This window comes from Drosophila persimilis, unplaced genomic scaffold, assembly GCF_003286085.1.
Source record: "Drosophila persimilis strain 14011-0111.01,24,50 unplaced genomic scaffold, DperRS2 tig00003933-arrow-pilon, whole genome shotgun sequence".
In the NCBI taxonomy this organism is placed as follows: Eukaryota; Metazoa; Arthropoda; class Insecta; order Diptera; family Drosophilidae; genus Drosophila; species Drosophila persimilis.
Window position 1 is genome coordinate 1430598 of NW_020825706.1, and position 144179 is coordinate 1574776.

Sequence of the window (144179 nt, forward strand, 5' to 3'; positions counted from 1 at the left end):
AAGATGGTAGATATTTAGCGATTTATCGAAAACGATTATTAATCGGTGAAAACAAAAACCCAACCGTCGTTTAAATAGACATTTATCGAATTATCAATAAAGATTATTAATCGATAACATTAAAAATCCAACAAGCTATTAAATATATATTTATATAGATATTTCTCTATTTATCGATCGAAATCATTAATCGATAACATACAAAATTAAATTTATTTTAAATATATATTTATCGATGACCATTATTAATCGATAACATACAATAACCACTGCCAATTAAAAAGATATGTATTTATCTCTATCTTTGAATAGATATTTATCAAAAATTTATTTGGATGACGATTAATAATCGATAACATGCGACTAATGCATTTTGACAAAGCCAACCTTGAAATTCATTAAGAAAAATTCCAGATTTGTATTTATTGCTTCTAACTGCATTACGATATTAAATCGATAACATACGATTACAGTCGGATTACCTTTAAATGCTCTATAAAACAGATATTTTGGATTAGGAATAAAGAAGAATGAATATTTGTTATCGCTTAATCGATAAATTGTACACTATCAATCGATTATTTTAACATTGAATTCATTTCGATAAAAATGCTATAAAATTATAGCCTCTTTCAATATTTGGCATGAAAATTAACCGATAAAATCATCAATTATTGTTTTGAAGGCCTGTAAAACTTCCATTCGCTGAATGTCTTACCTCGATTATTAATCGATAACCAAGTTTAGAGAACCTTTACCCTTAAACTACCTTCGTCTTAGCTAATAGACCCCTCCATCGCCCATCGAAAGAGTGTGCAAAGAAAATTTGTAAATTGAGAAGCCAGAAAGAAAAAAAAAGAGGCGCTTGAGGGAAACGGAATATTTCAGTGGCTGGAAAAACTTTTTTTTTTTTTTAGCTGGCAATGGCAATGCCTGTCTTGTGACTTCGTCGTGTGCTTATTAAATATTAATTATGCGACAGAGGAGCAGCAGCAGCAGCAGAGCAATAACAATAACCAGAGAGTGTATATATTTGTGTGGACAATTTTTATGGCCAGAACCACTTGGAGATGGCGGGGCCAACAAACACACACGAGAGTGTTATTATTCCTAGATGCCACTAGGCGTGTCAGGCTCATCCAAGTGTCTCGAATGACGACGACGATGATGATGATGATGATGATTGTGGGGCTGTAGATTGGGGATGACAAATTTGGGCATTTGACACGAAACAAGATACATTTGCATCTCATCTTTGCCTAGAGAGATGTCGCTCAAAGGGAAGATCACGTGGGTGCCCGGGCTAGCGATACATTCGCGTACTTGTAGATACTCTTTATTGCTTGGAATATTTGCAATGCTAATTGTAATTGTCTGCTGGATGCTGCCTGCTGCCTGCCTGCCTGACAAGTGATCTAGCCAAAATCATCTTTATTTTTATGGGCAAAAATAAAACTCGTTTCCGCGGGCTGCCCGTGGGCATCGTGGGCGTGCATCGATTAGCTTTTGGATCGTGTGTATCTATGGCTTACAGAGCCCTCTGTTGCCCGTCCCCCTCCCCCTTAGAGCTAATCGAGCGAGCAGTCAAATCGATTTTGCCAGCGGAACCTCAAAAATAGATATATTTTTTCAAATTAAGTTTTCGTTACGACTTCCCTTTCGTTTTTGAAAGGGGTGCAGCCGAGCATTTGTCATTATAAAAATTACATTTAATTATATTTCAACAAAAACAAAAATAACAAACTTCCGTTCCAAAACAAAAAAAAAAAAGATGAAATTCGTTCCTTGGTTTTTTGTTTGTTTGAGAGCGTGCGGGAAATTCATTAGCAATATTTATGACTACTACTAGTAGTAGTTGTTGTTGTTGTTGTTGTTGTTGTTTTTCTGTCTACTGTCTACTGACTAATTTCCATGGCAATGGGAATAATCGCAGAGCCCCGCCAAAAGGCAGCGTCATTACGTGTATTGTTGTTACTCTCTCGTTAGCCTCCCCTCCCCCTCCCCCTCCACAACCCAAAGCACCGACCCGCCCCATTCCTTTGTTTTGCATCAATTATTTGTTGCTCTCTGAGGCAGCCATTGTGTGCCCTCTGTGCGGCTTATATAAACAATTGTTAGTCATAGCTCCAAGAGCGCGAGAGAGAGAGAGAGAGAGAGGGAGAGAGAGAGAGAGAGAGAGAGAGCTCAATGAGAATATGTTCTATTCTATTCGATTCAACTACATATCGCATCGTATATCGCATCATCATTATCTTTCAATCTTTCGGGCAATTACTGGCCTCCACCGGAAATCAATTTCATTTTTGTCAAACTCAATCGAAATAAATCCTCAATATGTGCCATACAAATATACCCATATACCATTTATAGATATCGCTTGGCTGGGGCGAAGGGGGGTTGGGGGAGGGCTCTGCTCATTAATCGAAAAAAAGTATCTGCAATTTTTGGTCATAAATCGTTCCATATGCGAATCGATAAAACGCAAAATATACAAATGCAAAAAGGTTTAGATACAGACAGTGGTGGGCATACAAATAGGCACAGCCCCTAGAAAGGCATTAAACAAATTTTAGATTAATTTTTAAATAAGCTTAAAATTATTTAAGGCCTTTTAAATATTAACTTTTGCCTAGATTTCATATCTATTTGAGGTCGGAAAAGGTTTAAAAAAGATATCTGTTAATATTATCCTAATATTCCCGCCTCTAGTGTAAACATTTTATTCGCTAAAAATCTATAACTTTTGTGTGGTTTTATGGGACATTTTCTTGCATTCATAAATCATAGGAGGATTAAATGGAGGCCCCCGCATCATCATAGCCGTAGAATATCATTATTTGTCCACTCGATGACATCTTGCCTGCAAAACCATTGCCATCGCACAGATACATCTTTGCCACAGCCAACGATTACAATTCATAGGAGCTCCAAAGTGCTGCTGGTGGGGTGGTACTCCTCTGGCCTTGCCCCATTCATAGCCTTGTTTGTCTGCTCTCACCTTAGATACAGATACAGATACATATTGTATTTGTATCTTTTCAAGATCTGAGCTTTAGTTATGTGCATATTTGTGACCTGCTGAAGCGTAGAGCATTTTTGTAATATAATTTTCGGTTTTTTGTTGTCAGCTCAATTTTCAAGTTGTTTCAGATACAATCCTCCTCCTCCCCCTCCTCCTCCACCTCCTCCCATGTGTATCTTTGCGTTGTTTGTTTGCCTTGCGGTTGCCTCTTATTCCCATTTCTGTGTTTTCTTCTTTTGTGTATTCAAATTTGTTGTTGTTGTTGTTGCTGTTGTTGGAAGAGGAGTTTTGCCAGCAGCTGGCTTTGTTGTAGCCACACTGTTGCCTGCCTGCCCCTTGGTGATGTCTCACTATGATAAGGCAAAAATGTACACGTACATACACTGCAAGAAAGAACAAGGGCAGTCTGTGTTTTGTCTGTCTGCCGGCCGTGCACTGACCTACTCAATTTATGCTGCTTCTCTCTCTCTCTCTCTCTATCTCTCTCTGTGTGCCCCCTAGGCATACAGTGCGTTGCAACAGATGTTTTTGTGTGATTATCTCAAAAGGAAGTTCCGTTTAAATTACTGCCGGAGATGGTCTAGAAAGATGGCTTTAAAGCGAAAGTTTTGAATTCATAGAAATAATTGAAGGAATTCCATAATTATTTGACTTCTGGTTTGATATTTCCAAACCATAAACTGGGTGTTTCTGAACCTCCTTAAGAGCTTTCCCCTCGAATAAAAAGGGGTTATTTCCACTGTTATTCCTAGGTTTCCTTCTAGTACCCCACATGCCGACCTTTTCTCTCATATTTGTCATCCCTTTGCCCCCTTTCACCATCCATCCATCCTCGCACACATTTGTCGTCATATTTACTTTTGATTTATGCAGCGTTTGCTCCAGTCCTCATCTGTGGCTCTCTCTCTCTCTCTCTCTCTCTTTGTGTGTGCTGTGTGTTTTATTGTGTAAACATTTGCATTATGTTAAATAAACCCCAAAAGTACGAGTATTTTGACAATATCGAGATATTATTTGCATTGCCAGCCCAAAAAAAAAAAAAAAACAATAACCTCAACATTCAACAACATTCAAATGCAGGGCAAATATTTGTGTGCTACTTATACGAGGTAGTACTTATACGAGAAGTAGCTCTTTTCTCTGCTGTGCTCTCTCCACTTTTAGCCCATTTTGATGGCTAATTCTATGAGTACTTACTTCTGTACTTCTTTGTCTGTCTTTTGTATTACAACTACTTTTTACAGACAATCTAGTTTGATTTCATTTTGGACCTCTTCTCCCACTTTCTGTAGATCTTCTACTTCGATTTCTATTACCTAAGAAACTTCTATTTTTTGTGAAGACTTGATCTTTGTTTTAATAGATCTGAAGAGCATTAGAGATGTACATTACTTCCACTTATTCTCGTTTCCCTTTCCTTTACATCATCGCAAGCTCTTCTACGTGTCTTCTACTACATATCTTCTTCCTAAATCTCTTCTATTTCTGCCTCCACCAGATTTTAAATCTCTGCCTCTTCTTCTATTTTATCCTTAAATTCTTATACGACATCTTATACGATTATTTATACGAAGTCTATTACTTTTACTCATTTATGTATAACTCTTCTTATACATCATCTTATACATCTTCAACTACTGTTTCTAATACCGCCTCATACAAATTTTGTAGACCTCGTCTTATACTTCCTTTAGTCCCACTTATACTACTTCTTATTCGTTATCGTTTTATTCGTTTTATCGTTATTCTCATAGTGCCTCTTTTACTTCGTCTTATACTTTGCCGTATACTTCTTCTGATACTACTTTTTCTTGTGCATACTCTTATACCTCTTCTTATATTACTTTTTGGTATACCTACTGGTATACATACTTTCAAACTTCATATTATACTTCATCTTAAAATTTATCTTTTACTTCGTCTTTATCTTATACTCAGTGCTTTGTTTCGTCTTACACTACATCTTATTTTTCATCTTATCATTGCTCTTATATTTTGTCTTAACTTTGTCTTATACTCAATCTCATTCTTTATTGTATACGAAATCATATATTTCCGCTTATACTCCATCTTATACTTAATGGTATATTACTTGTTATACTTCATCGTGTACTCCATGTTATACTTCATATTATCCTCACTCTTATATTTCATCTTATACTCACTCTTTTATCTCTTCTTATTTTTACTCATATACATCTTCTTATCTTTATCTTTACTCTTGTACTACACCTTATACTTACTCTTATATTTACTCTTATACTTATTTTTCTACCCCCAACTCTAATATTTATACCGCTGATTCTTCTTATACCTCATTTCTAACCATATTTTTCCCTTATTTGCTCTGCTCGATTTTGCAGTACGAACTGATTCGCCAACATAGCCAGCTACCAGGACCTGTTGGGCAGCCATCATCAACTGCTCATAGCCGCCACAGCCGCAGCCACCGTCGCCGCTGCCGCAGTCGAGCCGCAACTGCCGCAATTGACGACGACGCCATCCACAGCCACCATCATACCCATAATAACCAATAACCAGACCCAGAATCAGAGCCACAACAACACCAACACAAACACAACAACAACAAACAACAACAACCAGCAGGCGGTGTTCGAAAAAGCCATCACCATTTCGTCGATTGCGATTAAACGCAGGCCGACGCTGCCGCAGACGCCAGCAAGTGCCCCACAGGTGTTGTCGCCGTCGCCGAAACGCCAGTGTGCCGCCGCCGTCTCAGTGCTGCCCGTGACAGTTCCTGTGCCCGTGCCCGTGTCCGTGCAACCCCTGCAGCCCGTGCAAGTCCCAGTGCCAGCCAGCGCCCTCAAAGGACACCATCTGGGAAATCATCTGGGAAATCACATTGGAAGCCATCTTGGGAGCCAGCTGCAGCAGCACCCCCACCATCCGCACCACCAGCTGAGCTTCGCCCATCCCACACAGTTTGCGGCCGCCGTTGCCGCCCACCACCAGCAGCAGGCCCAGCAGCAGGCGCAACAGCAGCAGGTGCAACAGCAACAGGTTGCGTACGCAGTAGCGGCAGCACAGCAGCCACAGCTGCAACACCAGCAGCAACAGCAGCAGCAGGCGCAGCAGCAGGCACAGCAAGTGCAACAGCAGCAGCAGCGTCTGGCACAGTTCAATCAAGCGGCAGCCGCTGCCTTGCTCAACCAGCACTTGCAACACTCGGCGGCAGTGCACCAACAGCAGGTGGTGCAACAGCAACAGCAACAGGCAGCAGCAGCACAGCAGATCCAACAGCAACAGCAGCAGCAGCAACAACAGTCGCTGGCCCACTACTACAGGCACCAGCCGTACGTGCAACAGCAACAGCACATTCTGCTGAGTGGCAACAGCAGCAGCAGCAGCAAACAGATCGCCAGCAACAGCAGCAGCCAACAGCAGCAACAACAACAACAACAACAGCCCGCACCAGCACCAGCAGCCGTTGCCGTTGCAGTTGCAGCAGCGACACCAGCAACAGCCACCGTTGCCGCTGTACCCACGAGCGGCGGCAGCAGCAGTTTGCCGGACAGCCCCGCCCACGAATCGCACTCGCACGAATCGAACTCTGCCACGGCCTCAGCGCCAACGACACCCTCGCCGGCCGGCAGTGCCACAACAGCAGCCACCACAACAGTTGCAACAGCGTCAGGAGGCGTCAGCGACAGCAACAACAACGCCGCCATAATGGAAAATCAAATGGCACTCGCCCCGTTGGGACTCTCGCAGAGCATGGACTCCGTTAATACGGCCAGCAACGAGGAAGAGGTGAGTGACAGACGACAGTGCCATTTTTCCCTTTTAGCCACTAAAGAAAAACAGAAGAGAAAAGAGTTTCCCTGCTACAAAAGTGACAGCTTGGGGAATACTTTCCACAGCAGAAAACTCCAGTCAAATGTAGAATTTGGGGCCAAAAAATTTACATTTTCATGAGGAAAAATGCAAATTATCTCGGGGACTGGGCCTATTTTTTTTCTTACTCAAAAAAGTTTCACAAAAGTCACAAAAGATTCCATTCATTCCTATGGATATGTGTGTATGCATTTGTATAGGCACATTTGTATAGATACATATTGTATAGCTACATTTATTTGGGTAGAGCCTTTCGTTTAGGGGACCATTTTTTTTAAAGTGATTTTTTTCAAAGAACAAAAATTATTCCTTGAGAAAAAAATATTTGATATCATAATTTGAGAGGAAAAAAATTATTTTCATAAGTAAAAAATATATTTATAGACGGATTAAGGAAAAAAAATTTTTTTTACTTATGAAAATAATTTTTTCTTTAATCAATAATACAACAAAATATGATACAAATAATTATATGATTAAGGAAAAAAATAATTTTTGTCCTTAATCAATCTATGAAATAAAGTACCATATAAAATATATTTTATATATATCTTGCCTATTTTTGAATATGAATCATTTATCGCTTTAAAAAATCCCTTATCCGTCTAAAATCAATTTTCTTTAAAGATATTTTTCACTTACCTCAAAAGAAGAGAGATCTTTCCATAGATTTTGGTTCATTTCAGATCCTAAATCTTTTTAAAACTATTTTTGGTAGAATTTCCCATCAAATATGACCTGCAGGGAGAAATTAAATTTTATTAATTACAAAATAAGTGCATTTTGCTCTCTTTAAATAGAAATATAAATCATCCCTTCATTTCCTTAATTCATATATAATTTCTACGTTCAGCGTATGAAGAAAAATTCTCGTGAATTAAATCCAAAAATAAAGAAAATCCTTGGAAATAAATCCAAAAATAAAGAAATTTCGCTTGAAATAAATCCCTCAAAGGGTGAAAGGCTTTCGCCCCCCTCGATTCGGTTTCATTTGTTCGGTAAAGACTTTCGCTTGATTTTCTGAAAATATAATGATCGATATGTCGAGTGGTTGTACGCCTGCATTTCATTCACTCTCGCCCGCCCACACTCGAATCCGCACGAAGCACTCATGTCATTCCTCCCTGGCTCTCTTTCTGTGCCCCAAAGTGCGCGCTACATCAACTGGCAGCTCGGGCATAAGATTTTTATTCCATCGCCTTTTGTTTTTTCCTGTTTTTTCTTTTTTTTTCGGGGGCAGGATTCCTGCTGCTTTATGAAGCCAAAGGCTAGGCTAAGGGCAGGGGTTCTGCACTCGTGTAAGTGGCATGTGCAACCGGAGGATGCTGATGGCTGTTGCTGCCGCTGCCTCTGCCGCCTCTGCTGCTGTTGTTGTTGCTTACATTTTGATTATGCGCCTTGTCTTATGCTACACATATTTCACGCTGCTTCTGCCTCACGCCTTGCCCCTGCCTTCTGTCCTTTCATATTTCTTTCGGCATCACGGCGGCGGCCTCGTGTGGAGCTCTTTGCCACGCGTAATCCACGCGGCACGTGCCCTGCATGCCCCCCTCCCCCCCCCCCCCCGCAAACTACATTGCGTTTCGCTGCGTTGCCTTCATGTCAAGTGGGATACGTGGCCTTACATGCCCCTCTTCCCTCATGCCCTGCCCCCTAAAAATCCAAGCGATGCGTTAAATTTGATTTCATCCTTGATAAAAAGGTTGCCTCCTTCTTCTACTTTTTTCCTCGATTATGAATTTTTTCTTTACTTTGAGCGCGTGATTTTGGAAAATTTAAAAAGCGAGAAAAAAGCAAAGAGAGAAGAGTCTAAGCGAAAGACTTGGAGTCGCTGCAACATTTCCATCTTCTGCCGAATGCAATCCTTAAAGAGGTGTCCTCCTCCTCCATCCTTCTTCTTCTGTGGAAAATGCATTCCATTCTCGTAACTCCTTTTGCGCATTAAAAATGCATCAATCACATGAGGGGGGAAACCCTTTACCATCAAAAAGAAAGTAAAGTGCAAAAGAGATAAACTTTCTCCTTAGTAAAAATGTGAAATACTTCTGACTGGCACAGGTCCTAAATTAATCAAAAAAAATATATACGAAGGCAATTTTCGAGTGGAAAAAACCTGAGATAAAAGATGAGATTGCGAAGGTAAAGGATACGGGGAAAATGGTATGGGTATCAAGGTGAGAAGAGTGCATAAAAATGGTGGAGAAAACTACGGGAATGTGGTATGAAAATTTTAAAAAAAGTATCTACAAAATACTTGGAGAAATGGAACTTGCAAGTAGAGTTCGGAAATGTATAGATTGTTATCGACTATTATCAAAAATTATCGATTTCATTGACCAATATTTTTTAGACTAAAATTATTGCTAAATGTCTTCGATAACCGACGATAATTATCGATATCATTAACCAAAATATTTCGATATACATTATTATCGAATGTTTCCGATAACTACCGATTAGTATCGATAACTAACGAGTATTATCAATAACTAGCGATTATTATGTATCCCATTCAAAAATGTAGATTAATTATTACCCCATTTGATGACTAATATACAAAATAACCGATAAAAAGTAGTATTTAATTCTACCATTAACTACCAACCAATATCGACTGTTATCGATACCGATTACTAAAATTAAAACTAATTATTATTTAATTTTGGCAATGTCTAACTTATATCACGATTTATTATAATGAAATTTTGGCAATATCCATCTATATTGATAATAAATTGAGCTAAATTTTGACCAAATTGTATCGCTCACTATCGATAGAAAGCTTTATGATTATATATCAGTTAAGCGGCTATTATCGATATCGATAAATTATATAGAAACAAGTTTTTATTGAATTTAAGCCATGCCTATGAAAAGTTTCGATATAGAAAACCAATACTGAACAGTTAATATGAAAAGCTATCGATTACTATCGATAGAAATCTTTTTGATTGGCTGGCAAGCTGTTGAAAGACAGAGGATGATAGAAACTGAGGAGAGCTCAAGGGCACCGCGATGTTTTGTGTGAAATCTACAGGAAAAAGATACTCCAACTCGAAAAAAAAGATATGCAGGGATGCATTATAGAGAGTGCTACAAAGAGAGAGGGTGGGGGGCGGTGTGTATATGAATTTGAGTCGTTGAACTGCAGCCAGCAGCCTGCAGCCTGATTCTTCTTCCATCTCTGACTCTCCCTCTAGCCCTGATTCTCTCTGTCTCTGCCTCATCACTCTCTATCTCTCTCTCTCCCTTTCTCTCTCTCTGTCTCATTTTTTCTTTGCTCTATTCATTCACACTGAGACTGCAGTGAGACTTCATTTGTATTTATGAGTATTCATTCCTGCACCCATACTGCCACCTGTCTTGGCCTCTTGTGCCACACTCCACATGTGGCATGTATATGTGTTTGTGTGTTTGTGTGTGGCTGTTGCATGAATTATTGATAAGTCAATTAAAAAAGTATGACAGCGACTGATGGTTGGTAAATATTTTACACAGGCCGAAAACTCAAGAAGGGATACACTCCTGAGAGGGTGGGGAGAGAGAGTACTGGACTGACAGCTTGATTCCAGGTGGTATATGGGCATATCCCTTGGATGTTTGCTTGTCATCTGCAGCAGCCAGCCGCAGCAGTGCAACATATTGCTTTTCTTTCATTTTAAACGGTTTTGATGTGGCAAGAAAGGCAATTCCCCCTGCCTTGCTTAGAGGCGGCTTTAAGTGACCAGAAAATAGGGGGGCACACACACAGCAGGGGCCATCGAGCAGTCAAGTGTGTGCATCGTGCCATGTCAAATCCACAGTGTGTTGGTGTGTTTGTGCAACATGCAATCGAGTAGCACTGTGCCCCCTCCCCGCAGTGCCCCCCGCTCCATCCTCTCGACAAACTTTGTGGCATCACGTCCTGCCAGTGCCACAGTGGCCCCTGCCTTTGTTTAAATGCAAAATGTGAAAATATATAGAAATAAACTTAATAAAACTTGTCACACAGCGACAGACGGACAGAGAGAGAGAGATGTGTCCTGTTGCCTCTCGAGGCACAACCTTCTGTGACATCACATCCTCCTGGCAGCAGCAGCAGCAGCAGAAAGAGAGCAGTTGCGCACAATTAAACTTTTAACTTTTTGGAATTTGCTTACCCCTCAGAGAAGACCTCAAAGGATGCAAGGACCTACACGTCTAGATATTCCACATTTTTGTCAGGCTGCCGGCTGCTGCACTCAACGGAAATTGCCATGTGCCAAAATGGCAGGCCACCCCCCACCCTCCACCCTCCCGCCTGCCACTCATTTTCCTACCCCATTTTCCTTCCTCTTCCCCCCTCCCTCTGTGCTGTCTGTGGGACAGCTTTTCTAGTTGTAGTTTTTCTTGGCTCATTTTTTTCAATTTGCTTATTTATTTGCTTGCGAAATGCAAATAAAATAAGGCCCCGGATCCCCCCCAAAAAAGTTGGGAAAAACTTTTGTTAGTGCTTTTGGCCGCAAACTGTTGCTCTCCCTCACACAGGCGCTGTCTCGCCCTCTCCCTCTCTCTCTTCGTATCTATAAATAAAAAACCAAAGCTTTTTGGACCAATGAATTTTTGTTGCTAAACAATTCGCACGCCTCGCCAAAGAGCGATCTCTGTTTTCCCATTTCCCATTTCAACTCTTTCCTCTCTCTCCCTCTCTCCCTCTCTCGCTCTGCGGGAAAGCCAAATGTCAACCGTATTGTATGGGTATTTTATTTACTTTTGCTTTACATTTGCATTTTCCCCCCCTCCACCTGTCGTTGGGGAGGGGGTTTTTCCCATTTTTTGACAAGGCTTTTAAGCCCCTGACATCAATGCAGTTCCACACAAATTGCTTTACGTGGTCCGACAAAAAAAGAGGAGGAAAATGTCCGGTGCAAAAATTCCATTTCCAATTTCGGCTACCTGAAACAGTCTCCTTTTCTCCAAGTCCTTGAGCGCCATTAGCCAAGTGGCACCCCCTTGAGTTTGGGGTTAAAAAAAAAACAAAAAAAAAACAAAAACTGAAAAAAAAGTGCCAAGAAGTTGGCTTTTCTTTCGCCATTTGGTGGCTTAATTCAATTTGCGTTTAAGACAATTTTTGGCACTAAATGAAATTATTAAAAGGTTCCAACAGGAAGGAAGGAAAGTGGAAGTGGAAGTGGAAGTAGACTCCACTCTCTCTCTCTCTCACTCCCTCTCTCTGTCGCTGAAGATGTTATCGGAAATAATTTGTGTTAAACTAAAGCGACAAAATCAAATTGCAAGCCGATGAAAGATAGTCAAGGACCAAGGACCCCGAACAGGCAGTAACAAAAACGAGTTTAGTGAGAGAGAAAATAGAGAACTGCCGTTAAGCTAAGTGATGCACTGAGCAAAAAGGGGGGAGATTGGAGATAGGCACAATAGACATTTATCCATAATATTAAGTTTTTCAATCGATAACATTCGCTAGTAATCGATAAGCCTAACATTATTGTTAGTCCCTTATTTAAATGTAAATATATAGACATTACACTCCATAATCCGTCCGATGTCGATATTAATCGATATAACTTGATCAAATTCTTAAATAATAGCAAAATTGTTATCGATTTTTTACTAAATACAATAATATAGCTAAGATATCGATAGTACTCCATATTAATCAACATTAATCCGTGTGGATATTTGTTTTGATGTCCATAATAATCGAAGTACTCGATGGCATTCGTAAATAACAGAAACATGGTTATCGATAATTCATTAAATTAATTCATCTAGATAAGTAATCGATAGTACCAAATAATAATCGTTTCGATAATGGTAATCGACCATAATCTTGGCGATGTTTTGGTTTCGATAATAGTCGATATTACTCGATGAAAAACAACATGGTAATCGATTACCGAATAAATATGACAGCATCTAGATAAGATATCGATAGTACTGCATACTAATCGAAAATAATCCATGTGTATATCTGTTTCGATGTCGATAATAATCGATAACATCGATCGGTAGAATTAGTAAATAACAGCAACATGGTTACCGATTACCTATGAAATATTACTGCATCTGGATAAGATAACAATAGTACTCCAAAAAAATCGACCATCATCTTTGTGGATAATTGTCTTGCGACAAATAGCCGATAGTACCGATAGCATTCATTAATGACAACAACGTGATTATCGATTTCCGATATCATCTGGATATTACTCAATAATAATCGTTTCGATTAGATTCAATAACAATCTATATCAAGAATGGTTTTGTGATCGATAACGATAACATTACATATTAGTCCAAATTGACATATCGATAATAATCGATAATTTATGTAAAAATTCGTTAATAATCTATATAACTATTAATTTGATGTGGGATCATCAATCTATAGGATATTGACACCAATACAACAGTGTTTGAAACGATATTTTGCCCTCTTCGGGTTCCTAGTTCTTAGACATCGATAAATATTCGATAAAATGACATTCGATACCACTTTTTGAAGCCTCTAAGCTCCCATTTCAATGAATTTCCCTAGATTTCTATGACCCGTTTCTTTCTCCCAGTGTTTCACACTTTCCCAAGGTTTTCGTATAATTTTCAGCGGCTTTTGGTGGAGAGAAGTTCGCCTTATCCCTGCACTCTCATCGGAATGGTTTCGACCTTTTGGCGATTGTCAGGGGGGAGTGGATGGGTGGTGGGGCGGAGGGGGCGAAATGTGCTACGTGACTGTTGGCAGGTGTCTCTGATTACACTTCAATTAATAAAACAAACGCCATGCCACACAGATCAGTGCTCATATGACAGTTTCCTCTCTCACCGCCCCCCTCTCCTCCTCCTCTTTCTCTGGTGGTCTCTCATTATGCATTTAACATGCATTAACCTACCGCCGGTGTGTAATGCAATTAAAAATGCCAACAGAACACATAAATTACTCGCTTAAATAATGCAGAAATTAATAAGTTGCTGGCCCAGCCATAACTTTTAATTACCTCATATGCGTAGGAGGGAGAGAGAGAGAGAGAAAGAGAGGGGGAGAGCTCTGATGAAGATGAAAAGTGCAGCCAGCCAGCCAGCCAGCCGCCATGAACTCTGACATCAAACTGCAGGAACCTGCTCTTTGCTCTCCTTTGGGCTTCTCGTTTAATAACGTGCTCAAAGCCCCCATCCCAACACCAACCCCAACCCCCCGGGGGTCCTCCCACGGACATCGTAAACTGGTGAAGGCTCTTGCCTTCTTTTGGAGATTTTCTGTCGCTCATTACAAACGGGGACGGATATGGCACCCACGAGAATGATTCCATGCGAAGCAGGGTGCCCCTTAAAACTCATTAGCCCTGTTTCTCTCTCTCTCTCTCTCTCTCTCTCCATCTGTCTCTGTCTCTAACTCGGTTTTTCCCTGTCTCTGTCCCAGGTTTTCCTTGTCTCTGTCTTGGTTTTTCCTTGTTTATGCGTGGCCATCAAATCGACAGAACATGCAAACGCCTCATAAACGTAGACAGAGAGAAAGAGAGACTCCAACCATCAAGAAAAATGCCAAGAAAAAAGATAGACAGAAAGAAAAGCAAGTAATTAAAGCACAATAAAAATGGTTTTCATCTAAGGAGTAGGAAATAATGCGGATAGTCTTTTGGGGGTTAAAAACAAGATTTAGATTGATGCGAAGGGTGAAGGGTCACGAGTATTAGGATAAAGTAGGGTTACTACAATTATGAAGATTAATTGCTGGCTAGAAAGTGCTTAAATTTTAGCAAGTGATAATTTCAGAACATTTGAGAAACCCTTTATTTACAATTAACCTAATTTTTAGGACAAAATGCCCTCTATAGGGAGGGTTTTTATTTTGTTGTTTAAAAAGAAAACAGATTAAGAAATAAGGTTATTATATTTTAATTTTTTTATTATTTATTTATTATAATTTATATTTATTTATATTTTTTTATAATATGTACATATTTATATATATTATAATATATATTATATTATATTTATAAATTTATTTTTATTTATTATAATTAGGATTGTATTTTGTATTTTTGATTATAAAATAATATCACTGATACAAATTATTGTGTTTGCTGTTACTGTTAGAGCAACTTATACAACAGTCACAGAAAAATTACAATGATTTACAAAAATAAAAAAAAATTCGTGTCAGATGAATTTGGATGAGAATATTATTTGGTTCAATTATCTGTCCAGGTTTTCTAGAATAAGTAATCGATATTCAATGAATATTAGATACAACGATAGCTGGCTCGATAAATGTATCTGGCTTAGATTCAATGTTGCTGAGTCTGAGCAGAGACTGAGCGAGAGAAAGCGTCTCAGATGAGCATGTTGCAGGTGTTGGTCAAGAGGATCACAAGAGAAGAGAGGAGGTCGAGGCGCCGCTTCATATTTATGAGGCTCCGACATGTAAATATATATTCCTAGAATCTAAAGATTTCCCATGGAATTATGTGGAAATTTGTATGGAAATTATGGGATTTAATATGCCATCCTTTAATTCCTACAAAGGTCTCTTTCTTTCCAAAGAAAAAGACACCCGTACCGATTTTTTTTTAAAGGAAATCTCTCATTAAATTTCTAAGACTTGAGAGGGTACTTTATAGTCATTCATTCAGACCGTTTAAAAGCCTTAAGGATATTCTTTTAAAGTTATATAGCCTATAAGCTATACAAGGAACACACAAGGGAAAAAAAATAAAAAACAATTATCTCTTCAAAAACATTTAAATTCTCCACTAAAAATATCTTACACCTCTTGAAAAATATCCCTCCATAAAATATATTTCTCCCCAGGTTTCCTTTCTTTACAATTGAATTAAAACGTTTTTCTCAATTGCATCCTAAGAAAATGCATAGCTTTTCCAAGCATAAAAATGCCACCTCTTTAGATGCATCGCTCTTTTCTCACTATTTTTTTCTCTCTCTGTCTTCTCTATTCATTGCACATTTCTTAATATTTTTGCCGTATTTTTCTTTGTTACCCATAAATATTTTTGGCAAATTTCCCATTTCCCGACGTGTTACAAAATGTAGCTCTTTAAAGCAGATCTTTCTTCCTCTACATTCGCTCTCTCTTTACCCTTTCCATTCTTATTTTCTTCCTCTTTTTATCTCTCATACAATAAATAAGGACACGAGTGTAAACACACGCAATATGTGTAGAAGAAATGTTGCTGACAATTGCAACAATTTCCGGTGTTGGTCAGCAGTCAGCAGTGGGGTTTCCCCCCACTTCCATCAACCCTTGGCCCCCCCTGCTGACCCCCTGCTGCCCCCTTTTCCGCTTCATATGCATTGCGACATCTGCTGTCTGCTGCCATTTTTATGATTATTATAAGTTGTGTTTTTTTTCCTTGCCTTTTTTCTGTTGGAGGTGTGGTGGCAGGATTTTTTCTTTTTGGTGTGGAAAATTTTACTTAGTATTTTTCCTGCTTCGTGATGTTCCTGGTTCCTGTTCCTGTTGCTGCTGCCGTTTTTCTTTCTTTCTGTTGTGTCATCATCGACACGCAAGTCAAACAAATCACCAAACAAATAAGTGCAAAAGGACCATCATTTTGGTGGGTCCCCCCGCAACGGTGGCGGGGCACTGGGTGGGGTAACGGTAAATGAAAAGATTCAAAGAGGACCTGCCCCTGCCCCTGTCTTTCGGGTAAACAAAAAATCGTGACTAGGCCGCAGAACAACAAAGAAAACAGAAAACAGAAACAAATATATGATGTGCCTCTCTTTAGTGTTTTTTCGGCGAGAGAGAGAGAAGGGTATGATGATTTTTTAGTAGGTTTTGGCAAATGATAGTCTTCCTTAGAAGGTAGAAAATATATATAGGATTTACAAGGATATTTTCAGTATATTTTCTTAAAGGTTTTTATTATGGAGAAAGAGGTAGCATCTCTTTTATTATTTCAGGATATTATTAAGAGATTCCATGAAGATAGTATGTTGCTTTTTTTAGCAGAAATTTGTAGAGGTTGTTCGTGTTCCAAGCTATTCCTATCGCTGTAGATCTATAAAAATCTCTAGCATTTTAAGTTCATAAGAAAATTATATAAATTTCAGAAATCCTGAAACCAACATTCTCTAAAAACCTAAATCATATTTTTTGTTAAGATAACTAGCAAAAAATAGTTTGAAATTAATAAAAAAAATATTTATAAAAAAGTACATAAAAAAAAAAAATTTTTTTTTAAATTTATAAAAAAAGTACAAATAAAAATCAAAAACTAACAAAACTCTATACTAAAAGAACAAATTATTTTCTCTAAAAAATAATAAATAACACCCAAAAAATATTAATAGAAAAATCCTACCAAAAAACACTTAAAAAATATAATCAGCAACATTTAAAATACAAATCAAATACTTATAAAATCCTATAATAAAAAACCAAACAATTTGCACTTAAAAATAATAGATAAATAAGTTTAAAAATACAAATAAACTTATAAAAAAATCGTATAAAAAAATTAATTAAAAAAAGAATACATAAAAGAATCAAATAATATCCCAAACGTATAAAAAGCCTCTAACGAAAATATAGAAGCAAATGAACAAACTAAAAACCCAAGAAAAAAGGTAATTGCTGTTCAAATTAAAAAAGTATATTAAAAATAAATATTTAAAAAAAAGTAAAAAATGTTAATAAATAAAAATGAATTCCGAAAAATACTAATAAAATCCTGGCATAAACCTCTTAAAAAAATAGAGTATCGAATGCCCTTCAAGGGTATACAAAATGTCGGTTCCTCTCCACTAGTTATTCTCTTGTTTTACCTACAATTTATGGTCAAGAGGAGACGACAACCCACCCACCCACCACAGCCTTGACCGCCTGCTTATTTTTTACGTGGAATAATTGAAGTTTCATTTGAGTTGTCGTCTTGTGTTGTTATTTCTCTTGTTTGTTGTTGTTGTTGTTGTTCTTTTGTAAAAAAGGTGCATGACACAACAAACAGGAGGTGGCAAAAGTGGAAGTTTCTGCGGTCAGAGAGAGAGGGAGAGAGAGAGAGAGAGAGGGGGGGGGGGGGGGGGGAAAAAGGTTAAGCTCAATTAAATATTGATAGAATTCGTTTGGGGACGAACGTGGCAATGTGGGGGGAGGGGAAGGGGGTTTGCATCAAGGTCCCATCAATTGAAAAATTTATAAGCAGCCAGGGAAAAATTTAATTTACAAACAGAGCAGAATCTCTCTCTCTCTCTCTCTCTCTGCGGTTGAAAAAGGGCTTCTAGAGGTTTATGCTCCTTTATGTCATTCGTTCGATATAAAAGTGTTTTATTTATCAAAAAATGTAATTAAAATAATCTTCAGGTGTAAAGGTATAAATTTACAAGGGATTTTCCACTTTATTTTGTTTCATTTTTCAGTAGAAAAACTTTTTCCGAAGGTAAAACCTTTCACTCCTTTTTTCCTTCCTTCCCCTCTCCTTTTCGCTAGTCCTGTTAGCCTCAATCCCTATTTGTTAGTTCTTTTATTTATTTTCACTCAAATTGTAAATTTCCCCAATCCAAGAAGTGACCAAAAATGGGGACGGTTCGGGGTCTGTTCCCTCCTGCGTTAATGTGCTGCCGCCACATGTTGCCCCTTAATGTGCTGACAGCACGCAATCAGAGAAAAGAGCCGAGTCAAAGACAAATGACAATGCCACATGCCACATGGCTGGCCTGGCTCACTCCGGCTGCTATTTGGCCAGTTTCCGCTCGAGTTCCTTGGAGAATGCCCCGCCCCCCACATCCCACAGAAATTCGTGCTTTTGGAGGCCTTCATTAGAGAGGCACTGCCCCACTGGTAACCATCGGCGTTCAAGCCAAAAATTCTGTTAATTCTACATAATCCTCCACTCTGGTTGGCGATCCTTGAAAACTTGTTTAATCCTGTGGGGCATCCTTGAAAAAAACTTAAAGTTTTGCTACGTTTCGTTTCGTTTCGGTTTATTGAAATTTTTTCTGGCTGTTGTTCGGTTGGGAGTCAATCATAAAATATGAAATTTACACACCCCAATAGACACACGCCCTCGCAACAGCCACACCCACACACACACGCACACCCACAACCACAGCCATGCACGTATGTATATGTGCCCACAATTACCCTGCAGCTGCACTCAATCTCTCACGGAATTCTCACACGAACGCGTCAAGAGCCCAGGGAGGAGAGGGGGAGGGCGGTGTGCAAGGGTAAAGTACTGCTGCTGCTGCTGTTGGGTGGGGTGGGGTGGGGCAGGGTAGGCAGCGGCAACGGCAGAGGCAGCAACCATTTGAGCGGAAACCGGAAATCAACTTTAGGGCGCCTTTTGTTTATGCGATTTTATTTTTCCCCTTCGCTCCCCCCTCCCCTTGCCACACACTTCAACCAACAACAATATGCACTTGCATCAAACAGCAGCAGCAACAAGAAAAGAACAAAAACAAAAAAAAACCCACAACAAAACCCCAGAAAGCCCTCAGAGCCACAGCGATCGAATCGTTGGATACCCTGTAACAGATATTTCCTTTCTGATTTTTCAAACATCAGCCAAAAATCAAAATACCCTCCCCCCAAGCACCCCCTCTACCAAGGGTAGCCGAAAAAAAAATCATAGCACAGCTTTAGGGGCCACCAGCCATCAGTCGTCGAAACGCAGCCTTTTTTTTTTCGTTTTTTTCCATTTTTTTTGCGCTCTATGGTTCTTATTTGTTTAGCATGCAAGAGGGCGTGGGGCGGGGTGGGGGCAGGCGCCCATGGAGTATGGTTTTTGCTGTCCTTTAGATTTTCACACACAGCTTTTGATGTTTTATGCAGCGCCAAAGAGAGAGAATATCACGCTGTCACGATGGAAGGGACCACAGCTTTAACGGGGGGAATCCCCACCCCACCGCACATCAATAAAAAACAAAAAAAAAAGAAAAAATAAAGAAAAACAGGAAAAAACTTTAAAATAAAAAGTAAAATCGGATTAAAATTGTAAATAAAAATTACAAAAATATAAATAGAAAGGATTAAAAGATTTAATAGCTAGTGCGAGGCCTAAGGAGAGGGTGATAGGAATCTCTGAATTAAGAGAAAAAATAGATCATTAAATAAATTTTTAAGAAATATCTGGAGAAAAATACAACAAAACTGCCAAAAATTTGCTTAGGTTTTTGCTTCCTTTTAGTTTTTTTGTTACAGAAAAGTATACAAATATTTTTGAAAAATATTCCATCTCAAAAAGTAGTTCTCAAGAAAATCCAAAAATTAACCAAGGAAAAAGGATGCCCCTTTCAAAGATTTTCCCCTTATTACCACTACGTTTTAGCCTCTTTTAGGGTATATTTTAGACACCTTTAAATACCCACGAAAGGACGTAGCTATGCTCCCATAGATATTGATTCTTTTCGATGATTCATTCCTACAAAAAAAAAACACCCGCCCGCCAGAAATTATCTTCTCCTTTTCCCAATAAATAAACTGCCTTTCTATACCAAAAAAAAAAAAAAAAAGTGGTGTAAGAAAGAGGGACGGCGGAAACGCCCAGCTGATTTAACAAATTAAAGGGAGAAACAGAACTGCTCCTTTCTTCCGAAGGGCGCCCCAAAGCGATGTCTCGACATGGGCCCCCACCGCCGGTGGCCAGGGTCTGGGAAAATTGCTCCATTAAATTGCCCAAAGTGCGTAAATCATTTAGCAGGCAAGTGTTCCTTGCATAGGTTCATTTACCTAGAGGAACAGGAAAAGGAGTGCCACCGGGTATCGTGTGGCAGCGTCAGCGGCAGCAGAATGGGGCACAGAAAAGTGGATTCATTCCTTTTGGACGGGGACTGCTGCTGTTCCTGCTGCTGCTCCACTTTGCCACTTGGCTTGGAACTTTTTTGCACTGGCGCTGGGTGCTGCAACAAAGCTGCAAAAAACTTCATTGAAGCGCTGCCCCAACAAACAACAAAAGCAACAACAACAAAAAGAATCTCGAGTAAAAATGGTCAAAAACCATTGAAGCATGATTTTAATGGGTGTGTAAAGGATGTGGGGGGAGGGGGCCGGGGTGTGGCATGCGGCATGGGGTAGCCATGTAGCTGGGGGTAAGCAATTCATTTAATTTGCGTGCCATGTAAGGGGGGGTAGAGTATTATGCTGCTCCTTCCAAGCCGAGGAATGAAGGGGCAGGCGCCTGTCCACTGTGGGTGTGTGTGTGTGTCCTTTGTGCAAGGGTCCGTCGAACTAGTTCGAATTAAAGTTCGTTTTTGTTGAATAATTAATGCTAAAAAGGGAGAAATTCTTTTAATTATTTCAGTTAATAGCGCCCTGCAACATGATTACCGACAAAAGGTTTAGTTTTGGAATATTTATAGAAAAATACCAGAAAATACCAGAACATACTAAAGAAAAATACCAGACAATACTAACACAATTTCGGAAAACATCAGAAAATACCATAAGATACTAGAAAATATCGGAAAACTAAATAAAATACTAGAAAAATTGCAGAGATTCGAAAAAAGCAGTAAAAATACTAGAAAATACCACAAAATACTAAATAAAAATACCAGAATATACAAGAAAAAAACTCGAGAATACATTAAAACCAGTACATATATCTGAATATATCACGAAATACTAGAAAATATCATAAAATGCAAGAACACTGACAGAAAAATACCGGAAAAATTATAAAACTACTAGCAAACTACCAGAAATGACTTAAAATACGAGAAAATACTTATAAGAAATTTTTTAAATTTTTACAAAATACCAGAAAGTAATAGAAAATACCGGTAATTATTAAAACACTTTTTAAAAATACCAGAAATTACGAAATATACCTGAAACTAGACAAATAACAGACCGTACTAGAAAATAACACATCATCTTAAGGAAAATGCCTTAAATGACTGTAAATAACTATAAAGTACTAGAAAAAGACCAAAAAAACTATAAATACAGTAAAATACCAGATGGAACTTCTAAAAAAAAAGCAATTCTAAAAAAGCAAACCAGTTCTCTGCCTCCAACTCAACTTTGAACCAGTTCATTCGCCATAGGTTGCCCCAAGAGCGAACATTCATCATTCCATTCCATTCCTTATCGACTTAATGTCGTTAAATTCAAACCATTTCCACATCCCTTTGAAAAACCACTGTACATCCATTCATTCATCCAGGCCTACAGGAAGGCGGACCATCCCAACCGCCATCCCCCCAAAAGCTGTACGCCATAGAAACCTGAGACCTGCGGAAACTCCCTCGAAACCCCAGACACCCCCACCCGCACACCCTTTGCGTAAACATAATTTTCTTTTCCGCCTATTTACGTCACAAAAGACGAACCAGGAAGGCGGTGGCGGTGGCGGCGACGGCGGCCGCACCGCAGCAAAGGCGGCAAATAAGAAAGGAATCGTTCTACTTAATTTCACCGAGCACAAAAAAAAATAGAAGAAAAGGCCATCAAAAAGAGGGAGCAAAAAGCAATACTTACATATAGAAAACATCATCGAGGAGCAGCATTCGTGAATGAATGGGGCATTGTGTTTGGCGGGCGCATGAATGGCGGAAAAGCCATTTTGAAGGGCCCATTGGCAATCTGTAAGCTCAAATTGTCCTCCCGGTCAACATTGAGGGTTAAGTGTGTGGCGGGCAGGGCGGGGAGGGCTGTGTTGCCTGTTGATTCAGCAAAATTTGAGAAGGGAATTCCCATAGAATTTCATTTTAGGATAAATTATGGTTTTTTCTTTATCACTTGGGAAAGTTTTTAAATAAATAAAAAATATCACTAAAACCAAAAAATGTTAGAAAAAATACCAGAAAATACAATTAATACCATTACCTTCTGAAAATACTACAAAACACCCGAAAATAATAGGAAAAATACCATTTATGATAGACTTTAGCTATCTGAAAATACTTCAAAATACCAGAAAATACTAGTTAATTTTAAAATAAGCCAGAACATAACATAAGGAAAGAAATACTAAAAAGCACCAGAAAATACCAAATAATTACCAAAATACACGAAAATACCAGAAACCAGTTGAGAAGGTTTTTAAAAATTTCTGAAACTAGAAAAATCAGCGCAAAGTCCAGGAAATACTCAACAAAATTCTAGAAAATACTGTTAACCAGAAAGTACTATAATAATAATGCAACTTCTGAAAATTGCGCAAAACATTCCATACAACCAATTTGTGCACTTAAAAATACACCACTAATACCAATTCCTTTACTCTTTTTTTATCATTACAGGTATGTGGTGCTTTATCTATTTTCGTGTATCTACCATCCAAAAAACGTATCTTCATCATTCCACACGCAAGTACAAAATTATAATGTCGCTGGGGTTACGCTTGGAATATCATTGATAAAAGCGCAAAAAAAGTCAATCAAATGCTCATTAGCTGACACTGAAATTTGGGTCATGAAATGTCCATTTAGGAAAACGTATAAAAAAAAAAAATCGCTTACACACAGAAATTATACAGATCCGATAGCAGCAGCAGCAGCAGCACTCCCCCAATATCGTACGAGTACGTATATAATCCCCAACTGAAAATCAAATATGCATGGGAACATAATGGAGGGAGCGCAGAGGAGCAGAGGGGATAGGAGAGATGAGCGCTAGATGGCTTCGATAGTCGCTGAAGCGGTCAGCCAGCAGTTGACGTGCACGCTCGTAATTACAGTCCAAAATGACGGCGGCCCTCTTTAGAACCCCTCCGCACTCCCTGCTGCCTTATTCAGCATGCAAAATTTTCAATTGTATGGCGGGAGGAGGCGGTTCAGGCGACCCACACACAATGTCGCTCTCTGCCCGTCGCTGGCGTTGTGGCGTTGTCGTTTGTCGCATGTGCAATTTGGCGAAAACTAAATTGTTCTATTGTATTTAAGTTAATTACTCATACTAATGCTAATTTGTGTCTCGTCTCGTCTCGTCTCGTCGTTGACAATTGTCATGAGTGCCGGACGCACACACACACAAACACACACACACACACGCTCAGAGAGAAACAAACGATAAAGATGGTGCTGTGTCCCTTGTGATTACTAAATGAAGTTGTGTGCGTTTGCGTTTTTGTTTAATGATCATGCATTGCGTTTTTGCCCATAACACGATCTAAGCCACATGCTAGAGTGCGTTTTGGTAGTACAAAAGGGTTAAGGGAGTTGCATTTTATGTGATTTATGGAGAAAGTGGCATTTATTCAGGGATAGATTGATTTTAAATGCAAGTTCCGAACTAGTCCTGGAAAAATAGCCGAATATACTAGAATATTACCAGAGCATATTATGGAAATACCAGGAAACATAGGAAAATATAAGGTATATATATTTCAAAAAAAAATACTGAAAACTACTAAACTATAATCAAGACACTATATAAACGAAAAAGAATAATGATAATTTTCAGAAAATACAAGAAACTGTAATAACACAAATTTGCTCCATAAAATACTTTTATAAAGTCTACAAAATATTTGTTGAAAAAATACTAGAAAAATACCAGAAAATACGCTAAATACAGTTAGAAAGTTACCAGAAAATACTAGAAAATTAGCAGTAAAATATCAGAACAAAATACTACACCACAATATTCAGGGTAAATTTTTGTGATAGAAATATTAAAAAATTATATTTTGGGAAGTGTCGAATATAGTGTATAGGTTATAGAATATCCGCTAGTATACATCAGTAATCATTCGATTACCAAGTTTTCCCACTTCCTAGCCAACCATCAGTATTTATTATGGAATTTAAACGTCTTAAAGAATGATCTTTACTAACGAAGGCATCATGTGATCTATCTTAACGACCTAACCTCGGATTCACGCACTTTTTTATGGCAGTGAAACGTACTGTACAAGCACACAGATTTTGTTTGTACTCGTAACGTTCTTCCCAGAGCAATAAAAACCAAAGGAAAAAAAAAACCCAACACCAACCGCAGCTAATTTCCCATGGATAAATACATTTATATAATCGTACACCCACCCATAATATTCTATATATATATATATGTATCTGTTCCATCAGCTAACCTTCACGGTTCGTCGCATTTTCAACAACAAACAAAAAAAAAAAAAAACCGACAAAAAAGTGTCCAAATGTCTCTCCAGAGTTGATTGTTTTATTTACGACTCTCTTGGCTTAATGCTTTTGACAAATTAGAGGCAACAACGAGTGCGGGGCAGCAACAGCAACAGCTAAAGCAACAACAACAATTAGCCGAGTGCCAACATCCACAAAAATACAGGAAGTTAATGGCATTTCGTTGCTTCGTGGCAGTTACAGAAAGAAAATGTCTAAAAAATGTTTGTAGCAAATGAAAAATAATAACTTGTTATATATATATAAAAAAAAAAATACGTACGTTTATAATTTGTATTGTATGTACATTCAAATGCGGTTTAGGCTATGGGGATTTGAGGTGTTGGATCATATTACCGACAGAAAGAGAGATGGAAAGGGCGACTTATGCAAGCAGACTCTTACCACAAAAGCTACCTTACCCCCAAAAGAGTTGCTCAATAATATCCAATTACCCCACACAAACACACACACACATATGTGCCTATGTCTTGGCCACGCCCCAGGGCCTCAGGCCCCACACTCAAGTTACCCATCGAATGCCGAATGGAAAGCCGTATTGCCAGCCCAAGCCGCCAAAAACCACAATCCAAGCACCACTCCATGCCACACCACACCACAATTCTCCTCCAACAATTGGATTGCTGATGCGATGGGGCTGATGCGATGGTGTAATGAGAGCTAATGAAATAATAAATATTAATCAGGCGCCAGGGCGCTTTCGAGTTTTTGCCTTTGATTTGTTTCCAAAAAGTTGGTGCGCCTTTTAATGGGATTTTGAATGGGTGCGGGTATAAGAGTTTTATAAGAATTTTATAGCATTATTCATATGTGAAATTATCCCAATTAATTGTGTATAAGAGTTTACTTGAGGCAAACCTCTCCAAATATTTTTGTGGATCACTTTTCTTTGCGAAATATACTCGATTGATTTTATAGAAGAGTTTTATAAGATTATTACTTGATTTAAACGTTTTAGTATATTTTGTATAAGAGGTGTATAAGAGATTAATTCGTTAAATCTGCAGAAGAGTGTGAGTATTATAGGAGTAGTGCAAGTGTTTTCCTGTAATGAAATCATCTGAAATAATTTTGTATAAGAGTTGTATAAGAACCGTATAAGAATTTTCTTTCTGAGAATTTTGTTGTCTCAATTTATTTTGTATAAAAGTTGTATAAGAGTCATATACGATTTTTATTTTTGTAAAATCATCCCAAATGATTTTTTATAAGAGTTGTATAAGCGTTGCATATCAGCTTAGTTCGTAAAATCATATAAAAGTGGTTTAGAAGTCGTGCAAGATTTTTCCTATCTTGAAATCATCTCAAATGACTTTTTATAAGAGTGGTATAAGAGTCGTATACGAGTTTTATTCCCATGAAATCATATCAAATGATTTTGCATACGCCTGAGCCTGAGCTGAATTTGTATAAGAGTAGCCATAGCAAAGGTGTACAAAAATCGTATAAGAGTGATATTAAAGTTTTCCCTTCGAAAAATTAACTCAATGGTTGGCCCAACCTTTACTTAAAATAATTAAAAGAAACGACCCTGGACCATGTAATCTTTCCCACAAAACCATCCATCAATCAGTCAATCAATCAATCAATTAAAGCCAACCCCCCACCCATTTCTAGGCACCATTTAAAATATTTAATTACTAAATGTACACATTACAAAATTGCAAAGAAATCTTTACACAACTTTCACCTCAGCAAATAAATTCCTTCTCTTTCCAAAACAAAAACGAAAAAAACAATAGATTTTGCAAAAATAAAACCCACAAATTATATGCGTTTGCTGTATTGTTGCACAAATTAAACAACAAAATGATTTTCAATTAAATTTCGAGACCGCAACACATGGTAAAGGGGGGGGGATGTTGCAATTGTTTTCATTTATTTACGGATTGGAATTTTATTGATTGATTGGAGGCCGCAATTAAACGCAAATATTTTAATATTCTTGTTAGTTTTTTTTTTATTATTGAAGAGAGAGATGATCAAAAATTCTGTAGGCCCCACGTTTTTTTTTTTAAGATGGTGTAAAGTGGATTTGCATGACCATTTGAATGCCAAATTCTTGTCTCCATTCCCAATCCCATTCCCTTTCTTCCTTCCTTACTTGTTGCTTGGGCACATAATTAAATATTTCATTTGAAATCCTGCTGCTACCATCTTCTGCTCTGCTCTGCTGTGCTCTGTTGTTGGGGCATCTGCCTGTCATTTGGTTAACAAATTACTTTACACGCTAAGAGGCAGAGACAGAGGCAGCAGCAGGAGGCATACAAGAGGCAGAGACAGAGGCAGCAGCAGGAGGCATACAAGAGGCTGAAGCAGAGGCTGAGGCAGCAAAAATATTCAGATACAGAAGGCACAAAACTCCCAGGCAGATTGCCCAGTTTTTGATAAATCTCTTGCGCGTAGTGGCAAAAAAAGGGAAGGAGGAGCCGGTGGGTCCCAGGCAGACACTTTCATCAAGTTTATCGCGGCAATTTCATCTGATGACTGACTAGGCAAAAGATAGAGAGAGAGAATCTCCGTCTGCTGGCTAAAGGAAAAGTTGAGTGGCAGTTTTGCCATTGCCAAACTATAAACCATAGAGAGACCATAGTTTTTCTTTGATAAGAGATTTCTTTTCCCCCGCCTGGCCATCTAATCAGAAAGTCATTTTGGTAAATGGCCCCGTTAATAGCAGCAGGCTGTAAATGGTCTCTGGTTTAAGGACAGCTGTTGCCTCTAATGTCCCGACTTAAAGCCCCCGAAAACTTTTGCTTAAGCAACTTTCATCCTCTAAAGCCAATTTGTCAACAGGAAAAACTCCTAGGCACTCGAACAGACAGGAAATGAGTTGCAAGTATAAGAGTTAAGTGGGCGGGGGGAAGGGAACTTTTAAGCCTTGGAGTTTTCGGTTATGGCTGGGTTCAAAGTCAAACTTTAAGTCTGAGAAAGCCGCTGGAAAATGCTCATTAAAATCGTCACCCGTCCCCCGCTTGCCCGCCAGCCTTATTTTTGATGTGCAGATAATTTTCCAAACCAAATGTGTGGTTACATCATTAGCGTGTGTGTGTGTGTGTGTGTGTGGCAGTAATAAATTTATTAGTACCAACCCCCACCACCCCTTCATTCCTTGCCACCAAATGATGCATGGCAATGTAGATGCTGCTTGCTGCCTGCCCCTGGACCATATATCAAGAGAACGAGCGACAGGGACAGAGCAAACAAAAGGAGAGCCTGCCGTGCAGTTCCTTGAACTTTTCCATGTAGACAAAATTATTTAGAGGTGGATGAAAAAACCGAGTGGCAGTGGCAGTGGCAGGGTCCCTCCTGTCCCGTGTCTGACATTTTAATGAGCTTCACGATATTAATCTTTGCTGGCGACAGGTGTTCCCACTTTCATCAGAGCGATGTGTGTGCTTCTGGTGGGGTTTTCCTACTCAAACAGAAATTTTCATTGGTTTACTTCTCAAACACAGAGAATTTTCCAACTGACAAACAATTAAAAAGCAATTTGAAGCCTAAGCCTGAGAATATTCTTCTTTCATGGGCCCTAAAATTTAAGATTTAAAGCAAGTCATCTCTCTCTCTTTTCCACCTAATGGAAAGTTCGCGTAATTTGTCAGCAGACCATAAAAATATACACACATAAAAAAAAAAAAAGAAATGTGGAAAAGCAGCAAGAAAAAGTAAGGGAAAATATACTCGTACAGAATTTGTATCCACATTCATTTTGCATATGCGAAAAGTGCAGTTGGCAGAAAAATGTTAACTGGTTGACAGGGCAAACACACACACACACACGGCAGCAGGGGGGTGGGGGGAGGGGCACAGAGGCACTACCTGCCATTGGGGTTAAAGTTTATTTGCAGGGTCACGCCTTCCAAGCGCCGCTGACTATCCCCGACTTTCTGTCTGTCTGTCTGGCCTTTTTTTCTGCTACTGCGGCTTTTAATTAACGCCAGGCAAATATCATCATCATATTATACCATGGACGATGGGGCATGGGGCATGGGCCATGGCGGAAGGGGGTATCGTGATTCTTTTGCAGTGAAGAGAAGCATTTCGTACCCTGGAATGGATTTAGCCCTATGTATATTATTGATAGGAATCAATAATGTAAGAATGTATACTTTCTAAAAACATTCTAACATTTAAACAAAAATTAAAGTTTCACGTGTTATATTATCAATCAGAAAAAGTACGGAAAACTACTCAAAAAATACTAAAAATAGTATAAAAATACTAAAGAATACCATATAAAACACAGAAAAATATATACAAAATACTAATAAAAAATATTATCGAAAATACTAAAAATAAAAATAACATCCAAACGCAAAACGTATTAAGCAAAAAAGACAAATAAAAAATGTAAATAAAATAGCTGATTAGATAGCTGATAGATAAAAAAATACCAAAATATTGTTTAAAAAAAATGCACATAAAATACTAAAAATATAAAACGAATAAAAAAATATATACAAAATAAATAAATATATAAAAAAAAAGATAAAAAAAGATAAATAGATAAAAAATATATTAAAAATAAAAAAAAATATATTAAAAAATTCCATAAAAAATACTAAAATTACTAACAGACGTATCACTTAAAATACTTAAAAGTAATACTAAGTTCGTTTTTATAAGAAGGACAATATTTCCGAAATTAAGAAAAGAGAGCTCATAAATATCGAAATAAACTACAAAAAATAATATACTAAAATATACTAAATATAGAAGAAACTTACTAAAGACACATTTAACTAAATACAACAAATTCTAAAAAAAAATACCACAATAAATACTAAAAACTCATAGTTGAAATGTCACTTACATAAGAATCAATTAGTATGTATTTTAAAGAACCGATAGATAGAAAAACCTTAAAGCACTGACTTCTCCCAGGGTATCCAACAGTTTCATCACTCCAAAGCTACCCTTTTACGGCGTATTTCTGTCTTTACTGTTAATTAACGCCACAGAAATATTATCATGATGATATTCGTAGCTCTTTTTGGTTTTTTGAGAGCAGGTGACGATGACATTTTGCGGTAAATTGATTAATGATTTGCGGAGATGGAAAACTGCCCACAAACAAAAGAGGGTGGGAGGGAGGGTGGTTGGGATTTTTCCCTATATTTACAAATACCCAACACACACTACAACTAATAGAGGCTATGAAAATATTATGGCCAACATAAATATTCATTACTGTTCACGCACAGACACGCACGCAGGAGCGAGCACCGTAAATAGCCAAGGTTCTGTCGTCTTGCCACATTTAATGGCCACAAATACATCACATGACTTTTCATAAGCATCTTGCCACTTGAGGAGCCCCCACACAAGGACCAAAAGATGTCTCAAGAAAAACTGCTGCCGCTTCCCTTTTTTCCTGCTGCCGCTTCCCTTTTTTCCTGCTGCTGCTGCTGCCGGCGACAACTTGTCATATTTATGTGTGGAATCGTTTAAGCCAACTCCAGTGGCCATGGCTCTGCGCTCTGTTGTTGGTTTAGCAATACAAATGCGACAATTGCCAACGGGAGGACGTTATGACGACCCAACCCGCATGTTTCTACAGATTGAAAGAAATTACTTAAGCGTTGCTCTCTCTCTCTCTCTGGGGCTCTCTCTGTGGCGTCTTTTTGCAACTTTCTTGGGTGCAACGCTGAACTTTTTGCCCCCCATGCTGTCAAGTGCATTTTCATTTAATTACTGCCATCATTTTGATAACTAACTGGCTGCCACATCATGCGCTCTGTGCGCTCTCTTGAAACTTATTCCCGGTTCAAGTGGCAGATACATAGGTAGTTTATCCCTATAAAAGGACCCTCCAACAGTTTCCCTTCAATTGCATTTACATTTAAATGGGGAATGGTTTGGGTTGGGTTGGGTTGGTTCGTGTCGCCTTGGCCCGTGACGGGAGAAATGTTTTGTTATGAATTTTTCATAAACCAAAGTGAAATGTGCGACATGGATCGCCCAGCCCTCCGCCCCCGGACTGCTTAGCATTCTGGACACGTTGTGTGGCCAGGACCCAAGTTAAAAAATAGCAAAAGGCATGTCCTTAAGACTGAAGCCAAAGGGAAAGGAAATACGCATTGGATTTAAGCGGCAAGAGGTGGCAGTGGGAGTGGAAGGGGGAGGAGTGTGAGGCCTGGCTATGAGGTGTAAGGCTTTCAGCCTTCTATCATTTTTATGCAGTTTTTCGAATACCCTGTAGGGCCAAAGGGTGTATTGATTGGGTGGGTAGGGCTTCTAGGTCCAAAATTGTTGTTCCCAGGCTGCAAGGCGCCTTCCACCAACCAAGGGGCGCTGCTGCATGGCGCGTGATTCAAATAACTATCAAAAAAGGCTTTTTCTTCAACAAAGTACACAGATATATAGCTCATATTTGGTAGATCTTTCCCTAAAGCGAATATCCATTGAATATAAGACTAGTCGAATACCCTTTAAAAGCCACTAGCCACTAAATGGAGAAATTTATGGTAATTCCTCTCAGAAATGAATTTCTCTGGCAATACTTCTATTTCTCATTTTTTTCCTCCATAATTTTAGGTTTTTTCTGCAATTATAGGGTATTTTTTCAGTCCAAATCTTAGCCCATTTAGTGCTTTTATTTCCATATTTTTTTTGTGTTTAACATTTTGTGGCCCATTAAGTGGACCGCAGATTTCTCATAAAAAATAAGCCCCCAGACCTACTAAAAAAAGGAAGAAAAAATCCTATCTCCCTGCAATTGCCTTGGAAATGCAGGTGTAAAACGAGGCAGGGTGCTGGCAAAATAGGCTAAAATTCTAGGTGACTAGTGGGTTTAAAGGGGGGTGGGGGTGGGGGTGGCGCCAGCCAGGTAACCGCACATTATGTTAATGAGCTTTTTGGACGTTCGTTTTCCTGTGCGCCATCATCTCTTGCTCTTGCTCTGGCTCTGGCTCTGGCTCTGGCTGTTGCTGCCACTGCCACTGCCGCATGTTAATTATGGCCCCAAATGCTGATCCCTCTTCGTTAACAGCCAGAGGGGGGCCAGGGGCACCCTGACCTGCCTTTTGTTGCACCGCTGACAAATTATGCGCTTGCGAAAATTTTACATTTCTTTTATTTTTTTGCCCTCTTTTTGGAGCCAAAGAAAAAATAAAAATAAAAAAAATATCCGCAAATATAAGCATTTTTCTGTGCGGTTTAATTATTAAAATGTTTGCCATTTTGTTGCCCATGCGTTTTGTTGCATTTTTAAATGGCACTTCTTGTACCCCCTTTTTCCACTGTTTTTTTTGGCGTTTTTAATGGTGTCCTAAAGCTAATTAAATTAATTGCAAAAATCTGGCAGCAGCCATTCGGCAGGAGGTTGATTCATGGATTTTTTTGTGGTTTGAGCACAGATTTTTGTGGCAAACAGGAAGAGCAGCAGCAGCAGCTCCTAAATATTATTGTTTGCTGTAAATAAATCTACAAGGTGTAAGAGGGGATGAGAAGCTGGAAATAGGGCCTGAATTGAGAGGAAAATCCATGTACAAATTCCAGAAAATACTCACAAAAGCGGGAGCCTTCAAATATTATGGATATATTCGCCATAAAGGGGATCTTTTTGAAAGAGAAATAGGATATATTTGGATGTATAGGATATATATAGGGTCTATATATAGACTATATAGGGTCTTACTACCGAGACCCTTTCCAGTGCAATTTTTCCTTCAAAATTTGATATTTCTGTGATTTAAAGACTTACTTTACGATCTCAAAAATCCAACAACAAAATACACATATTTTCTTTATATAGGATATGGGATATATAGGATATATTACTCTTTTTCAAAGCCTAAGCTTCGAGTCTTTACTTAATTCTCCGCAGAAATATTTATGGGTGGAAAAAGCACTTTTAAATATCCCACAAATCCATCGGGACTCCTGTTTTTAGGGATATTTAACTACAGCATTCAGGCACATTCCATTTTCCATTTCGGACCCAGATTCTTACTCCCAAAACCCTTTCCAGTGCGATTTTTCCTTCAAAATGTGATTTTTCTGTGATTCAAAGACTTACTTTTCGGTGCCAAAAATCCAGCAACAGAATACACAAATTTTCTTTTGTATTTATGGACTTTCCGGACACCAAAAATCCCTCAAATCACAACAAGCCTTTGAAAACTCTCTCTCTTTCGGAAATTCCGGCTACAACTTTTACGCTTTCAGCCACCAAAACATGATCTATGCGCGGCTTGTAAACTAATTTGGCTCCAAACCGATGCCAGCAAATCAATGAAACATGTGTTGTCAGCTCTTCGGTTGCTGCTGTTGCTATTTCAGGGCCTGTCAACGTCAATTTGCAAATAGAATGACTAGACAGGCCGCAGGCTCCAACCCCCCACCCACAACACCGCAACGAATACCCTTTCGCCCCAGCCGCAGGCGTGACATGACTTTCATGGGGGAAAAACAGTTTTTCCAACCCAGTCATTGCCGAATATTTAAAACATTCTGTGTATGGATCCCCCGCCCCTCCCAAGGGCACACGACACAAGAGTGGGGCATCATTAAATGATTTGGCAACCTGATTAGGCAACGTGATCAGTGTGTTTGATGTGGCACCTGCCTCCAATCTCTTGGCCATCCTTCAGGTTGGTTTCCTGCAACACGTTGCGTATGCGTAATGCCCTATCAATGGCAGAGTGCCACAAATGAATGCAAATTGCATTTGCCGCAGTAGCAGCAGCAGCAGCAGAAGGAGGCGGTGCGGGGCGGGGCAGAGGGAGGAAAAATGATTTTCCTTTTTCATATTTACTTAAATTTTCCGCAGCGCCAATTGTGGCTTATCTCACGTGCCACAGCCGCAGCCACAGCCCACACACACACACACACACACACACACACACAACAGTGTGTTGTTGCCACATGCACGAAACAACAACAAAATAAGACCGAAAACTGCATTAAAAACAGAACCATTGACCATTGTTTATGTTGACTCTTCGAAAAAGCAAAAAATAAAAATGAAAATCCAACGAGAAAAAGCGCCAAAATACAATCGAGCGGAAATGAACTTATAGCAGCGGTTGCATGCCACGCACACAGGCAACATTTCGAATGAGTTGCAGCCCTCTTTTCGGTAGCATAAAGTAGCCCTAAAAGTGTTGTTGTGCCTCCAACAAATCCTGGATATCCGCCGCATATAGCCCCCCGAAACGGATCACCAAGCGGAACACCAAGCAACAATGTGCCAACGTGCAACGTGCCACAACAACAGCAGCAGCAGAAACAAGAACAGAATTAGCTGCAGAGCAACGAGACATGTTTTAGATTCTGTTTGTGCCACGATCAGTTTTGCACCGATGCATTAATCACATTATTGATAACAAAATACTAAACAAAAAATACCATAAGAAATACTAAAAGCCCCTTTTTATTTGCACGAGATATAAATAAATTGAAATACAATTTCTGTTACCGAAAGTAACAGAAAAATAGAAAAAAATACTGAAAAATATCAAATAAAATACTGAAAAATTTCAAAGACAATACTAAAAATATTAAAGTCAAAAAACATACTGAAAAATATCAAATAGAATACTAAAATTGACCAAAAGCACCAAATAAATACTAAACATACAACTATACAAAATACCAAATAAATACTTAAAATACTAAAGTCAAAAAATATACTGAAATATCAAATAAAACAATAAAATTTACCAACAAAATAATTTATAAATACATACTAAACATACCATACAACTACGAAAAATACCAAATAAATACTAAAAATACCAATTTAAATACCAACAAAATATCAAATGAAATACCAAAAAAGAAAAAAATGAACGGCTATAAAAGTAACAAATAAAACCCATTTAATATACCAACAAAAAATAAATACCATCAGAATTCTATATAAAATACTACTTATAAAAAAGATAAAATACTACATAGGATTTCCATAGTACTTCTTTGGAATAAATACCTGAAATAATATATACAAAATACTACACAACAAATACCATAAAAATACCAAACCATATAAAATACCAAACTAGAATTCTATTTGGAAAAATGACAATGAAAATATTTCCTTGAAAACAACACCGATTTCATGGGTCTAGTTCTATTATAGGAATCCCTTTTGTAGAATGTCTTCTCCCCCAAAAAGCGTCGGCAGAAAACCCATCGTGCAGGCAGTAGCTTAAAGCTTTGCCTCTCGACTGGTGGAAGTGGAAGGCACACGAGCCTGGCCTGGGCTCTTGGCGTAGTAGAGCGTCGGGGCCTCACATGATTAACCAAGCGCAGATATAATTGTAATTGGTTTTTGTTTGTTGCTGCCAGAGCCGTAGAGCAGTAGAGCTGTAGAGCAGTAGAGCTGTTGCCTCTATCTGGATCTCTTTGTTGTTCCTATTGTTGGGCAGGGCAGCAATTGCAGCAACTGCGTACTTGTTGTGCCACTACTGTTGCAAGCACCTACTGCTGGTGCTGCTCTTGCTGGTTCTGATTCTGACTCTCTGTTGTCTTTGCTTTTCGCATATTTCGCAAGTGAATGGCTTTCCTTTTGCTGCAGCACTCTACACCTCATCCTACCCCCTCCCTGCCCCCTTGTTGCAGTTGCACCCCTTCTCGCAGAACAGCGGACACACTAATTAGCGCATATTTCACCTGAGACACCCAGAACCAGACACAGAACCCCAGCGCCAGGGCACCCAAAAAAAGCAAAAAGCCGATTTCCTTCCTGTGATTTTCATCTCTCTCTCTGCTGTGTATCTGTATCTGTATCTGTGTGTGTGTGTGTGTATCTGTGTGCTTGCAATTACAATTGCAATTAACATTGTCGCTAGTTGCAGTCGTTACCATTGCTATGGTGCATGCCCCAGCAATCACTTTAATTTTGATTTGTCAGTTTTCGGTCTCAATTTGTGCGGTCGTAATGGAATTTTTAATAAACCCAAATGGAAAGGCAGTTCTAAACCGCAGAACTTCTGGAAACATTACACACATTGCCATTGGCAACGAGCCAGGCCAGTGAAGGACACGACAGGATGTGTTTCTTAGCCGCAAATTAGGTCTATAGAAGAGACTCCATTGAGTCTTAAGGAACAGCAAAATTTAATGAATGGATCCTACACGAAAGATTATTCAAGAATCAAAGATAGTCAACTATCCCTTGCTTTGAGGATAATCCCCTATGCCTTTTGAATCGATTTTCCTTGTGGATCCTTTTCAGAGTAGATTTCACAGGAAATTCCACTTTGGAGAGATTGTATTGAAGCATTTTATGTGGTATATTTTGGTAGTATTTTATTCGAATATGTTACCAATCAACTGTTTGGCATTGATTTCCAATTTTTGTAGTACTTGTAGTATTTTTAGTATTTTTTACTATTTATTCTGGTATTTTATTGCGAAATGCCACAGTAGAAGTCTGGTATTCTTTACAATTTTAATTTTCATAATAATTGAAATTTTGATTTGTTTTTTATAGTATTTTAATAGAATTTTTAGTATTATAGTTTCATACTTTTAGCATTTTGTTTCTATACGTTGTGCCACTTTTTCGTATTTATTTTAGTATTTTGTTTGGTATTTTTTAGAATTTTCAATATTTTTGTGGTATTTTTTTAGTGTTTTTAGTATTTTCAAGAAATATAGATTTTTCAGCAAAAATATTAAAATAATCTTTTTTCCAAGAAAAGGTTCCCCAAAAAACTACAAAATAGGGATATTTTTCGCTTATAATTCAACGAAGCAAAGAATCGGTTGATTGGCAGGTGTTCTACGAATTCGTTGACGTTCAGGCACCTAAAATTCCATAGAACTTTTCGCGACGAAAAATCGATAGAAAACCTATCAAATAAAAGCTGTTCTTTAATCCCCGCTCCTTTAAACAAGTTTTGAAACAACATCAAATCCCAATTCATTAAATATTAAATTAGAAAACTGTTTTTCGCTTAGCCCATGCACATCATCAATTATTATAAATAATAATAAGAATTGAACACCGGCATTAATTCCATTACAGCAAATGAAAAATAATAATTGATGGCAAAGCAAACACTCGTTTGTGTGTTTTTGTGTGCCCAAAAAACAATATTATTATCGACTAAACTAATTAAATTTGCAATGAATTAATGCAGAGCGGTGGTGCGAGGGAAGCGGGGTGCTGAAAGTATGGATTAAATCGAAAAATTGGGCGAAAATGGACAACAAATTGAATGGTTCCTGCGCCACTGCTACGCTTCTCTCAATAGAGGAAATGGGCGCAGCCTTGCCGGCATTAATTACGGATGCAAAGGGTGCAGCTGCAACAGCAATTAGACGTCCCCCCGCTCGAACACCCCCTACGTAACGGTGGAGGCCAAATTATGTCACGTTTTGGTCCAATGATCATCGCTCGGGCTTGGGTTTGGGCTTGGGTTTGGGTTTGGGTTCTGGGCACTCGGTTCTGTGGCTGGGACTGGGTTGTGGGGCTTGATTTCACAGTGATTAGCTGTTCACAATGCATGTCATAGAAGAGGGAACGGGGCACGCCCCTCATTACCATTTGCTATCGCTGGCAATTAATCGTTTGCCTGCCTGCCTGCCAGCCAGCCTCATCATCATCGACATGCCCTGGGGGACAACTATATAGAGGTGCCCCCTACCCTGCCCTCCCCCCTGGGCTATAAAATCATTTATGTTAAACATCAGCCAAAAGCCAGAAATTCAAATCCAAACCAAAAAAAAAATATAACCCCCCGCTGCTGCTGTTTTTGCATGCAGCGCAAATTGATGCGGCTCAAAAGTCACATGCCATGCGGCAGGGGCAGGGGCAGGTCCCAAACGGAAATTGGAATTGAGGTTTGCTCCACAACGAAGTGGGAATGCTCTGCTAAAGAACAGCTATAAGCTATAGAATATGGAGAAATTTACCTGGGGAGTAAAGTATGTCTATCGATATTTATCGATTTATCCATATTCGATAAGAAAGTAAATATAATTTAAGCAAAAAAAATCCATAGGTCGATATTTAATGAGAAAACAAACGAATTGAGGCCGCAGACCAATCATTAAATTATCGATAAATAATCGATATTACAAAAAAACGATAGAAATAAAATGTGTATTAAATGTGTATTTTAAAAATTATTTTAAAAAATATCGAAACTAAGTGATATTTTCTGGATCAATAAAAGCAGTATATTTTCGCAAATTCATGAGAGATTGAAAGAATGCTTTCATCTAACACTAATCGAATAAATATCGATATTTTATGCTAAAACGACAAAAATATAACAATCAAAAAATCGTAGAACCAAAAAAAAAATCGGAACTAATCGATTTTTTGATATGGATTATATTGCAGTATATGCAGTATATAAATGCAGTATATTTAAGCAAATTCATGAGAGATTGAATGAATGCTTTTATCTAGCAGTAATCCAATAAACACGGATATTTTATGAGGTGAAATTCCCTATGTACGAACTAAAACAATCCCATCGAAACTGTAATCGAGCTACCTAAATTCCGATTAATTATCGCCATAAGCAGTGGCCATTTATCGAGCTTTATAGTACCGATAAATGTGATGTATTTGGGCATTAGCTAAAGATTTGTTCCTGCCTCAAATCATACAAATGCCCCTCAATCCATCAGCTTCCAACATTCCATGGACATGGACATGCCATTCAATCTGTGACTGGCAAATCCCTTCAAAAGTCAACAATGCCCGGAAAAAAACCGCAACAACAGTTCATCTACCGACAAAAACATTTTACCCTTTTGCTGATTTGCATTTTGTCAATTTATTTTTACCTGCTTCTGCCAGCTTTTTTCGCATCTGTCGTCCATCATCATCATCAAGAGCCTGCAAATATGCAACACAAAATTGTTATTAATATTTTAATGCCTAAAGTGATTCCGTGAAAGCAGAGAGAGAGAGAGAGAGAGAAAGGATTGGTTTCCACAGAGATTTGCCGCCTCTATGCTGTGCAAATATTTGTTGCAGCATAAAAAACCATTAAATATTTATAGATTGTCGAAAAATCAGACGCCAAAAAATCCCCCCTTTCGTTGAAAGCTGGGAAAATCCAACTTTAAGAGGAGCCAAAAAACAGGAAAAAAAGAACTGAAAATCATTTGCGCTGACAAATAATTTCATTACAAGGACATGGGGCCCAACATGTCCTGTCCGGGAGTGAATTAAGGAGACCAAAGTCGTTCTGTGGCCGAAGAATTATGCATTCTCTTGGGTTGGGGGGGAGAGCAAAAAAAATAATAAATTATTCGCCCAGCCAAAAAAAAAAAACCCAGAAAAGGTGGAAAATCGAATAAGACTGGAAGCAGGAGGAGGCTATCCATTCGAGCATGAAAACAGCATGCGGCACATGCAACCAACCAGCCAGCCATCCTTTGGCACCTCTGTCCCACTCTCTCGAGAAAGGGGCATGTGGCAGCCAGGCAGCCAGGCAGTCATCGGTATAATTTCTCATATACATGTCACGCGCCCCCAAACGAACCGTGCAAAATGTGTTGAGACATCCTCCGCTCTGGACAGAGGCGGGAGAGCGAGCATACGGTTACTGCCGGGGCATCTGAAGCATCATGGAAGGGGCGGCGTAGTGGAGTGGAGTGGAGTGGAGTGTAGGCGGCACTGTCGAGGGTCTAGAGAGATGGTGGTCAGTGTCTCTGGTCTGTCTGTCTGTTTGCTTTGCCAGCAACAAGGTTTAAGCGCAAAGTTTTATGCGCCGCATTGCATAAAATACGAAACTGAAACGGAAACTCTCTCTCTGTCTCTGTGTGTGGAAGGATACAAACAGGACACCCCAGCAAGCAACAGCATGACTGAGAACACAAGGACAGTTATTACCCCAGCGGTTGTGTTGTGTTGTCGTACATGTGTCCAGAGTACGTGCGTGCCACTCTCCTCCGCCTTTTCAAACATTGAGTGTCTTTAAGCCTTGGACAAGGACCCAGGACCCACCTTCTACCCACTGCTGGGGCTATCCTCTGCTTATTTATGGCAACTTTAACTCCCATTAGACACATTTCAATGCATATGCAAGAGATTTATGCGACAAAGTGCGCTTGCAACAAACAAAAAAAAACAACAAAAAACTTTAAACGAAAATAAAGTTGGTTCGGAAAATGCAAGACAATATATTTCACGATAAGCTAGCAACAAAAATGGTATAAGAATTTATGGATCAAAAAAAGCTACGAAATTTTTCCATGCTGTGAAAAATATTTTTATCACCCTTTTTCTTTTGCCATGAAAATTATGGTTATTTTCGGGGAATTATGAAATTATTTTCAAGATTTTTTTGCAGCACTGAAAGGGTTTTTTTTTGGTTTGGAACTAATATAATTACTTAAATTAATGAAAAGTAATTCAATTAAATCGATAAGAGGATTTTAATTATATGTTAAGAAATTATCTGTCTTTATTTGATTATTTCTTAATTTATAAATTAATTTCTTAATGTTGTTTGATGGTTTTTTACACAAAAAGATCAATAAATTGTGAGAAAAAAATCATTAAAGCTGAAAACTTATCAAAAATATATGGAAATCAATTTGTTTAGATTTTTCTGGGGCTTTTTTTATTTGATTATTTGTTTTTTTACACAAAAATTCTTTTTAATAAATAAATTAATAAATTGTGGGGAAAAACTCGCGAAATCTTAAATCAATATTTATAGATTTTTTGTATGCATATTTCATAAAAATTAACTTCATTATTTTCTTAGACTTTTACATTTTTTTTCTACTGTTCAAAGTCCTTCAAAACAACTATTTAGTCCTCAAAATTAAATATAATTTCCTTGCTCATGATTGCAGAATTTCCTGTGTTTATTTGATTGTTTCTTAATTTATGAATTAGGTTCCTAATGTTAATTGATGGGTTTTTATAATATAATATCTAATATATAATTATTTATATATATTATATTATTATAATATTTAATATATATAATAATTAAAAAAAATCCATAAATTGTGGAGAAAAACTCTTAGCTCTTAAATTAATTTTTATAGATTTTTCTTGGGCATATTTCATCAAGAAAAACTGAATAATTCCTTCAAATATTCAGCTTTTCTTGCCTTAATATTTTATATGTTATATTTTTTTTTATAACTCAAAGACCGGCAACAAAAATTATATAAAGCTCTTAAAATCAAACCCTAATTTCCTTTCTCTTGATTGTAGAGTTTAATTCTGGAAGAAAAACTGAATAAAAGCCAATACAAATTATCAGACATTGTTTTTTGGGAATATTTTATAAAAATTGTGATGATATGATAAATCCATCAAATATTCCACTTTTCTTGCCCAAATCTTTCATATTTATTTTCTATAATTTTTAAAGACCTTCGAAAACTAATTTCCCTTCTCTCTCGCTCTGTTTCGTTTCAGGTATGTTTCAACATTAATTTCACTTATTGGTCGCATTGGTTGCATGCCCCAGATGTCTGTAAGTGTGCAACGAAGTCGCGCCACAAACCGAAAACCAAATCAAGGGGCAATGTGTCGGGCAATAAATTAGTCGCAAATTATTATAAATGCTCGGGACATTTATCGCTGTCAACACAACAGTTCTGCTTGCAACAAAATGTTGCACACACACATGTGTCCCATCTCTGATTAATTGCAATTTGATGCTAAAAATTGCCCATACAAAATTTCTGGCATTAAATTCGTGCTTCTTCTTGGGGCCCTACGTTTTTCTGGTTTTTGGCCAAAAGTCGAATTAGAGAATGGAATGACAGGCGCTCGACAGGAGTACAACACGAACCAAGGGGTTGCCAACAAATGGAATTCTTTTTGGAGTTCATTGAACTGCGGGTTTTTTTTTCTGGGGCGGTACGTGGGGGGTGGAGGGGGCGGGGCGTTGCGGTGCGAGTGCCAAAGAAAAGTTATAAAAAACAATATGCCTGAGCATTATATAATTTTTAAGGCTCTGCCTGACTTCTGGGACCCTCTTTTTGGCTTCTAGGATCCCCCATTTTTTTGTTTTTCGTTTTTTCGGCTCCTGTTTTATGACAAACTACTTTGAACCCACGAAAGCATGTGCCCCGCCGCATGTCACGTGTTTCTCTCTGTGTGTGTGTGTCCTTCTCTCTCTCTCTCTCTCTCTCTCCTGTTCCTCTTCCTGTTCTACTTTATGCCCTCTGGCAGCTGCCCCTGGCTCTCCAGACTCCCCCTCTCTCCCGCTCATTTTCTACCAGTTTTTGGCCACGTCGCCTTCATGTTCGCATTCATGACATGTTTCGGCAAGTGTTGAAAATTTTGTTGCACAACCCATACCCCCTCCCCTGACTATTAATGCACCCCCTGCTCCCTGCTCCCCCCTCCCTCTCTATCTGTCATACAACTTTTTGGCCCATCAAGTTTTTCGTTTGCCCCGTTGTTGAAGCTATTAAATTTTCGTGTCTGCTGAATTGCTAGGCAACCTCCACACCCCCCCACCACCACGGCACCCCCACAGCACCCCCTTAAAAATTTTGATGTGTTTTTTGGCGCCTGCTTCCAACGCCTTCGTCCTGGCGTCCATCATCCTCTGGCTTTTGTTTGATTTTGTTGCCATAGTTTTCCGCTCATCATGGATACAAATAAAAACAAAAAAAACACATAATCATGACAGGAAGATGGCTACCCTACCAGGGTTCGAGGCGGTAGATACCCTGGAATTTCTAGAGATTTTTCGTATGGAAGGTGTTTCTATAAAAATCATTCTCAATTCTCTAAATAAAAAAAAAAAAACACTCAAAAAAAGTAGCCAGAAATTATCTTAATTACTGATGAGCTGATTTCTCATCGAAAAATGGCTTAAAAACATCATAATGGGGGCGGCTGATCTATCCATGGATGCAAAAAATATCATACCTTTTTTGGGCTACTGTGGGATTTATTCTTAAAGAAAAACCTCATACTTTCTGGGGCTATTCCTCTGCCTTGCAAGTCCCTTCATGTCCACGACTTGGGCTCCAATTCCCAAACAAAACTCTTTCTTCCCCTCAAACCCATTATACCCTTCCCTACAAGGGGTATCGGCTTCACCAAAGGAGCTACAAAAACGTGGCCTGACAACATTTCATCAATAACATGACGGGGGACAAGCACACACAAACACCTCCCTTTAGAGAGACCCCGCCCCCACTCCCCTCCTACGCCTCGACCCCACCTCAATTTATATTTTGTTTAATGTTTCATGAGACGCGATGGTCGCTGCTGCTGGTCGTTAAGATCCATCCAGAAGAGCGCTTTTATGACTCCAGCAGATGGTTGAAAATTTTCAGCCTTTAAGAAATTCTCCGCGGCTCTAGGGGGGTTAAGATTAACCCCAGCGTGGCCATTTAATGAGCTCAATGAGGTGTTACGTGATTTGGCATTTGGGCACGTTCCGAAAACGTTCTTTGGACATCAAAAACTTCAGCCTTAAAGTGATTTTTGCTTCTTGGCTAAAAATTTCCATATGGCGGGGGAGAGGGGGATGCAATGTCGTTGCCCGAACAAATACAGACGTCACTGCCACGCCCACAAAGTGGCAGCAGTGGCCAGCGTGTTGGCAAAATTACAGAAGAGGCCAACAACTGCAGGCCGCAAAAAGTGGAGAAAAACGGGAGAAAAAGGGGGAAAAAAGGGGAAAAAACTCCAAACATTTCCTGATCGAATCAAAAGCACAGTTTGCAAAAGAGTTGTGTGGGGTGGAGGGCGGGACTTCAGGACGTCAGACGGTGGGCCGATGGACCAGGATGCATATGACTCCCAGCCCAATCCTCTCACACTGAAAGTTCTCTGCTGATGGGTTAATGCCATTAGACGGCATTGATTTGATTGGCGTTGATTGGGAAATGCCATCAAGCTTCCTGCCGCCTGCCTTCTGCAGCCTGTCCTCGGGGCATACACCACTCGCCGTCTACGTATACGTAATGTGTGAGGCGGAAATGCAACTCACAGACAGACAGACAGACAGGAAAAACTTGAGTGATGATCAAATATGAAATTAGCTTAGAATTTTAGCCAAAGAAGTCCCTCAAGTCCCTCCCTGAGACCTCCTTTAAGACCTCCTCTAAAACCTCCCAAATTCCTGCCAAATGGCCCTGCAACAATGCTCTTCAATCAAATGAAAAACACTTGCTAGAATCCTTTTTGATGGGGTATGAAATTATGCTCGATTGCCCACTCAATTGGGGCGGGAGTGAGAGGGCGCTCAAAGATCAAGTATACGCCATGCGCGACACGTCGCTCGTGCAGTCTGGAAATGAAGTGTGATTGATATTCCCGTATTCTCGTGCCCCAAGTGGAAACTTGATTAAATTACCCAACGCATTTCATGCGCACACGCACATTCTTCATTACTTCGCTCGCTGCAGGACGGCAGGACGGCAGGATGGCAGGACCGTTGCCATTAGCTACCTGCTGGCTGCTGGGCTGGAGTGCCTTTTGATTGATATTTAATGATTGACGAAAAAAAGAGGTGTATGTGCGATATGAGATAAGTTGCAAGAGGATCGATTACCGTTGAGGTGGAAAAGTTCAAGCTTCAAATATCACTGGATATTTTTTCAATAAAGTGCAAGAAGTTCTTAACGCCCACACACACACACACACACACACACACACACATGGTGACACTTTTCTTTTGTTGCTGGAAAATTGTGATAAATGTAGAGATTTTTTCCACCCCCGCCCCCGCCTCCGCCCTTGTGCTGTGCTGTCAAGTCGTCAGAGGAAATCCACTCCCCCTCCCCCGCCCCCCGCTTCCTGTATGACATGCAACTGACAGTCGCTTTAGCGGAGAAAATGTTCTGTGTTTGTTTTGTTTCGTTTTGTTTGTTGCATTCTCATTGTCACTCAATGTCGGCCTACAGTTTTTATGGAAAAGGATAAGCGCAGGCCCCTCTGCAATTTACTGAATCATAATTCCACAGGATGTGGCCATAATATTGATGAGGGAGAAACGTGACTTTCCTTTCGCTTTTGGTTTGCTCAAGAAATTTGTGAAATAAGCCAGAAATCGTATCAAAAATCAAGTCAAGCGATTGCCTGCCCCCAGGGGGCAAGGAAAATGCAGTAGGTACTGCAGTCCAAAGCCGTTTGCCACGTGCCGTGCCGTGGAGTCCCGAGTCCTGGGGAATATGGGTCGGATTTTCAGTTTTTGATCGGAAACAGCAGGCAGCGCTCTCTGTGCCTGGCTTCTGATTTAATTTCGAGTTCATTTTGCAGGCACAAAATAGAAAATAAATCGTTCAAGCAAGGCCCCAAGGCCCCCTCCCTCCCTCTCTCTCTCTCGTCGCTTATCGGTAGGGTAAAGCTCTCCGTTCCGAAGCAGAAGATAAATCTTCACCAACTTCAGGCAATGCCTGGCCCCGTCACAGAAAACAATAAAAATTGTTACAAAACGCCGCTTGGCAGATAAGCCAGAAGCCAGGAGAGAGAGAGAGAAAGCAGCAGGGGTTGGGTGGGGGGGGGGGTCTCTATCACGTTAGGCGATAAAAAAAATGGCTGCCCATAAAGAGGCAAAAGATAAAATGCGACAGACAGACAGACAAACGAATGAACCAAACCAAACAAACAAACAAATCCGCTTGTAGCCCGAAACAAACACACGCAGAGAGAGAGAGAGAGAGAGAGAGAGAGAGTGGGCCAGAGAGGAGAGGCGACATTCCTTGGGTTTGCCGCAGAAATCACATTCAAACGGGGTTTATCCTTGAGACGAGACCTCAGGATACCAGACAGACACTCGCACACTCGCACTCGCATGAGATAAAAAATGTCTTCATTTTGTGGCTGGCGAGATTGAGTTTTGCAATTGTTGGGTAGTTACTCCCTCGACTTATGCGGGCTTTTGTCCGCCCTCGAGGGGATTTTCACTTACGATTTTCTGCATTTCGAAGAGATTTCAGGGAATTGTGCGGCGGTTGATCTGGGACTAAGTTTAACTTTTACCTGAAGCGCAGCGCAAACAACAAAAAAATGTGCAATTCAATTGGAAAACTATAACTTTTTGGGCTGGCTTTAAATATTTATGGAATTTTATCGGTTTAACATGGAATAAGTGAAGTTTTTTAAGGAAGTTTGATGCCAAATTCTGTCGGGATGTAAGGAACTTTCCATAAAGAATACTTTCGTGTGTTCATTTATTTCCTGAGAGAGAGAGAGAGAGAGAGAGATAGAGAGAGAGAGAGAGAGGAGTGCGAGCGAAAGGTTTGACAGCCACAGGTTTGAGAGCCAGAGGCTTGAAAGCAAGAGGCTTGAGAGCGCGAGAGAATTGACAGTCAGAGCCTTGAGGTTTGAGAGCCAGAGGCTTGACAGCCAGAGGTTTAAGAGCCAGAGGCTTGAGAGCGAGAATCTGATGCAAATTATTGTTGTTGTTGCTGAGAGAGCTATAGATAGAATCACAGAACAGAACATAGAACATTACCGACCGAGTGAGAGCGATAAAGCAGACTCAATGCAATCGTAGCAGAACTATGCAAAAACAATTCAAAGAGTCGGAGCAGCCGCTAGCCGAAATCTAGCTTCTAGCTTCCATACGAAGCCGAAACCATACGACAGCCAAGAGCCGAGCGTTCGCCCAGCGCTCTGAAAGTGCCGTAACAGCGAAACGATCGCTAACAGACTTTTAAAATGTTAATCTACAGAAGCCTGCTGTTGCGCTGACAGAGCTGCCTAGAGAGAGAGAGCAAAAGAGATCAATGGACTAAAAGCGGGAGAGTAGCAGCCTTGCTTGCAAAACAGCCTTTTAGCATGTTAATCCACAGAACCCTGCTGTTATTCTGACAGAGCTGCCGCCCTGCCTACAAGGAGAGAGAGACAGAGATCAATGGAATAAAAGTGGGAGAGTATCAACGCTGCGACAGCATCAGCATTAAAGTGCAACGAAAATCTCCTGCGCTCGCATTGTTTTGGTTTTTTGGTGAAAGAGCAAGTCGAATGAAAAGGCATTGTGTGAGTGGGTGTGTGTGTGCATGAAGATGAAAACCTCCGTCAAAATCTTTGTTATTTGAGATTAAATTGAAACCAAAGAAAGTCACCATAAATTAGATTAGTTTATATTTCATTTAATCTCATTTAAATGCAATAAATATTTGATTGAGAAATCTCTAGATTGGCTGTCTCTCGCTTTGTGCATTTATTCGACTTCTTCGAGCTGTCTCTGTAATCGAATTAAATTGTAATCTTAATTAAATTCCACTTCTTAGGAGATTACTAGGGGGATTCCTTTCAATCCACACATTCATTCAGATGATTTTTGGTTGTCAACTGGAGGATATTACCCCCCTCCCCCACCCCATGCCTTCCCTCTGCCATTTGCATTTTATTATTTGTGTAAATAATTGAAATAATTATAATTGTCTGTCGTCTGTCCACTTCTGCCTTCTGCTAATGACAATCCACTCCTGACTTTCCATTCATTGAGCCCCCCCCTCCTCTGTGTATTTTCGGGGGTTCGGGGGGGTCAATTTAAGTGCTTTGCCATTTTGTGTGTTTAATCTGCAGCACATTTGTTGCATAATTCATGGCGCCACAGCAGTGGGGCATGCTGCCACACAGCAATTGTAGTTTTGTTTTCCCCATTGAGTGATGCTCATCGCACATCGCTCTCTCTCACTCTCTCGTCTCTCTGATGATTTGAATTTCAAATGAAACTTTCATTTCGTTTCGGTTCGTCTTCCCCTATTTTCTTTTTTAATATATATTTACGCAATTTATTTTATAGCCAAAGGATCAAAGCAAATTGCACAATTGGCCCACAGTTTTGCCAGTATTTTTCAAGTATTTTTCTAGTATTTTTTTGTTTTTTTTTGTTTTTTTTTTGGTACCGAAAGGGCGTGGAACGAGTGTTGGTTTTCATTGAGTGTTGTCAAACAGAATTTATTTGTCAATAAAGCTGTCACTTCATTACGCGCGCATTGTCCTGCGTCCTGCATCCTGGCTCTTCCTTCCATCCATCGATAACTCACTTTGGATCCCCCACTCGATTCTCCACCCACGTACTGCACTTCGCACACTTTTCCCCCTGCTCTCCTGCCCTCCTGCCCTCCTGCTGTTCTCATGCAAACCATTTAACAATGGCATCCAGAAATATAAACTTTGGATTACTGTGGCAGAGTGGCATTGAGGGAGGGGGAGGGGGCGCGGCTCCTCCTACCTGTCTCTCGCTCCACTTCCACTTGTGACATTAATGAATTTGCCGCTGTCAATATGGCCAACTACCAGAAGAGCCAAAAAGACAGAGAGAGACAGAGTGGAGAGAGGGTGGAGCGAGGTACTGCAGCAGGAGAATTAAGAGGGAATGCAGTAGCAGAAAGGCAAAGGGACCGCAGCAGCAGGGGGAGAGAGGGAGAGCAGCAGGGGCAGCAGCAGCAGGGAGCTTCAGGGGGAAGAGGGGGAGCAGCAGCAGGGAGCTTCAGGGTGCGACAGACAGCAGCAGGAGGCAGCGCCTTTCGAGAGCGAAATGTAGGTGCAGCAGGGGGTGGGAGGAGGAGGAGGTGGAGTAGGGACATCCACTGCACAAAAAACAACAAACGGGCGGAACCCGTGCACTCCCCTACCCCCTCCCTCCACCCCTTTGAAACCACCAAATGTTATATCCACACGACGGCAATGCCAGGGTCCGAGTCCCACCGAGTCCCGGTGTTCCGCCGTTTGCCAAAAATGTTCGCATTACAATTTTCATTTTTGATGTCTATTGACAGAGTGATGAAGGGGCGGGGGAGGGGGCGGGGGCGGGTACGGGGGAGGCAGTGCCTGGCTGTCATCGCAATTGTCGCCAAAAGAAAAAAAAAGAAAACACTCCCCTGCACTCAAATGAAAAGAAGCGTATGGAATGGACTTTACATTGAAAATGTCACAAAAATTAAATCGAATCAAAAGGAATTTATAAATAATAATAAATGAGAATTTTTTACAAGAAAAGAAAAGCTATAAAAAAGAAAATTTATATAAATCCTAAATGCAATTTTTTACAAGAAAAAATAACTATTTAAACAAAAATGTACCAAAATATACCATAAAAATAAAAATAAAAAAATGTATACCGGAAATTACATAAATCCAATTACAAAAATTTCCAAAATATTTAACAAAAAGCACAGGCACAAAATAAATTAAAATATATACCAAAACTGACATAAATCCAATTACAGAAATATTTTCAAAACTATTTACACCAAAAAAAAAGTGTACACAAATATTCGAAGATTTTTTTTTAAAAAGAATTTTTTGGCAGTGCGCAAACAACACCTTTTTCGGGGCACACTTTTTGCGCTTAATTTTTGTTTGTTCTGCTGCATTTTTATGGCCGGGAAAACCCCAGGGCGGGGGTTCGGGACTGCCTGTACAGTGCAGACTCAATTACGCGCTTGTTTGTGTCGATATTTGGCTGCAATAAAAGAGAAAAAAAAACCCCCCCAATTGGATGACCATTTGGCATTGGAATCCAGCGACTGGGCCCCCGCTTTTTTGATTTGACAGTAACTTTAACTAAAGGTTACACGAGGCAGAGTGTCGCTGACAGTTTCCCCATTAAAGGGTGGGGGGGGAGACCACATTTGTTAATTACAACAAACAGCAGCAATGCCTGAAAATTGAATTGAAATTGAAAATTAAAGCCAAATATTGGTCCACGCGCGAAGATTTCAATTTAATTCAATTCACTGCAAATGTAAATGTAAATGAAGTAATTAATTTCAATTAATTTGCCTCACAGAGCAGCAAAATAAAAACACTACAAATGAAGGCAAATATTTCAAATGCATTTCTTGCAAACATTTACTTTTCCTCCCTCGCCCCCCCGCCCCTCAAAGAGTTTTGCACAATTTATGAATAAATCAGTGAATAAATCAATGGAGATTTTCTGTAGTTTTTTCCTCCCTATTTCCTACTTTTCCTGGCGTTTCCCCTGGCGAATCCCTAATTAAAATCCAAAGAATATTCCAGAGATTTCCCATACAAAAGGAGTGGCAGACTGGCCCTCTTTTCACCTTTCAACTTTGGCGGAGAATTTTCATTTATTTTTCACTACTTTTTGGGTTAAAAAAACAGCAAAGCTTGGCACGTCTATTGGCTTAAAGGGCGTGTCAGGACTGGACTGACTGTCAACTCTTTTGGCAATTAAAGCAATCCACAAAAGTTTTTTTTTGTTTTTTTGGCAGAGCGAGAGAAAAAGAAAGGAAAGGTGGAAAATTTGTGGAAAATTCTTCGATGAAATTGGGGAAAATATGAGCTCGAATTTCTCATTAAATTAAGTAATACTTGAGGCAGGCAGTAATTGAGAAGCAACTTGAAAAAAATGCAGAAAGATAGAGAGACAAATTGGAAAAATTTAAGAAAAAATAATAACTTAATACAAAAAAAAATAAAGAAAAGTGAGAGGAAAATGAAAAATTAGATAAATACAAATTATAAATAAATATAGACTAAAAGAACAAGTGAAATAAAAATGATATATTATATAAAACAACAATATCTTAGCAATACATAAAATTAAAAAATTACATATTAAAGAAAAAGTAAATAAAAATAAATAATAGACAATAAAATAAAAGTTAACAAATGATACAAATAAATTAAAAAACATACAAAATAAAAATAGAAAAACATTTAAAGAAAAATATAAATAATTTAACAACAATTTATATAAAGATGAAAAAAATCGAGAAAAACTAAAATAATAATAGTACATAATAAAGATAATACATAAGACAATACATAAAAACATAATAAAAAAAAAATAATAAAAAAAATAATAATAAAAAAAATAGTTAAAAAAATAATAATAAAAATAGTAAAAACAAATAAATGACCATATACAAAATATCATATTAAAAAAAATTAGGAACATATACAATAAATCATAATAAAAATAAAAAAATTTACAATAAATCATAGAAAAAAAAAGCGAAAAATTTATTTTAAAATAATGTATAAAACATAAGAAAAAAATTACAAAAAATTTAAAATAAATAAAAAAAAGAAACATTTTTGTGTCACAAAAATGAGAAGAAAAAAATAATTTGGAACCAAAAATTGATTAAGTTTTTAAACGAAAAAGAAGCAATAATTCAAGAAAATGAATATCAATAGAAAAACGATTTAAAACTAAGTTAGCTTCAATAAAAAAAGGTTTCAAAACAATTGTCAAATGGAATTTCTTGATATTTACCGAGGGATATCAATAAAAATTCAAGAAAACTAAAAATAATTAATAATTCAAGACAAATTTAATTGACACAAAATTGATGGTTCAAAAAAAATAGTTTTTACAGAAACATTTTTAACAGAAAAACGTCGTTTATTGAGGCTCCAACAAATCTTTTCAAAGCAATTTCTTTAGCACCTTGAATCGAGTGCTTTACTTATAACCATTTTGAATTCGTTTATTCACACTTGATTTGGCACACACTCGCAAATATTATTATGGGTATTCAAATGGACAACGTTTTTCCGACTCATTGAATTCCTTTCCATTGATCCCTTTTTTTCCTGGTATAGTTCAATCGATTTATAATCGTTTTAAAGCGCTGTTTCCAAAATCTGTTCAGGGTTTTCCAGCTTTAAGCTTGGGCAAAAAAAGGGGAAAAAACGGTTATGAATCGGGTTTCATCGCTGCTCGCTCTGCCCCCCTCCACTCCCCCTGAGAGAGAGAGAGAGGGAGAGTATAAATATTAATGTGGCAGGCAGCCTGAAGATGCCACTGATGCTGCTGCTGCTGTTGCCACTGTGTGTGCTGTTGCCGGGTTTTTCCTCTCATGTTTTTACAGCTATTTTGCTTACAGCTACACCTACACCTACTCTTACACTCTACTACATATAAATATTCATACACACACACACACACATGCAGACACTCGAGGGGGGCCATGGCGTTTGCATTTCATTAGCCAAAGTGGCATTGTCTGTGTGTGTCGCTCGCTCTCTTCGCTCCATTCCGCCTCTCGTTTCGTACTTCTCTATATCCCCCCCCTCCCCCTCACCACCCCTCACCATCGTCTGTCTTTGGCTCAAAAATAGAGCACATTTAGCAAGCAAATAACAACAGCAGCAAGCAGCAAGCAGCACCACGACGCAGAACGGTAGAAAAAAAATCGTTGCAAAATGCAAAGTATCCAAATAGACTGAAGGACACTTGAATCCTTGTGTCCAAGTGTGTCTGTCGGTCCCGCTTGTCCCTCTTCTGCTCGTAAGCCACCGAGAGAAATAGAGAGAGCCGTGATTTTTCACGAAAACTTATTCGCCGACAGTATTTTTTTTCCTGCCATTCACTTAATTGATTACTTTTTTCCATTCACACGGAAATACAGAACATCTTTTGTTTTCTCTATGGCCATTCACATGGTGTTCACATGGAAATACTGATGCTTTTTTACTGTCAAAGAATTGCTGTCAATGAAAGAAATGGCCATTCACAATAATTACACGAAAATGTCCATAGTTTTTGTTGTTACAGAAGCACAGAATGTCAGAAAGTTAAACGTATTTTGACCTTCGGTAAATATTGCCATTCTCATGGGGCTTACATGTAATAAAGAAAAAAACTATAATAAATAAATATTAATAGGTACGTACAAATACAAACAAATATAAAAAAAATAAAAATAATGTAAGAAAAATATAAAAATAATATATTAAAAAATATTTAGTAAATATTAAAAAAAAGATATACAAAAAACACAAAAAATATAAAAATAATATATTAAAAATAATATTTAAAATTATATTAAAAAAAATATAAGAAATAAATTAAAAACAAAATGAAATAAATATCAGAAAAATATAAAGGAAACAAAAAAAAATACAAAAATGTTAAAATAAAAATACTATATAACCAATAATAAATAGATAAATCCATAAATAAATAAATTAAATAATTCTTCAATTATAATTTTTTAAAAATATATTTTTTTTAAATTATTTAAAACAAATAAATAAATAAAATCTATGTTAATACTGTTTCTTTAATTTCTTTTTGTTCCAAACAAAATCTAACCCATTTTTATTTGTTAAAAAACACAAAATTACTACAAAAGAAATGTTGGTTTTACGTATACATGAGAATGGCTAAAATTTACCGATGAAGAGAACTTTTCCTCACTATTTTACTTCCTATTGTTCCCCAAAAAACATCGGTGGAAAACCCATCGTGTCTCTTTGCATCTTTTTCTCTTTCTCCAACCTTTTTGCATATGCGTATGTGTGTGAGTGTGCGTGTGTGTGTCTTGTAGGTGTATTGTCACACGCTGTCAAATCCGTTTTAGCCCCAAGTCACTCTCTCAAGCACCACTGACCGTAGCCGTAGCCGTGCCCGTGCCCGTACCCGTGCCCGTAACCCCTCCTCTGTCGCATCCCACTTTAACAGCTTTTATTTTTAGCCAAAGCGGCTAATTGTGAATGACAAGCTGGAAAGAGATGGCCATAGAGTGTGCAAAAGAGACAGCGAGTCAGAGTGAGTGAGGATTATGCGCTGCCACTGTGGGAGGATGCGTGTGTGTGGCACTTCGATGGGGCGGCCGGCTCAAGTGAGTGTGAAAATTGCTCGAAAATAAATACAGCACCAGAGTGTCCTCTCTCTCTCTCTCTCTCTCTCTCTGTCTCTATAAATAGCCAGTAAAAATCCCCCAAACAGGCCTTGAAACATGTAGCCCTGGTCCCGGCCCGGTCCCTGGTGCCGTGTGCCGTGTGCCGTGTGCCCCTCTGCCACAGTTATTTAAACAGTGCCACGCCACATTCCAGAGCGCCTGCATTCAGTGGCGACTCCTTTAAGATGCCTTTTGTTTCCGCTTGGCCACCTGCCAAGCAGCTAATAAACTTGCCACAACAATGCGCACAGCAGGGTGGAGGGGGGAGGGTGGAGAGGAGGCAAAAACTTTGCCTAATTTGCTGTGGCTTCGTGTGGCAAAGACAGTAGCCAAAAAAAATACAAAAAAAAAATTGTTTCCCAACAAAAAAAATAGCCAGGAAAATGCGAAAAGAATTCTCGAGGCTGGGCGTGGAAAAACTTGCGAAAATTGACAGGTGCAGCAGTGTGAACATTTTTGACTGCCAGAAAACGATGCTTTGCCCAAAGAGGAATTGTTGCAGCAGACAGGAAAGGGGGAAGAGGGGGGCCCAAAGTGTGGCAGCAGACAGAAAAAGCAGGGGGGGGTGGAGGGACAAAAGTTTTGAAACATAAAAAGCAGGGGGGGGGGGAGGTGCCAAAGAGCTAAAAAGCCGAAAAGCGAACGAAAGATTCGGAATGTTCGAGGATCCTGTGCCTCAAACTAGACGATAACTCCGATAAATAGTCGATATCGACCATGTTTTCGATTATTTATCGGAGTTATTGATTATTTATCGGAGCTATCGATTATTTATCGGTGGCATAGATTATTTATCGGAGTTATCGATTGGTTATCGGAGTTGTCTATTATTTATCGGAGTTTAACAATAAATTATTGAATACATTTTACAATTTCGAGACATTTTGTAAATTGTTTAATCTTCGGAAAAAGATATGTTTTTCTTCGATTAAAAAGATACCCCGATTCGTTACCGATTTATAATCGATTCATTCAGAATCTTAAATGATTCAAGATCGTTATTTAACTGATTCACAAACGTTTATGACAGTTTTCCATATTTAAGAGAGCATTAAATCCTAAAAATTTCAACCGTTTCATAACCAGTTTTATAACCTTTTCATAGACGATCTTTTAACGATCAAAAATGGTTCAAAATCGTTTTAAAGACGATTCCTTGCCGTTTCAAACCGTTTTTATAACCGTTTCGAAACCGATTTATGACCGTTTGATAACCAATCCAAGGTAGACCCCAGGCCGTGAGTCTTAGCTATTGAAAAATCGATTCACAGTCGTTCTGAACCGTTTCATAACCATTTCAAACACTTTTCATATTGAATTCAAGGCAGACCTCAGTCTTTGATCCTTAACTCTGGCATAACCGATTCACAATCGTTTTGAACCGTTTCAAAACCGGTTCCAAACCTTTTCAGAACCGATTCTTAACAGTTCCAAAGCTAATCCATGGCAGACTTCAGTCTTTGATCCTTAATCGTTCCTTACCATTCCATAACCCATTCAGATTCCTTTCAAAGCCCTGAAAGACCCCACAACCTTCGACTCTTGACCCACAAAATTATGCGTGTTTATTTTCTATGAATAAAATCCTTTAATTTGTTTAAAAAAAACCTCCTTCCTCCCACAAATCGATGGCTTAAGTCCAGAGAGAGAGCAAAATTTTGCTGACAGGCCAATGAGAAACTTTTGCTATTTAAACAGAAATAATAATGGACAGAACAAATATCGTTCGTGAATTATTGAATGGAAATTAAAAATTCGTCTTGTGGCAATGTTTGCCAAATGAAAATTTGTTTTTTTGTGAAATACTCGTATGTTGCATGTTGCATGTCAGGGCCAATCAACAAATTTTGCAAATGCAAGTTACGAATAGATTATGCCACAATAGATTATGCCACTGAGCCCCCCAATGAATGCACTTAACCCCCGACCGAAAATTTGTGTAATATTTTATAAATATTTAATTATAGAAAACAGAGACAGACACAGAGACAGAGACAGAGCATATTGTCGTTTTGTCGTGCTGTCGGAAACAATTCACACAAGTTTTAATTGTCACACTGACACACATACAAGGACATGGACTCGTACATGGACTCCGCTCCTGACATTCGACGGGGACGGCGACTCTGGCTCTGGCGGCTCTCGGATAATTGTCAGGTTATTCAATAATTCACTTGTGGCAAATTTGCATTGTTGTTTTGCGGTAAATGCGAAATAATAAAGGATATGTGTACAATTATTGCCGGGGTGGAGGTCGGGTGCTGGTCGGGGGAATTGCTTAAAAATTGATATCATCAAAATGTTGGCTGTGTTTACCCTCCCTTCGCGATTACGAAACTAATTATTCGCAAAAAACAATCAGCAAAACGCAAAACTAATGAACAGCAGCAGTGGGAGTACCCCTCATTATACATTTTGCAGAGGCGGCAGCCGGAGTACCCCGTAGCCTTTATTTAGCAGTAACAGAAGCGGGAGTACCCCTCTCTCTCGGTGCAGCAGCCGCAGGAGTACCCCTGATCCTCCATTTAGCAGCAGCAGCCGCAGGAGTACCCTCTAGCTTTCACTTCGAAGCGACAGCAGCCGCAGGTGTACCCCTCATCCTCCATTTAGCAGCACTAGCAGCAGGAATACCCCTCTCCCTCATTGCAGCAGCCGCAGGAGTACCCCTCCTCCTCCATTTAGCAGCGGTAGTACCCCCTCATTCATTTCCAACGCTTTGGAGTAATGCAAATGCTTTCGATTCAATCGAACGATTCATTAAACAGCCGCAGCAGCAGTCGCAACCCTGGCCAAGAGGATTGCCAAGTGCTTGGCTTTCGGCTGTAGTTTTATTTTCGTTTTTTGATTGAAAAGCTGCCGCAGCGCCCGCTGCTTAGGTCAACATTATTTATTGAAGGACGAAAGGAAAGAGAGCGGAGATCCGGGCGGGAAGGAGTGCGAGAGAGTGCCAAAGAGAGAGACAGAGAGACAGAGACGAGTCCTAGAGTCGGGTGTTTAATATGCATACCCCGTTGTTTGGTCAATCGATGCAGGAACCCAAAGGAAAGTACACAGTAGTGTCGTCCCCCCCCCCCCCCCCCCCCCCCCCCCTCTCGGCCCCTGTAGCCGAAAAAAAGCGCTCGTTAGCCAGGGCTCAAGCCCAAAATCTGGCACAAGAGGCAGTAGAGAAAGGGAGAAACGGAGAGAGGGAGAGGGGGAGAGAGTAACAAGCATATCCTAAGCACGTAATCCATGTCCTGTCTCTACCTCCCCTCTCCAGCACAGCAGGCTGTGATTGACCCAAAAATGCGATGATTCGTTTTGATTTTTCACCTCCTCCCCCCTTTTCCTTCTGCACCTACTTTTCTTTCACCGAATTTTCTCTTGCTGTTTTTCTCTCGCCAGCAAATTGAAAACAAAAATCTATGACCAAAAGAAATTATTGAAAAAGAAAATTCAGTTTTCTAGGCCTTGAAGGAAAGGCAAGGGGAGGGAGAGGGAAACCCAGTCGATTTTTTGCATATTAGTTGGTATTCTTGGGGAAAACTTTCGATTGTGGTATTTTCCTGGTAATATCCAACAAAAAGCTAGAATTTTCCCGCCTTTCAGATAGATGAAATTTCCCACTAAATCTGCCAGTTAACACCTGCCACTTCAACACCTCCTCACAAAACACACACCCGCCCCCTGCTCCCTTGTTGCATGCCACAACATACTTTTGGCATAATAAATTAGCTTCTACTGCCCTTCCTACCCACCCCCCCGCTCCGCTTCGTGTTCCACCGTGTGGCACTGCGGCAACTTCAATCTTAATTAGCTGATGTCGACGCAGTTTACAGTTATCCACTGCTCTGCCACTGCCACTGCCACACAGCTACTGTTCCTCCTTTACGTACTGCACGGTTTTGTTGCTGTTGCTGCCGTGGCAACACATATCACGTATACGCCATGCCATGCCACTCCACGGCATGCCACGCCGCATATGCATTTTATTAGATTCCATCCCCTCGAAAGTTGCAGCAAACGGATCTTTCTCTCCCTCCCCCTCTCTGTCTCATATAAACTTTTGCTTAATGAATATTACATCGCAGCATTAAGGGTATTCCCTGGAGTCAAGCATTAAGTAATATTATTTAGAGTTAATTTATGAATAATCTACAAATGATTCCTTGTAATGCAATATCTCAATGCTTTTAGTTTATCCTTATCCCGGTTTAAACCTGTTTATGCTTTACTCTTTTTCCTCCTTTTTCCTGCTGTAGCGAAAAATTATCTTAATTACTGCTGGGGCTATTTCTTATGCAAAAATAGCAGAGAAACATCATACTTGATGGGGCTATTGCTCTGCTTTGCCGTCGGCTGATCTGCTGATCTGTCTCTAATTGCAATACATACAAATATCATAATTTATGGCGCGACGGAGGTGCGATTCGCTGCTTTACCGTCGGCTGATCTGTTCGGGCGCGCAATACATACAAACACCATACTTGATGGCGCGACTGAGAAATTTGTTATTGTAGAAAAGACCGCATACTTTCTGGTGCGATACGCTTCGTTGCGTTCGGCTGATTTGTTCGTGTGCCTAATACACATAAACACCATACTTGATGGAGCGACAGACAAACCTCATACTTTCTGGTGGCGATTGCGTTGCCTTGCAAGGCGAAGGAGACGGCAAAGTGCAAAACTATGAAAAATTGTTCTTGCTATTTACATGGGTTTTGGCTGCTGCCCCCTGCAGGTAGAATTCCAGGCTGTTGTATTTTCTCTCGTTCTCGCTGGCAGAACATTAAATGTCGTGTCGTTCAGTGCATGGGGGAGGGGAGAATAAAGAAATGAATGCAGTGCCTTTTCAGGGATCGAAGGCACAGAGCAAGAGGAATCTACCGATATGGTGACGGTTTGCCATCCCTTTCAAGTGCTTGCCGATAGAGAGCGAGTTGAAAAGAAGGATGGACCCTCACCACATCGGACAACGTGATTTTATAAGTAAATTAATTTTTCTTACCAGAGCTCCCATCGAGAGATTATAATCTGCCTCTCTCTCTCTCCCCCTCTCTCTCCCTGAAATTATACCTTAATCTCCCCCCAGTTATTTCTCTTGATAATCCCATTAAAATACATAAAAGTACTATGTATATTCCCACTTAAAAGTTACCTCAATCCCTACGACTATTATCCTTGGCACTTAGTAAATTTTCTACTTTTCTCAAGTTTTTCCCTCTCTCTTTCTTTTGCTTATTCCTTTTGACATTCATCTCAATTTACTTTTGCATCGTTCCACATCCTTCTTCTCCTTCTCGGCTCTTCCTGCTTTGAATAAATGTTGCTTGTCAAATTGCCTGGCAATTTCTATCAAAAAGAAAAGAAAGCAAGAAAACTCTTTTCCATTGTCCTAGGACTAGTCAAGGCTCCCCCCCCCCCCCCCCATACATAGTATATATTTTTTTCTTTTTCTTTTTCCATTGTTTTGTCATTTGTCGCTTTCGGGTGGGCTTTTCTTTGGGTTCCATTTCTGTAAAATAATATTTTTTGCTTACCTTGGCCTAAACGTTGAATACGTGGCGGAGTGCACTTTTCAGGGCTTTAACTTTTGGGAGTTTAAAGAGCATTCCATTCCCTCATTAGTTAAGCAGACAGCTGCTGTCTCTCTCTCTCTCTCAAAAACTGAGACAACAGTTTCCAAAATTTACTCTCTGGAACTTTTCTGGCGAAAAGTCATCGCTCATTTGTTATTTAATCTTTTGCTGGCCAATGGGCCACCCTCTACCCTCTCCCTCTCCCTCCCTCTCCCTCTCTATTCTCTAGGATGCCAGGGCCATAGCGAAAGTGTTAATGAGTTTTAATTATTAAAATCTGAAGTTGCTTTTGGACGGACGTCGTTGCCTTCTTGATATTGCATTTTTAAAGTACAGTTTTATTTATAGTTATTATATATGTATTCCATGGAGTGCAGAGGGAGCTAAGGACCTTCCTCCTACCCCTTCCCGCCCCCCTCTAATAAAATGCTTTTCCCTGGGTTTATCTTGTTGGAACCATTTTCCCGGGTGTTGTTCTAAAACTGCCAGCAACAAAAACAACAACAACAACAATGATAATATACCCAAAAAAAAAAAGTACATTTTGCTGCTGGCAACAAACTTTTGACAGTCAGTGTATGTGTGTGTGTTGCAAATAATTTGCAATCAAAAAGTTGCAGGCTACGGAAATGTGTGTGTGTGTGTGTGTGTGGGGGGGGGGGGGGGCCAAGGCTCTGGCCTACAGCTATTTGTCTCTGTCTATCCTGTATCTCCAACTCTCTTTCTAATTTTCGGGCTAATTTGTAAAATTAGCAAAGTTTCAACAAACAAATTTGATTTTGGGATACCAACAGCATCTGTTATACGATATGTTTTTCACCGAACTGTATTTTAGTGTCGGTTTTTGGTGGATCCTTATGTTTATTTTAAGCTGCTTTTAAGGCATTAATTTTTATCGATGGTGTTTTACCGTCGGTTTGTGTTGACATTCATACTATTTTTCTCGATTTTCTCAAGAAAATCGTGGTATCTCTTGCGAATTTTTGGGCATGTGAAAGGGTTATTCATTGATCTTTTGCACGGACTCTTTATCCTTTTTCCAGAATTTATCCCGATTTTATTCCCATTTTATCACGATTTTATTCCAATTTGATCTAGATTTTATCCCCATTTTATGCCCATTTATGCCCCAATTCTATCCTGCTTTTATCCCGATTTTATGCAGATTTTATCCCGATTCCCTCCCAATATAGTCCCCATTTTATCTCGACTTTATGCAGATTTTATCCTGATGTTATCTCCATTCTATCCCGATTTTATCCCCATTCTATCCCGATTTTATACCCATTCAATCCAAATTTTACGCCGACTTTATTTCGATTTTATCCCCATTCTATCCCGTTTTTATCCCGATTTTATGCAGATTTTATCCAAATTTTGTACCGATTCTATCCCGATTTTATCGCCATTCTATCCCTATTTTATCCACATTTTAACCCGATTTTATCCCGATTTTGTGCCTATTTTATTCAAACTTTATCCTGATTTTATCCCCACTTTCCGCCATTTTATCCCAAGAAACTTCGTTTAAAAAAGTTTCGTATAACAGCAATTCCTGCAAGTCTTTTTCCATATCCAAAGCTTTCCTTTAAATATTATATTAATTCCCAAAACAAGAAAATAAGGCAAAAAATCCTACGTGGATCCTACGTGCAATCCCCATAATTTAAATAGTTTCCTGCTTGTTTGTATATTTTCTTGATGGTCTGTTTGTGGCTATTATCTGTGTAAACTTCTTGCTGGTAGTTTTTGCGCATCCGTATTTCGGTTTCCACAAAGTTGTTTGCTTAGCAATTAAAATATTAGTTTTGGCCCCAAAACTGGACGACCAAAGTCGTTTGATTCGAATATTTGGGCCAAGACAAATAAACTTTAATTAAATGCAAAATGTCGTCAGGCGCTAATTATCCCAACACCCACACCTCCACCCACTGCACCCCCCTGCTATAGAAGAAATCCAGACAAAGATAATAAATAAACAGGCAAGGCGATTGCCAGAGAGACCAGGAGCCAGGAGCCAGGAGCCATGAGCCAACAAACAGGCTTAAACAATGGCTAGGGCTAAAAAGAAGCTGAAAGCCAAAACCAAAAGCAATGCAAAAACAAAAGCAAAACAACACAACGCAAAAGATTCTGAAGAGATTAAAACCTTGCCGGGGCTTAATTGAGCGGTGGGCTGCAGGGGGCTTGGGTGGGTTGGGTGGTAGCCGGGTCAGCAGCAGCAGCAGCAGTCGCATCAGCAGTGGAGCCATCCACATCGCGTATACGCGATGTTTGCCAGACGCGTGAGCTAAATGCCAAAACACAAAACAGAAAGCGGCGAAAAAACCAAAGAAAACAAAACGTTTTCCAACTTTGTTCTATCCCCCCTCCCGTTGTTCGGGTTCTGATGCAGTGAAAATGAAAGAAAAAAAATTGGCGAGGGCTGCAGTCGGAGATGGCAACTAGGGGATACTCATCACTGCTTTAATTTGAAGCTAATAAATATGGGGAATAAACAGGAATCAATGCATGGAAATTATCTTAATTACTGATGGGAATATTCCTCTGCTTTGCCGTCGGCTGATCTGCTGATCAGCGCAATACATACAAACACCATACTTGATGGCGCGACCGAGGGATTTTTTGTTGTCGAAAAAACCTCATACTTTCTGGTGCGATTCGCTGCCTTGCCTTCGGCTGATCTGTTCGGGCGCGCAATACACACAAACATCATACTTTATGGAGCGACTGAGGGATTTGTTGTTGTAGAACAAAAATACAGACAAACCTCATACTTTATGGTGCGATTTGTTGCCTGGGCTTCGGCTTATCTGCTGATCTGTCCGTGAGGGCAATACATACAAATTTTACACTTGATGGAGCGACGGTGGGATTTGTTGTTGTAGAAAAAACCTCATACTTTCTGGTGCGATTTGCAGCCTTGCAAGACCGTGCATGTCCACGCCTCGAAACAAGGATGAAGCAGAACTATGAAAAATTGTTTTTACAATTTACATTTGGCAAAAAAAAACCAGCTCCCTCGTTTTCTCTAGTCTAGGCAGATAGTCGTTTGGGGGGGAGAATGAAGGAACGAAGGAAATAACTGAGACGCATTGAGTGATCGAAGCAACTGATTACCATCGAGTGCCATTTTACACAAATACAGCACACCCCAAGCGTGTAGAGGGTATACAGCAGCAGGGGGTACATGCAGCACAGACAGAGAGAAAGAGAGAGAGAGAGAGAGAGGGCCATGGAACAATTGGAACTGCTTGTTTATCCTTTCACCGACTTCGAGGTTCACATTTTGTATGCAAATTGCGCTAAAGCACTGCTGCAGCCAACAATGGGTAGGAGGAGGAGGAGGAGAGTAAGCCGCAGCTTTTGATACCCTATGGACAGAGAGAGTACTAGTTATGCGACTAAGGATACTACCTTCTATAGTAGCCTCTGGAAAGGGTATCTAACCCCCCCAGTCAAGAACAAGAACAATTTGAAAAAAAAGAGTCAAGCCACATGCATTCATTCATTCATTTTATTCATTCGGTTTATATTCATTTAGTCGCAGTTCTTTTATCTAATTTCTGCACTCCCCTCTCTCCTTTCCTTTCCTTCTATTCCTGCCTCTCTTTCTGTTGCGGCACACTTCAAGATTTGCCCGGGTTTCTCATTCTGTCTTCTGTTGTCCCCAAAGAAAAGCTTAGCAAACACAAGTAGCTGTGCCAACAACAACAAGTGCACAAGCAACAATAACAAATTGTAACATAAACTTTTAGCCGCTGGCATTTTAAGTTGACTAAATGCTCGACTTAATTGGCCAACAGACATTGGGAGGAGGGCAGGGAGGGGGGCCTGCAGGAGAAAAATAAAAGAAAGAATAAAAGTCAACTGGGGAAAATCCAAAGGCATTGGAAAACTATACAGCAATCTATTGAAAAGAAAAATCCAGAAAAAATGTGCATCATTAGGAAACAAAACCCTGTTTAAAATGGAACAAAATTATGGGGAAATATAACAATCTTTGATCTTTTAGATATATAAATATTTACTGAACCATTATGAACCATTGCCCCATAATTTATGTGGCTTAAAATTTATGTTTAAATATCTTCTAAATGATAAATATACATCATTCGTTCCCGCTCTCTCGGTCTCTGCCACATCAACTATTTTATCGGTTTTTGCATACATCAATTGCCAGTTAATTGCCACAACTATTTATAGAGAAATAAATACAATATTTTGTTGCGTTTTTCGCTTTGTGGAAATGCCGCCGCAGCTCTAAGCCCTCCCCCCGCCACCCCTCCGCTCCCCGATGCGACGCGTCGCATAAAAATATGCAAATTTTTGTGTTTAAGGCTAAAGTAGTTTTCGAATAGCAAATTGTTCAGTTTGTATGCCATTGCCACGCCCACGTCGCTCGGAATGGTTGGGCGTAAGAGAGTGGCGGCTGTAAAGGTGTGTGCGTGTATCTCTGAGTGTGTGTCTGTGTGTGTGTGCCTCTGTCATGCTTAATTATTGTAAGTCAACACTTGACTGCCAGAGTGATTTATAAACGTTGTTACGTTACACTGTTTATGTTGGCCCAATAGAACAGAACAGTCAACAGACAACCAAAGACAAGGTCGACAGGGTATAGGCATGTCTCATAAGTGGTGGGAGATAAAGCTAGAAAGAGAGAGAGAGAGAGGGGGAGAGAGAGACCACAAAAACATGACACTGCCGCCTGTGGAAATTGCTTGTTAGTGCAAAAACACCGACGGCATTTTGCAGAGAGAGAGAGGAAATGTTATTAGCAATGCTTGAAGAGAATATTAAACGTTTCTTAAAAGGTTTCTCTTATAAGGGAAAATGAAATCAAAAGACATAATCTATAAATAAATATATACAAAAGTATAGAAGTTCAATTTTTAAAAATTAAAAAAAAAAATAAATAACAAAAAAGTATGAATTAAATACAATATAAATTGTAAAATAATGTATGTATAATTATAAAATATAAAAATACGGAAATAATTAATATAAAATAAAAAAAAAATATAGAAGTAAACGAAAAAAAAATAATAATTATTAAAAGTTCCATCGATGGAATGTGGTGTCTCATTCTTTGACAATCACTGCAAAAACCGATGCTAAAAGAGTGAATGGCAAAATAAGCCGATACTAAAATATCGCAGAAGATAAAATGATCGTATTAAAAGATAACAAAGAAAACAATAGAATGGTTTTAAATGATACAAAATTATAAAATTTATCACAATTGATCACACTGGCTATCCGTAAATGCCTGTTTTTCTTGTTTTAAGACGGAAAATTGCTCACTTTTATAATTTGATATCAATTAACACAATATTATTGTTTTTTTAAACATTTAATACGATCATTTTTCCCTCTTAAAACTCGAAAAACAAGTATTTACGGATAGCCATTGGAGCATTCAAATACGAGTATAGCTCTGCGAATGGCAAAAGTTCCATCGACCAGAAAACTGAATGATAGAATTATCGTGCAAGATTCCGTTTAGCAGACAGATTTGAAATATTCCAGTAAATCACCCAAAAAGTTAGGGCAATTTATTTGCAGAGCCCAAAAACAAATAAATGGATTCGTGCATAATTATAAACAAAGTTTTTGGCCAAAAGGAATATCAACTGGAGAAACAGTGCATTGCGGCAAACAAACAGACAGACAAAGAGAGGGAGAGGGTGAGAGAGAGAGAGGGGAGAACTTTAACTTCTTGGCAACAAACAGTAAACCGCAAATAGCAAACAAACACACACACAGATAAAAGGGGAAATGGATTTCAGTGCAGTCTCAGAGCCAAAATCAGAGCCAAGTTGCAAGGTTGACCAACAGACAGAGACAGAGGTATGTAGTGGCAGTGGCAGTGGCAGTGGCAATGGCAACAACTATTTTGCTGTATTTAAATGGATTTTGGCAACCAGAGTTAGACAAAACCCGCAAGAACAACAGATAGATAGAGTCACAGCCACACCCACAACAGCGGCGGCGCATCAGAGAATCCAAAATCCAAAATCCGAGTCTGGGAACTGCACACCACACACCAATACTCGTGTACGCGTGTGTGTATGCATGTATATGTGTAATGTCGCTTGCATATGTAAACGTAAACGTGTAAACCCATACCCCAGTTCTGTGCAGTTTTGCCGGAATCAGAATGAGAATCACACAATTGGAGTTGGAGTTGTAGTTGGATCTGCAATTGCAGTTGAAGTTAAAGTCTCTGCCCCCTAGCCCTCCTCCTACTCCTACTCCTATTCCTACTCCTACTCCCATTGCTACTCCTACTCCCATTCCTACTCCTCCTCCTGTGTGTGTGTGTGCATTTATGGTTGCCAAAATACTAAATGTCTATCCGCAATGCCCACAAGCGCACACAAGTCAAATCAACATTGAGATAGAGACAGGCACAGGATGAGATATTCCATAGGCTTGTTGGGTGTATAGGTTTACGAGAGAGGTCAAAGGGTAGAGTCCAGTGGAGGGTACTTCACTCTTCACCAGTAGCAGAAAATTTAGTGATTCTCAGGCACCTTTTTCGCTTCATTCCAATCCTACCTTTCTTCAAAGAAAACTTCCTCAAACTTTCAACATCTTTGCCGCCAAGTTCATTTACACTTTTGAGGCATTTAATAAATTGCATTTCAATTGCCATTAGCTCTCTGCGAAACCCCGCCCACTAATTAGACCGTTTGGCTGGCTGCCTTTTTTTTGCCAGAGCCGCCTCATTATTGCCTTCAATTAGCCAGCCAGAGAGGAGAGAAGGAGAGAAGCCACCGCCGACGCCGCCGCTTACTGCATAAAAATTAATTTAAATTGCTATTTAACTGACCATGCTAAAGGTTTTCCCCCAAATGCTGCAGCCCCTCCTTTTGTTATGCTTGCTTCTAGCTCTTTTTCTTAATTTTATTTGAAATGGAGGGGGCGGAGGGGGTTGAGAGAGGACGGTCTTTGGCTAATTAATTTGTGAAAAATGTCCGAGATCCAGGGACAAGGGACAAGCGACAAGGACAACACAAAAGCACGATAATAGCAGCAGCTCGTTTTCCTGTTTCCTGCTGCACTTGAAATGTTGCCCCAGGAGTCATGATACTTCCTCCCCACTCCCTCTGCTCGTATTGTACCTTTCACCTTCGTCAATATGCGTGACATGTTGCAACTTGTATCGCTATTTTTATACAAAAACAAAAACAGGCAGCCAGGGGCAGGGTTCACAGTTGATTACGGAGTAAAAGCAGAGGGGAAAAATAAAGGTAGATTGCATTGATAGAACACGTTTTAATTTTGAGCAAAACACACACACGCACACACACGTAGACTGTCGAGAGCGAGGGAGCGCCGACGGAAAATAAGGAAAAAATTCAATGGCAGTAGAGGGCGATTAACTTTATAGCCATGGAAGTAATCTGATAGTTTAAGGTGGAAATATATGTATGTATATGGATTTAAGAACTAACGAATCTGCGCCTCTTCTGCTCTTTTCATTCGGTTCTTCCTTCTGCTACTTTTCCTCTGCTTTTTCTGCATTTTTTTACGAGCTACGCACGGCGATACCGAAACCTATGACGAAAGAAAGAAACGACAAATGGAAAGACTTTTCTGGCAATCGCACTGCACCCACACACTTTTCATATTTATACTCCTTTTCTTGCTCCTTTGTTTAAAAAAAAACCACAGCAAACGCAGTTCCACGTTAATTAAAGGTGCGACCCTCTCGGAATCACTCTCACGCTGCTTGCATATTTGCTCAGATCAAGACTTCAAAGAGAGAGAGAGCGTAACCTCGCCGAGATTTGCAAGGCGCCCCCTCTCCTACGGTGACACTTTGAGCGAGAGAGTTGACGATTTGCGCTCGCTCTTTCTTTTATGCTGCTTTTCTTCTTCGCCGCTCCCACGACATCAGGAGTGGGAATTTTTAAACACACGCACACACATTGCAAGACCGAAAAAAAAGGAAAAAATGAGACAAATCGTGGGTTGCTGGAACTGAGGGGTGATTTTGTTGATTTTGAAACATAAAAAAAAGAATAACTGCATCATATGTTTTTCAATTTATCACTTCACTTTTTGCACATATTGCTGCCTTTTTGCCTCGCGGATCGCCTCGCCTTGCCATGCCTTTTGTCGCCTGCCCTTCGCCTCGACACGCCATGCCTTTAAATACGCCATTTTTCCTTTGTGGACCGCCTTCGCCTTTTCTTGCCATTTTGAATAAGTTTACCACAAGAATACACTTCACTTCACTTTATGCACATATTTCTGCCTTTTTCCGTCGCTGATCGCCTCGCCACGCCTTTTGCCGCATTTTTCGCCTGCCGTTCGCCTCGCCATGCCTTTTGTATGCCATTGTGGACCGCCTTCGCCCTTTTTCTTCCACTAAAACAGTGTTCTTGCCATTTTTAATGTTTAATAAGTTCAATACAACACTTCACTTCACTGCACTTCACTTTTGGAATATATTGCCGCTTTTTTCCCTCGCCGGTCGCCTGGCCACGAATTGCCTTTCGCCTTGCCTTTTGTACGCCATTTTGCCTCGTGGATCGCCTCCGCTGATTTTCTTGCACTGAAACACTAATTTTTGGCCATTTTCAATGTTTAATCACTTAACCACAGCACTGCACTTCATTGCATAAATACGCGACACTTCTTTCCATTTGATTTACCGAATTAACCCGTTTTTCGTGGACCGAAACACGGAGCTGACCTCTAAAGTGGTCGGTCTCGTTTCTCATTCCCACGCTCTCTCCGCACCTTTCCTAATTGTTCGATCATTGGAATTGCTCGCTCTGCTCTTCCTCTCTCCCACACCTAATGCAAAGGGCGATCGAAAGTGTGTGTGGCTGTGGTCACCTGCCGATGTGAGAGAGTGAGGGGGAGTTAGTGGGTGGTCTAGTGGCTCGCTTATTAAATGCTCTCTTGACAGTTTCGGTTCTTCGTCTCCCTCTCCCGTTTCGACAGCACGAGACGAGATCGAATCTTCATCTTTCTCTCTTGCTTAAAATGAAATCGAAAGCGTTTGGCTGCTGCTGTGAGCGGCCTGGGGAGGGAGTGAGAAAGCTAGAATGCGTTGTGGGTGACATGATTGATCTTGTCGTTTGAGTGGAATTGAATGTAAAATGTGCTTGGGATATAATTAAAAGTATAAATGTGGAGTAACTTTACTATCCCAGGCAACAAAAGACAACAAACATGATATAAGAACCCCAAATTATGAGGTTAATGATTACTCTTCTTCGCTCTACACACACACAGCCACCCATTCACCCTGACAAAGTAAATTTAACCTTTCAGCACAAAGTATATGGCACCCAAATAAAAGCACAAAAATAAACACTAACCCAGAGTCAGAGCCACCCCAACCGCCCCCCACACCCACACCCACACACACACACATACATAGCTCAAAATGTAACTCTTGCCACCTGCTCAAACATTTTCGCCTAGGTGTTAAAAATAAAAAGCTGTCAGAGATGTGTGTGTGTGTGTGTGTGTAGATGCGGGACTCATTTAGTGCCTTTGCCTGTACACATGTCCGCGCTGTAACGTTCAGCACCTCCCCATGGAATCAGTCGTGTTCTGCTGTAGCGCTCCTCTGTGTGTGTGTGTGTGTGTGTGTGTGTCTGTACCTGCCAGAGTCACGTCTCCTGGCGTTGTCATAATGAATTCAGCGTTTATGGCGCTTATTCCATTTGGTTTCATTATCAGTATGTACATGTGTCCCACCCCAGACCACCCCTCCCCCACCCATCTCTTTACTTTCTATGACAGGGTTTTTCTCTCGCTCTGACACTCTTTCCTTTGTATCTCCTGGTGTCATGTGCCCCAAAAACAAGACACATCCAGCATTATCCCACATTTCAAGCTGATACGTTTCCAGCAGCCACGTGACAGTTTTAACTTAATTATGCAATCATTGGTTAGAGCTTTTTTCTTCGTGAACAAACAATCATCTTATCAATCCTGTATTCCGTTTATCTATTTTCCAGGTTCGCACACTTTTTGTCAGCGGTTTGCCCATGGACGCCAAGCCGCGTGAACTTTATCTACTATTCAGAGCCTACGAGGTGAGTTTTGGTTGATTTTTTCCCTAGAAAACATATCTTAAAAAATTGAATTTAGGGCTACGAAGGATCTCTATTGAAAGTAACTAGCAAAAATGGCAAAACTGCATCGGTAAGTGCGGATTTTGAAACCAATCAAGGGGTGTCCTTGCTCATAATTGTTTTTTTTGTTTCTAGCCCGTGGGCTTTGTGACATTCCATACAAGAGCTGGAGCCGAGGCAGCCAAACAGGATCTGCAGGTAATACATTCACTCGTTAATGATATTTCTATTTCAAAAGAACACCAAAATAATTTTTAGCAATTTTTTGAATCGAAAAACAAAAAACCCCTCCCTCTTCTCGGCGAATAAAAAGTATATACACTGTAAAGCACACAAACAAAAAAAAACAAATAAATTTAAATACTTGTATAATCGTAATGCCTGGCTTCCTAAAAAAAACAAAAACAAAAACAAAATACCGTTTTTAGGCCCTCTTAGCCGCTGCTATCCCCAACAAAAGCAACAACAAATGCAATGTGTATCTCAAAATCAAAAATGATTTTGCATCATCACCTTCCACAACAACAAAAAAAAAACCAACAACAAACACACCAAAAAAAACACATGCTTGCATTTGAAAAATGACAAAAAATGAATAAAATACATTTCACACAAAAATCGCATTAAGTGTTTCCCCCTCTCTGTCTTACTCTCTCTCGCTGTCTCTTTCTGTCTTTATTAAGTTGTGTATTTTTATTGTTTTTGGTAATGCATCTACCCCTCTCTCTCTCTCTTACTCTTTGCTCCCAGTCTATCCCTATCCCAAAAAACACAAACACACAGTCACTGAAAGTCACACACTCACACCTTTAAACGGGTACACTCATCACACTCACACACTCAAAAAACACAAACTCTCATTTATGGCAAAAGCTCTCTGCAAGAAACAACAACAAAAGGCAAAAGCGCAAAAGCACCAACAACAACAAAAACAACGACAACGAAATGAAAGCCACTTCTCAAGCCTCTGGTGCATGACCCCCCCTCTCCCAATCACACACTATCTCTCTCTCTCTCTCTCTCTCTCTCGCGAAGATAGCCCCTTAAGAAAAAAAAGCTCACACTCTACCCAAAATGATCGTTGATCGGCGAAAGCTCTTGAAGAGGTTGTCTTCCACTATATGATGTCTTCTAACGGTCACCGTTTATCCTTCTTGAATGAAAACTGGCCATTAGTTCTTGTCATTTAACGTTTACATGCGAATGGTAACTTGAAATTCCCTTTTTTTGTGAAGAACACTCTATTTACTTGGTTTGAGTCGCCTTTTATGCCTCATTCCATTCTATGAGTGCCATTCATTCTTCACATTCAACGTTTACATGTGAATGGCAACTGGGAAATCAGTATACAAGTTTTTGCCCCGAATGCCTCTCATTAGTGGCTTTTTATTCCAATGGTTCCATTGACTTTAGTCATTTTATGCTAACATGTGACTGGCAAATAGGAAACGGGCTTGAATACTCTATTTACTCGGTTGGAATACATTTCCTTTGTGTTGTTTCTTACACCGATTCCACTGATTGATATCCTGCAACGTTTACAGGCGAATGGCAACACGGAAATCGCTTTAAATGTCACTCCCATAGAGAAAACCCAGACTTCCTTTGGAACCGAGCCATCTCTAGCCTAGAAACAAACACAATATAAGAAGCTTTAAAACCCACCCTGAAAAAATCGCCTATCAAACAAATAAATGGGCTTTACTTAGCTTACTATTTGTATAGTCCTTGCTAGAAGTCTTTACCCAAAGAGATGCCCGTTTTTTAATGAAACCCCCCCTAAACCAAAGCCCCTACCACACCCCAAAAACCACCAAAGTACATACAGTGCAGGCACAATCAATATATAGATTAAATATGACCACGTTGAATGACCACCGCCCCTCCCCGCCTGCCCTGCCCTAACCCTCCAAGCAAATGAATAAAAAAGCTCTACTAAGAAAATTATTATTCATTCACAACTTTTTGAATATTAAACGCTACTTTCACGCGACATTCAAAATTATTTTTGGCGAATTGTTGCAAAAAGAAAAGAAAAACAGGAGTCTCTTGAAAAAAAAAAACTATAACAAAAACAAAGAAAAAAAATACAAAATAGAAAATACAAACCGCTGTATTTTGATCTGATCATTTACAGCAGGGTGTACGCTTCGATCCCGATATGCCCCAAACAATTCGCTTGGAATTCGCCAAGAGTAACACGAAAGTGAGCAAACCCAAACCACAGCCCAATACAGCGACAACAGCCTCACATCCTGCATTGATGCACCCACTCACTGGACGTAAGTAAAAAAAAAAAAAAAAAAAAAAAAAAAAAGAAAAGAAAAAAATAAAAAAGTATGAGATTTCGGCAGCTGCTAATTTCTTTAGTTTTTTTTTTTTGGTTTCTTTTATTTTTCCTTTTTACTGTATGTAGTTAATATTAATAAAAAACAAAACAAAAGTACATTATGTTTAAGGGTACAAAAAAACCGAAAACGAAGGCGTACTCGATAACGATAAACGCAGAGCACAATCCTAACTTATCGACACACACACACACAAACACAAATGACAAAAACGAAACAAAACAAAAAAAAAATACATGCTTCAAAGTGCACACACACACAAAATCTATTTTATAGTAACTAAGTATATAAATACCGTATCTATGTATGCTATAATTATCATATATATATTATCAAAGTCGCTATTGGGTCTTACATATATATATATAATCCCAACTATAGGTTACAACAACAACAAATAATAACTATACTTTATATACATATATAATGTACTGCACTTTGATCACTTGTAACACTTTGTTTCAAAACTCTCACACACTCTCAGACACACGCAACATACCCACAAAACACACACACACACACACAACCACAGAGATACTCTAAAAAGGACTAGCACTCGCCAATACAAAAAATAAAGAAGAAAGCTCTAAATTGTAGACAAGAGGAAGCCTCAAAGTGCCAGTCAAGGGAAAGGGATGGAAAAAGGCAAATAGTTCCGAAAGTTAGGGCTGAAAATGGCAACATTAAAGACCCCTAGCAAATCTAATTTTAGTTTTATATACCGAAAACTTAAAGTACATTTTTGTTTTGGGACGAAAACTAATGTAGAACTGGTTCCGAAACTATCGCCTGAAACCTACTCCATCACTTGAATAAAAAGGGGATTTTCTTACCATAGAAAATAAAAACTTAAGGCAAATATTTAAATGTTTATGTTAAGGCTGAAAGGTAACCTTTTTCAGCATTGAAAGTTTATGAAATTCATTCCCAATTCAAGAAAACTACTTGAGAAACCGATACCTTAGTACAAATGGTTCAAAAATGTTTATAAAATGTTCAATCTGCCAAGAAATCTCCTTAAATTTATCAAAATTTATATAGAATTTACATCCTTCAATAGAAATACCCCTAAATGAACTATAGCTCTCCAATCAGTCCTCAAATGCAGTCGAAAAATTCCAGAAAATACCCAAAACTATCAAAATTTATATAGAAGAAAAACTAGATGAAAACTAAATAAACTAGAGCTCTCGAACCTGTCCCTAAATGTAGTCAAAAAATAACCAAAACTATAAAATATTTATAAAGAATTTACATCCTTCAATAGAAAAAGAAAATCTCACACCCCTACGGAACTAGTTCTTTAAAAAGCCAAACTTTCCATCCCTGGCCAACCCAAACCAAATAAAAGACTGAGACAACGAACTTTAACTTAAAATAATATAACTATACATTTTTACGTTTTTGAAAACCCGTTCTTGTTCTATTTCCATTTTTTTGATTTTTGTCAACTAAAAACTAAAAAAAAAGAAAAAAAAACAACGTGTTTTCTATGTAAAATCAAATCAAAAAATTAAATTGATTTGGAGCTTGGGAGATTATCAAACTAATTAGTTTACTATTCTCCATTTTTCATAGATCTGGGTGGGCCGTTCTTTCCGGGCGGACCGGAGTTATGGCATCATCCGTTAGCGTATTCGGCAGCAGCCGCCGCTGACTTGCCCGGAGCTGCAGCACTGCAGCATGCAACATTAGTGCATCCGGCCCTGCATCCGCAGGTGCCAGTGCGCTCCTATCTCTGACTAAATACAGACAAAGTAATGGAGCAGCCTATGCATCAAGTAAGTCTCCCCTCCCCCCTTGTCTCTTCTATGTATTTATCCTATGTCTCTCTTTTTGCAGACTCAAATGACCATGCCGCAACATCATCAGACCACTGCTACTGCTATACATCCTGGGGCAGCTGCAATGGCACATATGGCCGCTGCTGCTGCCGCGGCCACGCCACAGAATGCTGCTGCGGCAGCCACGGCCGCCGCCGCCGCTGCTGCTGCTGCCCAACATCATCATTTTTTATCGAGTCCAGCGCTTGCAAGTCCCGCCGGATCCACGAATAATGCCACACATCCGGCTAATCCACAAATAGCGGCAAATGCACCCTGTTCCACGCTGTTTGTGGCCAATCTTGGACAATTTGTCTCCGAACATGAGCTCAAGGAGGTCTTCTCTAGGTAAATATTAATGAACACACTCTAAAAAGCAAAGAAAAAAGAAAGAAAACACAGCACCCGACCACCCAACACACCCACAAACCACCCATTTTTTTTTAGGCACTTTTTTCGTGAGAGAGAAAAAATTACTAACCAGAACTAACTTTTATGCGTTCTCTTCCTTGGTTCGTTTGTTCGCCTACCACCTACCACCACCAAAACCACCAACCACCAAATACCACTCGATCACCTCTATTGTATAATACATTGATATAACCACCGATATCTGCCAATATATATCTACCCAACAACAAACCAAATATATCAAATATAACCATGCACAGTATGCCTGGCTTTTGTCGCCTACGAATGCACACAAAAGGTATGCACCAAATCACAACTTCTATGCCTCTGACTTTGTCTTCAACTTTGAAAACCTCTACAAAAACAACTTCAACTTCCTACTCTCCAAACAACAACAAACTATCGAATGCAACAACAACAACAACAACAGTCATGGGCACAACAGCAGCAACTGGCTCAAGCTGCTCCATCAATAACAACAACAACAACAACAACAACAGCAGCACCAACGCTCAACAACAGTTACAACAACAGCAACATCCAGTGGCGTTTATTGAATTCAAGGATGCACCTAGTGCCGCCCAGGCCATGCAACAGCTGCAGGGCAAGTATCTACTAAGCTCCGATCGTGGATCCATACGGATCGAATATGCCAAGAACAAAATGTCCAACGATATAACAACAATTGTTGGTAAAGCACAACATCAAGCACAGCCGCCACCACCACCACCGCTATATATACTGAATGGTAATGAACAGCTACAGCTACAGCAGCACTTGCAACAGCAACAGCAACAGCATCTGCAACAACAGCAACAGCAACAACAACAGCAGCTACTCCAACAACAACAACAACAACAGCACGTATCAATGGCAACAGATTGCACCAACAACGGCACCAATGATAGCACCACCAACACCACTAGCGTTGTTGTTAACTCCATACAGCACCACAACCAACTTCATCATCCTTCAAATCAGCACCACCAAAATCATCTCTTTAGAGACGTATGTATTAATTCTGAAGTGAAACAACTGATCGAAATAAAACAAAAAACCAAACAAGATCTATGTGTGTATGTGTGTGTTAATCTAACCCCTAGATGATCCACATATATGCTGTCTATCCCCTAGATTCCTAGCTGCTTGATCTATTCCTAAACTATCAAACCAACAATTTATGTATTGTAGCTTTACTTAAACCCTCATTTAACTGTGACTTTTAATTTCAACAAAGTTTTAGAAAAAGATTTATATAGAACATATAGATGGGATGTATTTGAAGGCTTAAAGAAGAGTTTTCTATGGCTAATACCAACCGTAGAGCCCACTTCTGCTCTCATTTAGTTCGTTAGATATTGGTAGAGTCCTTTTTCTACTAAAAGATTGCATGTTTGCACACATATCTAGCTTATTGTCTCATTTCCTTCCTTAGATAAGGCATTTGATCTCTCCAAAAAATTCTTTTTATAGCGGATTCCATACGTAGAGTCCACCTTTAATATTCGAATTCACTTAATCTCTCCTTATCTTCATTAAATTGTGCTGTCTTCGCACTTTTCCGCCTGTTTATGTCACTCCAAATAAAAATCGTGGTCCTTTTTAGTAATATTTCCGCATCCTCTCTCAATATTTTCGTTAAATAAAGTATCTGAGCAGTCAGAAAAAAAGATGCCTGCTATTAGAAAGCATTTACCCTCTAATATTCTTCTTTAAACTATGGCGTTCTCAGACTTTTTAATCTCACATAAAAATCCAGTAATATTTCCACATTCTCTCAATATTTTCCTTAAAAAAATCATCTTAGCACTCAGAAAAACAAATTTTGCTGCTATTAGAATGCACTAAACCTCCAATTTTCTATGGCGTCTTCACACTTTTTGATCTCACATCAAAATCATATATCTTTTCAGTAATATTTCCTCATTCTGTCTCAATATTTTTGTTAAAAAAAGCATCTTAGCGCTCAGAAAAAAATGGATGCCTGCTTTCTTTCTTAATATTCTTGGTTAAACTATTTCACATCAAAATCCTGTCATTTCTCAGTAATATTTTCTCATTCTCTCTCAATCTTTTCATTAAATAAAGCCCTATAACCGTAGAAACCACTTCCGCTTTTCGAATGCCTGAGTGCACAGCTTACACTCTCATTCTCAACCTTAGATCTACTCGTAATTCCGAATCGTGTAAATACATCATCTAAATGTTCTATAATCTTTGGCGTATAGCTCCCAACCTTGCACTCCTTTTCACACACACAAACACTTTGTTCACCCTTTGACCCATAAATATTAGATGCAAAAACCTCCATTCAATCTACCGACAAAAAAAGGGTCCACAAACCAATCCTCTAAAGCATGAGACCCTTTTTACTAACCTGGCATAAAGCCGTACAGCCCCCATTAAATATTTATAAAATTTTGCAAATTGTTATTGTTAAGCTTTGGTGCTCGTTTACTTTTGCATGCTACTCGTACCACCTACAACCACTCGAACCACAGCAACAACAACAGCAGCAGCAGCATTCAACAGCAGAAACAAGTAAGAAGACCCCCCCATGCCACGTCCATGCCCCCGCCCAAGGGAGTGGGAGTGGCCACAACAATTGGAGCCACATTTAAATACAAATTATAACACACACAAAATGCAGTAGAAAGTAGAACCCCAACAAGTTATGACTTGATTATGATAGTAGTAAAAGTTAGAAGGGCGCCAGCAAGACAGGTGGCCATAAAGACAGAGAGAGAGAGAGAGAGAGGGAGACAGAGAGTGGGTTAGAGCGGGGTAGACCGGGGTAGACCGGGTTAGAAGCTTTTACTGCCACTGCCACTGACTTCTCCCCAGACATCCGCTCTATAAATGTTAGCTTCCGTTGAGACTTGAGCACCTCTTGCTCTGCCTCTCCCTCTCCCACTCCCACTCCCACTCCCGCCACATGTGTGTGTGTGTTCACGTCTTTCAAAATGCTAAAAGACCACATAAATTTAGTTTTTCAATTTGCTGCAAGAAAAAACAGCACCAGCAAACAGCAGCAGCAGCAGTCGTGGGGAGCAAAGTTTATAAAAAATGCAAAAAATTAAACACATGCCACACCCATATTGCCACACCAGTTCGCTGCCACTCCGCCGAATGCCATACACTCCACTGCCACTAAAAAGTCTTGAAAAATATTACACCATTTCCAGGTTTAGAGCAGATTTTACACTAGAGGTTTCTCACCGATGCGCAGGTGCTTTTTTTTTGCCATTCACACTTTTTGCACACGATTTCGTAGGTAAATCCAGTCGACTCGGTATTAGAGATGCTTTTACTGTAGGATTTCTAACGACTCTAATTTACAGGCTTTCAATTTTGCCATTCACATTATTCGCTTCAGATTTTAAGCCCATTACAGTCGGTATTTGATGCCATTCGCATTATTTCCACAGTACTCTGTGGGTAAATTCAGTTGGTTCAGACTTAAAGCTGCTTTTCTATAATTTTTCTACCGAAACTAATTTATCCTGACTACATTTTGCCATTCACATTATGCGCTTACGACTTCAAATGATTTTAGGCCTTCACATTATTCGCTTAGGATTTTAAACCTAATTACAGTCGGTATTTTATTCCATTCACACTTTGGTAGGAAAATTCAGCTTGTTCGGAATCAAAGCTGCTTTTGATTCACTGTCATTCAATTTTGCCATTCACAATATTTGTAGGCAAACTCAGTAGGTTTTATAAGTCACATTTATACAAATCTTGGAATACTGTTTTTCTGAACAAAAAGTTACTCTAGTAAAATCAGTCGACATCTTTGTTTAGATCTGAATTGATAGATTCAAATACACCAGCAAAACAGCTCCGTAATTTTGTGCTAGTAAAAAAAGTTTCGATAAAATTAAATTTTTTTTTGCAAAATAAAAATGGCTAAAAAGAATCAGGTGGAAGCAGTGCGTCGCGGCAACTACTACGCCATTCTGGATGTGCCCGAGACTTACACCAAGCCAGAGACTTCCACCAAGCCAGAGACTAAGATGACCCCTAAAATGGCCAAGAACCGGGACCCCAAAGCCGGCAAGGCCTTCAAGACTTGCACCAAGATCAAGGCCTGTGATGAAGGGCAACGAAAAGAACCCAATTACCAATCGCTATTGACTATATTGAACAAGTTCATCGCAGTGATGATCTTTTTCCTAGTAGTGGGCTGCCTGTTCCGTAGTCCCAGCTATCGCCCGAGCAAGTCGGAGGACTTCCCTGTTGAATGCTTGACCGCCAACCGCAAGATTCCATACTATATAGCCCCGAACCAGAACTGCTTCCCAACGAAACGGGAAATGGATGTCGAAGAAAAGTATCTGGACTCTTTGAAGGCTTCTTGCGTTGCGGAAGTTCATTACCGGGATGTCCTGTTGGCTCATGCAAACAACCACAAGACACCGTCGTGCGACTGGCTGAACTCGAAACTCAACTAGGAGCAACTTGATATTGATGATTAATAATGTTCTAAAAACGAAAGTTCATGTTAATATGGTTTTGTTTTTATTTTCTGATATATTGAAAGGTAACTCCTGGGTTAAAGGGTAGAGATTTTGCCATTTTTATAGTGTCAAAACCAGAAATTTCGTTTTTTTTGCTCGCTCACTCGGTATTTGATTGTCGGGTAGAGGGAAGAAGCTTCTTAGAGCAGCTGGTGGCATGGAAATTTAACCTTTTTCTTTTGTAGTTTATGAAGTATTTAGAAAAGGCCCCAAGCCAAATCCTAAAGCATGTTGAAAACTCACCCAAAGCACACCACAATTTGAGAGCATGCTCTGCATCCAACCCAATAAAAAACAAAGCCCCAACAAACCATCTATGAGACATTTACTAAAGCTATATGTTTCCTCAATTATTTACAGAGGAGCGGGTATGGAATCACGGCATGATTTGCTCGCTAAAAAACTAGAGAGGGAAATGCAACAACAACAGCAGCAGCAACAGACACAACAGCAGCAACAACAGCAACAGCAGCAGCAGCAGCATCATCATGCAGCAGCAGCGGCAGCGCAGCATTACCATCAGCAGGCAGCGCAGCACCACCACCACCAGCAGCAGCAACAACAGCAGCAACAGCAGCAGCAACAGCAACAGCAGCAGCAACACCTGAACCACCATCATCAGCATCATCATCATCATCACCATCAGCAGCAACAGTTCTTGATGACGCCGACAGCAACCTGACGATTCCATCACTATGGAACGCCGCATGCCACACATCTGCTGCAGCAGCAGCAGCAGCAACATCCGCCGCAGCAGCAGCAGCAGCAACATCATCATATCTACTCGTATGTGGTGCCGGCAGTCAGTCACATAGCAGCCTGATGGATGATGATCCACATTTGAGTTTGAAAGTTCATAGGTCAAGAAAGGAGCTCCCCCGCATGCAACGGATTCATGCGCAACAAAAGGAGGCAACAACAACAACAACAAACAAAACAAGAAAAAACTTTAGTTCTAGAACAAAGCAAACAAAAAAAAAACCATAAAAAAAACTATAAAAAATGAAAGAAAAAAAAAACAAAAAAGAAAGTTAATTTATAGACGAGGAGGAGGAAGAAAGCAGAGAGAAAGAAGGAAAGAGAAACCCCCGTAATCCCAGTTTAGTGAAATTTTTCGACAGAAGAAAAGCAGAAGAAAAGCAACAGCAGATTGTAGAGGAACCAAAAACAAAGCAAAGCAAAAGCAAAAACAAAAGCAAACAAATAAATAATGAAAATGTGGGAAAAACTTGTAGTAAAATATACAAAATATACGATAGATCGGAAAAAGCTGAGCGAACTACTTAAACTAAAGTTTAGACGATGATATGCCCCTTATAAACAAGTACATATATATATATATATACATATACATAAACCCCATATATATGTGTGTATATATTTATAATAAATATTAATTATATATAGCAAAAAAAACAAAGGCAAATGAAAAGCTGAATCAAGAAGAGTCTCTTTTGTTGAATTGATTTTATTGAAACCCCTCCCCCCAACCCCGTCTCCCCCCCCCCCATCAACAAAAAATGGAATTGAAACATGAAATTTTATGATTTTCTTGCTTGATTTTTCCTTTTGGTTTTCAGCAGCTAAATAACAAAAAATATAAATATAAACGAAAATTAAAACAATTTAAGAAGTAAAAAAAATATATAATTATAGCTTAACCGAATGTGCCCTTTAAATAGCTCTCTTTCTAGAAATATAAAAACAAAATATGACAAAAAAAAAACAAACAAATACAACAATGTATGGTAATAATTTGTATAATTATTAAGAAAGAAAGGACAATTTTTCAGATGCAACAAACAACGAGTGTAGTCGATGATGTCATTACTGAAAGCTGGTTTCGCAAAACAAAAAACAAAAACAACAAAAAACAACAAAAATTTATTTGTTACAAAATGAATTTGAAAATTTACTCGAAATGTTGCAGGTGTTGCAGGTGCCGCCGCGCTGTAGTAAAGATAAAAGACTCGAAAAACAAGCAGATTTTCTAGAAAAAAAACATAAGAAATGAAATGAAAGGACACTCTAAAACAAAACAAACTTTCCGCCCAAGAAAATGATTTACGTTTTTTTTTTCGAGAATTTCCCCCGGACAAAAGGGGGGACGCCCTTCCTAAAGACTCTATTCCTAAACTACATTTCGAAATGCTAGAACAATCAAATCACATTTCAAAACCCAACCAACGATTTAGATGGGGGCGCCGAAAGATCAGGGGAGATCGCAGAGATCGAAGTGGGAGAGAGAGTGGGTTATAGCTTTGCAGGAAAAGGACGAGTAAATAAAATCAATTTACATATCAAACAACAACAAATTGTAACTAAAAAAATTTATAAAAATTAAACCTAAACTAACTAAAAAAAATAGAAACATTCAAAGTCAAAAAATGAGTTCGTTCAGTTTTTCTTTTTTTTGTACACGGTTTAAAATCTTTAAATATTTTACCAAAGTTGTCCTTAATAATTTAACAATTTGTTAAACAACAAAAACAAAAAATATACTAATTTTTAATGGTTTCGTTTTTAAGAATTTTTGTTAGTTTAAGGGTTTTTTTAGAAATGTGACTAGACATACCAAAGGCATATTGGAGACAATTGTTAAGAGAAAAATATGTAAAAAACATGAACAATCGATTAATCGATTAATAATTGGTAAACACACACATTTTATTCTTAGGTTTTCCTTGACGTTTTCTCTCTAACATTTTTTTAGTCGAATGTAAAACGCATATTCCGTCCAATTACATTTCTTGCTTTCCTCTTGCCCCCCCCCACCACCACCACCCCCTTCATCTCAGCCTCGCGTTGGTAACAGAATACATCATCGGAAAAGTCTCTATCTATAAGTCTGTAACACACACACACACACCCCCACACACACACACAGAACAGATAGAAGTTAAAAAAAAACAAAAAATTAGTTAAAGGTTCTAGTGTTTAAGAGAGGGGTGGAGAGAAAATGTTTAATTATATTATATATACTAATGCATATCATAAAATTGCGCCTTTTAAAACAAACAATTTAAACAACAAATATTTACAATTAAACAGTAAGCATTAATTAACAAAAACAAACAATTAATAGAAGCTAAACAACAACAACAAAAAACAAAAACAAATATTTTCGAAATTAATTTTTAAGACTTAAGAAAAGCAATGGAAATGTATGTTAGTGTGTGCGTGTGCGTGTGTGTGTGTGTGTAAGGAAATTTTGTGTGCAATTTTCAACCAACGCGAACCCCCGCCACCGCCCCCCCAGAGGCTTGATTTTTCAGACATTCTTCGAAACTAAACAAAAAAAACTTCATGGCTACTATATAGATTTCCGATTTCTAGTTTAGATATCATCAGAAAAAAACAAAAAAAAAAACAAAAAACCACTTAGAACGTAAACTAAAGAATGGCATTGGAAAATGAATGAGAAGAAAAAAAAACCTAAACTAAACAATATGAATTATGGGAACATTATATGAATATATATACACCACACATATAGTATATATACATATATATAAATATAGATATATATAAAAAACATTTTTGGGAAAACAACAACAGATACATATCAGCAAACAAACGGATAAAGCGAATGGATAAACGGAGGGAATGATGGAAGGATGGAAGGAAGGAAGATGAAGGAGAAAACTTTTACAATAAAAGCGATATGTTTTGATGTGGTTTTTAAACACTTTTTTAAAACATTGTAAGCATAAAAAGGCAGTAAAGCAGTTACCAAAAAAAAAAAAACAAAAAACAAAAAATAATATTGAAAAACAATTTAGTAATAGATTATGGAACTACTTACCAAGTAAAATGGCATAATAGTAGCTATAATAGAAAGACAGCAGAAAAAACATTAAATATTTATTGTATTTGTATTTGTTATAATTTTATCCCAAATATTGATTGCCTTATGTTTGCCTAAAAAAAAAATAAAACAAAAATAATATTACTAATTTCTAAGTAATTTATGTGTACTCCCCCCCGCCCCCCGAACCCCATTCCTACCCTAATAATATACGATATATCTTTTGTGTAGCCTTAACTTAGAAAACTTTTTCAATTGACGGTATTAATTATGCATAATAAAAACATTTATATTTTGTTCGTTAAACAAAAAAAAAACAAAAAAATCACTTTTATTGTTTTAATTCTCAGAAACATACAAGATTAAAAACCTTTGAAGAAACGAATTTTAAATTAGTGAAAATTTTGAAAAGAAACCAATACTATACAAAATACATATATACTATATATATAGATATATGTATGTATATGCAACTGTCATGTCATTCAAATACTAGAAAACGGGGACATTTGCTGTAAATTTGTAATACTATCTGCAGACATATATATATATAGTATATGTAGGGAATATAGGGAGTTAAGTTTAGAGGGAAAACTGATATCTGATATTGAATATTGAAAATATCAAGCAGAGAAAAAAACAACAACAACAACACACACACAAGTCGAAAACATATCAAACTCGTGCCCGATTAAAACTATATATACACACACATATGATATATATATATACAACCTATATATATCTATGGAAAAGCAAAACAAGAAAGCAAGAAAATTATGAAATCTATTATCAAGGATAAATCACTCGAAAGTTGAGTCAATTTTTATCAGTAAATCATACGAAATAAATGCGTAATGGCGTAATGGAGTAATATTAAATATTAATATTTAAAAAAACAAACAAAAAATGGCAAATATTTGTCTATTTTGAGGCTCATTTATTTAGCATTTTCTGCAAAAAACAAAAACAACCAAACAAATTATTACTTTCTTTCGAAACAAAGGAAATCTTTTGCTAATAATGTAAAAAAAAAAACAAAAAACAAATTGATTTTTGAAGCAAAACCAACAAATAGCTAAATATTATTAAAAAAAAACAAAAAACTTACATAAAACAGTAACAAAAAACTCGTATATATATATAAATATAAATATCAGCCTTGTTCTTTATATATATATACACATATATATATATATTTGAAAAACAGTAAAAAGCAAAAAAAAAGAAACCATACAAAAAGAATATTAAAAAATAAATTATTAACTACTAAAAAAAAAAAAAGTATTTAGCGAAAATATTGTATTTGTGAGTTTAAATGTATTGTTGCATACGAAATACCAAAATGAAAGCCGAACCACTCGATTGGCAGTGAAAGAAACCGATAAATGAGCAAAGAAACGATTGGCACGAACCGCAGAGAAACAAAGTTAAAAAGAGAGACAGAGAAATTAAATTACAAAAATTACAAATTACAAATGCAGATTATTTCAAATTATAAATAATTGTCACAGCAGCAGAAAGACAGACAGACAGAACACCCCCCTACCCTCTTCTCCCACACAAGAAATTATACAATTTGATAATGATAATATTTTCAAGCGATCGAAGAGTCAGAGGGAGGAAGCACAAACGACGTTATACACATGTATATCCGGGTCAATTGGGGACATGACGAAACAAAGCGCAGTTTGCTGCAGCAGGCGACAAATTATAATAATAATAATAATACAAATAATAAATAAAAACTTTAACAATTGTTTTGTGTAATTGTACAAGCATGGAATTTGTTGTGGCGAATCATCATCAATCAGCTTGGGTTTCGGGTTCGGTTTCGGTTTCGGGTTCGGGTTCGGGTTAGGTTTCGGGTTTCACCTTTTGCCGCTAGCGATAAGTTGGGCTAAATATTTGCTTTGTTTGCGATTTGCTTTGGATCCCCTCTTATTGTGGGGGATATGGGGTGTATAAATTTCTTGTTGTCCTCCCTATAAGGCAATGGAATCGCCCTCAACTGAGCTCCGAAGTACCACAGAAATGTTTTTCTTGGACCAGAAATTACGTAATCGATAAATAATCAGTTACCGATGTTTATTATCGTTGTGATGATTATATAATGAATAAATGATTATTTATCGATTATATGTTTGAAAAATATTTTTAAAATATGTCTAATCGATTTTATTATTTTTACATTATTTTTTATCGAGTATATTATTTTTACAATTTTATTTATCGACTATTTTTTTAAAATGGTTATTTATCGTTTAAAGATTATTTGTACATGATTATTCATAGATTATATGTATTATTTTTTCAATATTTAACGATTATATTTTTTTTAAATGGTTTTTTATCAATTATATTATTTCCATAATATTTCTTATCGAATTATATAATAATTTATCGTTCATATAATTTTGACTTGATTATTTATGGTTTTCTAAAATTGATCAACAATATCGACTTGGAACGTTTTCATAAATTTTGTTCCCATTATGCACTCCACAAAGGATTAAGGGGAGTCCCAATACTCGATTCTATAGGTCTCAGCCCGCCTCTTATCGCTCAGTTCCCAGATGACCCCAGATGACACACACTGTCGATAAGCGAGGAACACACCCAACAACGGGTCATTAGCATTAATCCAGTTCAGACTTAAACAAAGATAAAGGAATGGATTCAAACAGGAAGAGAACTCAACCTTCCCTTTAGAGAGAGTGCGCTACCTGCAGCAGAGACAGAGAGAGAGAGAGGGAGAGGGAGTGCATGAGACACCCTGTTTGAGGGCAGCTGTTGATTTGGAATGGTTTCATTATCTGCCCGACAGACAGTCGTGTTCCGACAGAGCTATAGAGAGGTTGTAGGATGAGATCTTTGTGTGTTTTACTACTCCTCATTGGGATTTCTAGCCAGTGCTTGCCGGCCAAGGCAGATGGCAGCAAGAAAGTCTCCTGCAAGGATGAGCAGGGCAACGATGTGGATTGGTGAGTGTTTCCACGCACAACTTTCTTCGGGATCCCCTCTAAGATCTCTAAGATCTCCCTCGTAGGTGGCACTTGTACAAGCTCCCCAAACATTACCAACAAAACGATCTGGGCAAAGATGTGAGTGGCCTGAGGTACCTGTATGTCACGAGCAACAGCTACGACAACTGGCAGCTGTCTGGCAAGAGGGTAGGCGATGCCGACTCCCTGCCCGCCCAGACGATCAACGCCTTGAATGTGGATCCCACACACACACTGCTGGCGGCCTACAACGATCAGTGGCCCAATGGCACTGTCTTCAGCACCGGCGGCCACGCCAAGGGTCTGGTGGGAAGCGATGGGGAGACGGGCGTGTGGATCGTACACTCAGTGCCGAAATATCCCACCCTGCCGGAGTACACGTACCCCACAACGGGGGAGCATTATGCCCAGAGCATGCTCTGCATCACCGTGAAGGCCGTGGATCTGGAGAAGGTCGGCCAGGTGCTGGTCTACAATGAGCCGCACTTCTACTACGAAAGGAATCCGCTGCTCCAGAGATCGGATCTGCTCTTCCCCAGCCTGGAGAGGGCCATGCACGGCCAATGGCGCACCGAAGCGCCCTTCCAGAAGGATCTGGAACTCCGTTCCTTGGACGGCAAGAAGTTCCGTTTGTTCGGCAAGAGCGGACGCGCCAATGTGGAGCTCTATGCGGATGTGGTGGCTCCTGCCTTGGATGTCAGCCTCTTTGTGGAGGCATGGCGCGATGGGGCCGGCAATCTGCCCAATCGCTGCGGAAGCAACGACAAGGTCTTCAACGTGGAATCGGTCGCCAATCTGGAGCTCTCCGTGGACTTCAAGACCACCCAGGATCACTCCAAGTGGGCCGTGTCCCGCCCCTCAGGCATTTTGCTGTATCATTGGCGTGTGGGCGGCGGCGATTGGATCTGTGTGGGTGACATCAATCGGCAGGAGACGCAACTGAAACGTGGCGGGGGCACCCTGTGCCACAAGAGCTCAAGGGTCTCGAATCTGTACAGGAATCTGGTGGCCAATTATGACAAGTGTGCGGAGGTGTAGTTGGGGAACTTAAAAATTATGATATCTTGTTCCGGAATACAAGGAAACGATTGAACTCTATGTACTCCCATTATTCCGATTGTATTGTAAACAATTTTCAGATAAATATATATTTTATACATCGTTCTATCAAAAGAGATCGTTTTATCCACTATTTTTAAAGATTTTAAGGCATAAAAAAAGAGTGTAAAATAAAGATCAATGGCTCTAAATACTGTTTCGGGCTTTTATGGGGAAACAATTAAAAACCAAAAATCAGTTGCAGTTTTGTGCAATTTCAGTTCATTTTTCGAGATTTAAGGAACTACTTTAATAATTAAATTAAATTTTTGTTTGGGTTTACAACATTTTATTCGATCCACTCTACGTGCCATCTACATGAAAATTACATGTGTCTGTGGCGACATCTGGCTCACATTCTGCCATGCTACCCCTAGCATCGCGGCGCATCACTGGCACCCTCTAACGTTCATTTATGTTCCAAACAACTATCGATTGGGCTCTGTTGGTTAACAGCAGCAAGAAGACAACAATGAGTCTCATTCCATACACAATGTTGCGGCAACATTATTTTGTAAACCGTTTTTTGGTCAAAATAAAATACATAAAGGTAATTAAAAGTAGCAATCTTGTAGCAAATTTATTCATCAATCGTATAAAATTATGATGGCATGGCTAAATGTTCTATATAGCTGGTAATAGTCGACGGAACAAAGAATATGAGGAATTGGTCGTTTTTTTGAATCGAATTTGAATTCGCCGCAGTTCGCCGCAGTTCGCTTTTGCAACAATGAGTCTCATTCTATACACAAAAGTTGCGGCAACATTTCCTTGAAAACCGTATTTTAGTCAAAATAAAATACATTAAGATAATTAAAAGAAGCAATCTTGTAGAAAATGCATTTATCTATGATAAAGCTAAGTGGGGAAATCTATATAGCTTGAAATATAGGCAATACCCGATTCGCCGCAGTTTCGCTTTTGCAACAATGAGTCTCATTCCATACACAAACATGTTGCTAATTCCATGCACACATACCCTGGGGGAAATGAATGTTATAGAATTGTGAATACGTTTGTCTTCCAAGGCTCAGGATCGAGATAAATATATACAAGATACTAATAATACACATGAATAAGTCAAAAACATATCAATTTGAGAAAAGGTCTTAATAAATTACGTTTGATCTTCATATAAAATTAGCGAAATAGGGTGTACAAAGGGCTATACACGCATCACGTCTTCAAATACCAGCAACATTGCGACTGTTTTTTTTGTTGAACTATTTTGTTTAAACCTTTTTTTACAATAAATACAATAAAAGCAAGGATTAAAAACTATCCAATCTTGTAGAAAATTGATTCATTAATCGTATAAAATTATGTGGGCACGGCTAAATGTTCTATATAGCTGGTAATATTCAACGGAATATCAAAAACGAGGAATATGTAAAGTAGAACTTGAATACTTGAGGGTCGGACGGTATTTTTTATCGATAAATCCGCGGTCACACTGAAGAAGAATCGCCAAAATAAATAAATATTGAGAAAAAAAATTTATATAAAAAACGAATCGGGTGATAAGCGTGAAAGATTTTCCCACCCACCCACAAACAGTAGGAATGTTTTGCTGCCTCCGCACCTGCCTCAATGGAGGACAATTGAGGAAACCGATGACAGCTGCCAGTCGCCTAAGAGAGCCCGACGTTCACCTGGATGCAGCGCATATGGGTATCAATAGATAAAAGATAAACCACAACAAAGAACTCTAATCATATAAAGTACTTCCCGAACAGGACCCGATGTCATTCTGCTCTCCCATCAGCTGAGGGTCACGGGCACTGGCGGCGTCCTGGCCACGGCACCGCTCGTCCAGTCCAAGTCCTACTTTGAGGTGAAGATCCAGCAGAGTGGCAGCTGGTCTATTGGCCTGGCCACCCGCCAGACGGATTTGAGTAGGAAAAGCGGTGGCGGTGATCGCGAGTCCTGGTGCCTGTGCTCCGACAATGCCACACGGCACAACGAAGAGGAATTCCGGCCCGTGGTGGCTGCCTGCACGACGCAGCCGCCCTCATCCATCACCAAGACCAGTGCCAATGGCATCCTCAATAATAGTGCGGCAGCGGCAGCGGGTCTCATTTCCATTGAAGATCTGCAACAGGAGGATCTGCTAATGACCACGGGAGTGGCCCCACCGCCAGATATGGGGGAAACGTTGATCGGGACGCCACAGCGTGACTTTCCCGACGAGGGTGACATTGTGGGCGTGGCCTTTGATCATGTGGAACTGAATTTCTATTTCAATGGCAAAAACCTGGAGGTACCCTTCCGAAATGTGCGAGGATCGGCGCTCTTTCCCGTCATCTATGGTATGCTATGATATATCCTTAAAGATCTATTCATTTCATCATTGTTTTTCAGTGGGCAATGGTGCCATTCTGGATATCATTTTGGATAACTTTTCGCATGGCCCACCGCCTGGTTTTGAGCGCATTCTGCTGGAACAGTCTCTTCTTTAGATAGATCTTGTGAGAAAATTAGCCTCGTGGAGAACAAATTATTAACCAAAATGACAGCTAGATAGTGCGTTTCAGAATTATAAGATAGGCAAGAAGCAAAGTGGTAGTGAAGTGAGGAAATGGCCCTTGAAGGCAGCTGAATGAAGGAAAAGTGTTTGATTTTCAAAGAATGTTGAGATTTATATTCCACAAATGAGTATTCGTTGGCATTTTGTACTTAAATCATTCGATTCTTAAAGGAAAAACAGTGTGAAGCTTGTTTTTCTTCTCCTTTTACAAACCTATGTATAATCTTTGTATATCTATCCACCAGCACGCAGCTTTATCTATTGGATGGCTTGCTCATTTAAGAAAGATATCTAGTCACTAGCTTGTTAAAGCCTCCCCAAGGTACCCGAAAACTACTGTAAATCTAGTATGCCCCTATATACCCCTGAGTACCAGGTACAAAAACCGTTTCTAGTTCCTTAAACTCTACCCAAAAGATCAATGTATTAACTTAAGCACTAAATCTACTTAAAGATCTGTCAATTCTATACATAAACCTATTAGAAACCTATGAGTATTAAGCGAATAAGAGCTATAATTGTTTAAAATTCTGCCTAGAACTAATTTCCTGATCTTTACCCTGTCTTATAGTTCTGAAAATCACTCTCTAGCCCTAGCAGACTTCAAGTGTATAAAAAGTACAGACAAACCCTTACTAGTCCTCGAACAAACAACAAACATCTATTGAAAACGATGTATTATTATTTGTCCGTGTGTTTTTGTAAATTATTTATATAGCCATGAAACCGCGACTGCTTTGTATTATACACACACCTTATATACTACTATATATCCCTCTTATGGGGAGCCTAGATCTCTCTACAGTTTCACACACATTCCCAATGGTCCAACGATGGGTCCTCTCTTACTTAATCGAGCACGGAAATACCTAACTAACTCTAAGAATTATATCTTATATCGATATCTGCTTTGACAAAAAAAAAACTGATTAATCCGCGCGCGGACAATAAATCTATGTTATGTAATTCCTTTTCCAACGATTTCTATGTCAGGGCCAGAAAATTAAAAAAAATAATACGGAATATATATAACTATTTGGATCTTCAAAATTTGACAGCAGTCGGAGATGATCTATGGCCGGAAAAGGAGAGATCATCCAAATCCATATTGGTCAGGCGGGGGTGCAGATAGCCAATGCCTGCTGGGAGCTCTACTGCCTGGAGCATGGCGTCATTGCCAATGGCCGTTTGATACAACAGCCGCCAGATGACTCGTTTCTCACCTTCTTCGAGTGCACCAGCCAGCAGTCTTGTGTACAGCCGAGAGTCGTGATGATCGACACAGAGCCCACGGTTATTGGTGAGTGTTCCGTACACTTTTTTGTACCTCTTTCATGGGCTTTTCCTTTTGCAGATGAAATCCGTACGGGCGCCTATAAGAATCTCTTCCATCCGGACACTCTCATCACTGGGAAGGATGACAGCGGCAGCAACTTTTCCCGGGGCTATAATCTGATGGCCAGCGAGCTGTTGGATCGCTCGATGAATGCCATTCGACGGGTGGCCGATCGCTGCCGGGGTCTCAGGGGTTTCCTGGTCTATCGGGCGATTGGCGGTGGCTCGGGCTCGGGTCTAGGGACACGCATCATGGAGAAGCTGGTGGAGGATTTCGGCAAGAAGATGACCATAGTGGAGTTTCTGGTGTATCCTTCGCCTTCGTAAGTGCGGAAAGAGTTCGGGTTTCCTTTTTTCTACAACTTTCTTTTGGTCTTAAGGATATCCCCCGTGATTGTGGAGCCCTACAATGCCCTGCTGGCCACACACTTCTCCATGGACTGTGCGGACGTGTCGTTTATTGTGGACAACGAGGCGCTGTATGATATCTGTGCGAATACCCTCAATGTTCCCGCCCCGACCTACACCAATCTGAATCGCATCATTGGCCAGGTGGTGGCGGGTTTTACGGCCTCGCAGCGCTTTGGCGGACAGTCTAGCGTGAGTTTTCAGGAGCTGCAAACGAATCTGGTGCCGTATCCGCGCATCCACTATCCGCTGATCAACTATGCCCCCCTTGTGCCGCACTCGCACGCCCAGTTCGTGAACATGTCGACGGCCCAGCTGACGGGGCAGTGCTTTCAGATGAGCAACCAAATGGTGCGCTGCAATCCCTCGCACGGCAAGTACATGGCCTGTGTGCTGCTCTATCGCGGTGACATTGCCACCAACGAGATCAACCTGGCGCTGGAGAACATCAAGAGGACGCGATCGTTTCGGTTTGTGGACTGGTCACCCACCGGCTTCAAGGTAGGCGTCAGCAACATGCCGCCGGCATACGTGCCCGGCGGCGATCTGGCGCCCACAAACAGCGCCTGCGTGGCCGTCTCGAACAACACGAACATACGGATCGCCTGGTGCCGGCTGGTCAATAAGTTCGATAAGCTGTATCAGAGGCGCGCCTTTGTCTACCATTATGTGGGCGAGGGCCTCGAGGAGGGGAATTTCGCCGAGGCCTCCGAGAATATCTGCCAGCTAGTCCACGATTATCTCGAGGTGGATGCCACGGCACCGAACTCGCGACGCGGCACCGACGCCGACGATGGCGGTTCAACGGGCTCCAATTGATGTTGTGTTCTTTCTCTTCCCCCAAAATATAAACCAAAATTTCACTGTGAAGTAAAGAATCTTCTTTTGGGTAATTGGCCGTGCAATTGATGACTCGATGACTTCATCAAGTACAGCGTTTTCGGTTTGTGTGCGTTTGAGCCAAATTAAGTATTTATGGTTGCGGCCAAAACAAACATTGACCTGGCCCTGCAATTTGCGTTGCATTGACCTCCAGGCTTTTGGGGGCGTGTCCGGGCACAGGATGGCTCTCCGGGGTATAATTAAAATGATGGCAAGAAAAGCCCCCAAACCCCAAAAGGGTTTAGCACGTACCGAGGCAAAAGTCGCGCTTATCGCGATCGCACCCAGGGCAAGGTCTCCCCTCTCTCTCTTTGTCTGTGACGTGACTTACGCACGCTTAAAGCGCGATTATCGATGAAGGAACCCACCGAAAGCCTGCATGCAATATCCCCCTTGCTATCTACCAAAGATCTTCTTTGGGGCACAGACCCTTCACTCAGAGAGAGGAGAGAGACCGCATCTTATCAGAGCCTCAACCTTTTGGTGTGGTCTTCGTCCTGCCTTGACCGCTATGTTATTATGAGATCCTTTGTCTGTGTGTTTGTTAACTGTTGCTAATCTTAAATTGGAACTTTGGGGCTTTTGCCAGCGTGAGAACCGCTGCGTGTGGGATATCCCTCATTTTTTTTTTTGGGACGGGGTGTTAATGAGCTAAAGGATATCCCCTGGACCACCTTGGGGCCTTGTCCCTAAATGAAGTTGTTGGCTAATAAAGCAATTTCCAACGAACTGTTTTTTTGGTTCTAGTGAGACGCATCTTTTGAAGGCTATGCGCTGGGGGGAGCAGGAGTAGGTGGAAATATCTAGTTAACTCTTTCGGTGGAACGACGGCCCCGCTCGCCTGACCTCCTTTATTTATGCACTAATCCGTGGGAAATACTCGCCCAGAGACACCTGGGGGCCGATTTATGCCACAACACAATAAAAACACAGAGAAACATTCGAGTGGAGAGGCCCGCACCCGCAACAAAGACACAGCCAAAGGAAAAATTCAATAAAAGTCGAGTAAGAGATGCCCTGCTTTGAAAGAAGACATGAAAAACCAACAACTTGTAGGAGTATCTGGTATTATTTTGTGGGTAAAACATTTTACAAGAGAGTTTTTCTATGAAAAGATCGATTTCGTAAGCAAAAGGTGCCATAAATTAATGGTACCTTTTAACAGAGCACCCTTTATTTCCATAGTTCAAGCAAATCCAGACATAACAAAGGAGAAGCCCATCTCTAGAGCTCAAATACCCCCAAAGCAAGCCCCAACAAGCTCTCCGAGTGAAGAGTACCCCAGGGGAGGGTAAAAATATGAAACAACCGTCGAGTGAATTAATAAAGCGCCTCACGAGGCGGCCACGCATTAAACGACACACACAAAAAGGCATTTACAAGGTATCCAAAAGCGAAGGCAGGAAGAGGACCCTCGGTCCGTCCACATATGCAACGTTCAACCAATAGATGCCACATGACTGACCAAAGCACCACTACAGTCTACTTTTTTCGTAGCCGAGGGCAAACATTTTGGAATTGCAATTTTCGACTTCATTTCCAGGCTTTCGTAGGCACCAGGCAACACCTACCGAGGCACCACAGCCACAGCTACAGCCACAGCCGGGCAGTACATCGGTGGGCGGCTAGGAGCTGAGGGATAGGAGTAGGAGCTGGAGCTGGAGCTGCGGCTGGGGCTGTGGCTGGGGCATAGGATACGCAGCAAGTGTTTCGATTTATGTTTTTGCGCCTCAGCCACACTCGTACTACGTACAACATGCCACAAGACACACAGAGACACACAGTGCTGCGGCATTTTCATTCAAAATGTTTAACCAGCCGTTCCGTTTCGTTCCGTTCGGTTCGGACCACAAGACCAGACCACTTGTTGCTCTTTTATTCATTCAATTTGTCAGTTTTGCACTAGCAAAACGAAAACCCAGTCCAGTCCAGTCCCGGTCCCCTTCGGCCCCCTCCGTCAGAGTCAAAAGGTTATCGCCACACTTGCTGCATTTATACAGCCTCATCATGGGGCAGGCATCATCATGATGATCATGATGGGGCGATCATCTCATGGTTATGGGGCATGGGTTTCTGTGTGCTGTGGCTGTCTGCTGCGGCTGTGTTGCACTCTTCTGTTGCATGTTTACATGGCAAAATTATTAGTGGGTAATATTTGTGAAATATTTGTTTTCTAATCTGTAAACACCAATCATATTAGCAATTTGAATATGACAGCGCCAGCGCTACGAAAACAGTAACAGCGCATTCTCTTGTTGTTGTCGCGGATACCCTTCTGTTGGTGGTAGGGGTCGATGGGTATTCGGGAGACGCTTTCTTATTTGGGACTGGGGAAGGAAGTACTTTCTATTCTGTTTATTGGTTGTTTTCTTGGTTAACGTTGGTCCGGTTATGTTTTAGTAGGAACTGAGACATAATAATAGATAAATATGGTTAATTGGTGTTCGATAAATATCGGTAATATCAATAATGTACATATGAGAATAAAATGTTATTGATTTTTAGCGATTATGGGGAACGATAAGTTTCGACAATATTAAGAATATAATAGATTAGAAGAAAATATCGATAATTATAGGTTATTAGCGATTAGAGATTGATAATTATCAGTGATTAGTGATCGATATTTGTCGATAAAATGAACAATATGAAGAGTATATTAGATTATACGGAAAAATTGATAATTATCGGTGGTTCGATATAGATAATTTTTGATAAAATCAAGAAAATATTAAAATAAAAGTAGATATCGATATTTATCGGTGATTACTGGTTGTGGTCAAGAATACATACAATTTAAAGTAAAAATCGATAATTATCGTTAGTGATCGATAATTATGGATAAAATTATTAATATAAAAAATATTTTTGAGTAATAGTAAAAATCGATAATTATCGGTGGTTGGTGATCGAAAATAAAGGATAAAATTAATAATGTCAAGAATATATTAGACTATAAGTAAAAATCGATCATTATTGTTGATAATCGATAATGGATTGATTTATAATTACCGATAATATCAATTATCTATATGAAATATTATCAAGATACCTATTTTTTTCATCAGGCCATAACCAAAATTATCGCAGGTATGCATATTCTAAGGATGATATAGAAAGAATATATAGGAAATATAGAAGATTGATGGGCCGACTGACCATTCCCAAAAAGTGTACGAGATCTTAGCCTAGAAATCTTAATGTTTCAAGGAATGAAAGGAGGGGACCTTCAAGAGCAGAGTCGTATAAGCCCCATACCTTTCAATAGGAAACTCCGTAAAGAAGAGCATCTGATATTTCTTTATCAAAAAGTATACTTTCTTCTTCCGTTTGTTGTTGTTGTTGTGGTCAACGGTCAGTGGTGGCTTGTGGCTAGTGTGTTCGGTTATTATGCTGGCCCATTCGTTCATTCGTTTGGGTGGGTGGGTAGGTGGGGCGTGAGTTATTATCTATTCAATTGTTGCACTTTGCTGCTTCCTATTGCCTTGAGCCATTGCATGGCCATACCCTCCACTGAATCTCCTTTCCCCCCTTTCTTTTTTTTTGCAGTTATGAGTCGACTGCCATGAAATTTATGATAAATGCCAAGAGATCTGCAAACTTTGAATTCGACTCGGCTCGTTAGCCATCTCCCTACCCTGCTGTTGGATCGTTTACAACACTTTAAGAGGATTTTAGTGCCGCTTCCCTCCAGCCAGCATCCAGCACCGTTTGACTCCATTGGCAGCCATTAGCAAGGCAATTGACATACTCCTTGACAGACAGTCAAGTCTCTAAGTGCATGGAATTTATCATCATCCACTCATCGGTGGGGCAGAGGAGGCGTTTGCCAAAAATGGCACAAATAACGACATAATTTGCTGAAGATTTGGCCAACATCAGAGATCGGCAGCAGGCTCAACTCTGGCAGCAGGCAGCAGACAACAGGCAACAGTCTACAGGCAACTCTCTGGAAAACGACAAACGACATATGCAAATTGACTGTGAACGCAGACGACGCACAGCACAGTACAGCAACAGCCAAAAATGGTGTGCAAATCGTTAGGCCACTTTGTAAATGCACTGAAAGAAAGTGTGGAAACCTTAGGAATAAAGAGGCCATGGTGAAGAACTAAAAACAAGCTCGTTGGTTGAAATAGAAGTCAAATTCCAAAGGTTCTTAAGTAAGAGTAACATTTTAGCCTGTTTAAACCTCGGACGCGTCATGCAGCAGCACTCCTCGGTTGGTTTTGGCACTTTTATGCTTAACAAGCTTCTTCTTGGAGTCGTTTTGGTATCCCGTTCTCTTCTTACACTGACCAAAGCCCAAGCCACACTACAAAAATCGTTTACCAAGGTTTTTTTTTTTAATAAATCCTCTTTAAACACTTTGTTTTCGCCCAGTGTGCCTTGCATAGATACTATATAAATAATTCAATTAGTTAAAGTAGAAATTAGCAACAGATACAACATTTTGTTAAAAGATTTGCCAATCTGACAGTCTTTGATCTCTCGGGGGCCACTCACAGTAGCAACAGATGAGATCACCCACCCGTCCATCCATCCATCCATCCATCCAACCATCCAACCATTCAGTCAGCCACTAACCAATCGGTTAGATCAAATGGCTTTTTGTTTTGCAGTTTGACTAAATGCTTTATTGGCTCTCAGGTGAGAGAATAAATAGATGCAAAAAAATGCTTCGAATTTGAACTTGAGAATTCCATATTAAGTGCATTTTGAAATGGGAATCGGAGTGCCACTCCAATGGCACTGTGTGGCATGGTAATTACACTGCAACTCGGTCAAATTCTGCACTAAACGCAATTAATCAAGCCACGCGGGTCGTGCCTGGCCAAATGTTTTTTCCACTCCTAATGATGCCGTGGAGCAGCTCCGCTCCTCCTCCTCGCTTTTTGGCCTCCTGCCATTGCGCAAATATGGCTTGAGTCAAAGTTCAAGCAACGAACAAAAAAAACTGTGCTTAATGTCTCACTTATGGCCAAGAGACCAAAGCCAGTCTGGGGCGCGGGTCAGGACTCCGTTGCGTGAGAATGTTTGAGGCTTGTGGCTTGTGGCCGGACGTTTGTCAAGCTCTAATTTGCTTTGACTTGGTCACGTGTTGCCCAGTCTCAATATCTTGATGGATCGAGGCGTTGCGAGTGGAAGTTGTGCATTATATAGCCTGATAATTTGGCTTAAATGCGTGGCCAGGCACCAACTAATAGCATAGAGAGGTTTGGTCATAGATTTGGGCTAAAGGATACCCTGATGGGGAGATTTTTTTAGAGGAAAGGAATATACAAACAATTAAATATCAAGGCAGAAAAATGTTCGGCTCTCTCGCTTCTTTGGCTTGGGACGATATGAGTAAAATTTCGGATAGATCAAGTCTTTATATATATTTCCACAATATCTGTGAGAGAAATACATAAAACAGACAAAAAAATATAAATATTTCATCTGAAAGATTAAATATTCCAAGACTGGGCGACAAGCCAACCCCTGGCTCACTCGCTGCGTTAACTTGCGATGATATTAATAAAATATCGAAAAAATATCAAGTCTTTATATATAAGTCCACAATATTTGTGGGTGAAATACAGAAAACACACAAAAAACTAAATATTCCATCTGAAAGAATAAATATTCGAAAACTGGGCGACAATCCAACCCCTGGCTCACTCGCTTCGTTCCCTTGCGACGATATGTGTTAAATATCGGAGAGGTTAAGTCTTTATATATAATTCCACAATATTTGGTGAAGAAATAATCAAAGTAATGAAGAGTTTGGGCACAAAATCTATCTTCCTGTCCATCTTAGATGTCTAAAAATAATATCTATATGCTCTTAACTCTCATAATCTCTTAGATGCCAACGGATACGGCTAGATCGTTTATAGAAGAAACACTCAGCGCATGTTCAAGCGACTACCGTATATAATAAGTGTCCAATGGTAGTCATTCCTAATCCTAATCAATTTTGAACGCCTCACGAGGCGTCATAAACACGCTCTCAACACTTGCACAGAGACAGAGTGAGTGAGAGAGAGAGAGAGAGAGATAGAGTACCAAAGTAATTTAAGCAGAAAAAAACATTTGCCAAAGTGTTACAATTTCCATTAGTTACAGTTATTTGGCCAAAACACATCAGAGAGTGAAGTGAGGCAAGAGACTCTTTCCACTTGCCACTTGCAACTGGGGCTGTGGCTGTGGCTGCGGCTGTGGCTGGGGCACAATTATCAACTTTTTTTGCGTTGATTACGATGATGGATTATAACACTTTGGCCGGCTGGCTGGACAGCCCAACTGGAGGCTAGAAAAACTGGAACATTTTTGCTTGAAAATTGAATGAGTGGAGGCTGCAGGGGCAGAGGCCGGGGCTACAACCGATTGGCTCCTTCCTTCCAAAACGAAATTAATTTAACAGCTTGACAGGATTATGCGAGAGAACAGGGTCAAACCAGAAGATGATTCCATGACCAATGGGCCGCTGACAGGCGGCTGGCCAACAGATTGGTCACAAGTCACAATCCCAGACAGAAGCTCAGAGAAGCCCTTAAGGCCATGGCGAATCGGTACCAGACCGAAGACCGAACACCGAAGACTGTAACCAATTAACCGAATCATTTAACACGTGCTCTGGGCATGGGCTTTGGGGGGCACAGGTGCAGCTGCAGCTAGAGATCTCCAATCGTCTCCTCTCCTCTCTGTATGTTTGTGCTAATTGAGCAGGAATCTATGACAAACATAAATGTATTCGGGGAGGAACCAAAGAACAGATAAGAAATGTAAGATATCTACATGATCGAAGGTTGGGATACACTTTTAAAGACTTACATTTACTCATCTGTGGGATATAGAGCTTCAAATAGTTATAGCCTTAATAATCAAAGGTTCTTGGCAAACCTATAAAGAAAAGATATGGTGTTGGGATTTTATTAGTATTTTTCAGGAATATATCTTTGTGGAATTGTGGAATAATATGTCGAAAAAAAAGCTTCAGTCTTTTTGGGTTTTTGGCTAAGAAAATGTAGATGTGCATAGAAGAAAACGTTTCTAAATAAAGATCTTTGAATAGCATAATCTTAAGCACAATATTCTCTCGATTAAGGGACCTTTGCTTTCGGTTCTCCAAGGATATTTCTATGATAAAGAAGTTATATTCTATTCAAACTTTATAGATTTACAGAGAAGATCATTTAAGAGCTTTTTCTACGAATTCTTTGGCTTATCTTAAGCCCAAAAAGTACATCTGTATTCCATAAATCTTAATCCTGCCAAAAACCCAATCAAACTTCGATTACCCTGCTCTTACACCTGAGACTCACCGTAGAAGTCGGCTTAACGATCATTGACTAGACCATTTGCTATATAAAGTGGCATATGCAAATATGCCGACGATTGGCAACCGGGACATGGGGGGAATGGGGGTAGGACATGGCTACTGGCATCGGCAAACCGACTGCCGCCGGCCGATTAATCAATGATAAATCCGAAATAGATAAATGACCCAGGCACATGGCAAAAGAAATGTTGTGTGGTCCCCCTTCAAAAGAACTGATCACCTGCTGCCCATTGGGCTCCTGTTACCAGCTCTCTTCTCGTCCTCATAGCGGGTGCAAGATAAATGCTCCACTGATGATGCTGACAGTGGAATTCGGTGGAGTCCCAGAGAGTCCCCACACATTGCATCATCTGCTGCGGCCGACTGTTTATGGGCATTGTCAATGTCTTTGGCGACGCATTTGCATCGTACGGTTAATTGTGACCGCTATTTGTTGACCAATTGTGGGTGGCAGAGGCACTGGAAGCACCACCGAATTCGGCATTGCACCATATGCACCACAAACCAAGCGAAAAACTCGTTTAGGTTTTACCCTAGAAGAGGGTATGAGAGAAATGTGGAGTGTGCATCGAAGAAAACGGTTTTATTGAAAGTTTTCTTCCGATAGCTGTCTATAAGAACCTTCGGTATCTTTTGAGAACGTAGGAATTGAGGGTTAAGATGGGAACTAAATGGATTGAATGGGTTTAAGGGTTATCTGACATAAAAAGCATCGATTTTGGGGTATGTTAAGGTGCAAAAACCATTCACGGAATAAACTTTGATGATTTCCAAAAGACAGTTTCTAGTGGTACTTCAATATATATCCTCCTCCAAATGGGTCTTAGGGAAACTAAAACAAAAACTACACAAAAATCAAACAAAAATGACTCTTAAATTCTTCGAATTGTTCTTTAATATTCCTTCTCTGAATGCGTACCAATATCTTTGGTAAGTCCTTGCCCAAGAGCATTTGAAGCTTCGGTTTTGGTTCTCTTTTATGTTTGGGAATTTGCATAGTTCTGTCTCTCTCTCTGTCTGTGATCTACAGAGTTCGCACAGGTGGCAGTGGGGCACACACAAAAGGCCACAAAGAGAGTAGATAACTTTAGTGGCTATGTCCTCTTACGAGCTTTGCCCTCGTTAGCTCCTCGACTGCGACTGTATCTGTATCTGTGGCTGTGTGGCTTGCTAGCCGGATATCTATATATAGCCAACTGGTGTGATTTTGATTCATGGCGCGATTATATGTGCGCACGCAGTTTATCTTCTTTTCAGCTTCTTCTGCTGCTGCTGCCGTCTCCTTTTTTTTCCGCACAGTAGCCTGCCTGGTCGCAGCATGAAGGCTCCAAGCCCCACACTCTGGTCTGTGGTCTCTGGCCTGTGGCCTGATCCTCCGTTGCGTCGCATCGTTTCGGCTTGTGGCACTTAACATTTTATTGTTAATAAAATATATTACATGGGGCAATACAAAAGGCCAAAACCAGGTTGAGTGTGTGCCGGACCCCAAATGCGTTAACGAAATCATCTGCCAGGAGGCGAACGGGGGGTAGAAGGAGAGGCCAGGCCGCTCCTCCAGATGCTTGCTTCTCAGAGGGAATGTCGCGTGAGTTCGTGTCGTACATTTAACGCGTGACTTCTTTTGAAAATTGTTCATAAATTTTGCGTTTAACAGTAGCAGAAAGGCAACGGCACAGCCGCAAAACTCCAGGCCCATACAAGACCGTTGAAGGCTTCGGGCAAGGGAATTGGCTGAATTAAATGATTGGGAAGCAGGGGAAAATTGCGTCTACAGATACCCTGCAATATTATAGGGAGATTATGGTAAGGAAAAGCATATTTCGGGGGTTTGAAACATGTACCCAAATGCATAGAAGAAACCTCTGAAGAGGGACGACCTTTTCAAGTCTAAAAGAAAATGTTTAGACCGTGGTTCTTCATCAGAAACTAGACTCCTTTCCTCCTTCTCAAACCTCAAAATTCTTGGAAAAAGACGTATTTTTAGGGAACCAAAATTCTAATTTAAAATTAAATTGAAGCTTTTATTTATTCCGGCTATAAAAACTATAATAAAACACAGAATTTCAGAAAATATTCCCTAAATATATGGTCCTATTAAGGCCTCAAATTTAGCCTTTTTGAATTTTTTTGTGTGAAGATTTGACATATCCCCAAAGCATTCATGGATGTTTCCTGTAAGCAATTATAAAAAAGGATCACTCTTAGAGTAAATTAAAAAATAATGCTTGGTTTCTTCTCTACACTTCTTTAAATACCAAAAAAAAAATCATAGAAAATCTATAAAATATAAAATTAAATAGATCATCCTTGGAACCTGCTTTTCACTTAAAAAAATCATGAAAAATCCTTAAAAAACTGCATAAAAATCCTCCTTCTTCTAAGAGGCCGCAGGGCATTCCCATTTCTCCTATGGCCTGCAGCACAGCCTCCCAGGTATTTAATTTAAAGCAACTCAACGGAAAATGATTTCACAAATCCGACAGATGCAGGCCCATGGAGCCGCAGAGAGGCAGAGACAGAGACAGAGAGAGCGTTGCAAATGAATTACAATTTTGCTCATCTGCCTTTCGCTCATTATAATGCATACTCGTATATATATTTGAATGAATGAATGAACGTATATTTCTAATTAATAACACACTAAAATGTAATCAACAATGTTAATTAGGCACATCCGCTGCTGCGACGTCGTGTGTTGTCACCTCCACTCATTCCGTTCGACTTTTAGTTTCATTCATAAAAATCGGAGACAGATACTCAGCGATACTCAGCAGTCGCCTGCCCACGCGGCACCAAAATCTTGGCTTGAATTTGCATTTGTTCGAAGTAGTAAAAAAAAATCAAGCACACAAAATCGTTAAAGAAAAAACCCTGTCAAAATGTATGGCCAAAAGAATTGCCAAACCGGTTAATGGTTTGTTGTTTCGGTTATGAAACTGTTGTCTGTTGCTTGTCGTTTCGTTGCGTTTGTTCGCCGTGTTCGATGTTTTTTTTATTTTTTTATGAATGAATGAATGAAGCGTAAAATTTGCATTTTCTACACAAGATTACTCATACGACCCACTGAACTTAGAGAAAGATGAGGAGTACGAAGCCCCAGCGATTGTTTGGCTTAGTTCCGCTGAAAAGATAGAGAAAAAAATGAATCAACAATCCCAGTGGCAGGTGTGCCAAAAACTGAATCATATGCCTGATTTAAATAAGCAATTTGAATTATTATTAATTTATTATTTCCGGTGCAGCAGAGAGCGCCAGAGATGGGTGGCTTTGAATACATTACCGAGATGATTGCCAAACAAATGTTTGAGCATCTTTCCAGTCAAACAAATAATAAATACCCAACACATATTCTCTACATGTTCATTCACTAAAATAAATATTTATTTTGAGTATTAAGGCACTTGTCGGTCGTCAATTATGTCTCTCTCTGTTGGCCAGCACTCAGCCTTTCCAAGCAAAAATATATAAAGACGAGGTCAAATCGGAGCTGTGCAATCGAGCAACTGAAAGACTGACTGGCTGACTGACGGCCCCACGATCTGGCCAACCGATCAGGCCATAGACAGGCAATTTGTAGACTTTTAAAATAGTTTCAAATACTCCGCCAGACAACCTGTGCTTTGTCCAGCGATCGGCCAGCAGGCCAACGATCGACAACTACAACAAAAAGCGCATGCAAATTAATAGCCAACTTTGGCCAAAAATTAATTGATCACTCGGGACAGGCCAACAGCAGCGGCCGAAGGAGATTGCAGACCCCAGACCCCAGATGTCTGACAGACGATAGACAGGGCGACAGACCAGGCCGATCGATCTCTATAAAGCAATTGCCTGAACGAAGTACACTTGAAGGAAAATGTTTACGGAAATTTTTAAGGTGTTGAAAGGAGAAAAACAGACAATTTCTCGCCTTAAGAAAACAAAGGGGTTTTTATTTGTTTACGAATTTTGAATTAAATTTATTTAAAAAAAGCATATTTGTATTTCCATGAAAAGATAAAAAACCTAAACTTTTAATATTTACATTTAAAAATAAATATTTACAGTTAAAAAAAAATATTTACATTTAAAACTGTATACCAATAAATTTGATCCATGAATGGAAATTGTATGAAAAAAATGTTTTCAATATAATTCCGATAAAAATAAATTAATTAATTTTTACATTACACAAAAAAAAAATTGAAGTGCGTTAAACAAAAAGATATTTACAATTAAAAAAAATTTACATTTAAAAACATATATAAAAAAATTTTAACTTCTAATATATACATTAAAAAATATTTACTTTTATAATTAAAAAATTATTTACATTTAATAAAAATATGTATATTCAAAAAAGCTTAAACTTGTATTATTCCCATTAAAAAAAATCACATTTAAAAAAATATATATTTAATAATGTATACCAAAAAATTTTGATAAAATATTTTTTTATAAATTAATTAAAATTAAATTAAAATTTTTAAATATTTTTAAGTGTCTTATATTTAGAAAAAAAAATATTTAAAAAGTCTCTTTAACCCATTTATGTTTAAACCAAAGCTAAATTTACCTAAAATTCTATTTACAAATTAAAAATGTAATTGAAATATGCTTGTCTATGCCATTTTTCTGCTAGTGCATAGTTTTGCTGCCAAATTGCGAGGCATGCCTGCAGTGGCCCGCATATTTGTACAGATCCAACGATCATACGTCCCAAGAGTAAACGTAGACTTCCTAGACGGTAGCTGGCTCGATTAAGAGGCTGGTGAAATGCGTTGTTTTGTTGTTGTTGTTTTTACTATGAACAAAATTCAATTAACATATTCACGCAATAATTGCAGGGGTCTCTCTCGCTGGCCCGAAGAAACCCACGTTGTGGTCAGTCCCCGGCCCACGCTTTTGATCCACGTGTCAAACTTCCGATCATTAGGCGGGGCGACACGCCCACACACTCTCTAACGCATACGGGGCCCTAATTAATAAACAGACAAAACAATTTTTTCGAGAGAGGCCCCGACACAGACAATGCCGAACATTAGAAATTGATAAATTATCGAAAAATGCAGTTTAGCGTGTGCCCAAGACACAAAAGATATTGAGATTAATCATTGGAACAGCCAGCCAGCCAGCCATCATCATCATCATCTGCATCTCCATTTGATGTTTTTTTGTGCGTTGGCGATCTACGATGGGTCGTCTGTCGTCTAATGCCTCATTATTAATGGATCTCCACATGGAAAGCGATGAAAATTGTGTCGTGTAATCCAGTGGGTCATTGGAAAATAGATGTCCAAGGGAGATGGAAGCTGCAAAGGGTACAGTTTTTTTTATAATAATTCGATATGGTAAGAGTTTAAATGGGAATGATCTGGAAAAGGTAAGATTTTTATAATAATATGGTGAGTGTTTACATAGGAATGATCTTGATTTAAAGCTTCTAAAAAGAAACAACAGGATATGTACAGAAAATTATAGAAAAAGAGAGGTTTCTGAATGTATTTTAGATCAAATATAGCTATATATATTCTTTAAAAACACTTTTAAGGACTTGGAATACGACGATCAATAAGTGAAAGAAAGTTCAGCGAAACCATCGCCTTAATACTCACTGTTTTTGATCGAAACTCCATTATAATTTCGGAGAGAAAAAGACGAATGGTAGATCCTACTAATATTCCCCCAAATTGTATCCCAAAAAACCCAAAATAATCAACTAATATATAATCTGACAAATATCTTCTGTTCAATTTCCGCAGCCATTTGCTACGACTAATCATAGCAATTACCCTTTGAACTTTAGCTTTGATCATTTAGGGGAAACCTGTACATTAATGTGCCCCAATAGTCATACCTCATATCCACAGACACACACACAATGTTGCAATCGCTTAACTCGGCCAACACTTGCCCTCCGGCCGACTCATTGCAAATAGGTGTACTCTCGCAGCACCTCCACTAAAAAAAACCTGGCCACAAATCTGCCTGCAATTACAATACTTTATAAACTTATATATTTCTCTGGCCATAAGCCTGGGCTTGTATTATCGTCTAATTGCATCGCCAGGCAGCAGACTCCGAGCCGACTCCGAACCGACGACGCTCTTGGCATTTAGCGCGTCAACAAACGAGCCGCCGCCACCGCTGCGACCCCCAGACCCCCAGACCGACCCCATCCACACCTCGCCAGGCAGTGGGGGAGGGTTGGGAAAAAAGAGTGGTCCGCAGGCCGTTCCATTCATCATTTTTCCGTTTAGTGACGCGCGTGCCTCGTGCGGTTCAAATCGAGTGTTTTTTTCACAGATTTTCCCAAATTGAGACGTCATGATCTCTCGACGTCTGTTGTATGGTGGGTGCATAGATACAGATACAGATACAGATACAGATACAGATACAGATACGTACAACATTTATTGTTTCATAAGGCACTTTTTTGGGAGGGGGAGGGGGCTTGCATGCAGCTCTTTAAATTTACCATTTTGCGTGTATAAAACTGCAGAATACTACAAAGATCAGTACGAATAGAAGTACAACAGAAAATACAACCGATACTTAAAGATACACTTAAAATTCTACAGCGAAACCGAGGGGCACTGCTGCATGACCCTCTGCTCTATCTCTATATATATATAATATATAATGGTTATGGGTTTTAAAGTAATTCTAATAATAAATTCGTGTTTGATTTTTGGTTTACGCCTTTGGTGCAATTTTGTTTTCTTTTTGATATTTACAATAGATCGTTGCAAGGATCGTTTCAAAATTGAAAGTCTCAATGATCGTTCAATGATCATTTGGTGTTCGCGTCACATAATGATATCGCAACATTTGCTCAGCATCTGATTCCGCGTCCTCCTCATCGCTGGTGGAGGGCGGTGTATCCAGATTGGCTATGTCCACATCCAGATAGTCCTCCTTGGCCTGCAACAGCTTGTCCATGTACTCGACAATCTCCGTGAAGGGCGGCCGATCGTCGGCATTGAAGTGCCAGCACTGTCGCATCAGAATGTAAATGTTCATCGAGCATTTGGCGGGCTTCTCCATGCGCTGGCCGGACATCAGATAGCTGTAGAGCTCTTCGGCGGACATTATGGTGGGATAGGGCTGTGCCCCAAAGGTCATGATCTCCCACAACAGTATGCCGTACGACCAGACATCGCTCTTCGAATCGTAGAACTTCTCCTGCAGCGATTCGGGTGCCATCCACTTGATCGGCAGCCGTCCGTTGGTGTTCTTCCGATAGTATTCCGTGCTCTGGATATCCCTGGCCAGACCAAAGTCCGCAATCTTCAGGACATAATCATCGCTGACGAGTACGTTGCGTGCGGCCAGATCGCGATGGATGCAGCGACGCGAGGCCAGGTAGTCCATGCCACGGGCGATTTGATGGGCAAACTTGATCAGATCCTTTTCGGTGATGACATGCGCCGGAGGCGATGGCGGCGGCTGTGAGCTGTCCACCTGCTCTCGGCCAAAGGGGCGATTCTTGTAGAGGAAGTCCTTGAGATTGCCATGCGGCGCATATTCCACGATGACATAGAGGGGTCCGCTCTGGCTGCAGCATCCGAGGAGATTGATGATGTTGATGTGACGGCCTATGATCTTCATAACCTCCATTTCCCTCACCAGACTGGCAATATCATCGTCGGTGTGTCCCTCCTTGACCATTTTGACGGCCACAATGGCACTGTTGACCTCGGCCATGACCACGCGCCCAAAGGCGCCCTCACCGAGAGTGGCGCCCAGCACCAGTTGTCCTCGGGGCAGCTCCCAGTTGGAGTCCAGCGGGAATTCGTATTCGTTGAAGGGCGCCGGTTCGTTGCCGCTTTGGAGGACTGTGGTACGCTGCTTCTGGATCTTTACCACGGGCATGATCATGGTGTCCATGGAGCCGCTGGAGTCGCCGCCGCCCTCGGGCTTGAAGATGATCACCTTCTTGGTCCACTGATGCACCGTCTCGATGCGCTGCTTGAGCAGCTTCTCGTGCTTCATCTTGCGCACGGCGTAGTAGCCGAACAGGATGCACATGAGGATCAGGACACCGATCACGATAATGACAATGGCCGTCATGCCGGTGCTCCGGCCCATGCCACTGGCCATGCCGGCCTCCAGCAGATGCAGACTCCTTACCACACGCAGGTAGGCGGTGCTGTTCGACTGGCCCAGACTGTTGCTCTCGATGCACGTGTACCAGCCCTCCTGCTCCATGGTGACGTTCACGAAGTCCAACCGGTCCAGATCGTGGGCATAGATGGTGCGGTTATTCGAACAGTTGGTCACCCCCTGGCAGGGCACAAAGATCCAGGCCTTTTTGCTGGTCAAATCCGACAGATACTTGCAGTTCATGTGCCCGCTTCCGTTGATCAGGAGCGTCAGATTAGCCGGCCCTGTGATCAGTATGGGCTTGTGATTCACTCGATCGCTGACTATCAGTTTGGTGGCATGACTGATGCAGCCCAGATCGTTGCACACCTGGCAGGTGTAGATCCCCGAATCATTCGGCACCACGTCCTCCATGGTGAGGGACCAGCGTGCCTTCTTGAGATTGCCATAGCTCCTGGACCACTCGCTCGTATCGTTGCGGAACCAGGTGAGCTTCAGTTCGGGGCTGCCCAGGGCCGGACAATTGAGTGTGAAGACCGCACCCGATGGTTTGGTCTGCAGTGACACCATCTTGTTGAGGTTCTTCCAGTAGGGTCGTCTCTGGGCCGGCTTGGGGCTCTCTGCCACCGTGGACTTTTCATCCTCTTCGCCATTGGTTTCCTCGGTTGGTGCTTCCGGTGGGTTGTTGGGCGGTGGACTCCTCTGCCGGTTGCCACCTGCCACACTATCGTAGTCCTTGAGCAGCTCTTGGGAGCTGGCAGGCGATCGTCGAGCAAAGATTTGTGGCGGTGTCGTTAGAACTAGGAAAAGCAGCACGGCCCAGACAAGTCTTTCCCTCATCATGATGTGCGAGCGACTGTTTCTGCTTCTGCTTCTGCTGTTGATGTTTCCACTCCAGCCACTGTCTATATCCATTTTTAGCATATTTATTTTTGTAACTTTTGTAGCGGCCTGCACCCTCCTAAGTGCCACTCGCTCTGGAGCGGCAGCACCAGCCAAGGGGTAGGCGACAGCAGACAACTGCAACTCCGATGCCGACGCCGACGCCGACTCCAACTCCGACTCCGATTCTGTTTGTCGCATGTGTTTTTTATTCACCGGAAATCCACTTTAGCTTGGGGTTCTCCCTCATCTGATCTGATCTCCAGTCTACAAACCCCCCCGGGCTCTCCTGCGCTCTCTCTCCGGAAGAAGATCAGTGATCTTCTAGTATTCTAATTTATTATGGATATAACAACAGTTGCCTTTTCTTCTGGTGGGCCCCACAACATGTGTTTTTGGCGCCTTCTTTGAAGTTATCCTCGCTCTCTCTCTGTGATGATCACCTTTTGTCGGTGCGTAACGGAAATACTACTCTTCGAAATCTATACGATATATCGTATTTATATGCCCTTTAATTATTGTTTTGCCTTGGAGTGTGATTTACTCAGCGAGTTGATGGATTTATGGCAGCCATCTTGTCACCAAAAGAGAGCTCCCCCTCAAAATCGTGGGAGTGCAAGCACACACAGATACAAGATACAGATACACCAGTTCATAGATCATTCGGCAGCTGCCGTGGGAGATGCTCCGCTGTTTGATGTGACTGCTGCAACACCTGGAAGAATGCATTCGATTAGATTTATGTTCATTTCCGGCTAGGGCTACATGCAGCCCTGCACTTGCGGTCAAAATACTAGGGGTTATAGTTTTATAGATATTTTATGGACTTTATGGACTTTTAAAGGATTGTAAAAAAAAAAACCTTCAAAGGGAATTTATCCGAAGATCTTTCAGTTTAAAGATTGATCTTAAAGATTTTTCATCATAGTTTCATGATTATTGACAGATATTTAAGTTTTAAGATCGTTTAAGATCATTTTGTGATTATTCTAGAATTATTTAAGATCGTTCTTTGATGGATGGATCTTTAAGATCGCTGAAGAATCATTGAAATAATGAAATAAACAGATATTAAAGTTTTAAGATCATTTTCAGATAATTCAAAAACCACTTTAGATCGTTTTCTGATAGATAAAGACTATTTAGAGATCGTTGAAGAATCGAAGAACCATTGAAATTATGAAATAGACAAATATTACTATTTTAAGATAGTTTAAGACCATTCTAGAACCGTTTAGGACCGTTCTTTCATGGCTGAAGATTACTTAAAGATTGTTGAAGGATCGAAGAATCATTGAAATGATGAAATAGACAAATATTACAGTTCAAAGATCGTTTAAGATCATTCTAGAACCCTTTAGGACCGTTCTCTGATAGATGAAGATTAGTTAAAGATCGTTGAAGGATCGAAGAATCATTGAAATGATGAAATAGACAGATATTAAAGCTTTAAGATCGTCTAAGATCATTCTAGAACCCTTTAAGATCGATTCCTGATGACTGAAGATTACTGAAAGATCGTTGAAGAATCGAAGAACCACTGAAATGATGAAGTAGACAGATATTTAGGTTTTAAGATCATTTTCAGATAGTTCTAGAACCATTTAAGGTCGTTCCCTGATGGATGAAGATCGTTGAAGTATAAAAGAATCATTCTGAGATCACTGATCGTTTAATAGAACATACTAGGATCGTTAAGGCTCGTTTAACCTATAAGATTGCTAGAAGATCGTTCCAAGCACAAGCAAAGATCACTGAAAGACCATTTGAAGACCTTTCTACAACTTTTCACCCAATTAGCAACCAAAAACATATGCCAAAAATCGAAGCGGAAGGAAAGCCTAATGTATCTCGGATGGGGAAATGTATCTGAAAGGGAAATGTACGAAGCTGGCACATCCGTTTGCTGTTCGTTGCTTCGTTTGAATGAATTTCCTTTCAAATTTGTTTACAAGCCAAAGTTCTTGTATTCTTCTTTTTAATTTTTTCAAGAATTTGCAGAGTATAAATCTCTGCGTTTTTTTTGGACTTGACTTGATTAAAGGCCATTTCCATTTGGTGAACTTAATTAAAATGTCGCGCACATTTCCGGTACCTTGTCCTCTCTCTCCCCGCTCTCTTTGGCTCTCTGATTGGGGCTCAGCGCGTGCCATGCTCGTAAATGGCAAACGAGATTGTCCAGCCCCGCGGAATGAGCTCACAAGTTGAGATTTTTCATTTTTCATTCGACTTCGAAAGTCGTTGAATATTTTATCGATTTTTGAAAATAGCTTTTTATGACAGTGCCAGCAAATACTCTTATTTTTTTAATGAAGGCCATTAAATAATGACTGGGCTTTTATACACCTTTTGGGGGGCAGCCAGGGAAATGGTTTTCTGGTTAGTTTTTCAGTTTTTTGTATGATCTGCCGGGGGAAGACTTTAGGGAATATTAGAGGAATTAGGGGGGCTCCAGGTAAAGCCACTATTGGTACCGAGATTTCTCTTGAATTTGAGTTAAGGTTTAGGTTGGGTTTAAGGCCTCTTTTAACACAACCAATGAGTATTTTTGGTACAGTCACTTCTTAGCAGCTAATACTTTAAAGATTCAGTATCTTTAAACCATTTTCCTTAATATTTTAGAACTTTTCAGTTCAAATACCATTAAAAGTAAAGGTTAACCAAAAAAGTAGAGATTTAACGGCCACAAATTGTGTGCAGGGGTTCAGAAATGGTATATTTTCAAGATATATTACAAGGAAAACTTTTTTTAAACAAATTTCGAGGTATTCTGCAATTTGTGTTCAAGAAATATGTCTTATTTATGATTAATTGATGGTTTCTTTGTCATCAAATTCGGAGTAAAAATATGGATATTTTTTATTAATATTTACACAATATTGTACCATATTGGATAGATCCATATTGCATGAGAGGTCATCTCATTAATGAGAAAATCTTTATATAACAAACCCTAAAGTCAAAACTTGCGGTATTTGCCCTTTGATTCACTATTTCACTATTTCGAGGATGCACTGTCTCCATATTTGTAGGCTTATCGATAGGAAAAGCCTTAATTTTCAGCACAAAAACGGCACTGCCTCCATATTTATAGGTTCATCGATAGCAAAAGCCCACAAAAACGTTGTTTATTTCACTCTTTGGAAGCTGCAAGGTGTACCTACAAGCACCAGTCAAAACATGGTGCACCTACAGCTGCATGTACATGGTGCAAGTACATACATATGTATATGTATATTTTCATTTGAATGGCACAGAACAGAAGCTACTGTGTATTAATTTTCTTCTAGTCTTCTAGTCTATTTTTTGCACATTCTCCCCTCGAAAGCCGTCACTCACGTTGTTCTCTCACTGTATTCTCCGTTTCTCTAGGGGGAGATGTTGTTTTTATATTTTTCGCGTTACGGAGGCGAAAAGAAGACTGTTCCAAATAGCGCTGCGTAGTCCGTTGGACTGAAAACGACTATGTGTGCCCGACATTTGTGCCCAATGCCAATTTCAGTTCCGATTCTCAAATGATCATACGGTTTTTCTCTCTCTCTCTCTCTCTCTCTTGTCTCCTACGCTCTCTCTCTCAGAACAACTCAATTTAGTGAGCCCTCTCCTCTCTCTCTCTCTCTCTCTCTGTCCCTCTCCTCGAGCGCATGTCCATGTGCGTGGTGTGTGTGTGGGCTGCCACTTTTGCCGTTATACTTCCAATGCCTGCACTTTGTTGTACCCAGTACCCAGTAATCGAAGGGTATGATGCATTAGGGATAAGGTATAAAGAAAGATCATGTATGGGACATGTTAAGGATCGCGATAAAAATAAAATTCTGTAGAAGTGTCCTTATTCATATTTCTTTGGAAACTATATATTCACTTTTAACGAAATCTGTATATAATTCTTAACAGTAAAATTCTTACACTAGGATCGGAAAATATCATACATCTATATCTATATCTACATATATCTATCTATATCTCCCATAGAAAAAATATATTTATATAATAATCCATGGAATAATCCATTAAAAATATGTCTTTGAAAGAAAATAATTTTTTCATTACGGAAAAACCAACGAAGCTCTAGAATCTATAGTTTTAAGGGGGCTTTAATGTTAATAAAATCAGGATAAGTAGAAAATTCTATATAGAAATGTCCATATTTATATTTCTTTGGAAATTATTTTAAAATAAAATAAAATGTAAGAAATCTGTACTATATATTTTTTAATAGTTCCTTCCTGTTTCCGTATTCCTCTAAAAACCCTAGGATCGGAGCATATCATACATCTATATTTATCTATCGGTCTATATCTCCCATACAAAACATATATTTTTACATTTTTCAGCCTAAAATAATCAAAAGAGCGTCACTATATCATGTACCTGCCATATGAACAACCCATCAAAAATATGTCTTTGACATATGTCTTTCTTTTAAAAAGAAAAACTAACAAAACTCTGGAATCTGTAGTTTTAAGGGGGCACGACCCCTGAATACTCGCTTCGATGGGATTTTTTTAATATAACAATACCATCCAAATCGTATAAAGATATTATATAGGTTTTCTATGAAAAAATTGCTGAAAAAAGTCCATTCCATTGCCACTTTTCCTCAGGAAAACCCATCATAATTAATCCTAAAAATAAAACATATCGTATAAAGATATTATATAGTTTGATGTTTGATATATGAACAAACTGTCGAAAAAAGTCTATTCCCTTGCCACCTTTTCCTCAGGAAAGCCCTGCCCAAATAGAATTCTTCGTTTTTCCAGGGTAGCCAAAGCTTCGGTCCCTTGGCGGCCACCTTTCCCTTGGATAACATGTTTTACTTTGTTGGTCGTTGCCTTTTGCTTCCCGCATGTATTTTTTTTTCTGTGCCTCTTTTCGCTTTCAACGGTCGCCTTGCCTTAATTTTTCACATATGTATGCCCCGATCTGTGTCTACCCTCGCTGTCTGTCTGCCTCTCTCTCGGACGCTGAATTAAAACAGACACAGTTGCTGGTCTCTCAGTGGTGTGTGCTCCTCATCTGCTGCCAACCCACATCTGGCGGCGCAACGAAAAAATTAAAGAAATTAAAAACAACAAAAACGCACACACTGTGTTCTTACGATTCTGTCCCTGGTTTTATGTGGCCTGCTGTCCGCGCCCTCGGGCCACGCCTCCAGTGAGTCGCGATCGCTAAGGAGAGGGCTGCACTATTGTTGACTCCCAGACGCAGGCGCAGACGCAGGCCCATCCAACATGTGGGCACATCATCATCATCAGCCAAACAACCGACGACCATTCTACCTAAGTTCGTGCCACACATGTGTTGCACAGACATCGCATCCTCCTCGAATGGCAGGAAGGGCGCGACAGCCGAAAATTGATTCTTAATGGAAGCGAAAAACCGACGAAAAACTCACGAAGGGGTTCGATTTTCCAGAAAGCTGACCTTCACCTCCATTGAAGTCCAGCGTCCAGCAAAAACTTTCCTTAGTATATTTCCTGTCCGGCGGCTGGGTTAAAATTCCCCAAAAAAATATTTGCAATCATTTTCGGTGCAAAATAAATAAACAACCCACAATCCATCAGCGATTCGCTTGGGAGGGAGGGAGCTGCACACACACACACGCTTTCCATAGGTTGCACCCTCTGCCATGCCACTGCCACTTGCCGCTGTTTGACGCACTTGGTTAACCCTCGATCGTGGTGTGGAGACCGGCACGGCACGAGTCTGTAATTTCGAATGTTTCGAGTACGTGACAGCGCGAAGGTTGAAGACATCACATCACATCACGAGAAGGTGCGAGACAGACAGCCAGGAGGCAGGCGGGAGGCGGGAGGCGGTAGGGCAAGGCAGCAGATCAAAGTTTATGTGCCGAAAGGTACTGGATCGATAGGGGGGCTCCTAGAGAGAAATCCTAAAGAAAACTCTATGGAATAATCAAATTTCGTAGAGTGAAATCCTAAAGAAAAATCTATGGTATACTCAAATTTCTCATTACAACCTTGAGTATACAGTCTTTAAAGTAAATTTATTGCTAAATAAATATAATCAAAGGCGGAAACAATGAAATTGTACAATTATTACCCCTTCTGATCGCTTGAATCGTACGAAAAATCCTATGTAGATCACGTTCAATCAAAAAAAAGCCAATCTTTCGTTTAAAAATTCAAAGAAATATAGCCAAGTACATTCGAAGCATTATCGATGGGTTCTAATCAAAAAAGTGTATTCTTAGCATTTCCTTTATATAGTATTTGCCCTATAATTTCCCCTTACAATTAGCTAAACAAACTCAAATCCAAATGATCATTCAGAAGTACTTTTACAAACCAAAATGGAACAGATCTCTCAGAGCAGAGATGAGAACTGAGTGACTGCCAGAGGAAACAAAACAGAAGCCCGAGAGTACCAGAACGTGGGGCAACGTGAAGCTCCATAGATATAAGAAAAATATATATACAAAAAATAGTTTGTACATTTTAGAAATGTTTTGTCTATTATGATAAATATGGTTTATAATGTGTTCTAGGAAATGTTGATAAACAGAGATGGTTTCATGGGAAAAAGCACAGCCACAATTCTGATGCTACTGACGTCTCTCCTCTATTCTGTTGTAAAAACAAATAAATAACTTAATAAATTACTGGGCACTGGATGCTTTCAATTTGGGCATAGAACCATAACAGAACGCAGTAGAAATTTATGTATGCGAGCGATAAACGACCCCAATCATGGGGGGAGGCCTTTTTTTTGGCCTTTGGGTGAAAAGTCAAATTGCTGTACCGTTCGTTTCGTTTCGTTTCGGTCAATCAAAAAGTAGACCAAACAAATAATTTGCGCAATTACGCAAAAGGCAAAAAAAAACAACAGGCTCTACATATAGGGGGACGTACGGGTTGTATATATTTTTAAAAACTTACCTCACATGTGCTGCTCTCGTTGTTATTCCAAAAAAGAAAAGCTGTCTTGCCAAATAGTGTCTATTTTTGTTTCACATTTCCACTTAAAACTTCTGCACCTCTTTTTGTAAACAAAAACTGTATGGAATTTCCAATAAATATTAGACACAATTATTGAGTGTTCGATGGTTAGTTTTCATTCGCGTTTTCTGTTCGCTCCGATCTGTAAAAGCACGCAGTCCGATCGCAACTGAAAAAGCTGGCTGGGCGCCTGGCTGCGAAAATAAATCTCTTCAATTAAATGAGGGAACACAAATGAAACGGAATTCATTCCCCATCAACATGGGCTGTACACACAGACCTCTCTTCAATGTATTTTTGCGGCTGCCGCATAAACAAAATACAAAAACTGAACAAAAACACATTGTATAACCCCCCACAAAAGAGAGAGAGAGAGAGAGAGAGAGAGAGAGAGAGAATGGGATCCGAGGGACCAGGGTCGGCCCGGCCTGGTCTTCCCTTGGAAAGTGAAATGTGTAATTGAGTGGCCGTTTGCTCTGCTCTGCTCTGCTCTCTTTTCGTTCTATATTCTTTCAATTGAGTCGAATTGAAAATGGCTCATCCAGCTGTTCGACTGTGCCCCAGTTTGTTGCATAGTTTTGTGCGGCATACGTTAAGAATCATGCATATGATGTGGTGATTATGAGCCGAAGGAGAGCTGAATACAGACAGCTAGCGGCGTTAGAGGTATTTTCAGGTAGCTTTTAATGGAAATATATCATAACTAGACTTGAGAAATACATATTTACTACCCAGTTCCGATTCCTTAAACGAAAATATTGCAAAGACACCTCTTTAAAGACATTTTACAGCCAAGTACTACCCCCTTACTGTAGGCAGGATTGATCACTTGATCACAAACACACAAAAAACGAGGGGGAACGTTGTGAGTTGCTGCGGACACCGCAACTCTACGGTTATACCCGATACTAAGTCAGTATGGCTCTCCTCCGGCAGACGCTGCTAATATTTAACGACACGACAAAGAGTGCGTGCGAGAGAGACAGAAAATCAGTCTGAGCGTGACGTCGGACGCTGCGTAGCCACTGCAAATTGATTTGTTCCTTTTGGCTGTAAAAATGATCTGATCTGATCCAGATTCAGCAATCTAATAGATATGGTCATTATCTATGATTCTGCGTTTTTAGTTTTCTCAAATCTGCAATATTGTGGATGCAACAGATTTTCGTCCTTTGTGGGGGCGGATGGGGGTGGGGCGAAATTCTGAGATATACGTTTTATAGTGACATCTTAAAGGAGTGTGTGTACCAAATTTGGTTACTCTAGCCTTAATAGTCTCTGAGATTTGTGGTTGCCTCAGATTTTCGTCCTTTGCGGGGGCGGAAGGGGGTGTGGCGAAATTTGGACATGAAACGGTCAAGGTCCGATATCACAGGAGTGTGGATACCAAATTTGGTTGCTCTGGCTTTTATAGGTTCTGAGATCCTTGAACTCATATTTTGCAATTGGCAAAACCGACCATGAAACCTGTGTGTTAGAGTGAGACAGAGCGAGAAAGAGTGAAATTGTTTTCGTGATTCTGGCTGTAATAATTATACGATCTGGTTCAGATTTTGCACTCTAGAAGATATAGTCATCTTCTACGATTCTGCGTTTTTAGTTTTCTCGTATCGTCGAAATTGTGGATGCCACAGATTTTCGCCCTTTGTGGGGGCGGAAGTGGGCGGGGCAAAGTTTTGAAATATTTTTGGAGCAGTGACATATCACAGAAGTCTGGATCCAAAACATCGTTACTCTAGCTCTTATAGTCTTTGAGCATTAGGCGCTGAAGGGGACGGACAGACGGACGGACGGACAGACGGACAGACGGACAGACGGACAGACAGACATGGCTCAATCGACTCGGCTATTGATGCTGATCAAGAATATATATACTTTATAGGGTCGGAAACGATTCCTTCTGGACGTTACACACATCCACTTTTACCACAAATCTAATATACCCCAATACTCATTTTGAGTATCGGGTATAAAAATTGAAAATTTCATAGATTTTATTCATTCATTTCATAGTTTAAGCATCAGAACGGACATCTAACAGAAGCTTAAATATCTAGTATCTTTAGAGAAACGATCTTATTTATTATATTATATCCCATTAAAAAAGTTCAAAAGCAAAAAAAAAAGAAGAAAAGTAAAAGAATTGCCTAGATATCGTTTATTAATATCATAGTTTAAGCAACATAACAGGCTTTTAACAGATCCTACAGCATCTTGCTTTACAGAAACGATCCTGTTTATGAAGATCATGCGACCTATTCCCATTAAAAAGGATACCTTCTATCGTGCTTGACCTGCTTGACGATAATTGCTGAATAATGCACCTTTTTTGTTTGAGACATAATTGCTTCAAGTATTCGTTTGATTGTGGGATCTTTTCGTGGCCTTGTCTTATATATAATTCTCTCATTTATGGACTCCATTGAAACCCGCTTAGAGTCAAAAGATCCCCCCTAACTGGCACTTTCTGTGCAATTTTCGATCCTGCTATCATTTTCTATAAAAAATTAGCCGTTTAATTGGTTCCAATTGTACCTAAATTAGTCATAGATGTACCCTTGTTATAGGTGTATACCAGATACTAAAGAAAAACAACATTTTGGTATATTTTTCCATATTTTTGTATAATACACCTCTTATCGATATTATTTAAACAAGATTTATGTTATAGATGTACCCTTCCTATAGGTTTCTACCAATTCCTAAATAAAAACAATATTTTTCTATATTTTTCCACAATTTTTATAATGCCCCCTCTATCGATACCATTTAAACTAGATATCTATCAAAGATCCACCATTAGCATTGGTATTTTCTTAATCCCAAATAAAAACGAGGGGGAACGTTGTGACTTGCTGCGGACACCGCAACTCTACAGTTATACCCGATACTAAGTCAGTATGGCTCTCCTCCTCCTCCAGACGCCGCTAATATTAAACGACACGACAAAGAGTGTGTGCGAGAGAGACAGAAAATCAGTCTGAGCGTGACGTCGGGCGCTGCGTAGCCACTGCAAATTGATTTGTTCCTTTTGGCTATAAAAATGATCTGATCTGATCCAGATTCAGCAATCTAATAGATATGGTCATTATTTATGATTCTGCGTTTTTAGTTTTCTCGAATCTGCAATATTGTGGATGCAACAGATTTTCGTCCTTTGTGGGGGCGGAAGGGGGTGGGGCGAAATTTTGAGATACACGTTTTATAGTGAGATCTAACAGGAGTGCGGATACCAAATTTGGTTACTCCAGCGTTAATAGTCTCTGAGATTTGTGAATATCCCCAGATTTTCGTCCTTTGCGGGGGCGGAAGGGGGTGTATTAGGAGTGTGGATACCAAATTGGGTTGCTCTAGCTTTTATAGTCTCTGAGATCTAGGCGCTAATGTTTTACTCTAAGCAAAGCCGCCTATGCTACGTGTGTGTTAGAGAGAGACAGGGCGAGAAAAAATGAAATTGTTTTCTTGATGCTGGCTATAATAATAATACGATCCAATTCAGATTCTGCAGTCTAAAAGATATAGTCATCTTCTACGATTCTGCGTTTTTGGTTTTCTCGTATCTTTAAAATTGTGGATGCCACAGATTTTCGCCCTTTGTGGGGGCGGAAGTGGGCGGGGCAAAGTTTTGAAATATTTTTGTAGCAGTGACATATCACAGAAGTCTGGATCCGAAACATCGTTGCTCTAGCTCTTATAGTCTTTGAGCATTAGGCGCTGAAGGGGACGGACAGACGGACGGACGGACGGACGGACGGACGGACGGACAGACAGACAGGGCTCAATCGACTCGGCTATTGATGCTGATCAAGAATATATGTATATACTTTATGGGGTCGGAAACGATTCCTTCTGGACGTTGCACACATCCACTTTTATCACAAATCTAATATACCCCAATACTCATTTTGAGTATCGGGTATAACAAGCTTCTAATATATATATCCATAATTTCTGCCATCGTTCCACCATTCCCAAATGCCCTTTTCCATGACAACATTTCGATATAAAGTCTTTGTGTAGCAAAACATTTCTTTCCAGGCACCAGTGCTTTTATATACGCCCATAATTTAACCAAAATTAGTTCCACAGCTCAAAAATTTGTTTCTGATATTAGCTTTCCCTCAAATCCAACTAAAAATTCGTCATATGATGCCAAATCTGGGGACAGCAAGGGCCAAAGAGCAACAATATTTAAGCGTTTCTTTACGGGTTCAGGGGAATGGGATTCATTAGGCGGCACAATACAGCGCTAAGTAAGTTAGCAGTTATTAATTATGATGCCAAATGACAGTAGGTATAACCAGTAGCCAGCAGAAGAAAGCCCCTCTAATGAATGACACGCTGTGCTGTGTGCCCCAAAAGACAATGGCATCGTTTAAAGAAAAAGGGTTGCCAAACAATGGCATCAAAAATCGAAAACAATTAACGATTATTGACTATCAATTGTGGTTTCGAGTTGGAGGCCCGTTTTGTGCCAAATGGCGTTACGCTTGACTGATTAATTGAGGGGCTGGAAGGGGGGGAGTACCACCAAATGAATGGTTAGAATAGTTTCAACAGTTAACAGCCTCGTAAAGCCAGAGACCAACGAGAGACAGCAGCAGCAGCAGTGTATGGTCATAATACTTAAATTTTATGAACTTCTCGGTGGAACCTCCTCCTTCTCCTGCTGCTGGACTCCTGTCTGAGGCTTCCGTATGGGTTTTCAATTTGGCCAAGAACCGAACCAAACCGAACCGAAACGAAACGCCAAAGTTGTTAGCGTTTCGAACATAGAAATAAATATTGGGGGAAAATTGGCTCAAAGCCTCCTTGGGCCACAAGAGGGGCTTCCAGGGGGGTGGGGGGTGTACCGACCGACCGGCTTTTGGAGACACGATCTCTGGGGAGAGATCTCGTGCAGAGCCAGCCAAACAGCATAAAGTTAATTGCTAATATGATTAATTGCACATTAACATGAATTTTTATAGCCAATTATATGCGAAATATGCCAATGAGAAATTTTACTTCTCTTCTCTCTTTTTTTTTTGGAGTACACAACTCTAGATCATCCTGACCATAATTTATGCAAGAACAAAAATCTATGTATCTCAAAGAGAACTGAGTGGGCGGGTTATGCGGGTGTGGATGTTGGAAAAACGTATGAAAATCCAATAACCAGAGACCCTCGAGACCAGAATTCAAATCACATTTCAAATCACTCAAAAAACGATACGTATTTGAATTATTGGCTCTGTAGTGCAGCACTCTCTGTCTCTCTGTCTCTCTGTGTCTCCCTCCTTGGCATTTCCGGTCTTAAATCTTTAAGCGCGTGAGCTAATCATAACTTACAATGTGGTCCGGCAATTTGACAGGCGGGCTGGTTGGTTTTTCTCTTGGCCAAGACACAGGCACACAAACACGCAGACACACAGACGGTGCAACCCAGAGGATGGATCATGGATCATGGTGCAAGGCTGGAGGCTCGGCCCCGTTGCAAGCTGTGCGAGCTGTCAATGAACTTGTATGCCACTGATTGATTTATATTGTGTGCGCGGAGATGCATCTACCCAAAAAGAAGAAATCTCTTTCGCTCTCTAGCAGCATTTCGAATCGATTGGTCGGCGCACATATCTCTAATGAAAGGTTTATTAATTGTATTAGATACACGATCTACGATTTGGGGCCTCGGTGCTGGCTACTGTTTTGGGCCCCAGAGAGAGCCCAGAGCTGCAGGGCCAGGGCCCGTCCTCTGTCTAGGCCATAATTTAAGAGCAGGGACGGGCTAAAACTGGCGCTTAAAAGTGCGTTTAAAAAAAAACAGACCCCTGGCCGGATTGGGCTTGGCGCGGGCGTGTCCCGAAAGCTTGCTTATGCCGGGCCCTGCCCCAACGTCCACATAATCCCTAATAATAATCATGTGCTGTAATTGACGATTTATGCTAAGCCCGAGATAATTTACGCCGTTGGAAACAGTCGAGGCCTCACCTCAAAGCTCTCTCTCGCCCCTCTGGGAGGATCTGCAAGGAGTGCAGGAGGGCAGGCAGGAGGACAAGGCAGGAGGAGTTGGAGGCAGGCGTATCGCATAAATCATAACTGCACCTGGTGGACCAGAGCGGGGGCTTCAATCTGCAGAGGGGCGAGTGTGGAGGGGGGGGGGGGGGGGGGGGGACTACAATCTGCCTGACTGCTTGGCTACTGGCCATGGCCTGGCTCGATGGCTCAACAAAAATATTTCCCACACACGCCGGCATCTCGCTGGTGGTGCCTTTACATGCATGTCGGGCAGGTTACACACAATGCAAATGCGTTCGCAAAAGTCAGCCAAAAAGTTAACGGGCAAGCCACAAAACGAATGGTAGATGCTCTGGAGGGCACAGATGGAGAGGGTGCCCATATCGAAGGCTTGGAAATACTCCATTGGTGGCAGCATCTTTAGTGTGGAAGTATATCTTCCCTTTTTAAACATCTTTGTGTCTCCATATAGCTATACAACCTCAAGGAATGAATATTTACAATCTTAAAGTATATTTTATGATGAAATTTAATGTTTTTCATTCCTTAAAGAACTTGATGTAAAAATAAAAATTCTTTATGGTTTTACTACTGAAAAAAACTTTACCAAGAGGATTTTTCCAATTACTCTTTAGATCTTTGATAAAGATCTATCTTTGATTGTTACCGGTTTAAATCAAGAGATATTTCGTTTATAAAACTTATTTTGGCATAACTGAACTTTTAAGGGACCTTTTCGGAGGAGTTTTAGGAGGAGGACGAGTCTTTGGAGGAAGAGGCTTAGAAGGAGGATTCTTAGGTGGAGGAGTCTTAGGAGAAGTAGTCTTAGGAGTCTAAATACCTCCTTAAATGATAATTTTCGATTTCTTATAATAATATTAAAAACTCTCTTGGGATTTTCAAGGGTAATCCATTCAGATCGCTCATAAGAAATAGCTTTGTGGCACTTGAAGTCTTTAGAGTTATTGAAGAAGCAGAAATATGTTTGAAATTAACCCTTATATGCTCTTATATATTATACAATCATATTATTTGTGGTTTCCAGATACTTTTTCACCGATTCCCAACTTCTATCGGTCTCCAATCATCTTCGAATCTCTTCAGAACTTCATCTAATACTACTTTGTCCCTGCTTCAATGAATCCCCACCATCTCCAGCGATCTTTAAGCAACCTACAACTATCTCATAGATCTTCTATATCTCCTTCTCCCTGCCACCTATCTCCCACGTTCAACCCTTCCTCCTAGATCTCATATATATCTCCCTCTCTCCACCACCTATCTCCCACGATAATCTGCCTCTTAAACCCCATCAAATAGTTCCCATACCCTAGGCCGAACCCAACCAAGTGTTGGCACGCAAATTTATTGTTGTCTGTGTTGCGAGATTCGCGATCCAATCCACAAAAGGCTACCGTATTTGATCTTGTGTATCCCCCGCAATTACCAGATGCTGTCAGAGAGAGAGAGAGAAGATCGGAGGGGGTGGGGGTGGTGGAAGGGGGAACAGGAACCCACCTTTTGGGGTATCTGCGTGCCAGTGCCAGTTTGTCTGGCATTTTTCCAGGCCTTCCAAAAACGTCGCTGACATAACTGTACCACCATGGGTACGGATACGAGTACGGGTCTGGTGCATGCGTGGTGTGTGGTGGCATGCCGCTTCGCTTAGAACCCGCAGCTCCAGATTTTTTCGGTCGCTGTTTTTGGCATCAAACACATGTCGCAAAAAAAATGCACATGAAAGGATCGTCGGGCAGCCATGGACTTTGGCTCTGGTTTGGGCTCTCCAATGGCTATAATGTGGATCAGGTCTTGCATGTTTGGCGTTTCAATGCGCATTAATTTTGCATCGTTTGTTGTTGTTGCTGTCGACACGAATGGCTATGAAAGGTTAATAAATCAAATGCATATGCATGACAGCGTCTGTGTGGAGTGCACCTGAGACTGCTCCGAAAAGACCGCTCTCTCTACCTCTCCCTCTCCCTCACTCTGTGATCCTTTTGCCATGCCGTTTTTTTTATGCGTTTATAATTTCCTCAATGCCCGTTTATGGCTGGTTACCAATAAAAAATCCAGCGCCTTTTGTGTGCAGGCAGCATTAACACCAAATTAAGTTTCAAAAGAGGAAATTGGGTCATCTACATTCTAGGGTAATTTTTATATGAAACGCCACTTAGGTGGACTTAATCTTTGCAGTTTTATGACCCAGTTAGACGGCTCTCCGAAGCCTGCCTCAGATGCTTTGTTAAACCGAACACGTACTGGGATTAATCACTAAATTAATTGAGACAATTTTCCAGAGAGACAGAGAGAGATCTGCTCTGCTCTGCTCTCTTTGATGGCTTTCTGGTGTTGATCGGCTTGTTCGATGTCTGTACGTGTCTGGCATTGGGAATGAGGATCGCTTAACCAGCGACCAAATGAGTTGTCCAAATGGTTCTAACACATGTCGATCAGATCATCAGCGCAAAAACCGATCGATTGGCGCCAATCAGCCGCACAGCGAAGCCTTTGGGTTTCATCATCCCCAAGTGGAGGTAAAGGCTACTGTTGACCGCTAATAACTTTTAATTAAATAAGAGAAGAAGATCGTGATCATCATTAAACAACAAATGCCTTTTCACACCACAGCGCTAGCGCGATCTACACAACAGGTGAAGGAGGCACGATCCCAGAGTTTCACCGTTTGCATTTCATGTCTAGCCGGGCTCCAAGCTACTCCACCCACTACCCAGCCCCCCAGCCCCAGAGATACACCCCATTCCCTGGCTGTGGCTCTGGCTGTGGAATGGCAATCACTTAAATCGTTGCGATTATGATCAACAGGCAGTCCTCTACAGGCGGTACATGGCGTTATGTTTTCCTTAAGCTGTACCACTTTTTGCCCCGGTTTGGTCTACCATTCCCTGGGTTATTGCCGTCTCTGGCTCACTGGCTCTCTGCCTTTGTTGTTGATATAATTGATCAATTAAAAATTAATACCAACTTTGTCTAGCTTTAGGTGGTCGGAAAGCCTCTAAAAACTTCCTCAATTGTGCAGACAATCATTTGGGCTTTTGTTTGGGGGTTATTTATACGACCAATTGATCAGTAAATAGTTGTTAGGCTTTGTTGATTTTGAACCAAATCGAAAGATGTGTTTTTTCTGGCTTAAGCATTCCATTACCATCTGTTGCTCCTTCCATAACTTTTTTAATAGTTATCTCTATTAGATGTTTCGGTTCTACGCGGCGCGCGTCATGCAGCAGCGCCCTTTGGTTGTTTTCTGCGTTTCTGCTTACTGCTAGAGCATAAGAGAATCAGAAGTCTATCGAAGAGGCATATCAATCGTTAGATACATAGATTGTAGGCGATAGGAACATATCTAAATATAAGGAACATTATACATTCAAAGAAAAATAGTAAACACCCCTATTTAAATCAAATATTTGACTTTTAAGGAAAGAAAATAATTAAATAAAATAGAAATCATTTTGATTTAAATACAAATGTTTTAAAAGGTATATTTAGTATGCTTAATATTTAATTTAAACATAAAACTCGAATAAAGGAATATATTCAATTTATAAGAAATATATATAATCTAAAAATTAATTAAATTTTTATTTAAATTATAAATTATACTATTTTACGTATTTATCTTTTGTTTTATATAAATATTTATCTTTATTTTTTAACATATTTATTTTGAAAAATTTGTAATAATATTTTTTGTTACATATTTATCTTTGCTTTTTTATATATTTATTTAAATCTTTTTAATATATTTATTTTAATTTTGTAAATATATTTTTAGCTTTATTTTTTGTATTATATTTACCTGTTATTTTTGTTAATATTTATCTTTTTTTGTGCATTTATTTAATTTTTTGAATATATTTCTTTTAATTGTTTAAATATATTTATCTTTATTTTTTTTAATATATTTATTATATTATTATTTATATTTATCTTTATTTTTAAAAACAATTTATCTTTATTTTTATACCCGATACTCAAAATGAGTATTGGGGTATATAAGATTTGTGGTAAAAGTGGATGTGTGTAACGTCCAGAAGGAATCGTTTCCGACCCTATAAAGTATATATATTCTTGATCAGCATCAATAGCCGAGTCGATTGAGCCCTGTCTGTCTGTCCGTCCGTCCGTCTGTCCGTCTGTCCGTCCCCTTCAGCGCCTAATGCTCAAAGACTATAAGAGCTAGAGCAACGATATTTTGGATCCAGACTTCTGTAATATGTCACTGCTCCAAAAATATTTCAAAACTTTGCCCCGCCCACTTCCGCCCCCACAAAGGGCGAAAATCTGTGGCATCCACAATTTTAAAGATACGAGAAAACTAAAAACGCAGAATCGTAGAGAATGACCATATCTTTTAGACTGCAGAATCTGAATTCGATCGTATTATTATTATAGCCAGCATCAAGAAAACAATTTCATTTTTTCTCGCCCTGTCTCTCTCTAACACACAGGTAGCATAGGCGGCTTTGCTTAGAGTAAAACATTAGCGCCTAGATCTCAGAGACTATAAAAGCTAGAGCAGCCAAATTTGGTATCCACACTCCTAATATATCGGACCGAGACGAGTTTGTTTCAAAATTTCGCCACACCCCCTTCCGCCCCCGCAAAGGATGCAAATCTGGGGATATTCACAAATCTCAGAGACTATTAAAGCTAGAGTAACCAAATCTGGTATCCGCACTTCTGTTAGATCTCACTATAAAACCTTTATCTCAAAATTTCGCCCCACCCCCTTCCGCCCCCACAAAGGACGAAAATCTGTTGCATCCACAATATTGCAGATTTGAGAAAACTAAAAACGCAGAATCATAGATAATGACCATATCTATCAGATTACTGAATCTGGATCAGATCAGATCATTTTTATAGCCAAAAGGAACAAATCAATTTGCAGTGGCTACGCAGCGCCCGACGTCACGCTCAGACTGATTTTCTGTCTCTCTCGCACGCACTCTTTGTCGTGTCGTTTAATATTAGACGCCGCCTGCTGGAGGAGAGCCATACTGACTTAGTATCGGGTATAACCGTAGAGTTGCGGTGTCCGCAGCAACTCACAACGTTCCCCCTCGTTTTAAATATATTTGTCTTTTTATACCCGATACTCAAAATGAGTATTGGGGTATATTAGATTTGTGGTAAAAGTGGATTTGTGTAACGTCCAGAAGGAATCGTTTCCGACCCTATAAAGTATATATATTCTTGATCAGCATCAATAGCCGAGTCGATTGAGCCATGTCTGTCTGTCCGTCTGTCCGTCCGTCCGTCTGTCCGTCTGTCCGTCTGTCCGTCCGTCCGTCTGTCCGTTTGTCCGTCTGTCCGTCCGTCCGTCTGTCCGTCTGTCCGTCTGTCCGTCCCCTTCAGCGCCTAGTGCTCAAAGACTATAAGAGCTAGAGCAACGATGTTTTGGATCCAGACTTCTGTGATATGTCACTGCTACAAAAATATTTCAGAACTTTACCCCGCCCACTTCCGCCCCCACAAAGGGCGAAAATTTGTGGCATCCACAATTTTAAAGATACGAGAAAACCAAAAACGCAGAATCGTAGAGAATAACCATATCTTTTATACTGCAGAATCTGAATTGGATCGTATTATTATTATAGCCAGCATCAAGAAAACAATTTCATTTTTTCTCGCCCTGTCTCTCTCTAACACACACGTAGCATAGGCGGCTTTGCTTAGAGTAAAACATTAGCGCCTAGATCTCAGAGACTATAAAAGCTAGAGCAACCATATTTGGTATCCACACTCATAATATATCGGACCGAGACGAGTTTGTTTCAAAATTTCGCCACACCCCCTTCCGCCTCCGCAAAGAATGCAAATCTGGGGCTATTCACAAATCTCAGAGACTATTAAAGCTAGAGTAACCAAATTTGGTATCCGCACTCCTGTTAGATCTCACTATAAAACGTGTATCTCAAAATTTCGCCCCACCCCCTTCCGCCCCCACAAAGGACGAAAATCTGTTGCATCCACAATATTGCAGATTCGAGAAAACTAAAAACGCAGAATCATAAATAATGACCATATCTATCAGATTGCTGAATCTGGATCAGATCAGATCATTTTTATAGCCAAAAGGAACAAATCACTTTGCAGTGGCTACGCAGCGCCCGACGTCACGCTCAGACTGATTTTCTGTCTCTCTCGCACGCACTCTTTGTCGTGTCGTTTAATATTAGCGGCGTCTGCCGGAGGAGAGCCATACTGACTTAGTATCGGGTATAACTGTAGAGTTGCGGTGTCCGCAGCAACTCACAACGTTCCCCCTCGTTTTTTTTTTATATTTATCTCAATTTTTTCCACACTTTCTTATTTTGAATGAAATTTATTGGAAGAAGAAAATCGCAAGGAGAAAATTGCTACCAATTCGCTCGATCATGCTGTATATTTCAAGCCCTTCTACTTAAAGACTGAATAATGGTTTCATTTAATCTTCATAGTCATTGCCAATCTATAGAACCCCTAAGCAAATCCTACATCACATTCCCAACACCATCTCTTAGACATTTTCTAACCATCGTATACTCATATTTTATTTCTAGCACTCCCCCTTTTGCTCCCTCATTCATATACCAGAAATTTCTCCACATTGGGAGGTCTCTCAATAGACGACCCCCCAATACGACTAAAGCGACCGACTGGTGCCTAAAGTATTGTCATAACCTCGGGAGATGCCTGCTACTTAAATCAAATGAGTTAATGCCACCAAAATGTCTGCTAACAGACAATGGTGTAAACAATAGGCCAGACCAGACCAGGCCAGACCAGCTCTTCGGCTCTTCTGATTTATATGCATATGTATCTATATCTATAAGATACACTCTGGAGAACTTAAGCCTTAATCCTACACCCGAGCGGTATGCACCAGCGACTTTGTTGTGCTAATCAGCGTTCAAGTTTATGTGACATTTTAAAGTATGCCACACACATGGCCGGGACGGGCCACATCCATGCCACACTATGGTGCGGCGCTGTCGAGGTGTCGCTTCCAACGATCGTTACAACTTTAGCGACGATCAGTCGTCGGACTTTCCTCCTTGTCGCATTGATAATTCAATTTCTTCTAACATTTCCTCCTCTCTTGTTGTCGCTGGTTTATCTTGACTTAATTTTCTTGCCATGGGGTTGGAGGGGGGACCACCAGCGATCGATCGATCGTTGTTTGGGGTCCACCGATCATAACAATCGTCACTGGTTTCGGGTTCTCTGCTGCGGGTTGCGTGTGGCCCTTTGTCCCAATTTATGATTCAATTTTATTGTTAATTGAAATCCAACTAGTTTAGTGTGTCGCCTATACGATCGGCCATCGATCGGCGGTAGATCGGTCTTTTTGGGGTGCGGTTAGAGTCTCTCTTTCCCCTTTGTTTTGAGCCCTTTTGGCCCTTGTTGCTGTAGCTGTAAAACTGTCATCTGAATTGAATTGTTGGCTCGATTATACACCATTTGATCCTGATTTATGATCATCCAAGCCATTACCCATTCCGTTGGGGGGTGGGCGTTGAAACAGTAGTCTGGCAATAAATCTGATAATGGGCTTATGATTTCTGTTCTCCCACAGGAAGCCACAATTCCCTCGATGCTGTACAACTCGGTGATCAACGCCTTAATGTTAAATAAAGCAGACGCCATTCCCATAAGTAGTGCCATTATAAGGGCTGTAGCTCTGGGTAGGAGGAGTGCATCTCCTTGTGTCTCTAGCTCTGCTCTGGGAGGAAGAGGAGGAGGAGTTGGTGTTCTATTCGTTTTTCCGTAACAGTTTCCTGATTAACACTTTTGAGCATCATTTTACCGCCGGCGACAGAGCGCACATAACAAACAGCAAAAATATTCAAACTGTATGAATGAATGGGGCTACTGCCTGCATCTTCTCGTGGCATGAAATGGTGTTGTATGGTGGAACTAAGACTAGGAGTTACCCTGTAGATCTAGAATGGGAATTTTGGTAGGAAAAATGAGGGAAAAAGCGATGACAAATAACTTGTAGAGGAGTTCCAATTGCATTTTTGGTAGAAAAACTGTTGGTTCGAAATTTGTAATAGAACCTTTGCTCATCCAAAATTTGATGATTCTGTAAACAATCAGAGATCTATCCTTCAAATACTCGATGCCACAAGCATTTTCTTGATTTTTAGGAGTGAAAAAGGTGTAGAAACGTTTAAAAAAATTCCTAAAAATCGCAGAAATATATAGAAATATATATTCACACATTGCCCACCCTCTCTCCCCGTCCCAGATGCCGCCTGTTACATATAACCCCAAAAACCCAGCACTCTCAAAAATACCAATCAGCACAAAGACAGATACTAGTCCGGGTCTCATTTCGGTTGCAGTTGCAGTTCCCGTTCTCAATTGCATTCCCCCTGCCCCGCGCCGTGGCGCGTGCGCAGTGCCGTCGGCCTCGGGGCCGCGCATTGCAGCACAGAGACAAATTCTAATGCTGGATAACAGAGCAGAACAGAGCAGAGCAGAGTGGAAATTATTGCATCTCCATCTCCGACCGTGTGCTGATTGTCTGTAAGTAGCTGAGGGCAAAACTGAGAGAGACTTTTTCCAAACGAAAACCAAAACCCAAGACTGACCATTAAACAAAGTGAATCGTAGTGCCCGGCTGTCGCTGTGGAGTTGGACATTGCTCTGCAAAAACTAGTTGCAGTTTTGTGCTTTTATTTCTTTGGGGTTCGGGATTTTCCATTCCGCATTCTTTGGCTAATTTAATGGCGTGAAAATACAAGCTCTACTGCTGCTGCATTGGGGGTTAGTCGCTGATTAGGCTTGATTATGTGCGCGATCATATTTCAGGCGACAGCGATCCCATTGACGAACGGCGCCCCAGCTGGCGCTCGCTCAATGAAAGTGGGATACCTTTGCTGGGGGAGCAAAAAGTAGAAAATCTACTCAAATTTTGGGAAATATACGACTTTGGAGGATTTTTAGGCTGATTTTTGAAGACTTTAAGGCCTTAGAGGGATCTGATATGTCTTTAAAATATTAAAAAAATAAAATTATATTCTTTTCAAGTCTCTTCTTGAAGACCTTTGAGAGACCAGAAATTGATCAACGATCTGCTATTTCATTTAAAATATTTAAAAAAATTTAAGTGTATTTCCTTTGAAGCCACTCCTTAATTAGAAATTGATGAAAAATATTAATATATCTTGAATTAAAAAAAAAAATATCAAACAATTCCTTTGAAGCCTCTTCTTGAAGACCTTAAGGCCTTGGAAAGATTAGAAATTGATCAACGATCTTCTATTTCGTTAAAAATATTTAAAAACTTAAAGTATATAACTTTGAAGCCACTCCTTGATTATAAAATGGCAAAAGTTCCACAGAATGAAGCGCAAATCCTACGTCTTTCTTGGAGAAACTTCTAGACAGTTGTCCATCTAAAGCCATTCAAAGGCCATTCCCTTAGTAAGTTATCACCTAAAATATACTTTAATTAATTGGAATATTATTTTTTATACATTTTAAAGCGATTTTGTTATGCCAAAATTGTATTGTATTTGATTTGTAGTTGATCTTTAATCGAAACAAGAAAAAAGCCAAGCGATCGTTGATCTAATTATATGAAAATCTAAAAAAAAATGACTATAAATATTATTTCCCAAACGTTTCTGTATTTTTATCATTTATTTGATTTTTTTTTATGAAAAAAATATATCTTTTATCAGAAAACAATGAAAATGTCACTTTCAAAAAACTATAAAACCTTTAAGAAACTGTAGTTTAAATTTAATAAAAAAATTTTAATTTACAAAATTTTAAAAATTAAATTTAATTTAATTTTACAAATTTTAGTTTAAATGTAATTTAAAAATTAAAATTCTACAAATTTAAAAATTTGTATTTAAATGTAATGAACCAAATTGATCTTTTATCAGAAAATAATGTAAATGTCACTTAAATCTTTCAAAAAACTAGAAAACCTATAAAAACTATTAAGAACTAGTCCCAAAATGTATCTTAGAATCTTGATAAAAATTAAAGAAGTTTTAACATTTATTTTTTGGTATTATTTCAGCTTCAAGTTTTCCTAAATTTCTATATATTTCTGCTGATCAGAAGATGATCTTGCATCACAAAAATAAAATGGATCCAACTTTCAATAAAATCTAGCAAGAACCAACCAATTCTCTGTCAAATAATATATAAATTTGATCCTCAAACGTCCCCTTAGATCAGTCTTCAAACCAAAAACCCAACCAGACCTCCAGACCAGAAACTGCATTTCGAATAAGATCAGCCTCCGATCGCTGCTCTTCACCACAGTGGCTTTCGAATTCACCTCCGTGGCTCTCTCTCTCACTCTCTTTCCCCTACTTTTACTGCATTTTTCGATCTTCGAAAACTCTCTCTGGCTGTTGTATTTCCCCATTTCGGCTTCGAATAGATCAAGCCCTCGACTCGGGTCCCATGGGTAAAAGGTGACTTTTGACTGGCAGACTGAATGGATGGATGGCTGATGGATGTTTCGTTGAATGGCGGACAGAAACAGCACTGTACAAGCACCACTGTGTGGCACCACCAGTAGCCATAAAAGTCAACCGAAAGAAAAATCCACAAGCGACCGCTTTTGTCTATGCCATAAAAAAAAACTCACTCATAGGAAACAATTTATTTACGAGCCACGGCTCTCGCAGCAGGCGGAACAAACAACTATTGATTTTTTTTTGGCCTGAAAGCCAGACAACAATTAAACAGAGAGAGGCTCTGGGGCTCTGAGGCTGGGCTCCCTGACGTGGCTCTGAGACGCTGAGACTCTGAAAGACTGAAGCTGTAAAGCACTGTTAATGGCTCACTTTGGACCATGAGGCGGAGGCACAGGTTTTGGGGGCAGTGGCAGCATGCAAATGATGTCATTTGCGCGGACTTTGGAGGCTCTCCACTGCCCCACGCCTCACCCTCTCTCTCTCTCTGCTGTGGTTGACAGCTTTAGAGATTGAACAGCATTTGGCAGCTCTGTGAGACATTTATGGTCAAGTCTGAGGAGAGGAGAGGAGAGGAGAGGCCCGACTCGATGGGTTATAAAGTTGTAAAATTGCCTCCATCAATCGTTTATGATGGTCTCTGGCTGTGGCTGTGAACCGTTGCGTCAGGTTAAGCTGTCCAGCTTAACCTTTTGGTCTGGTTTCCTGCACTGCTCTGGTCTGCGCGTGCCAAAAGCCAACAAACGAGCTTTTTACGAGGAAGAAGATCCTGCCGAAGATCCCCAAAACACCAACAGACCCAGCATGCATCCAGGCACCATAGAGTACGCGAAAGACCATGTTGATCTCGGGGTTCACAGATTTATAACAAAGATATCGTCGGAGGACCGGCCGACATGCTGCGTCGTCGTTCCACACAGCTTTACCTCATGCTATGAGCTATTAGAGTTCAGGCCAAGTGCAGGACCAGGTCTGTTCTGTTCTGTTCCGTTCCGTTCTGTGGGCCATGGCAATCCATTAGCAACTGCCTTGTTTTGCTTTCCATCTTTCTTTCCGTTTGGGTCTGGGCGCACGCGGCATCTAACAAATCGTTCTGTAATTTGATAGCTTAGATGTTTATGACTATGGCTTTGGCAGTTTTTAATGGGGCGTCGGTCGACAGAGAGAGAGAGAGAGAGAGAGACTATCTGGTGGACTATGTTGCCAAAAGAAAAGTTGATATCAAAATCGGGTGGACGGAGCAGAGGAGTTACAACTCTTTTAGGTGCTCATGGAAAAACTGGACTGCCGGCTGGACTGGTGCGTTGATCGCCTGCCAAATCGCACAAAATATGCTAAAAGGTTTTGCTAGATCAATTTAAAGATTTTTTGTTTAGATAAGCGTTTCGTTTATTGGCCAACACAGTCCACACGGCCCGCAAACATGTTACTTAATCTCAAATGGCGCACTCGGCCGCCGATATCGCTTTTGAGGGGGAGCCTTTGGGTTTGGCTGGCAACATATGTTTGTGGCTCATATCTGATGCAAGCCAAAGGCAATGACAAAGCAAAGCTTGGGCCAGATGCCACGATGATGCGGATTGGATACTCTCAGGTGCAGTAGACTTCCGGAGGCATCTATCTGTCTGTCTGGGATGAAATTGACATAAAAGGCCAAACCCATTTCAGATTTCATAACCAGAGTTGACCAGAGGATCTACCGCTCTCTCTCTCTCTCTCTCTCTGGCGACTCTTGATTAATGAGCGGTTTGTGTTTTAGCCACAACAGTTGTTGCCATGTTACGACAGGGGCACGTCAGTTTAGGCCAGAGAATGGTAGAGAGAGGGAGACACACAGTACATCTCTCCGTCCTGGAGGCTAATGCTGATCTGTCTGATCCGCTGATCTGCTGATCCGCCTGATGCGATGTCAGGTCAGACCCATGGGGACCCCATCAAGAAGAGCCTGTCTGTCGCCTCCGAAAATGCCTGGGACTGGACGCCGCACCGCGCCGCGCCGCTCTGGCCTGCACGAATATTAAATGTTTACATTTCCCCGTCGCCATATGCCATGTCACACACAACTGGGGATATTCGTCGAGCCATTAAGACTAAGGGATACCCTTTAAGTGGGTTTGGGGGTTTAGGGAAATCAAGAGCAAATTTTGGAAGGGAAAGGAATCCCTATCTTTGAGAATTCGGTTTGATTGAGAATCCTTAAAATATTTATATCTTTATTCGTTTTAAGACCGTATAAGGTCTTAGATTCTTGTGAAACTCCATAGATACGTAGATCTTGATATTATATACACCTTTAGCAAATATGAAAGATCTATCTTATAAATTGTGGGCCTTATAAACATTTTATTCCACAGGGAAACCAAAAAATATTATACAAAATGATTCCTAATGAAGATAAAAATGGTTTACCATAGAAGACACAATTATTCCCATAATTTCTAAGAATTTCGCTATATTTCGGGGAAAAATATAAAGAAATATTGTATATGTACTGCCATTTCCTCTGTAAGAACTATGCGATTACTATAAAACTCTACATATAGGTAAATCATGGTATTATAGTTACACCTAGCAAAAACGAGCCCCATCGCTCTATATCTTTGGACTCTACAAACTTTTCTTTGCATACCAAAATGATACAGGGCGAAAAGAATTATCCAAAACTACCTCTACATGTTATATATGTGACTCTGCCATTTACTTTCATAGAAACAGTAGAACATTTATAGATCACATGATAGTCTTGAAGATGGGATCACCTTCAAAAACCATATACCCTCTGCTCTCACTCGCTCTCTCTCTCCGAAAAGAAATCGCAGGAATACAAAAATCTCAACTTAATTAAATGAAAAAATCTTCTTTTTTTTCTTTTTAAAGCGATCTTGTTGAGGCCTTCTCCATGTCGCTCCTCAGTCCTCGTCGTCGTCGTCGCTCCTGTCGCCTTGCGTGTCAAGTGAACATCATGCGTAGCGCAGAGTTTTATCCCCCTTCTACGAGATCCATGCCGCTGCCTCCCCCTCTCTCCCCCTCTCTCTCTCTCTCTCTCTCTCTGTGGGGCAACAACTGCTTACATGTTACACCAATTTTTAGTCTGGAAATCCTTGTCTGGTCTTAATATGATTTAGTAGCCGCATGCATGGCTTGACAAGTGTCCATTTGAATACTCATTGGCTCAACAAGCAGCCAGTACCAGCCACAGTCTGGGGACCTGGCTCCTGAGATCTAACCCAGGATCCCCTTTCCGTGCCCCGTTCTGCAGGTGCCCCCCCCCCCCCACCCCCCCCCCCCCCCCCCCCCCCCCCCCCCCCCCCCCACCAACCAACCATTGATTTGTGTGTAATTTAATGAAATTTACATAATATTTTGTTTTTAATGAGGCCTAAGGTGATGTTTAAATGCTTTGACTTGGCTTAGTCGGTAGTCGCGACGGTAGTCTGGACTAAAGTCCGGTTGTGGCTTAAGTTACCATCTTGCTAGGCGCCGACGGGACGACGGGGACCACGACTACCAGTTTTTTTAGTGGCACAAACATTTTTTGTGGACTTTGTGCCCGCGACCTGCCGCAAAAAGCCTCCTTTAATTGTCTGACAAATTGGCCGCAACTTAATTAAAGGGCGATAACAACGGTATTTGGCTCTGGATTTCTGGTCCCTGGTCCCTGGTCCTATCAGGAAGCTGCCTGGCACACACATATTTCATGATGACTGGGTGATGACTTGAGGCCGAGGGTCTGTTGTCTGTGCTGGGCTCTGGGCTACCACTTGGAGTGTCGTGTGTCGGGGCCAATCAAAAACCGAAACAGAAACAGACAAACACCTTTGCAAAATGCACTCGGCGCACTGATAACTGGCCAACGCCTCTCTCTGACGTGGTCTCTGATTTGTTTTCGGATCCCTTCTGACAGCGAGAGAGAAGAGTCCCTCTTGCCCGTTAATAAGCGTAGATTATTTATGTTTATTAACCCTTAACATGTTTACATTTTGTAAAACGAGACTCTTAATGTGAACTTTATCGGTGGCTAAGGCAATGGCCTGGTGCAGCACGGGGTCTTTGAAGCTGTCCAATGCTGTACAAGAACAAGATTTACTTGAAATATGGGATCTTAAAGTATACGTTCAGAGTACCTTGAAGAGCTACAGAGGTATAACCACTATAGATCTATAATAGAATAGCATTAAAGCCTTTAAAAACCCTGCGGTTAAGGCATGGAATGTGTCACAAAACTATTTCACGTCTATTAAATATTATAATTGTATAATTAAAAGGTTTAACGATTATTTATCGATAAAGGCATCAAGTTATCGATTATTTGTATATATTTTAAAGCGATATTTTTAACAAGTGGAGTATATTTAGATATTTTAAGCCATCTTTTTGATGGTTGATTCAAATTCATAATTTTAATTGTATTTATTATCGATAATAATCATATATCGGTGTAGTTGTGTTATTAAATAATCGAAATATAAAAAAATTAAATATCGTATTATTCGAATTAAATTCGTTATTTTATAAAATTATCGAACAAATAATATCAAAAATCGATTTATTATCGAAGACAAACATCGAAATAGTTGGTGTAGCCATAAAATAAAAATATTAGTTGATAGATAAATGGCAAATTTATCTCAGAATTCATCGCGTGTTATCGAACAAATAACATTAAACCTGATTTATTATCGAAGGAAAATATCTAAATAGTTTTTATGGCAAATTGATCTCAAAATGCATCGTTTGTGCGAGTTGATGATTAACTCTATATATTATTTAAATATGATATATATTTATCATTTTTCAATTAGTTTATTGAGCTTCCTAGATATTTTTAATACTTAACACCTGATTTTTAACATCAGAAATATGATTAAATAAGTAAATATTATCATTTATGATAATAATATCACACCATAAGCAGCCATTACTCCTAGAAATTATGGGAAAAAAATACACCATAATTTTCTGTTAATACAAAAAAATAAAATCTGCTAAAAATGCCCCATAAATCCATCTAAAATTTCGCAAAAATTGATCTAATATCCAGTTTCCTTCCATCTTTTCATCTACAGCGCATTCAAGGACCCACTATACCCCAGACAGGAAAGGGTCCATCGATAAGGTCCAATCGCTTTAGCTGCCTTTGCGCTGTCCACCGCTTGAACCGCTCCTCCAAAACCAACAAAAAAAAAAAAAAAAGTAATAAATAAATATAAAGAACCATTGATTTGACGGGCGGCGCTCCTCTGGCAGTTTTTAATGATGCTTTTTGGTGGGACAGGGGCTGGCGCCCGCTCTCCCTCTCTCTATCTCTCTCTCTCTCTTCGGGTTAATGCATTTTTCTTCTCCTTACATGATCATACGCGTTTATCTTTCGCAGAGACCCGGTTTTGGGGTTTTGTTTTTTTTTGTTGCTGCTTTGGCACTCATTTAATAAGTTCTGTTCGGGCTAAGAGATTACATGAACCTGCAGTGTTCTCAATCGCAATCATATTTTTTTGCAGCCCAAGAAGGTCCTCTTTTATTTGTATCTCTTGGAGGTATGCCTTGGAGGAGCCCTTGTCTGTCGCCCTGTTTTTTTCCTGCTTTTTCTTTGAGTTGGGTCTTCATTCGTTGTGTGTCGCCCGAGTATCGTGTGACATATCGAGTGTGAAGTGTCAATTTGAATTTATTGATAACGCACTGAGGTCGTGTATCGTCCAGTCTCCGGTCTCCGGTCTTCGGTCTCCAGTGCTCTCCTCAATTACAGGCGCATAAATTCTGTGGCCAAGTGCTTGGCCATTGCGCTGGGAATTTATGAAACGTTGATTTGCAATTGCAATCAGCAGCAGCCGCAGCCAGCGCTCTCTCTGGCTCTCCACAGGGGGCAGAATATGCCCATAAAAGTGTCGCTCGTCGCTCATCAACATATCTCTCTCTTTTCTTAACGCAAATTGTTATTTATCACGAGGTACTCTATGCACATTTATTTTTTTTTGGGTGGAATGATGGTGGCCTCTAATCAATTTTCATATGTCTAAATCAATGATTAAGAATGTCTGCTGGCCACAAAAAAAAAACAACGCCATGTCTGGCTCTGGTTCGGGCTCGGGGTCTGGCTCTGTCGCTGGTGATATTGACAACAATTCGATGCGGACAGGAAACATCTTGTAAAACTAGCAAAAGGTACATGTTGTGAACATGAAAGGGCTCCACTCCACAGCTCTACAGCTCCAGACAGGAACAGGGGTCCCGCCTCGTCTCTCTCTCTCTCTTTCTTATCGTTGGCGTCCGCAACAATGAGAGCAACAACATTATAATGGACAAGGGACCAAAACCGTACCAAAATCCAAAACTAAAACCAAAAAAAAGAAAGAAAAAAAAAGAATCCATACCAACGCCACACGCGCGACGATCGATCCACAGAGCACTCGGTCGTCCTCCTCCGGCCGCCACACTCCCCAAACGGACCCTGACTTTGGACACGCTGTGCACCGGCCCCGATAAATAAAAGCGGCGCTGGCCCAGGGCCCAGGGCTAAAGGCCCCACGATCCAGGCGACAATGAAACGTCTATTTTACCCCCGCACCGCACAGAATGGTCTCCTCCAGAGACAGACAGACAGACAGACGATCGAGAGACGAGGCGACGCGACGCGACGCGACGCGGGGCTAATGTACACACGAATGTGTTGCAATTGTCACGCCAAGTGAAGTTACAAATTTATGAATGCCAAAAAGGCTCTGCCCCAATCCTTCTCTCTCTCTCTCTCTCTCTGTGCGCGTTTCTTTGCTTGGGGTATATCTGTGTGGCACACGGCACGCGGCAAGACACAAAAACCCATAAATATGTTAAGAGTCAAAGTCAAAAAGTATGCCTGCTTTTGCTCTGCTCTGCTGTGCTCTGCTGTGCGGTCGTCGTTCGGATCTCTCTGGCCAAAAAGGATGTAAAAAAAAAAACGTGGCCAACTTTCTCATTAAGGTTAAAAAAAGAGTTCAATTCGTTGCGTCGAGAGGGAAGGTCATGGTCCGCCAGAGAGTTCGTGGCAAATCAGTTTTAAAGTTGAGCTAAAAAAGGAACCATGGCACAAAAGGGAAGAATTTATTTTTTACAGGCCCAGTAGGACGGAAGTGGTGCTTTAAATGGAACTTGGGATGTGAATGGAAGGTAATAGAAATAGTATTCAGGGGGTATTTTATTTCTTTTTATATCTTTGGATGTTTACAAGCAACGACTGTACCATCTAGTGGCCCTTTCCATATCCAGTTGAAGATCCCAGGCCGAAACGCAGTCGCCTCAAAGCCCAACCGACCGAGGGGCGCTGTTGCATGACGCGATATTGTGTGTAATCGAAGAGATTTCCATGGATTTATCCTAGAGGATTATTTAAATGATGGATGGATAATGGAAAACGCTTCTTAAGGAAATCTAAGTATGATTTAAACACTATTCGTGAATGTTTAATTAATAAAAAAAAGTAATAATTAAGAGAAAACAATAATAATTAAAAAAGTAACAATAATAAATAAAAATAATAATTTTAACAAAAAAATAATAATAATAACAAAAAAGTAATATTACAAATAAATAAAAATAATAAAAGAATTAAAAATAATAAACAAAATTATTAATAATAAATATTTAAAAAATGATAATAATAATGCAACTAAATTAATAATAAATAAAAATAAAAATGATACAAAAAATAATAATAATAACAAATTAAATAATAATGCAAATTATGATAATAATAATACTATAAATAATAAATAAATAATGTAGACGACTATTTATTGGATTAATATATTATGTATCTTTAATGGTTAAATTTCAAAACACAAACTCTGTCAAGAAATCCAAAAAGAATACTGTAGAGAATTTCCAAAAGAACAAAATTAATTAAGAAATTATTCTGTATAGTATAATTTGATGAATTATAGAGATAAAGCTCTCAAAAAGGTATATAAAGCTAACTAAAGGTTTATTTATGTTAAAACTATATATGTTTCCTGGTCTCTTCATTCCTTAGAAAATCTTAATAGAAGGCTACGTGCCTTTACAGATTGATAGATGTAAAGATCGAGGAATTTATGGATTTATGCACTTAATTATTTCAAGAAAATTCTTTTATAAATTCAATGGATAGTTCCATATAGCCTTTCAGCCTATTCATCAATCCATTAGTGCTTCTATGAAAAGATCAATGTCCCTTATCCCACCTCTTTTCCTCAGAATTTATACCTCTATAAAACCATTAACATTTCTAATCTCCTCCTATACCTCTGGAAAACTGTCTCTCCCTCTACCGCACCCGTACCCTTACAACATTCTAAGACAAACTAAAAACATAATTCAAATGTTGCAAAATTTACCACAACTGTCTGGCAATTTCTTCATCTACGGCCAGAGCCCTCCTTCTAGCCAGGAGAGACACAGCCATTTAATAGGCAATTTAAATGAGATAATGCCCAAGTCTGAAGACGAGAGTCTAGAGAGTCAATGGCCAATTGTAATTAAATTGCAATAAGCAATATGCACGGGAACGAACCTCCGCCAGAGATTGAGGTATCCGATGCTCCAGAGACTCCCATCTGCACACACACACACAGAGAGACAGAGAGACAGAGATGGTCTGTGTCTGCGGCTGGAGCTGCTCCTCATCAATGTGCAGCCCGTCTTTTGGGCCGCAGCATTTCCAAATGATTTATTGAATTTAAATCACTTGTATTGGCAACAGTCCCGCTGTGAATTTGTGACATTTTCGTAAACGAAAAATGTCAGTTACGATTTTTTATTGACTTACAGCAGAGCCAAAGCCCAAAGACAGAAAATGCTGGCGATATGGAGTGAGAGATGAGGCTCTCCATCGGCCCTAGGATCTCCAGTCAGGCCGGCGTTACGGTACATGGCCAAAAAAAAAACGCCATAAACCTGGTTTAAACTACTGTAAAATATAGTTCAGACTCTCATTTGAGGGTTATAAATACCATTTGTGACTGGCCGGGGCTGGCTGAACCATTAATAAAGTTATTAACTCCGAGGCCATGTGTGCCTTGTTAAAAATCCATAAAAAATGTTTCGACTGGACTGATCCGAGTTCAATAAATGCATATAAATGCCCAAATGGATGGTTAGTTTTCAGTACAACATCATGACATTTTTTGGGTTTTTTTTGTGGGGTTCCATTAATTAGAAAGCCAACTCCAATCCGAGACGATTCCTAATTAGAAATCGACACAAAATGACTTCATTAGAAAACTATAACACGGCTGTTAACATCTTCCAGGCAGCAGGCAGCATCACCATCTCATGCGGGTATTCCATGAGGCTTAATGATCGACACAACCTTTGGAAAACCTTTTGCTGCTCTGAGATTTAATTATTTTATGGGCGGGTACCAATTTTTTTTGGGTATGTCATAAAGTTTATGCGCCCCCTTTTGCCTCATTATCAAACATTCCTTCGGAGACCGTCGCACATAAATCTCTTGTGAGGAAAATCAAACATATTTATATGACAAGCAAATCACTTAGAGAGAGAGAGAGAGACTAGCCCCGAGGCTGCAACACCTTCTACGAGCATATAGCCAGGTCCGCAGAGTCTGGCAATTGAATTCAATTGGGTTCGGCGCCGTACGGCACGATTCAATTTTTATGATCAATCTCACTTGGCGGCATTCGACATTCGACATTCGGCGGTTCGGCGTGCCTCAAAATTGGCAAATTAGCCTGGAAAATTGGCCCCCAGGCCGCAGCTTTAAAGGTTTTTCCCTCAACAATTTATTTTAGTTTAAGTTTTTCCTCTCTCCCTCTCTCTCTCTCTCTGTCTCTGTTTTGGAAAATGCAAAGTGGTTATAAAATTAAAAGAAAAATCGTTTCGATTAATATATATTTCCAATCAGTATCTGTATCTTTTTTATCTCAATCGAAAGAGTCGGCATCTCTGGCGTCGGCTGGCGACAAAGTGAAAAATTTTAGGCATACGAATGCCCCTAATTAATTGGACAGAGAGAGGGAGAGAGGGGCACCTCCTCGCAGTGGTAGCCTTCGTATTAGAGGGAATTTTTTTTGGGGTGCCCTAATGACTTGCTTTGACACATTGGGGGCCTTTGTCTTAAGAGAAGACTACTCCCCGTCTATGGCAGTCATAAATTCCACGGCAATTATGTCAGTTTATTTGGAGCGAAGCGTATGTTAATTTATGTATGCGTCTGCGTTCGTGTAGATACTCCTCCTTAAAAGAGAGGCGGAATATCATCGCCAGCTCACAATTAGATGTTGATTTTCGGTATGTAAACAGCAGGTGTTAACAAAGCCAAACAACCGTCCAAGTTGGCTCCATAAATGTTTTGTTAATAATGCAACTCCCCAAAACGGTTCAACTTCTTCTTTTTTGCCTTTTTACATATGTTAAATCGAGGCACAGCAGCATGTCCCCTTCAAAGCCGACAACGGCGACGACCTACTAAAGTTCAAAGAAAGTAGCTGCGTGGATGGGTAATCAAAAGAGTTATGTTTGAGTGGAAAGGTTCCTTAAGGGGAGATCTAACAGAAAAAATTAAAGAAACAGGTAAAACGAAAGAGAGAGAAGAATGATGGAAAAAATATTTGATAAATTCTAGGAAACACACCAGAAAATATAAAGAAAATATAGGAAAATAGTATAACAAATAACAGGGATATAACCAAAAATATTATAAAAATACTAGATAAAAAATACCATTAATATTTTTTTTAAATACTAGGAACAAATTGGAAAAATCTAGGAAACATACCAGAAAATAGAAAGGGAAATATTGGAAAGTACTACAAAAAAATTCAGAAATATACTGGAAAATAGCATACAATACTAAATAAAATACCATACATATTTTGAAAAATATCCAAAGAAAATTTGAAAATTGCTAGGAATTATACAAGAAAATACTAATGCAAATATCGGAGAATACTACAAAAAATACCAGAAATATAATTTAAAATAGTTGAAAAATACCAATACCAAAAATACTAATAGTGTTTTTGAAAATACCAGCAAAATATTTGAAAAATTCTGCAAAACATACCAGAAAATATTCAAGAAAATATCCGAAAATACTACCACAAATACTAGAAATATAATTTAGAACAATATTTGGTAAATTCTAGGACAGATACCAGAAAATACTAAAGAAAATATCTGAAAATTCTTTTTAAAAATACCAGAATATAACTAAAAATACCAGAAATATACTGGAAAATATCAGAAAAAAACTAGGGAAAAATTACCATAAATAATCTTGAAAATTCCAGAAAATTACTAAGAAATACCAGAAAATACTGGTTAAAGTACAAAACAAAATTAAAAAGCACATAAAAAAAAGACTGGAAAATGCCAGAAAAATACTATAAAACTAATGACAAAAAATTCCACAAAAATGTCTTTAAAAAATACTAGCCACTCATTACACTGAAACTAGAATAACAGTACCCAAATCCCATAAAAAAATACTGCCCTAGTACTCCTAATTTATTGACTGACAAGGCAATTTCCAAAACTTCTTTAACCAGAGTGTCATCAATGGATGGTTCTTTCACCAAAAACTAAAAAAATTCGAAGAATAATATGAATATTCAATGAAAAATAAGTTATAAAAATATTCCCAAAAATCAAACCATTTTCCTTAGAGTAATAATCTCTAAGCCATCCACACATGATCTCCCATCTTAACACCACCCCAAAGCATAATCTCTCTCCCCTTATCTGACCCTCCAGGCATGCTAATGATATCATTTCAATCATTTATAAAATTTACAAGGCCCTAAACATGTGCAAAATGCTCGAGGGGGAATACTCGTGCCCGCCCTTTATAAGGAGTACGATCATGGTCTCCCTTTTGCGGAATGTTCTGGGTGTTGCCACCCAGGCACTTGTCAACGATGGCGCCAAGTGGCAGATGATGAGGATCGTTACGGAATGGATATGGTATGGCAGTCTGGGGTGTTGTGCAGAGGGCCCTCCCATGGGGCATGTGCCACAAATGGTTGGATTTATTTGCAATCTAATTAAGTTGTTCCAAATGATATGTGACTTGTGTACAACATGACATACGTTTTGCCACGATTGAAAGTCTTTTCCCCTCTAAAGAAGCGATTTTCCTGGCAGACAAGGCTTCTGGTTGAAAAATTACTTCAATTTCTTGGCTTAAAATGATATATTTTCTTATGATCTTGAGATCCATTTTTATTTCCAGAATCTTCCTAAATTTCCCTGCATATTTAATTGAGTTATTTTCCCTGCTTTGATTTCACTTTTTTTCTTTTGTGTCTACTGTGGACAGGTTTTTCCTGGACCTTGTCCGTGGTCGTCCTTCACACTTGGCCATCATAAATTATCCTCGTAATGAGACTCAACAGGCGCCGCCGCTGACTGGAACTTCTGTGGCTGTGGCCACATTCGAATTGCATTTAAAATACATTTAAAAAAGCATTGCCCCATTTATCATTTTGGTTTATTTATTGCTGGCCGATCCGTTGCGGATACTCCCAGGCTTGGGGCTTCTGATTCTCCTGCTGCTGTTCCTCCTTTTGCTGTTTGTTTGTCCCGCTCGATGAATAATTGCTACCATCTACGCGGAATGTTATCAGCGGCATAATTAAATAACGCCAGGAGGTGCTCTGCTCTCGAACGAGAGAGAGAGAGAGACTTTGTAGATCACTGGAATTAAAGTAACACCTTTCTTGGAGGGGTGTTGCAGGTAGCAGACCCTGAGGATCGCTTAACGCAGGGAGGATCGCTAGAGCAGGGTCCCGAGGATCACCTTTAATTACCTGTGATGCTTAGGAGGATCCAAAAGGCCCTGTAGATCGCTGATCTCTAGACCTAACACCTTTTTGGCTGATCAGCAAAGCCCTCCCTCTAGACACCCCATAGATCCGCCTCCATGTTCTTCTAATTGCCATGATCTGGCATTTTTACCCAAATTCAGATGCAAGTCAAAACAGAAATCAATTAAACGGAACGCAAACAATCGATCAAATGGTTATGCGAGAGCCACAGAGCCCCATCGAGAGATATTGATCGGTTTGCGGTCCGCATACACCTGATGGCACAAAACAAGTCGAGGAGAGATACCACAGGTAGAGAGGGGTGAAGCAGAAGATACAGATACAACTACAGGTAGAAGTCGAGGAGTGTTTGGGGGAGCGGAGGAGCCGCAGAAGATCGGAGCAACTTCCAATTAAACGTCAC

General features: G+C 39.9%; 5 protein-coding genes across 6 annotated transcripts; 4 read left to right on the plus strand and 1 right to left on the minus strand.

Moving 5' to 3' along the window:
* Positions 1-5395: 5395 nt before the first annotated feature.
* LOC6594254 (protein couch potato) lies at positions 5396-79163 on the plus strand (the record flags this gene model as incomplete). Its single annotated transcript, XM_026994517.1, is given in 10 exon segments — positions 5396-6109; positions 6149-6416; positions 6468-6793; positions 68988-69065; positions 69121-69174; positions 69240-69302; positions 71245-71386; positions 73031-73233; positions 73295-73623; positions 78570-79163. Coding segments are annotated over 10 exon segments (2499 nt in total), but the record flags the coding sequence as incomplete, so codon positions are not given.
* A 5700-nt stretch (positions 79164-84863) lies between these two features.
* LOC6594082 (plancitoxin-1) lies at positions 84864-86195 on the plus strand. The gene is made up of 2 exons (XM_002019752.2): positions 84864-85001; positions 85067-86195. The coding sequence occupies exons 1-2, from the start codon at positions 84883-84885 to the stop codon at positions 86058-86060; spliced, it is 1113 nt and encodes a 370-aa protein (XP_002019788.1). The 5' UTR covers positions 84864-84882; the 3' UTR covers positions 86061-86195.
* A 1415-nt stretch (positions 86196-87610) lies between these two features.
* On the plus strand, positions 87611-89613 carry LOC6594083 (SPRY domain-containing protein 7). The gene is made up of 3 exons (XM_002019753.2): positions 87611-87791; positions 87857-88429; positions 88482-89613. Exons 1-3 carry the CDS (start codon positions 87683-87685, stop codon positions 88577-88579), a joined length of 780 nt encoding a protein of 259 aa, XP_002019789.1. The 5' UTR covers positions 87611-87682; the 3' UTR covers positions 88580-89613.
* Positions 89614-89661: 48 nt separating this feature from the next.
* On the plus strand, positions 89662-91260 carry LOC6594084 (tubulin alpha-8 chain). The gene is made up of 3 exons (XM_002019754.2): positions 89662-89947; positions 90002-90305; positions 90363-91260. The coding sequence occupies exons 1-3, from the start codon at positions 89722-89724 to the stop codon at positions 91207-91209; spliced, it is 1377 nt and encodes a 458-aa protein (XP_002019790.1). The 5' UTR covers positions 89662-89721; the 3' UTR covers positions 91210-91260.
* Positions 91261-104967: 13707 nt separating this feature from the next.
* On the minus strand, positions 104968-114664 carry LOC6594085 (fibroblast growth factor receptor homolog 1). 2 transcript variants are annotated; one of them, XM_026994533.1, is made up of 2 exons: positions 114469-114664; positions 104968-108281 (listed from the first exon to the last, which is right to left on the minus strand). In XM_026994533.1, exon 2 carries the CDS (start codon positions 107765-107767, stop codon positions 105365-105367), a length of 2403 nt encoding a protein of 800 aa, XP_026850334.1. In that variant the 5' UTR covers positions 107768-108281; positions 114469-114664; the 3' UTR covers positions 104968-105364. The 2 variants fall into 2 exon arrangements, with proteins under 2 accessions (XP_026850334.1, XP_026850335.1); XM_026994534.1 differs by lacking the exon at positions 114469-114664 and adding an exon at positions 110906-110979.
* Positions 114665-144179: the final 29515 nt, after the last annotated feature.

Bases quoted from the DNA above. Each gene is read 5' to 3' on its own strand.
- LOC6594082 (XM_002019752.2), top strand. From the start codon at position 84,883: ATGAGATCTTTGTGTGTTTTACTACTCCTCATTGGGATTTCTAGCCAG. The intron at 85,002-85,066 runs GTGAGTGTTTCC...TCTCCCTCGTAG, and splicing joins CAGGGCAACGATGTGGATTG to GTGGCACTTGTACAAGCTCC.
- LOC6594083 (XM_002019753.2), top strand. From the start codon at position 87,683: ATGTTTTGCTGCCTCCGCACCTGCCTCAATGGAGGACAATTGAGGAAA. The intron at 87,792-87,856 runs GTATCAATAGAT...CTTCCCGAACAG, and splicing joins CCTGGATGCAGCGCATATGG to GACCCGATGTCATTCTGCTC. The intron at 88,430-88,481 runs GTATGCTATGAT...ATTGTTTTTCAG, and splicing joins GCTCTTTCCCGTCATCTATG to TGGGCAATGGTGCCATTCTG.
- LOC6594084 (XM_002019754.2), top strand. From the start codon at position 89,722: ATGGCCGGAAAAGGAGAGATCATCCAAATCCATATTGGTCAGGCGGGG. The intron at 89,948-90,001 runs GTGAGTGTTCCG...TTCCTTTTGCAG, and splicing joins CACAGAGCCCACGGTTATTG to ATGAAATCCGTACGGGCGCC. The intron at 90,306-90,362 runs GTAAGTGCGGAA...TTTGGTCTTAAG, and splicing joins CTGGTGTATCCTTCGCCTTC to GATATCCCCCGTGATTGTGG.
- LOC6594085 (XM_026994533.1), bottom strand. From the start codon at position 107,767: ATGCGACAAACAGAATCGGAGTCGGAGTTGGAGTCGGCGTCGGCGTCG.